Source organism: Rhododendron vialii, chromosome 9a, assembly GCF_030253575.1.
Source record: "Rhododendron vialii isolate Sample 1 chromosome 9a, ASM3025357v1".
In the NCBI taxonomy this organism is placed as follows: Eukaryota; Viridiplantae; Streptophyta; class Magnoliopsida; order Ericales; family Ericaceae; genus Rhododendron; species Rhododendron vialii.
The window spans coordinates 30,733,078-30,863,296 of record NC_080565.1 but is presented as its reverse complement, the minus strand read 5'-3'; the positions used below and the strand labels follow the sequence as shown (position 1 = coordinate 30,863,296).

Below are 130,219 nucleotides of genomic sequence, written 5' to 3'. Positions count from 1 at the left end.
TGTCTCTCTGGCTGTGTTTGAGTTATAGATTTGTTGGGCGATTCTCAAAGGGAAAGCAAAATGATAGAGACACCCCAGATATTAATTTAGCTTCTTTACTTCATAGTCTACTTAAATCTTTTCCTCTACCACACTTTCACGAACCCATGATCCAAAAATAGGTTGGCACGTATGGAAAGGGTAGTTTGATTGCTTTATGCTGTAATATTAGCCCTACATTTATGTAATTTACAATTTGATACCACTATCAGTTAGCTGTCCTTAAGGAACTGGCACTCACTCATGGAAAGCTCAAAGAAGATTATGACTAACTGATGCGAGATTCCTTATCTTTTCCAGGGGCAAAATACTGAATGGTTGACTGTGGAATATAGCATTTCAAACCCGTCCATTGATGACTGGATTGGAGTATTTTCACCAGCAAATTTCAGGTAGAAATGTCTTTTCATCTTACCTTAATTGATTTTCTTTATGCATTGACTGATATAGGTCATTCTACTATTTTCTTTCCAGCGCTTCCATCTGCCTCCCTGAAACTCCGAGAACTTATCCTCCCCTTTTGTGTACTGCACCAATTAAGGTTCAGGCTATGTTGCCTTAGATTTGTTCTATGAATGATTTATTGGTCGGTTTTCAAGTGGGAGAAGGGGCTTCTCAATCATATACTATTTTTTTCCTCTTATCTTGCAGTATCAATATGCAAATTACATGAATCCTGAGTACGCAAATATAGGCAATGGATCATTAAGGCTTCAATTGATCAAACAGAGATCCGACTTCTCTTTCGCATTGTTTTCCGGAGGGTTGTTAACTGTGAGCTCTTAATTGTCCAATCTTCCCCTATAAGTACCATATTTTTGTGGGAATCAAGTTGTCTTGCATGAACAAACTATGCTTATTGCTTTTTTGCAGTTTTTGTTTTCTTTGCTCCCCTGCTGTTTTTTTTTTGGCTGAACTTGTATATGAGGATTATGTTGTCTTTCGTGTTCGCCATGAACAATCTTTGGTTATTTAATGGCTTTCCTTTGAATAATAGCCAAAGCTGGTGGCCGTGTCAAATATTGTAACTTTTGCAAATCCAAATGCACCAGTGTACCCGCGTCTAGCACAAGGAAGGACATGGAATGAAGTAAGTGCTCTTGTCATTTTAGTTCAGATCTTATGCATATTTTATGAAAAAGGTAGAAGAAAACCATGAATTGGTGCAGATCATAGCCTAAGGCCTTGCGAGTTTCTGGATGGGGAAGGATTGTCTTTCCCGTGACCTAGTAACCTTTGTTGAAGGTATAAGTAATAAAGTTGTCCCTCTCTCTAACAGCTTAAGCTTTTAGATGAGTTGGTAGGTTAACAATATAATATGGTATCAGAGCAAACAATAGATCCTGTGTTTGAATCTCACCGCCTACCTAATGTTAAAATATCTACACGTGTTTAGCCCGCTTATGTAGGAGAGCCTGGCTATACGTGAGGGGACGTGTTGAAGGTATAAGTAATAAAGTTGTCCCTCTCGCTAACAGCTTAAGCTTTTAGATGAGTTGGTGGGTTAACAATCTAATAACCTTAATTTAACTTGAAACTCAGATGACAGTGACATGGACAAGTGGATATGGGATCGATGAAGCCGAACCTTTTGTTGAATGGGGTCCCAGAGGAAGGGAATATCGTTCCCTAGCGGGAACACTGACTTTTGATCGCAGCAGTATGTGTGGTACGTAATTAAACATATGTGTAGAAATACCGTGGAATCGGATGTGTATAGTGCATTCTTGAGCATGGAATGATGGATACTAATAGCACTCTGATGTCAACATTTCCATTATGATAGTTCTTGAACTTTTTGTTCTGAATAATACAAAGTTCATGTCCTGTATATAGAGAGATTATAACCCCCCAGACAAAGTGCCTGGCCTCCATAGTTTAATGCACCAACCTTTAGTGATTACATTAAAGGTCTTTTAGTTCTGTCATACTGTTTTCTTTTGGATAATGCTTTTTGTACACAATGTATTCTATTAACGTGAATCGTTTATGGAGATTTACGTATGCAGTGGCAACATAAATACTTTTCAACAGTACTTGAAAAGTTAATTAATATATTTAACGCTAATTACCAATCATGGAATATGATCAAATAATAGCAGTCATGATTCATGTCTTTTTGAGCAGCATTTACTGTTGTGTTTGCCGCATCTATTTTGATTATTCTTTGCCAGCCTCACTTAGTTTTACTTGGATTGTAATTCATTTGGTTGAACCGGTCAAGGTTTCGATATCAAACTCTTTATGATAGACTCTTCTTACGATTTCCCTAGTGCAGGTGCACCAGCAAGAACAGTGGGATGGCGTGATCCTGGATTCATACACACCAGTTTCCTGAAGGAATTGTGGCCCAACTCAGAGTATGTTTTATCTTCCGAAGATGGCTTTCTTACAAGGAAGTGTTAATTCTATTTCAAGTTTCATAAGTCATTGCATTATCGCTAAAGAGTGGTGCAGTCAGTGACGTAAGGGAAAAAGGGAATAATAGTAGTTAACATGCTGCTTTAAGATGAACAGTTATTGAATACCCATTATGCAGGTATACCTACAAGCTGGGGCATAGGTTGTTCAATGGTACATATATATGGAGTCAGATATACCAGTTCAAGGCATCTCCTTATCCTGGCCAAAATTCTGTTCAACACGTGGTCATTTACGGTGACATGGGAAAGGTCTGAAGTCCCTTGCAAACTTCATATTTCCAATTGAACATCGGCCTTAATTTATATACAACTTTTTCCTGCTTGGTCATGATGATTCATCAATCAATCATTGTCTATTTGACTTATGTTAAATTGACCCATATCATGTTGTAGTGTATCTATCTATTCTCCACTAGCTCACTCTTGTTTGTTGTGAATCTGTTACTCTAGTCTTCACCATAATTTTCAGGCATGACACAGTTGATGTGTTTTTACTCTAATCCTTCCACGAATCCAAAATTCAAACACTGCGCAAAGCACAATTGCATTTACCTAGTATGCTTCTGTTTCTAATGTATGTTTTGTTGTTTAAAACATGAAGGACGAGGCTGATGGCTCCAATGAGTACAATAATTTTCAGCGTGGCTCTCTCAATACTACTAAGCAGATTATTAGGGACTTAAAGAACATTGATATCGTCTTCCACATTGGAGATATTTGTTATGCGAATGGGTATCTTTCACAGTGGGATCAGTTTACTGCCCAGATTGAGCCAATTGCCTCAACTGTCCCTTACATGATCGCTAGGTATTTTGCAAGTTAGTTTCCATTTGGTCAATCTTCTCTGTGTTTCGTGGAAATTAATTGTTCTTCCTTTGCAGTGGCAACCATGAACGTGACTGGCCTGGAACGGGATCTTTCTATGGGAGCATGGATTCTGGAGGAGAATGTGGTGTGTTGGCTGAGACTATGTTTTATGTACCTACAGAGAACAGAGCAAAGTTCTGGTATGAGTCATTACGTGAACCTTATGTGTCATGTATGAATAAACATGTAATTATTCGGTTATTTAATATTTTGGGTTGTTATATGTTCTCACCTTTCATCTCCTTCATTTGTTGTCTTGTGAACCTAGCTCAATATACTCAATGTCTGTAAAGCATATGCAATCATATACGACATGTAGATCCAAAGGCTTGTAAATTATATAAAGGTCTGGAGCATTTGGAATGTTGTCTTTCTCTGTCTATTCTCCAAGTATCATTCTTCAAATATCTACGTTTTTCGGTAATGTTTGTTGCCGCTGAAAGAAATCCATAAACATGTGACCATAACAGAAACACGAAAGTTTCCTTTTAGCCACGGTTGTCCAAGTTTTTTGAGAGAGAAACTTGTAATACCCATAGAAATCTTCGATCTTATGGCCCTCCGGATGAACTGTATCAATGGAAACATAAAGCTTGTTCTTGTTAGGGCAAGATCAGGAACCCACTGTACATAGAGACAATGTATGTCTTCCATCAGAAAATAAATGTTGTTTTGTGGTGACTGGTGAGTCTGGTGACTGTTCCAAAGGGAACGTCTATTCAACATGGACATATCCTTAACTCTCTTTTTTTCTTGGGTCATAAAAGGAGTAGCATAGATTACGGAATAGTAATAAAACCCAACATTAAAAGAGTCTATGTAATTAAAATGACAATACTTAAGGAACAACATTAAAAGACATAAAACCCAACGCCTGGGTGAGGGCATTCTTTGCTAACATGTCTGCACATATGTTTGCCTCATGGTATTCATGCTTGAGCTGCACAATTGTGAACCTGTCCATTAGGTACCTGCAATCAGATATCAAATTGCTCAAAGGATGTGAGCCTGTTTGATGTTGATCTTGAACGGCATTGATGGCTGAACAGGAATCGGTACAAACAATAATACTGTGGAAATTAAGAACCTTAACTCTAGGGATACCTATTCACAAAACACTCCAAATAGGTTTGGCTTCATTTATCACTTATTACTCGAGTAATAAGACTAGTCCAACGTGGGCCACAATGAGATCTCCGTAGATCCAACAGCCACCATTGCTTTTCTTGCATTTTTAGTGGTAATTCGACATTGGATGGGGGGTGAGGGGGGCGCTGTGTGTGTGTGTGAGAGAGAGAGAGAGAGTGCTGTGTTGACTTGTTTTGACACATGCAACACGAGTCCAAGAGGAATTGTTTATGAGTGTTGGATCTTCTTCTTACAGGTATGCCACCGACTATGGCATGTTTCGATTCTGCATAGCTGATACAGAACATGATTGGAGAGAGGGAACTGAGCAATATAACTTCATTGAGCACTGTCTTGCATCTGTTGATAGACAAAAACAGCCGTGGCTGATCTTCCTTGCGCATCGGGTATTGGGATATTCATCTTGTGCTTATTATGCTATGGAAGGAACATCCGCAGAACCCATGGGTAGGGAGAGTCTTCAGAAGCTTTGGCAGAAGTACAAGGTTGATATAGCCATGTTTGGACATGTACACAACTATGAAAGAACATGTCCCGTTTACCAGGTACTTCCTCACTTTAATATCAGGATAATGAAAACTATCGGCTGCATTTGCCTGTCTAAATGTCTGTTGAATGTTTTGTGCAAAAGTGAGTTACATTGTGATTTTAGTCCCTCTTGAGTTGATAGGTAAGTGCTGATAGTAAAATATTACAGTTACCCTTCCCTCTAAAAGACGAAGCTTTTACATGACCGGGTGGCTAATAATCTTATATGGTATGAGAGCAAGCAATTGATCCCTGTATTTGAAACTCACCTCCTACCTAATATCCAAATACTTGCACGTATTTGGCCAACTTATAGAGGAATGCATGGCCACATGTGAGGGGGCATGTTTCAGAAGATAAAAAATGAAGTTGCTGAGATGAGTTGGTGGTAACAGTCTAATAGTTGTCGTTAAGCTTTGTTGGATCATAGCACAGATCTGTTGAGGGATTTAGGGGAGAGAGGAAAATATGGGAAGATATTGGAGTGAATAAGGTAAATATTTTGTTACCTTTCCTTGTCATTCTTCTTTTCCTCGGTAAATCCTCCACAACTCAATGAACACAGCAACATAGACTAAATCTGGAATTTTGAGCAGTTAATGAATTTTAGTTCTCGAGTTCTTTTTTTTTTGATTGGCAAAGAAATTTCATTCATCACAAGGATTAGTTCTCTAGTTCATTGACTATTGTGATACTGACATAGGCATGGTTCTTAGAATAGTGTGATTTTTTTTGTTTGGGAATTGGAAATTAGTGCAATTCACGATTGGATAGCTACAGCTAGTACAAAATTCAACCAACTTGAATCAAATCATCTATCGAATCGGGAGCTGAAATGAATCCGGCAATTTAATTCAAGATCTATGACGATTTAGTACAATAACATTATGAAATATGAAGTACTGTAATTCATTACTGTTTCTGTTTCCGTTTGCATATTGAGTGATACTATTCTTTTTTGCCTCTACATCAACTGGGAAAAAGGATAGTGTTGGCTATGGGGATATATATGGTTTTGCATGGATATGCCCATCAATTTAGACCGACTATTTTTATTTCAACACTAAATGCACATTCTTATATCTTTTGGATTTCATCAATTGGACATTACGATTTGCAATTTGACAGGGTTCATGGGTTTCATGTTAACTTAGTACAAGTATTGACAAATTGTCTTGGTTGGTGTTCCCAAAACACGTATTTCATCAGCATTTTTCCATGTTTCAGATGAAAGCATTCTGCTACCACTTCTTTACAACTGGGAACATAGATGCTTACAGTATGCTACGGTACTATCTAACACAATGTGTGTTTTTATTTTCTTGACACAGAATGTTTGCACAAATAAGGAGAAGAACTACTACAAGGGAACACTTAACGGGACAATACACGTGGTTGCCGGAGGTGCAGGAGCAAGCCTTTCGGAATTCACCACAACTCAAACGCAGTGGAGTATTTTCAGGGACTATGATTATGGCTTCACAAAACTCACAGCATTTGATCATTCAAACCTGCTATTTGAGTACAAGAAAAGCAGGGACGGGAAAGTTTATGATTCTTTCAGGATATCTCGCGATTACAGGGACATCTTGGCCTGCACTGAAGATAGTTGCCCAAGTTCAACTCTGGCATCTTGAGTTTCTGTAGGAAAGAATTTAAAGGGAAAAAAGAAAATGCAAAACCATTAATAATGTAAAAAGTTCTTTTTTTGTTGTCATTTTATGAAACTGAATAAAGGGGTGTGTGTATATATGTATATGGTCATTTTGGCTAGTAACGGAACTTTGAAATTTAATAGTGTAGTCAGAGTTTCTGGAGATTCAAGGGTATGTTGAACTTTGGAATTTAACAATATAAAAAGTTACTAGCCAATGAAAAAGCAATTATGCACCCCTGAAAAAGCTATTATGAATCCTCACAGAGGATCTGGATCCGAATTTTAAAGGCTTGAAGATATACGATAAGATTTGTGTGATTCAAAGTTAAGTTTTAAGCATCACAAAAACATCTATCGAGTGATGTTTTTTATCCTACTGTTTTTGTGAGTTTCTATTTTAACACTCAGTAGGTTAAGAACTTAAGACATCTATCGAGTGATAAAAGAAAAACATTACAAAAGCAGGGTAGTTGAAATAAATATTACAATGTATCATGTATGCATGACAAATCTAAATGCGTGGTTTTCTTGGTTAATTAGATTTTTTTTCCCTAATAGGATAATTATATGTCCTATCATTCAGAATATTTTTAATATTAAACCTTAACTCTAATTAGGTGCAACATAATGAGCTTAGGACTCTCCATGGGATAGTAGTTCTATATTTTCATAATGAAAGGGAGAGGCATATTTTAAAATGTTGACATATAAGCGAGAGCAATCTTTCAGGCATATATGATTTTTTGTTTATTAAAGTTGTAATTGTCAAAATTGAAAAACTTTATATATATATATATATATATATATATATATATATATATCACCCATTTCTCTACCAAGTCTCTCTCTGCAATATTTTTATTTTGCCATTTTCTACACTTATTTCCATAAAAAAAAACTCTACACATTTCAAATCTATCCACCAAACACATGTTACTACACATTATACTTCACTCTCTCCCTCTCCTTTTTCATAATATCCATCAAAACAGCTCATGTAAATCTGAGGGGTTATGATTGATTTTTAATGATTTAGTATATTTTATTTCTTTTATGTAGTTTTTTCATTCAGTATGGAGTAGTTGATGTGAATTTGATTCTGAATTTAAAATGTCAGAGATTAATTTGTGCATATCTCTTCTTCTTCTTTTTTGCGCGCGAGCGCGCGCCAATTTGTGCATATCTAGAGAAGGTCAAAAATGTCTAAACGCCACACAATCGGGTAAGAAAAAGAAATCATACTAAATAAGAGTAATAATAAACTGTAAGAAAGTGCCTTTAGACATGTGCAGTCTGCTGGTACAATAGAAAAGCTCATTGGAAGAAATAATCATAGGTGGTAGGCCTCCCCAAATTAATGAATTGGCCCAATTGGTTGGGGGTTTTTTCTTACAGTAATGAAGGTGTTCCGGGACCTACAGTTGTTTCACATGATTATGCATGAGGTGATATGGCTCCAAAAATTACTAATAAGGAAAATCATACTAAGCCGATAAAAAAGAAGAATAGAACTTGACACCTTTAGGAAAGAGCAAACCCATATAAGTGCTAAGCGAAAACCACCCTGATCGACCATTACCATGTCGAAAATCACGTTAATCGTGTATTGTTGAATATGATTTCAAAATGCATTAGGTTTCAGACAATTGTGTCGAATGGGTTGTAATCAAATATTGCACACATTTTTTTAAACAAGATTAATGCATTTCGAAATTATCAAACGGTATTTCATCAACGCGATTTTTTTTGACGCAGTCAATATTCTTGGCAAGATCTTAAGGCCCCGTTTGATAACCCTCCAAGGGTTTGGGGTTTGGGATTGGATTGGTAAAGTGGAGGTATTATCAATACCTTGTTTGGTTTCCCAAAAATTGTCTGGACTATCAATCCGATGGGATTGCTAATACCCCAATTTGGGGGTATTGCTAATACCATCTTGGAGATGGTATTGATAATCCCATCTCATCCTCTCCTGATTATCAATCTCTTCTCATTATCAGGCTTCGTTCCGGAACGATAAATAAGTACTTATTTTTTAAGAAGACAATTTTAAGCTCAAAAATCATGTGCTTACGCAAATAATTTTCTTATCACTATGGATCTTATTTGATAGATTTCATTGAGATTTTTAATACGGTGCAAAAAAAATTGAAAAACATTTACGTTATTTTTGAATTTCAAAATGTGAAATAAGGTGTTTTGGAACGGAGCTTCAATCTCTTCTATCAATCCAATCCCATCATCTAATCTCATCTCAAACAAACATAATATAATAATGTCATCATCGAATTTCATCCCAAATAAACATACTCATTATCAATTCCTTCTCATTACCAATCTCAATCTTAATCTCATCTCCTTACGAATCACATCTATCTATCACAAACGGGGCCTAAATGTGAATTGGTTGGATTATTGTTGTTGGGTCGGAACAAATGGTCCAAACCTTGGGACGCCGAGTCCCTGCAGTGAGCAAAAATCGCTGCAAACTGCAGCCCCCAAAACGACGTCGTTTTGGGGGCAAGATGCACACGGCCAAGCCAGCAGCTGGAAAGGTGGAAAAGGCGAGAGGGAGGAAAATTATTCAGTGCTTCTACCTCATCATCACCCCATCAAACACACACCCCCTCCATCCCTCACCTGATCCCATCCCCCCTCTCTCTCTCTTCCCCCAAACGCTTCTCATCTCAGCCCACACATAGCACCGCCGCCGGCCACCACCTCCTCGTTTACCTCCCTTTCCCAGCAATCACTACAACAAATAAACTCGTCCTTTTCACAAACGTATTTGAAGGCATGAACCCATTCCTCCAACAATAAAGAATCGAAACAAATTGACTATGGTTGCCAAACTTGAAACCAATTTTCTCATAATCAAAACCCATGCCAAGGGAGGAGGACCCATGTTTGGCTCTACGAGAAGATTGCCAAAAGTTGCAGGACCTTGAGTCATGTTTGGCTCTACGAGAAGATTGCAATGGAGGAGGACCCATCACAACCGGAGCCATATTCAAGACGACTCACAAACGGAACTGTGGATTGACGGTGACGAGAGCAACTGACGAGAGAACCAAAATAGTGACGACTCTAAGTCCTCCTCTGAAAAGTCATACCTCTCCACAAGGCAACTGTACATCTTCCTTGTGTTGTTTAGGCATCCCTTCAGTTGATCGCCGGAGAAGGGAGGTAAGAGAGGAGGTGGTGGCCGGCGGTAGTGCTTTGTGTGGGATGAGATGAGGAAGCATTTGGGGGAAGAGAGAGAGAGGGGGGATGGGATCAGATGAGGGATGGAGGGTGTGTGTGTTTGATGGGGTGATGATGAGGCAGAAGCACTGAATAATTTTCCTCCCTCTCGCCTTTTCGTCCTTTCCAGCTGCTGGCTTGGCCGTGTGCATCTTGCCCCCAAAACGACGTCGTTTTCGTCGTTTTGGGGGCTGCAGTTTGCATCGATTTTTGCTCACTGCAGGGACTCGGTGTCCCAAACGTTGACAGGAGCTGATACTAATTCCCCAAGCGCCACCATAATTCCTGTAATCCTGTAAAAACGCAATTATGCGTACGAATCTTCCTTTCCATAGAATGATTAGAATCTAAGTCCTTTTCTGTACTCTGGACTTTGTTTTCCTCTTGGTAATCGTAAACTTTTAGTAAGAGACTTCGTACTCTCTCTCTCTCTCTCTCGTTGCCTTGTTGCTGTCTGTGCAAGTGCTCTCAAGTCACTCTTTCATGAGCATTCTACTACACTTGGCCCTTAGGTTACGATTTGTTCATCTTCCACTCATTCGGTTTCCTTTTCGCTATTTTTGTCACCCAATAAAAGAACATAGTTTCTTATTGCTAGATGGAGTAAATTTTTGTGGCTCAGCGGCAATATTTCATAAAAATATTCCCAGTGCTGGGCATTATTTGGTTTCTAATTTCAGTCCTAATTATTTCTTTGATTTGCTTTTGTTGTATGGACACTTCATTGGCATACCCAGTTGTAATGGCCTCTGAATCTTTATTCCTAATTGTGTTTCAGATTTCGATGGAGATGAGAATTTTGGGTTTAATTTTCTTGGCAATTTTCTGGGCTTTTGGGAGCCTAGAAGAAGCAAGTTCTCATGGTGATCAACCCCTTTCAAGAATTGCCATTGATAGGGCACTTGTTGCTTTAGATAATGGTGCTTATGTTAAAGCCTCGCCTTTGGTTCTTGGATCAACGGTAAGCTTCCAATGCCTTCTGATTGTCATCTTCATTCATTGAAGTTCGTACTCTCTTGGTGATGCAGAGATTAGGTCCCTTACAAGCTGAATACCACTGCAAGTCTTAGTTTTAAAGCGAAAAAAGAATGAGACTCTGTCCTATCAGGGTTAAACTATGTTGTTTTCGTCCATTGCGATTTCCGTAATACTAGTCCAAGTGGATGATAGACGAGCAGAACAGTAAATTGAACCTTTTGTATATCATAAACTGAACAAGTCAAGTAGTAGCTTGTTCGAGCTTGGCTGGAAAGCTTAGTGGGTTACAAAATAATGTTCAAGCTTCGATTGTTTACATAACAATCTGATCTTGAACGAGCTTTTAACGAGTGAACACTAGCTCAAACTCGAGTAGCTTGTTTTGCTATCAGCCCTAACTGGAGTCAGAAAAATAGAGGGAAAAAAGTTTGGCATATAATGAATAGGTCAATTTATTAATTGTATGCAGTTAAATGTTTCTTGTTTATTTCCTGCCTAGGACTAATTGATAAAAGCTTCACACGAGGAAAGCTAGTGGATTTTCGGCAAAAATTTTGACTAATAAGATTCTTCTCCATTCTAGGGCCAGAACACAGAATGGGTGACCTTAGAATATAGCTTTCCGAACCCAACAATTGATGACTGGATTGGAGTTTTTTCGCCGGCCAATTTCAGGTACAGATGCATTTGTACACTATAATTTGCCTTAAAATGTTGCTCCAGCTAAATTTCTACTTGTGTGTCATTTTTCGTCAATAATGTCCTATTTTTGTTGTTGTTTATTTGATGTGATCTCATGTGCAACATTTGTATTTCATGTTTTCAGTGCTTCCACATGTCTTCCAGAAAATCCAAGTTTTTCTCCTCCATTCTTATGTACAGCGCCTATTAAGGTTTATGCTCTGCTGCTTTTGTATCGATTTAGACAATGAACTCCTCGACTTTTTTTTGCTCAAGACAACGAAAAGGCTACAATTATGAAATTAACTCTCTGACATATTTTGCAGTATCAATATGCCAATTATACAAATCCCAAGTACACAAACAACGGGAAAGGGCTTCTGAAGCTTCAGTTAATCAACCAAAGATCAGACTTCTCATTTGCTCTATTTACAGGCGGATTATTAGACGTATGCTTGCTTTTTTTGTCGCCCCAAACTCTGCATAGTTCTTTTGGCCTTTATGTTTTTTCACTAATGTAGCAAAGGTTAGAGAACCCCTTTGTTTTGCCTGTTCATTATTTCCTCCTCGAGCACTTTCCAAACTGATTGGTATTGATCTTTGCTTGCTCACGAACTTTTTTGTTCAAGTTATATGTCTACCTGCTGCTTGGAATTGTGATCGACACCAAACTTCTCCGTGAGTACCGTTTGGAAAACATTTAGAACAATATCCACTGTGATAATATTTTTTAAGATCCTACCAAGTTGATTAAATTGAACTCTTCTAACCCCATATGGTTTATAGTTGATTTCTGTGATGCAATTTCTGTTATGTCTTATTTCTCCCACAACCATAAGGAGATTTATGATGCCCCATTTTCCTTTTTTGTTTATTTTATCCTTTAAGGATTTTAGAATATTCATGTTCCCACTTGCCTGTTGACAATGTGCTACTTCGGTTGAAAATAAACTTCTACTTCTTTCTTCTTTACAAAACAGCCTAAGCTGGTTGCAGTATCAAATACGATTGCCTTTGCAAATCCAAAGGCACCAGTTTACCCACGTTTGGCTCAAGGCAAGATCTGGAATGAAGTAAGTATACTTTTGCTGTTAGTTCAGCTCCTGAAGCTTCTTTATATGCGCACAGGGAAAGCAAGGGAGAACATGTGTCAGATAGTTGAGTAGTTATTTTATCCTACTTCCCCTTTCTCCTATGTGTGTGTGCTATTATTGCATAGATCAACAACTTTGGTGTCACATACGATGTTTTGAGTACATAAGATGTGAGGTGTCATCGGTGGACCTCCTTCTGTAAAAAAATAAACAAACTTACACCATGGCGGTAATTATCATGACATGCCAATATATGGCTGAGTTATTCTTTAAGGCTGGTTGTGATGATCATTTTACTGGATACTCAGATGACTGTTACTTGGACAAGCGGATATGGACTCAAGGAAGCTGAACCTTTCGTTGAATGGGGTCTAAAAGGAGGAGAACAAAAGCGGTCCCCAGCTGGAACACTGACTTTTGATCGCAGGAGCATGTGTGGTGTGTAAAACTTTTCTTGGAAGATTTTTTTTTGTAAAATATCATGTCTTTAGAACAGTCAGACTTTGACACAAAAAAAGACTCGCTTATAAAGACAAGTTTAATTTGTACAGAAACGTCCTGGAAAATGAAGGTTCTTGTTGGTCTGTATAACTAGGCTGTGAAGCCATGATCATAACTCTAAATAAGGAATATTAAGATATCCAGGTTAACCCCTGGACATGAATAAAAAGTGATCATAGGCAGGCAATGAAGTCCTTTAACTTAGCATCTCTACCCTTCTGCTGGATAGGGAAATGTGAATACCGCATTTCTAAATTTTGGGAAATGTGAATACCGCATTTCTAAATTTTGAAAATGTCAATTGTTTCTCAGTACATCTCTGTTTATGGATTAACTAAGACACTAACTTCATATATTTAGCAACATTCAAAACACGAAAATAACCTCTCATATGCAGGGGTAAACAATACAAGAGACTTGATGGACTGCCCTCTCTCAATCTATTTAGTGCTCATTGTGAATCTTAAGTCTTTTATTTGATCTATGTCCATGCAGAACTCGACACTTGTTCTGTGTCTACAAATCATGGATGTCAACAGAAACAAAAAAAAATTATTTTGAGGACAACGTATTATTCCCAATACCTGGTTCCCAGTGGAATGCTAATATTAGTGTTCCGTTAGCTGTCTGTTTTGACCAAAATTTAAAAGATTAAGCGGTTTTCATTTGAGTGTTTGTAAAAGAAATTGGGATTTATAAGGTTCTGCTGGTATCTGTATTAAAAGCTTCTTGTAAAAGTCAGTAACATCAATTGGCTTAGAATATCTGAATATTACTACAGCAAGTGCATATCATCGCCAGCTTCAAGTGAGAAAGTTTACTATCTGAACCTAACTCTCTAAGATTTGCAGTTCGTAATAGGCATTCTGGGACTCGTCCACCCTCCTCACAGACTTTTGGGCACATAATTGATTTTTTAGATTCTGTATGCAGGTGCTCCAGCGAGAACAGTGGGTTGGCGTGACCCTGGATTCATACACACTAGTTTTCTAAAAGAGTTGTGGCCTAACTCAGTGTACGTTGTGTCTTATTCTCTTATATTCTAATGTTTAGCTCTCTTGGTTTTGTCATCCAAATCTTTTGGAATCCTTTCCTCTACTAGTCTACTTTAATTTCCTAAGACATTGCAAGTTTCCCATCTTTATTCACTGAAACCTTGGTAGTTTATATCTCACAGACAGAATTGAAGTTTCAGCCATCCAAAGTTGGAACAAGGGAACACCAAACTGGTTTAGCTACGTGCTTTATTTGTTTCAAAAAACAAAAGCATGTCACCGTTGCTGACGTGTAGAGTTTCTTAAAAGGATAGTTTCGACTTCCTCAAGTTTTTTACCTTTCCCAGAAAAAAAGAAAAATACTCACATGACAATTTTCATTGCTTTAAGAATTCCCAGATCAATCCCTCCATCTCACTCACCTCACCCTTTCAACCATTTTTCTGACCAAACCTTAACCCACACTCAAACCCGACCCAATATTGCCCCAATAAATATCATCATGTGTTTTCCGGTAGAAGTTACTTGGTTATGATTCTTGTTGAAGCATCTTAATTGGTGTATTGTTTTGCTATTAATTTTGGAGCTGTGTACATTAACAAAATTGTTGTAGTTTTAGCAAGTTTAGATTTTCATACTGTGACAAAATCCGGAGGAAAGTGCAACTTATTGAATTTCCAAGGAGTTTTTCTATCAGTTCTACCATTTGCTTGAAACTTAACATGATTTGTGCTTCACATCAAATACACAGGTATACTTACAAGCTGGGGCATAGATTGTTCAACGGTACAGTCATTTGGAGTTCACCTAACCAGTTTAGGGCATCTCCTTACCCTGGTCAAAACTCTCTACAACGTGTAGTGATCTTTGGAGATATGGGAAAGGTTTGAACTCATTCGAACCCATCTTCTCGGCTTAATGGATGTCATCATGGACATATCAAAATCAAGCATATCACGCTTTGCTATTTCCACCATGCAGGATGAGGCTGATGGCTCTAATGAATACAATAATTACCAGCGTGGCTCTCTTAACACCACTAAGCAGCTTATTAGAGACTTGGATAACATTGACATAGTTTTCCACATTGGGGATATCTGTTATGCAAACGGATATATTTCACAGTGGGATCAATTTACTGCACAGGTTGAGCCTATCACCTCAACCGTACCTTACATGGTTGCGAGGTTTGTTGCAACTCCTTTACAAAAACATTATTGGAGCATATACCTGACTTCTAGAATATTAATGCGGTAATTGAGGATTTATTCTTGCAGTGGTAATCATGAGCGTGATTGGCCAGGAACAGGTTCCTTCTATGGGAACAGGGATTCTGGAGGAGAATGCGGTGTGTTAGCCGAGACTATGTTCTATGTACCTGCTGAGAACAGGGCTAAATTCTGGTACGCTAACATTGTGATGACTGATAACAATCAGCTGGATAAAGTTTGTTCCTATACTTGGTCTGATATGTGCACAAAGAGGCATATATGTTTATTTTCTTTAGAGAGGGTATGCCCAGTTTGTCCCTCTGGAACGGGTTGATAAGGCACAAACCTAACCTTTACTATAATACTATTCAATGCGCAAAGTGGCTGTCCTCATAATTGGACCAACAACCTGTTGTTAGCAGGCTTAATTTTTTACCATTGAACCAGTGGTCATCTTTAGCCATCTGCCGCTTGAAAAATGGTGCAGTCAATGCTATTTGTTTGCAGAAGGAAAGCGCAAACATTCCGATATCAGTTCTATGAATTTTCTGTTGGATGCATACTAAGCGCATGTTTGCGGTAGCTTATGGGTGGTAATTATAGATTCTGGTACCTTGAAAGCTGGGACAGTAATTTTTTTTTTTTTTTTTTGCTTCGACTTTTTCTTTTGGGCCCAGGAGTGCATAAAATCCGATTCTGAGAGACATTCTTTACATTTTTAGAATGCAATTTTCAGAATCAGCTTTTGTTACCGATTGCAAACACACTCTATGCTAAGCATAAGAGTTAATGATAAGTATGATGATCTGCTGCCAGGTATGCCACTGACTATGGCATGTTTCGATTCTGCATAGCTGACACAGAACATGATTGGAGAGAGGGAACGGAGCAATATAACTTCATTGAGCACTGTCTAGCGTCCGTTGACAGACAAAAACAACCGTGGCTGATATTCCTTGCACATAGAGTATTGGGTTATTCTTCTGCCGATTGGTATGCTGCTGAAGGATCCTTTGAGGAACCAATGGGAAGAGAGAGTCTTCAGAAACTTTGGCAGAAGTACAAGGTTGACATAGCCTTATATGGCCATGTGCACAACTATGAAAGGACATGCCCCATTTACCAGGTATTCTTGACTACATTCTATTACGAATGATCCATTGATATAATGTATTAGCTACATTTCTCACCTGACATGAATTGGACTTCTGCCAAATAAGTCGACCTTCACTGTACATTTTTTAGAACACTAAAAGTGAAGATGCTTTTGGAGCATTTTTAAGTTGCTCGCAAAAGCTTGCTACAGCTCTTGACTGCTTTCTTGGAAGAATGACTTTTGAGAACCAGGCAAATGGTTCTCTTTATAAGGAAAAAGAGTAATGTTAACAAATCAAACTAAGGCATTTGTCAATTCAAGCATATCGATGTTCAACACCTCGTAGAAGTATCTAAAATGACATTCCACAAGTTTTCGGATGTCTCAAGAATATTCTGGAAACATTTCCAAATTGTACCTGAAATGTTTTCCTTTTCAAGCTAACCGAACCGAAACGACATACCGAAGTAATAGTCTGACCTTTGGTGTCTATCATAACATTTTGTTGGTCATTTTCTGTTTCCTTTTTTTTCCCTACAGAACATTTGCACAAATCAAGAGAAGCACAACTATAAGGGCATCTTGAATGGGACAATTCATGTAGTTGCTGGTGGAGGAGGATCAAGCCTTGCAGATTTTACTCCCCTACAAACCACTTGGAGTATTTTCAAAGACTATGATTATGGGTTTGTGAAACTCACTGCATTCGACCATTCGAATCTGTTGTTCGAGTACAAGAAAAGCAGGGATGGTAAAGTTTATGATTCCTTCACAATTTCACGGGATTATAGAGACGTCTTGGCTTGCACTTTTGACAGTTGCCCGAGTACGACTCTGGCATCTTGATTTTAATGTGGACAGAGAGATTTGCTTTTTGAGTTTTTCGATTCATCTGGTAGTCCTGTTTTGTTACCAACCCTTTTTTTTTTTGACGATTTACAGGTGCTGTTTTACCGTGCAAATGTAACACTAAATTTAAGACTGGTAATTACACTGTGATTATTTTCATGTCTGTTGCAATTTGAGAATTTAAACATAGATCTCTTAGCCATCGTGAGAATTGTAAAGTGTACCGGTGTGTTTAACATCGACCCGGGTGATTTTTGAATTCTGCGTTCTGTGGTTCATTTCCGATACTGCATGCATTTTGATGGAATCCGTTTCATAATCAGTTCCCAAATTGTCAAAATCCAAAAATGCAAAATGTATTAACAGGGCGGCCAAACGGGCCCCAAGTTTCTATGACGGAAGGAGAATGAGAAACTGGAATTAGATTTTCGAACTCTTAAGGAACTTGATTTTTCTCTTATCCTATGCAAGGCAAAATTAATGAATTTTCTGAAAATACTAAAAATGTCCTAAAAAGATGCTCCAAACACTTGAGCAAAATAACTTCAGACACTAAATTTACTTCAAAAAGGACCCCATTCAGTGAATTTATCATCTTCACTTATGATGAGTCCAAACATCCCATTAAAGATTGCGGTCACTGACATGTCAATTACTTAATCAATTCAGGGCGCTGGAAGTCTCTCTTTGCCTCCCCGCCATTCTTGTAACTGTCACCTATAATCCGTGCAGGTGTCTGTACCCCCTGAGTGGATGAGAAAGAAAGACTCTGGGAGCATGCACGGTAAACCTGCTCGGGAGAACATTTTCTGCAACTTTCTCATCCTACGGATCTTTTCACTGTACATGGTTTAACTGCATGGGTTTTGCTTGGCAATGAGAGTCTAAGCAGGTCCCAAAAGAACACTGGTTAAGAGCAAAATAAGGTCAAAAACGAAAAGCTGAGAATTAATTACCATCGCATCATTTTCGCTTCCCTGAAAAGTGCAAGTCAAACAAAGACATGGCAAAAGGGAAGTAAATTGATGCCGAAAAGCTTATTCTAATCACTGAAAGCTCAAGAAAGTACCATATCGATCAAAGAATTCAATTATCGGCTCCAACGAACCAGTTTTCCCTGCTATCCGATTTACAAAGGGAAGACTTTCTTGTGCCTAAAATAAAACAAGAAAGAAATGTATAACATCCCACAGAAAACTCCGGTTGTAATCAGAACCCAGTGGAATGCAAATGGGTAGTCAAATATTGAATCCTCAAAGTTCATTCCAAAGACCCCAGCCACAACGGCAAATATAGTTGCCACAAAGGTAGCTGCCGTCAAAAGCAACTCAAATTGTATCAGCTGGTTCTGCACATTACCCTGTTTAGATACACAACCATAAAATTATCATCTTTCACAAACAACTGTACAGTTACTTGGAAAGTTAGATGCTCATTAACGGTTACCAGTTTAATGTTGATCAAATCCTCAGTATCATCAATGTACTCTTTAAGCTGCATCACCCACAGATTAAGAAAACAATTAGAAAATTTCAAATTGGTTCTTGTAACACATGCAATTTTTTAGGTTCAAAGTTTCATTGGAATATGAAAGGTAAATACAAAAACATGCTAACAATGACGGAATAAAGGAAAGGATTCATCTGGTTCAGCTTAGCTTTCATTTACAGCCGAAGATCAGCAAAAGGAATCTCTCTATGCAAGAGGGGAATATAACAGCTGACTATATCGGTGTAAGTCACACAAAATTCTACATCCCCCAACTACCCCTCAAATATAGGAATATCTTAACTGAACAATAGGGTAAAAACACCCAGGAATAGCAAATGGGCTATTTGCCTATTAATTGCTTCATGCAGTCGCAAATGCGTTATAATCGTGTACGAATTGAATTTCAGATAACTCAAAATAGATGACACATGAATTTTAAGTCTTCCCTTGTGAAGGCAAGGTTATCCTTTCTACCCCTATTTACTTAATATGCTTCAAAATCTAAGCTTGAGTTTCCCTAGCCTCCTACGTCCTACTCCTATATGTCAACCAAAAAAAGTCGTAATAATGGCATTCTAACTCACATCCAAAAAAAGTACCTAGTACAAGAGGCTCACACAGTTGCATACATGGTTTCTGCAAAGGGTCTTTAAAGGCACTTACTGATGACGACTTGTTGAGAGTATTATCGGAGACAACAAAATAGGCTTCAAGCAACATTTCAAGTTGATCAATGTTTTCCCCGCTATTGGATGAACTACTTAAGCTTCCATGTTTGCTTGAGCTTAAGCAGCTGAAAGCTCTTTGTAACTTTCGCACTCCACTGGTGGAACCCACAGGTGAAACAGGTGCAGATTTTGACACCACTCCAGCCCCACCAGATTCTTCAGTTTGGCTGTATAATTCGCTCGATGTGTAAGCCTCCTTTCTCAGCTTCTTCTCCGTCAGGTACATCTCAGCCATGTCACCGTCGTCATCCATAAGATGTTCTATTTCATCACAGACCTGAAAATTCAGTTTGAAAACTAATTGGAAAAAGGGGTCAATACAAGTGAAAAAGCTCGAACAAAATGATCTGGTCTTTTCTACCTTCTGCACTCGCTGAGTCAAGGCAAGGAGCTGGCCTTTGAACCTACGGACACGTTCTAGATTAAGAGTGCTGATAGATGATGCTAGTTCATCAAGCACCGGATGTATCTCCATTTCCAACTCTTTCACCTATTAAATTCAAGAACTTCTCAATGTCATAATGAGGCTAACATTTTGTTAAATTTCAACATATAAGCCCACAATGTAGGGATCACATGGACTAAACTAAGTTGCATGCATAAAATGAATGGTCATCAATACCTACGTCCCAAAGCAATAATTGTGCTCATTAGAATAAAAGATATTCTCACCAAAACGAATAATCATTGATTTGTATGTTTGAAAGCAATCATGTTGATTCCTAGAATTTAAGATAATTTTATATCTTAGTCAGTGCATAGAAAAGAATGCAATCAGGATTTCAGCAAATTTGGTGACTAGCATTGCCCCATGTTGAATCTTCCTAATGGACAGTCACACTCAACAGTTCTAAAACCAATTGCATACCACCATTTTAATGACATATCAGGTCAGGCGTAGTCACTGCAATTCTTAGTAGAGGCCTTTATCCAAACAGGCAACACCTTAAGATGGAATTGCACCAAATGGCAATGAGTCAGAAGCTACCGACAGCAATTTTGTGTTTTCTAGAACCTTAAAAATCTGATTTCCTTTTTTTTTTTTGAAAAGTAATATATTACCATTAAGAACTCCTAATTTCACACAACCAATCTGTTTCCCACAATGCTTCTTTTATGGGTACTACAAGGATCCACCGCATCAAACAAATATATTTACTGAACAACTCCTAATTATGATTCTGAGAGAGATAAGGACACATATATATGGTCGAGAAAGCAGTCCCCATAAGCCAGTTACGTATACCTGAGCATCAAGAGACATGCATGTTAATTCCAAAGCGAGCTCCAGCGCCCTGAATTCGAAAGGCAGATCATCTGAGTCAAATTAGCAAACAGGTGAGCATTGGGATTGGGAAAATGAAAATATTAAGAAACAATTGACGAATTTCCGAAACCACCAATATGAATAAAAATTCCCGAACATTACCCTATGTTTTCACTGTAACTCAGGCAGTGCACCCAATAATTTCCCTCCACATTAGCCCCTCTACAAAACACATCTGGCTACTAGGTATTTTACTAGGGCTCATTAAATTTCAACAAAATTTGTATGACACAAACACTGACATGACCACTTTTTCCATGCATATAGAAACATCGGATCCAGGTCCAACGTTATTGCATATAAAAAGAATTGCACCATTCAATGAGTGCTCCCTCAAATATACGGACTGCGGAGTGTTTCGCTTAATGAAAATCAAAGTTTCTGCATTCTTCAATGCAAAGGCTCTATCTACTGAAAGTTGAAGTCCTAGGACTAACATAAGAAATTATTCACACAGCTGTACTCCCTTCTTGAATGAATATAAGGCTTGTTCTCCATACATGTTGAACCGTCCAAAAATCTTCTATCAAGTTTTTTAGAAAAGTATTTCTTAAAATTTCTGAATTCTAGACGAACCAATATGAAACAACTTATATAAAGCATCGGCAAAATGGCAGAGAGTAAGACATAAGAATACAAGTATTTAAACTGTGCACAAACAAAATATTACCAGACTGTTCTTTATTTGACTGCAGGCGTTTGCACAATTCGGACTTGTATAGAACAACATTTGCATCCAAGGAATTCATCAATATTACCTCGTCAGCTGTGATTATGCATCTAATCTGCTCAAGACTAACCACAATAGCATTTTCTCGACCTAATATCGTGGAAGGGTAGATAAACAATGGATCCAAAAGACGGAGATCTCTGGCTGGTAAAGAACAATGCCTCATGATAGCAGCTTTGTCAAGCTCCAAAATCTTCGAGTTCCCACCCTGATCAATCTTTATCCAAGAGCGATTTACATGTGCATGACTTCTCTTTTTCAAGCCGGGAAAACCAGATACAGGAATGTGATTAATCCTGTATCCATCTAAAATCACCCTTCCAGCATTATGAGAACTGGGATTTCCCATAAGACCAGAAGGTAGAGATGGGGACATGGATCCTTCCATTGGCATTCAGTTCTTCCACTTCCCCTCCAATTTCAGCTCTGAGAAATGAGCAGTGAAGAGATGTCCACATCCGCACAGAAAAAATGGGTTCTAACCCAGTGCTGACTGGACCCTACCGAGCACATGCTGATAGACATCTACTCCAACTCAAAGCACTTTCGATTCATGCTCCTAATGAGCTTTGTACATTTCTGAAGAGACACAAAAAGTTAAGTAATAGGCTTTTCCAGCATTAAGACCATACTTGTGTAATTGTCAATCTGTAAGACCGCAACGCAAACGTTGATGTATGAGGACAATAACAAGCTCCTGGACAACATTGCAAACCTTTAGTCTTGCCAGAAGACAAATCAATTGATAACCTATCTATCAAGCCCAAGGGCTTAGTGTAAAACCCAATGCTAAAACATGTTCAGTTCAGAGTTAAGAAGAAGAAGAAGCAATACTTTAGGTCACATTTGGTTGGATCTAAATGAACTTCCGAGTGCCACTTAAGCTGAAATTCAAAGATCTTCATTTAATGCTCAACTATCCTTTCATTTATAAGATCAAAGCCACCACAGGCATGCACATGGAAAATTGCAATCCATATAGATAGAGCAAGTGAACTAGACAAATCCAACACTTTAATTATAAATGCTTTGTTTGGATTATTTTTTGAAAAAAAATTCTCAACTCAAAAAATACTCATTACCCCTACTTCCAATCATTACTCACCATTATCTCCAATTATTATTTTCATTTCTCTCTCTATCTGTCTCCAATCGTTACCTCTACTCCCAATCACTACTCTCATTTATCTCTCCACTCATAACCCTACAAAATTTCTCAAAAACTCATCTAAACACAGCAAAAAAACCAAAGAAGTGGAGTTTCTGATCACCCCACTGACATTAAGATAAATACAGCACAGATTATGCACCCACCAAAGAACAAAATAAACGCGAATTTAGTCCAAAAACTTGGAATTGCACGGTGACAATCCTTCTCTCACAAAGAAAACCCTAGAATCCGAATGGATGGAAACCAAAGGCAGTAACTTGGATGTATCAACAGATTCAATGTCTTACAACACAAAAAACCCACCACCAATACAGCATCAAACGAAAAACCCACCAACTCAATCATTCATGCAGGTAAAACCCACCAATTCAAATGAAAAACAAAAAAAAACCACCAATTCAATTATACGTGTTGCACGTGGAACCCAGATTGAGTAAACAGTGACGAGGAGAGAGCAACCAAACCTTTGCAGAGAGAACTGTGAGTTTTCCAATTCAGGTGTGATCCGAGGAGTGTAGCGGTGATTCGAAGCTAGGTGATGTCGCGATAGTTTCTCAATAATTCGAAGCTAGGGGGAGATTGATTTGAACACTTTTCAGCTTTTGGCACCCGTCGATCTTCTTTCTTGATTTATTAAATCCTGATCTGTCTGTTTCTGGGTCTCGCGCGATGCTGCAATTATTGCAACCGTCATATAACTGCATAATGTGCACCTATATATTAAAATAAAATAAAAAAGCCAAGTTCCAACACATTTTTAAATCTCAGTTAATTTTTTAAGAGGATGTTTTATGTCTGGAGCAGAAACCCCAAGGTTTTTGCCATGGCACATTGTGGGTCCTACCGAGCATTTTCTGTAATAATCCGAACCGTTTATCTCGTAGAGCCTGCAAATTAATATGTCTACGCAAAAAAAAAACAGATTGATCGGACATCAATAACTATGTCAAAAATTAAATTTTGGTTTTATAAAACGAACAGTCTGATTCTGTCACTAGTATTTTAAAGTTAAATTGTCCGTGACCGTCGATTTTATAAACCATAATTTAATTTTTGATATAGTTCTTGATGTCCGATCAAGCTGATTTTTTACGTAGACAGGTATAACTTTTCAAGCCCTATAAGATGAATGGTTCAGATTACTGCAGTGAATACTTAATAGGACCCACAATGGATGGCGGAAAACACGAGGTTTCCACCTCATCTGGAAAGAATTTAATCTCATTTTTTAAATTAAACTTGAACAAGTAACTATTAAAGGCAATGTATTGTGAAATAATGACATATTTCACAAGGGTGGAGCTATGCTAGGGGCCAGGCCTCCTGGGCAAAATTTTGTTTTGCATATATCTGAATTTATATATTATTGATAATTATTCATGTATAACTATTTATAATCTTAATAATTTTGATTTGATAAAAAATCGATTATCTTACATTCTCATTTCTTATCTTTCATAAATAAAAAAAAATAAGCATGTGATAGCTGCAGTAGCCTAAAGAAAAAAAAAATTATTGGTATACTTTAACTGCATTAGGCTAGAATTGTTTAAATATATAAACATAATGTATTGGAAAGCAAAGTAATAAATATGTGTTCCGATAAAAAATATAGTATGTTTATTAAGCCGGTCCCCAGGCCCCACTGGGTTCAAAATCCTGACTTCGCCACTGCTGAAACAGAAAATTAGTACTTAAAAAATAAGAATCTTAGCAGAACGGGGACTTAGAAATTAGAATTATCATCAATGTGATCAATTGTAAGATCTATAATGTACAAGGGAGGCGCTAATTGTATTCCACTCCACTTGCATATACTTTAAGTTCAATAAATCAAAATTAAGCAAGATTTTGTTGTACATTTGGAAGACTCCCAAAAAAAAACGTCATTCTTACTTCTTCTTCTTTTTCCAATCGATAATGGTATTATTAATTACTGCATAACAGAAACATCAAAGGAAACTTCCCTTTGAACGCAGCTCGAAAAGTTCCGTTGCCAAGTTAATGGGGGCCTCTAAAGATAGGACATGTTTGGTTAATGTATTAGCCACCCTATTACCATCTCATGGAATAAAATAAAAAGAATAAGATTGAAAACAACTAACAAACAGTCAATTTTTCGTGTGAAGATTCCCACATCTTCTTTGCGGTCTAAAAAAATCTGAATGATTCGAATACCAAAACCGTCCATCTTACGTCTTTCTTGCCCTTAATCTACGAAGTATCTTTTAATAACAAAAACATGCATTGCACTCTTTTCTTTTCTTTTCTTTTCTTTTTGATACTCAAAAGGGTGGGAGGGAACGACTAGCGTAGCAACTCCCCTTGGGCGTGACCATAGAAACTTCCTACCCGCCAATAAAATGTCCGATTCGAGCCATAGCTACCATCCGGAAGGACTCTTAGTATTTGAATTTTCTTAGGAAATTTCTTTTCATGTTCCCATCTGACTTTCTAGGAAGCTGCCTGCGAAGAGACCTCTTCGTGGAGTATTTGATGCAGAAAATCTCTTCCACTGGCCCACACATTAATCATCGAGATTTTTACAAGTACAAAAAAATGAAACTTAATTTACAGTAAGGAGAGATTAAATATTTAATTATTATTAGGTCCATTTTTACAAAAATGGATATCCTAGGATTTTTAAGTTACCCTAGGGTTTTAGGATTTTATAAATCCTAGGGTTTTATGGTTTAAGATACTCTAGGGTTTAGAGTATCCTAAAGTTTAGGTTTAGGCGCTTTCATAGAGCCCTAAGGTTTAGGTTTAGGCATTTTCATAAAGGTTTTATGGTGCATTTCTCTATTATAGAGTTTTAATGGTTTATACACTTTCATAGGGTATCCTAAGGGTTTATGCATTTTTATAGAATACCCTAGGATTTAGACAATTTCATAAGGTATTCTAGGGTTTAGGCACTTTTATAAAGTTTCAGTGTTTCATTAATAAGAGAAGACCAGGTGGGATTATTTTCTATTTTCTGAATCTAGAGATAAAAAGCCCGAACTAAAGGTCACTCAATTTTTTTTAAATAAAGACGAAAAAATTGGCTTATTGGTCTATTTTTGTCTTTATTCAGAAAAAATAAGATTTCGATCAGATTCCTCTTGTCATGACGAAACAATAATTCTCAAAAAATTGACGAAACTTGTCAAAAAAAAATCGACGAAAAACTAATAAATGCGAAAAAAAATTTAAAAAGGACAAAAATAAGCCATTTGGCTTATAATGCCAAACTAGGTAATGCCAAATGGCTTATTTCTGTCCTTATTTATTAGTTTTTCATTGATTTTTTGTAGATTATTGTTTCATTGTGACGAGGGGAATCCAAAAAGTATAAAATTACGATAGAAACCAAGTTTTTTTCAATAAAAGACGTAAAAATCGGCTTATTGACTTATTTTTGTGTTTATTTAAAAAAAGATTTTGATCGTAATTTTTTTTACTTTTTAGATTCCTCTCGTCATAATGAACCAATAATCTAAAAAAAAAATAACAAACGCGAAGAAAATTTGAATAAGGAAAAAAAAAACCATTTAGATTATTAGGCCAATTTTTTTTTTTCATTCCAAAGATAAACTTCGTATTTAAACACACTTTATTGATCGAAGTTCTTGCTGCTTCTTTTTTTTTATCACAAGTTCTTGCCTTCGCCCCCCACAAAACTATTCACAGCGGAATTCCGTTTTTCAAACTCGGCGAGATATAACAATTACAATTTAGTCGAGTCTTGTTCCTATTCGTCCAAATAATGTACTAAGATCTTCGTTTTTTTTTTGTTTTTTTATTTATTATTCCTAAGCCAAAAGGATGGGAAGGGGTGTGACCTACGGATTTCCGTTCACTATGAAATGTTCGACTGTGGTTATCTGTTCCGATTAGGGATTGTCACTATACGGTATTCTTGTGAATTAAAAGCTAGTCGAAGAAGGACAACCCGTCATCATAACCCTACTAAAGTGCAAGTGGAACCAATTAACCAAAAATCCTCTAGGCTCTAACCTAGCATCGCTCCACTATCCGCAAGCGAGATTCGAACTGAAGAGCGAAGATTGTGTGAGATCTAAACTCAGCATTAATGAAGATGGAGTATTTTGGAATTGAAATGTGCATAAATTTGGATTATGGATGATTTCGGTTCGGTTCGGGGTGAAATTTTCAAAAACTGATTCGGTTCAGTCCAAATATATCCAAGACCGATCCCGACCGAAGTTGAGTTCTGTTTGGTTCGGGGTGAGTTCGGTTCGGTCGGGGATTTTGGTCCTGCCCGAAATATTAGATTTTTATTTAATTTAAAGTGTATGTATGTAAAATATGTAGTTGGTCGGTTCGGTTCGGTTCGGTCCGGTCCGAAAAAATTTCGCCATCACCCCGACTGAAAATCGAACCGATCAGTCGATTTTTTTCAGTCCGACGGGTTTTGTAACACCCGTAATTTGGATAGTCTTGTCTTGCTACTGCTATTTTTTTTGCTAACCAAAAAAAGGTGGAGGAAGAGGCGACCGGGTATAGCAACTCTCCCATGGGCATGACCATAAGGACTCTAACCCAGCGACGAATTCTGAAAAAGATCAAATAGTCATAGCAACTACTGCCCCACCAAGGGCTAGCGGGCCAAAGTTGAAACCGAGCCTTATGTCCCAATCACTTGGGGTCGGCTACATGAATTATTTTCCTCCCTAAAGCTGGACAAAAGAGAATGACCAAATTCGAGAGAGGCGCCGCTGGCACAACTCAAACTTGATACCTCCTACCTCATCCGAACCCAAAAGCAGTAAGCCTCGACGGGCTTGACCAACTAGGCTATCACCCCTAATGGTGTCTTGCTGCTTCCATCAGTAGTCACAAGTAAATCACCATGTTAATCAATCAAGAATAAATTCTATCCACACCGGTGTAAAATCTCACTTTTCTACCATTGTTCATTTTAAGCCCTACTGAGCGTCTATTGTTATAATCTGAACCGTTCATATTTTAAAATCCATAATCTAGTATTGCTATGCAAAAAATCAACTTGATCGAAAGTCGATATATATATCAAAATTTGAATTTTGCTTTGCAAAATGGACGATTTGATTCTGTCAGTAATAATAAAGAATCGAATCATCCATTTTATAAACCAAAATTCAAATTTTGATATATCTATTGACTTCCAATCAAGCTGATTTTTTGCGTGGGTATATTACTAAAAGGGATCTACAAGATGAACAGTTCAGATTAATAATTAACACACGGAAGGATCGAAATTAGCGGTGGTGGAAAAAATTTATTCTCTAATCAGAGAAGGGAAGAAGAAGAAGGAGATGCAAATTATCACGTACGTGCACAGCACGTGATGAAGAGGTTGGCGCGAAAGAAAATAAAAACAGTTAAATTCGGCAAATAGATAAGAATACAATCGGAAAAACCGCTATGCCTTCCGTTATCAGGTAGATTTGCCCAAAATACATCACACCCAAACCCTAGTTTTGACTAACCCTTTCCCCCACCCCTTGAAGAACAACGAATTTCTTATCTGGGTAATGCCCAGTTTCAACCCCATTTTGTTGTAAGTTTTTGAATTTGATACCCTTTTCTGGTTTTATTTTTACCACATGCGAGTTTAATTTGCTGGTTTTCTCCCCGTTTTCTTGGAATTTTATTATTATTTTTTAGGTTGAAACGCTGCAGATTGACTTGGAAGAAAAGGGTTGGCGGCCAATGCCGGTGCTGCTTCCGGCAGATTCATATTAAGGCGGCTTGAAAACGAATTTGAGAGGGTGTCTAATGAGTTTGGTAATTCTTTTTCCTTTTCTACATTGAATCATCATGCATATAATCCTTCAATGTTTCTGCTAGGTCCCAAAATTTTGTAATGTCGTGGGTTAAAAGAATTTTGTGAAACTAAGCTAATAGATACGTGTATGGTATGAAGTCAGAAATCCCGAGGATTGGCCAGTGGTTAAGGCTTGAGACTTAGGGTATGTAAAAGGGTTTTAAATCGCGGTATTGTGTAATGTAACGGCATCCTTATCATATATTTTTGTCGATATCGAACCCTATCGGTCGATACGCAAGTAAAGAACAGTATCGGACGTTTGAAATCCCGTTCCGTAACAGCCTTTATTTAAAACCCTAATTCGCATCCTCCTAGGTCTCAGGTTGGACACCCCGTAGGTGCTATCAACTCTTACGGAGCCAATCCATACGACGATTTGCTCTCGTTTCAAATGGGCACCCCCACTAGTAGACGGTGGGATTGGTTCCAAGGATTAATCAAGGTGTGTGTAAGCTGGCAAAAAATGGGGTCATTTTTCAATTGAGCATGTTTATTACTCTAAATGTTTCTGCCTATCCTCAAGATTTCCTTTGATGTAGTAATGAAGAGAAACTTGTGAAACTTAGCTAATATATCCCCAATGGGCATCAAGTCAGAGACATAATTTGTTCTAAACCGAATAAATCCTTCATGGGTTAGAAAGTTACCTTTTTTTTCTTTATTTATTCTGCATGCGTATTACTCTAATGTTACTGCGCATCCACAAAATCCTCTGATATATTTATGAAAAGGAATTTGTGAAACTAAGCTAATACATCCCTAATGGACATAAAGTCAAACATATAAGTTTTTTTTGGGTAAGGTAAAATTTTATAAAAACAAACCACATTACACAAGACAGGGCATACCCTTTGTCAAACAAAACCATACAAATGGACATCAATCAAAGCTTGAAAACAGAACATTATAAAACAAAGAAAAGGAACCAACAACAAAAAATTACATGCTATCAAAAACTTTAGCTGGCACATTCCACCTAGAACAAAGAGCCATGTTAGGGGCTGACTTCTTGACTCCTCGCCAAGAACTAACACATGCACGGATATCAGTTCGGACTGTGATCTCTAACTGTTGAACAGAGCTCCCAAAGCTTTTGAAGATTCTGCCATTCCTTTCACCCCAAATATGGTAAAGGAGAGCAGCCAAAGCAACCTTTGATAATGAGCACGAAAACTGTGGGCCATTGTTAACTTGAAACATCCAGTCCATGATTTGGGGCAGTCCATTGAAGGGGCATTGAAACTTCAGGTCTTTTTGCAATGATTTCCAAAGTTGAGAAGAGAAAGAGCAGTGAAAGAAGAGGTGCTCATGGGTTTCCACAGAAGCAGAACATAGAACACACTGATCATTCATAGCCATACCCCACTTAAGGAGCCTATCCTTAGTAGCAAGTCTCCCTAGATGTGCTAGCCATTGGATGATAGTCCATCGAGGAACATGGTGCTTAAAACCAAATAATTTTGAACCAGCTAACTTTAGAATGCTGCCTTCTAATTGCATTCCAAGCTGACTTAACAGAGAACTTCCTATCAGATGTGAGGTTCCAAATAACTGTGTCCTCCTGAGATGGATGGGGAACAAAAGTAGCAGGGGTGGCCCTCCTAATGTCCCTAGTCACAGCATTTCTACCTCTTGGCCATTGCCAAGAGTGATGTACAATTATGGTATCAACTTTGGCATGAAGGTTCCTGCCCAAATTATAGACAACTCTGGATCCAAACCTAGCAAAAAGAGGGCCAAGTGGATGCCAGTTGTCCAACCACAAAAATGTATTTTTTCCATTTCCCACCACATTAGTTATCCAAGGATGAACTAGGGATCACAGAGAGAACAATTTCCTGATTGTCCAAGAGGCAGAAGCAGGAATAGAAATGTTCCAAAGACAATGATCCCTGATTATGTAAGTGTGGATCCACTTAACCCACAAAGTATCAGCTTTAAAGGCAATAGCCCATAAGTGCTTGGCCATAGCAGCCTTATTCCAGTCTTTAAGGACTCTAAAGCCCAAACCTCCTTCATCTTTAGGAGAACAGACATCAGCCCAAGTCACTTTAGCACCCTTAGACTTCATTTCAATTCCAGTCCAAAAGAAAGATCGCAACAAAGCTTCAATTTTATTAAGAATCTTCTGAGGAAGCATAAAAATGGTGCTCCAATAAATTTGGACACTAAAGAGTACAGACTGAATTAGTTGAGCACGACCTCCATACGATAAAGATTTATTAGTCCATGATTGAATTCTGGTCATAATTTTGTCCAACAACAGTTGACAATCTGATGCATGAAGTCTAGAAGTAATAAGAGGGACGCCAAGGTACCTGACAGGAAGGCTTCCTTCTGAAATAGACAAAATTTTCCTAAGCACCACTTTGCCATCATCAGAGACCCCAGCAAAATAGGCACAGCTCTTTTGGAGATTAGGCTTTAGCCCAGAAATAGAGTAGAAATCAGTCAGCAGGCTACTAACAATCTGAAAAGAAGAAGGGTCAGCCCCACACATTATGAACAAATCATCTGCAAAAATTAAATGAGACAACTTGAGATCTCTGCACTTTGGGTGGTAGGAGAAACCCTCTTGGCAAATTCTGAACTGTAGCAAAGAAGAGAACCCTTCCATGACCAAAAGAAACAGGTAAGGGGATAAAGGATCCCCCTGCCAAAGACCCCTTTTCCCTGGAAAATATCCAGCAAGACCTCCATTGATGACAATGGAATACATGGCTGTAGTAACACATTGGTGCACCCATCGGACAAACAAAGGAGAGAAACCCACAACCTGCATGATTTCAAAGAGATATCCCCAGGAAATGGAATCATATGCCTTCATGAGATCCAGCTTAAGAGCACACCTTGCCACCCCTGAATCTTTATGATAATCTCGAACCAACTCTTGCATGAGCAAAACGTTATCCACAATAGACCTACCCTTGATGAAAGCAGATTGATTGGGTTGAATAAGAGATGGTAATAAAGGCTGAAGTCGAGAAACCAGCACCTTGGAAATACATTTGTAAATGACATTACAACAAGCAATTGGCCGATAATCTTTGATAGTAGAAGGGGTAGGAACTTTAGGGACTAAAGAAATGGCAGACATATAAGTTGTTTGTACAATATAATAAGATGAGTTATTTAGAAATAGTGTGATTGGGTAATGGAGATATTGAACCTTGTGGGTAAGGTGCATAGCTGGAGGAACTTTTACTCTTTCACAATGTAGTTGTATGGCTGTAGACACTCTAATTTGAGGGGCAGGTATCCACGATGGCTAAATGCTTGATATGAAGGACATGTTCAACAGTCCTGTTTGTGAATTTCAATTCTTTTGGGGTTATTATTTCGGTCTCTTGATAGAAGGAAACATTTTCCAATCGATATCATTGACAATCCTGAGATTCATAAATTGCAATAGATATTGAAGCCATTTATGAAATCTGTGTGTTTTCCAGTGTTGGTTTGATGATAGTTTTCTTAGACCTGCTGCATGCATGTGTTCCATGATCATCTGAAGATACTAAAGAAGTTTTCCATGGTTGATGACCATTTATGTTATCATTGGTTGGAAAACAGGGAATCAGTGGAATATTGCACTTCTTTATCCTTGACACCCAAATATAAAAAGTTATCCCTCTGCCTTCTTTGTGTAGTTTTTAGCTTAAGTTTGCAAATTAGACATTTTACGAATTTTTTTCTTGTCAACTGATTCAGCTATGGACTCTGAATGTGGGACTGGGACCAATGTTAAGCATCCAAGAAGAAATACAAAGGCAAATGGAAATATAGGTGAAGTGCGAAATTCACTTGCTGACTCTAATGATGAGAGGGGAAACGGTTGGCATCCAAAAATACATCAAGGGATTCCTGTAAGTGAAGGTATAGATGCTCCAGCCAAAAGGTTGAAGTCTTTCTCTTCTGGTTCTTCTTCCGCATCAGACAGTTCATCAGAAGATTTCATTCAAGTTGATCCAAAATTAATTAACCCTAGGGCATCTGCTACTGCTCCTTCGCCTAATCATGTTCGTCCTTTGCCTATATATTACAAAACTGATTTGTCCAGTAACACCTCTTCTAAATCGGAACACGATAGTAGACTGTCGACAGGTGATTATTCACAAGTTTCTGGAATTACTCACGAATCTCTATCCCAGAGCCCATCAGCGACAGAATCTCCTCCAATCCAAGTGATGGAAAGACCTTCCGGTTTTGACCCTAACAGAATTCCGCCTTCTGTCTTTGCGAGCAAATCCCCACCACAAATGGAGTGGAGTGTTGCTTCGAATGAGTCATTATTCAGCATTCATATTGGGAACAATAGTTTCTCGAGGGATCGTGTTCTTAAGTCGAGTGGAGAACTCCTCAAGTCTGGAGAATTGGAAAAATCCAGAAATTCACACAAATCCGATATCACTTTCAGTCCATCTCCGGTTGCACGACGAAAGGAAAACGACAGAAGAAAAGGCAATCTTGGAAGGGCTTTTGAAGAAACAGAAAAACCAATGACAGAGACACCAGTGAAAATTGCTGGTGACCAAAGCAAAAAAATTTATCCTGCTCAAGAGATGACCTTCAACCACCATCCAGACGGGAGTGAGCTGCGCATTGAAACCGTTGTCTTTCCGCAGTCAGTTCCATTCTCCATCCTTCTGTATTATAGCATATGCAATTCTTAATGTTAATAATCCTGATCACATAAATGTTCAGAATCTTGCGTGGTTCATGGACATTGACTACAGTATGCATCTTTAAGTATACAGGAGATTGCCAAAAAACAAAAACTAAAAAACAATCGCTCGCACTCGGCTCCTAATGTTGTGTTTGCATCCTGAATTGTGAAGATATTTATGGAGGTAAAATGAAATATGGGAAAGATAATAAGTCAAGAAGCTATATTTTAGGCTATGTTAGGATCTTTGATTTGTGGAGGATTTTGTTTGAATGAACGAAAAGGTAAAGGGAATTCCTTCAACAAATTCGAGGTCTTGTGCAGTCCCTTTTCTGCCCCTTCCACAGATCCCTTCACAAATTAAACGTTCAAATACAGCCTTAGTTCTTGAGTTGATCTATCATTTCTTTTCTCTTGGTAAATCCCTTCATATTTCCACACAACAAAATCCAATTAAACATATAATACACACCTTCCCGTTTCAGACTTGTCTATCTTGGAAGTGGAAAAAATGATTTTGCATATCTACATATCCATGTGCTAATGTGAAAAGGATAGTCTATGGTATTCATGTATGCATCTTTATTAGGAAGTACCTGAATCTATTATTTGGTGTATGACGAACATAACCGTTGTGATGCAGAAAGAAGAAGCATGAAAGGTCATCGTTGTCCTGTTCAAATTGCAGCTGTGGATTCTGCTGCTCTACACGGCCAAGTTGTTGTCTCTGTAAGTGGCCAAGCTGCAATTGCTGCAAGTGGCCAAGCTGTAGGTGCTGTAAGCTACCAAGCTGCAACAGCTGTTGTAGAAAACCGAGCTGCAGCTGTTTTAAGTGGCCGAGCTGCAGCAGCTGTTGTAAGTGGCCGAGCTGCAGTGGCTGTAGTCGGCCGAGTTGCAGCTGTTGTAATTGGTCGAGTTGTAGTTGTTGTAAATGGCCGAGCTGCAGTGGTTGTTGTAAGCCGAGCTGTAGCTGTTGTAAGTGGCCAAGCTGCAACTGTTGTAAGTGGCCGAGCTGCAGTTTCTCTGCCTGTCCAAGCTGTTCTGGTTGTAGTTGGGCGTTCTGCTGCTGTTGGAACTCTCAACGAAAAAGAACAACGTAAGTCTCTCTCTCTCTCTCTCTCTCTCTCTCTCTCTCTCTCTCTCTCTCTCTCTCTCGTGTAACAAATTCAAATAGTATTCTGCATGAATGATTCCTTGACATCTCTCTCTCTCTCTCTCTCTCTCTCTCTCTCTCTCTCTCTCTCTCATGTAACAAATTCGAATAGTATTCTGCATGAATGATTCTTTGACATCTCTATATTTGTTGCCTACGGGTTTAACCTAGTTTTAGAAACAGAAACATGCATCATTGTCTTATCATATTCATTTTTTAATATTCGAGAACTTAAATTTTTTGCGAAAATTTTGTTGGAACAAGTTTTTGGAAGACTGTCAACCAAACAAGCAACTTTGTTTGTTTCCGTTCCTATATTTGTTGCCTATGATTTCATTATTAATTATCTGTTAATGTATTTTTTGATGTTACTCCTGTTATACAAAATACTGGATCATTCAATATTGATTGGATGCAGCTTGACGGAGGGGCGGCATGCAGAGATGAAATCTTCCAAAAGATGGTATTCTTGCTTCTTATGTTGCTCCAGCCCTTGTTAGTGTGACAGAGAGTGCTTCAAACCTTCAAAGCATCGTTCTCTCTGGCTTGGTCTGTTTATCAGAGTGCCCGCCTCAATCATCCATCAGATCATTTAGAACCAAGAAAACGAGGGGATCATGTCATTAAGATCTAACGAAGTCTTTTACGTGTTGGTTGTCAGCTACTTAAAGGACAACCATCCTCCTTTATCCGGGCTTAAGATCGGCTGTGTGAAAGATAAGACGCTAAACTTGGCACGGGACTAACACACATATTCTTCATATAGATTCAACAATCCACGGCCCTGATATCTTCTTCTTTGGTTTACTTTACCTCAGATTCAGATAAGGTTTTTTGTTCATCTTTCTCTAAACTAATTCCTCTAGTTAGTGCACCTTCCTTGCAAGTCCCAAGGAGGAAAAAAAAATGTTAAAAGGGAGGTCATGCTTGAGGAATTCCTGTAATGGTAGGGTTTAGTTTGGGAAGAGACTTAAGAGTCTTGGACATCATCTTGCTGGTAGTATATAGATACACCAAACCTATAAATACAGATCTATATCACTTGATGTAAAGTTATACACTTGATACAATAGAAATTAGCAGCATTGGATTCTGATCTATTCTTTTCTGTTTGTTTATCGATGAGCAACACTACGGGCAATCACGGATTGAGCACCGGCTTCTTTGTGATATTATCATACGATGTGTCTCAGTAGCTGGATCATGGATTTTGATGAGGGCTCTATGAAGGATAGAAAATTGTCAAGGAAAAGAGTGTGATCTATTTATTGCTGATTTCTGTCTTTTTTTTCTTCCAGTGAGCAAATCTTTCTATGATCCAAATAGATCCTCAATCTTCAAAGATCAGATGATTGACAATAACTTGATAATGAAATGTTAATATAATACCTGTTGAGATCTTACTTTCTTAAAATCAAATGGTAATGTTATCTTTCATTATGTTGATGAGTGAAATAGACTAAAATTTGATAATTACATGTTTCTTTCTACTTTGAATCCATAATACTCCTAGATCAACAAAATTGTGTTTTAATTGCACTATAACAAGAGCAAAAGGCACTCCAAAGAAAGTAGCAAACTTAGGTCTATGACTTTCAATTTGTCGAAACCGTCAAATCTGGTAATGATTGGTGATTTAATTAATTTCTTTGGCAAAATGACCCCTTAAAATCAAAGGTAGTAATAACAACACGTAAAGTTTGAAGAGTCCCTTGGAGTGTATTTGTTGCAAGTGACTCTTCTACTTGTCACATGTGTCATCAATGTTAAATTTGGTTTAGAAATTTGCTTTCCACTTGGAGATGTTCTTGGAATCTAAAATCTGATTTGAAATTGTACCTTAAATCCAGCTTCTCTGGAAATTTAGATTTTAGACCTTAAAAAAAAAAAAAAAAAAAGATAAACCAAAAAGTCAAGGGAATGATTGGATAACTGGTTTATATGGATCCTTATTGGTTGAGACCATATCCAACTCGAACTAATAATGGACCGGCAAATATTGAGCAGGTCCAAATATGAGCACACAATTGTTATTTTTTTGTCAAGAGAGAATGTGTCAATAGTTCTGATGTTAGTTGAGGTGTCCATAAGCTACTCAGACACCAAGAGTCATAAAGCAAAAAAAAAAAAATTACTAGGATAGAATGAAAACAACCAAATGTTTCAAGCTCGGATTGAGATATAACTAGATAGACATGCAATATTGATCCAATCAAATCTCTTCTCCCTTCCAAAACATGATCAATTCCTCAATAATACATATCATAGTTTCCTTCCAGAATTGAAAGGGACAAGAAAACCTTGCACAAAAATAAGCTACCCTTTCTGAATGATGCTATCCATTTGTTCTTTTAAAGGAGCCATCACCGTTACTAAAAGGAAGTAGAAGTAGTAGGGTTAACAACTATATGCTTAAGAGGGTGAGCCACATCGCTGCCGCCCGCGTGCTTGACAAACTCAGCAGGAGAGTGGAAGCTACCGTGACACACACACATTATCCTCACTTCCTCTCCTTTCCCATATCTGTACAGGATTCCGTCGATTCTTCTCCCGTTAGGACCGTCTCCTTGTGTGAAAACGCAAGGCATGTTGTCTGTCGGGTTGGACCCCAGTTCCTTGCCTCGTCTTTCTGGAAAGGCCTCCGGCCTTTTAGACGGAGTTTCCATTTCAGCACTGGATTTGCATGTGTTTTCCCTCTCCCGGTTGATTCGCTGCTGAAACGACTGGAGGCTAGAGGGGCTTGCTTCGCCGCAGCTGCTGGATCCTGTGACGTTAACAATGAGAGAAAATGTAAAGCTTGGGTCAACGAAATGAATCCTACCCATTCTCTCGAGTAAGCCCTAGTTAGATAAGAACTCCAACTCAAGGTCTCAATTTGGAAGTATAGTTAGGAAACGAATCCTACTCATTCTCTCGAGTAAGCCCTAGTTAGATAAGAACTCCAACTCAAGGTCTCAATTTGGAAGTATAGTTAGGAAATTCACAACAGTCACTCTGGTTGTGTCCCCAAATTCCTCAATACACGAATAAGCACTCAGAAGAGCAAAAAAGGCGTAAGAAAGAGAATGATCTGGAAGCAATAAAACCAACCTAACTTCTAATGGAATGCAGGAGAGGTCATTAGTTTTTCAAACTCAATACATGCGGAAATTACCAATACTTACAAGATCTTATACCTATTTGTACTGTATCATTCCGTTTAGGGTATACAGAGATTCAGTTGAACCACAACCAGCCTGTGATTTCCGTAGGATATGGGGATTTTCATTACAAGCATTGCATATTCCAATGTCATTCAAGCAGCTACGCATAACAGTTCATCTGAGGACCATCACAACGAGGCAAGTGTAACGCGGGTTGTGAGAAATGTTCCGGGAGGATTTAATGATGTGTCATTCATACGGTTAAATTGAGTTCCTTCAGCAAACACAAAAGTCTTAGACACTCGAAATCCTTTAACCGGGAATGCAACCTGGCAGGCGCTCATGTACCTGAGTGGAAGAACCATTGATGCCCCATATACAACATCTCCCCCTCTCATCTCTCTCTCCATCGATTGGAAGGCATGCACAATGCGTGATATAATATATTGATAACCATAATACCAACTCCAAGAGGAAGACAAAAAGAGTGGTATGACTACTATTAGGCACTTGTTTGGATGTTAAAAGACATGGCAACAGAAAGAATCTTCTGCTTGCAATTCCACAAAACAAAATAAAGAGAATTAGCTTTTGCCTGAATCATTGTTGACGAAACTGCTGTTTGTTTTTCTTCTAGAGCTCATTTATGTAAGGTCCACGAAATCTAAGGGGACGGAAATCACATGAGTGCCTCCTGTAAATTAGTTGCACTACTTGAAATCAAAGAATAAATTGAAGTCTTAAAGAGTACGAACCCCCAGAACCTGAAGCTGGATTCCAGGTGGAATGATGGTTTGTCACCAAGAGTTCAAGTCAAAGATATCGCAAAATAAACCATCCCAAAAAGAAACACTGAGTCTCCAATAAAAGAAGATTCGCAATGCTGAGGCTCCAATAGCGCAAAATCTCAAAGAGAACCACACGAATACTAGATTCTCAATGTCGAGTTCCGTGGTGCGGTGCATCAAATGTATACCATACAAGTGTTTGCTTTTAAAAGGAGAAAGACTCAACACTCAAAACCAAATCACGGAATAAGGTGTGCGCAAATTTCCTTCTTTCCTTCACGGGCCAACACAAGCATCTAAGAATTAGGAATTTCTGCAGAGCAATTACACATGAACCTTTTGATATCGTTTCCATCACATGCAATGCAGTCATTAGAAGTAGAAACAGACTTGAGAAAATTTGTGAATAAAACCTTCTCAAGCATGGTAAATTACATTCTTTACTATGAGTAGTTAGTCCTACATTATTGAATGCATCTTAAAACGGTAAACTATATCTTCTACAAAATGCCAAAAGTCATAATCAGTTGCTCGCACCTACACCATATCAACCATGGGAACAATCCAATTTCAACACCCCTTCCTTTCCCCACTAGAAGATGAGGAAAATAAGAAACAGAAATGTTTTGACAACATAAGAAGATTACTAGTAATGTTATTTCAACAACCAGGAATAGAATACGAGCGTGTAACTTGAATTTCATGTGTTCCAAACAAATTGCCGCGCGCAAAGGAGAGAGGCACCGCAAAATTGCTTGAACCAAACTAACTGAGGATGACCAAAAGAGAGCACTTATTGCACCTAATGATTGTATCCATCCAATTACGAGAACGAGGTGATTCCAATCCTCGGCCACAACATTGCATCTTTTTCTTGATTAGAGTTATTCGTCAATCCCAACTCCATAAGGTGAAGCAAGTTGTTATAGTTATTTGTCAGGACACTCTAATACCAAATCCTTTAAGTCAAGTTGCCAGCTCGAAAAGGAAATTTACGGTTCAACTTCATGTAGATGGCTGTATTGTAACATCTCTCGTTCATAAGCAAATTTAAGACTTTAAAGTTGAGTTACTAACTTCCCCTTTATCTTTAACTTATGTAGTTATGTACATGGATAGCACAAATCTTGTCCAAGACTACAAGTAAATGTGCACCTCTTATTACGGAAAGTACACGATGCCGATGGTGACTTTCGATATTTGATTAACAGTTCACCTCCAAAACTGCTGTCTCGACAATTTTAAGTCTACTGAATTCCTAGCTCAAACTTTTACTTTTTTCGACAACTAAAATAGTACTACCACTTCCCTCATTCCCTCCCTCCCTCAACCTATGTTTCTAAAATCTTCTTTTTTGTCCTCTACAATAGAAATTGTTAAAAGAGAAAAGCAATGCCCAGTTTTGGAATGTAGAGACATTCCAAGCAAATTGCAAAAATCTTTGAGCAGAAATGGAAAACATCTCCCTTCAATACCAACCCAATACAATGTCCAGCAATAAGCACCACTTGAGAAAAATTTCCCATTAACTGGCGACGGTTCTCAGAAGTATTATGGATAACAGGACGTCATATGCCAAGGCGGAGGGCCCGGTTATTTTCTTCTTTCTCCCTCCCTCTACCCCTTTCTACTTGATCTTGTTTTGTTTACTCAAATCAATATCAACTTTATACAAATACGACATCCAATGTTTTAGCACAATTTCTAGCCAACTCAAACTTGGAATCCAAATCTCTCTCAAGTCTCAACGAATGCGAGGACAATCTCCAGTAAGAGCACCTCTAAAAAGGAATCAGATTAAATTGCAAGGGAACTTCTTTAAAGTGATTAAGGTTCACACCATGTCAATATAGTAAACTTAAAAACAGTAACCTTGGTGCTATTACTACTCCAACCATGATCTACGCCCCCAGCAAAAACCAAAACAAAATCATAACAAATAGTGCAAAACCCATAAAGGAACTACAAAAGATGATGGATAATCACACATCACATAAAAGCAAGCAAGAAAATCCTACTTTTCCTAAGCCAAAATCGAAAATCTAACTGGCAAAAAAACTAATGAGCAGTATCGAAATAAAAACCCACAAAAGAAGGTAAAAAAAGAAGAATACAATGAATCACTGGCAATACTCGGATATGAATGTACAATCAACTAAACACAATCCAACTGTAAAATCAACACACACGAATAAAGTACGAAATCCTCATATATCAGGTCGAGTGTTAACTTACAAAAACATCAAGATTCATCATCAAACAAAGCCACATCAAGTAGGAGAATTGATAAAACTAATTATGCACACAACATCAACTAACTATCTACCAAACTCAACCAACACAAAGTGGGTGTTTACAAAAAGGGAAATACTAGGTACAAATAAAATTTACCCCGAAAGTACTCCGAAAATAGCAATCAATGGTTGAGAATCACTTTAATAATTGTGTCACACACATCAAAGTGAATCTCAACCACTAGTTGATCTTTTCGGAGTAGTTTCGGGGTAATTTTTCTTTGTCCCTAGCATTTCGGTTACAAAAAATTATTTTGCAGAATCAATTTAGAGTGCTTACCAAAAATTCTAAAAAATAGGTTCTCGGATTCTACGATTTTGAAAAACTAAAAAAGGAAAGGAAATTCTAGAAATCCCAAAGCGGGATTTGGGTAGCTTTTGAAGCTTTTCGGATAAGGTTTTAGGTCTTAAGGTTTATAAAAGCCGAATTTTCAGCAAACAGTACCAGCTTTTACTACAAGTTAATGATAATTTCACAGCTATGGTAAACATGTTTATCTGCTTTCACTAAAATCTAAAATCGAGAATCTGAAGATAGAATCTAAAATCTGTATCCACAGCTATCGCAAACACACTCATAATTTCAAAAAGCCACATCAATTAGCAAGAAGCATGGAGTAAGTCAATTTAAAAGATAATGTAGTACCTTGAGCAGGTCTACTATCTGATTCGGACATCCCTGAAGAGCTTCCACCTTGTGACTCTATAGACCCTGATGGTTGTACAAACCCTAGCCCACCACCTCCGCCGTGCCGAGCGGCCCAAGTAGGCAACCCAAATGGCGGCACCACCGCCAAACCCACCCGACCGGCCGCCGCCATATACTGCTCCCTCTCACTCCTCCCTGTCAAATTCCCCTCAATCTCTCCTCCGCTGCCGCCGTCTCTCTCACCCCTCGAATTCCTCTGCTTCTCCGACCTCCGCCGCTTGGCCTCCATCCTCCTAAGCGACTGCAACTCCTTCCTCTTCCGCCACTCCGCCTCTGTCTCCGCCGGCAGCGACGACGTCCTTATCAGCGCCGCCGGATAAGACACCGGCGGCGGCGCCACCGCGTCTCCGTCGTCTCTAACTACCGGTAAAATCCCAGCAATGGAAGCAGATCTCATCAGCAACTTCTTCTTATCAGTCTTGTCCACGCCAAATCTTCCTCCCATCGATAACCCAAGATTCAACTCGATTTCCTCTTCTTCTTCCTCCTCTTCTTTACTCATGCAGATCAATCGGCTCTGGTTAGTAGCCAAGAACCTCTGCAGCAAATCCCTGGGGCTTCTGTTTGGTTCAAGAGAGAGTTTTTCCATGCTCCCAATTCCTCTTTTGCCCTCACTGGCATCACCCATCTCGGTATAAAATCAGAATTATTGAGTCTATGATACAATCAGATTAAGTGCTCGGTTTTTGCTATGTGTAGGCGGATTTAACCACTCTGTGTTCTGATTCACGGATACCCATGTCCCAATACTTGGAAAGTATCCTCATGCTTACTCAGGAACGCAGAAAGATCGATACTTGTGTTGAGAATTTAAAGACTCAAGGTCCAAAACAGACTCAGAATAGGATCATATTGAATAGAATGAAAGATAGAAAGGGGAATTACCAAGGCAATAATTTTAAAAATAATGGGGAAAACATACGAGTAGAAAAACTACTGAGAGACAGGGATGAATCAAACCCAGGAAGTCAGATGAGAAAGGAAAACGAGAGCAGAAGATAGAGAAGGAGTTTTTGTGTTGACAACGTGACCAGAATGCCCTCGGAGACGAAGACAAGGCCAATTCACACACGAAAGAGAGAGAGAGAGAGAGAGAGGAAGGACTAATGAATCAAATCTAGAAAGCCAGAAAGAAGAGAAGAAAGGGAAAAGGGAGAGAGAGATTATTGTGTTGACAATGTGACGAAAATGCCCTTGGAGATGAAGACCAGGCCCAATTCACAGGAGAGAGAGAGAGAGAGAGAGAGAGAGAGAGAGAGAGAGAGAGAGAGGGGAATAATGAAACAAATGAAGAAATCCAGAAGAGAGAGGAAGAAGAGGGAAAGGGTAAAAGGGAGCGGGCAGAGGGAGAGGGGTAGCCCCGCGGGTTACTGGGTTTGCTCCTAACAAACAAGTGGTGTAGCCAAAAATTTAAGTTGATTGAAGGTACCATGAAACATCGTCTTAAATTTTTTTATCTTTTATCTATAGTAAATAATTATAATATAAAAAATAAATTTAAACAAAATTTGCTACAATATGGATGGTCGCTTGGCAGCAGTGTCGAGCGGTCCATCCGACCGTTCATCTCGACAATCAATGACTCGGATCTTAATTTAAGTAATGGACAATCCAAATTTTTATGCATTCAGATTAGATCCAAGCTGTCCGCGTCGAGATAAGCGACCGAATAAGCCGCTCGGCACCACTATCAAACACGGACATCTCCCATTCTATAATATACATATAGATAATGAGTCTTTGAAAAAATAAATGCAATAAGTGTTATAAGAGAAAAAAAAATATGTATAATCTTTATTGTCATGACATTTATAATTTGTGGAAAAATCAAAATTATTGAAAATTGCAATGGGAATCTGTGCTCCCACCGGTCCTACTGTTGCTCTGTCATTGCTCCTCATCCAATTGATCGGTGTTTGATCATTAGGTTGAGACTGTAAGAAAATAATTTCTTGACTCTTACGAATTTCCTAATCTCGACAAGAATTGCATGGTTTGGACCGAACCGAAAAAAAAATTAATTGAAGTGTACGTAAACTTGCCGGTATGCCCACTGTCTAGGTCTAACCGAGAGAGAGAGGGAGAGAGAATGGGGACAAGGGAGGGGGCGGGTGCGTGGAAAGGAAGACAAGGGGAGGGGTCGTGGGCGGGAACACGTGGTCTGACTTGAGTGGGGCGGACTGGAGACTGTCTCGCTGTCGTCAGCTGATCCGTAGTAGGAGGAGGAGCTGTGCCTGTCAGCGAAAGGCTAATAAATGGAGTAATAAAATACTAAAAACGCCGAGTTTTGTTCATGTGTGTGCGTCTTTGTCCGCGGACGCGTGTCGACGTCCGAGGAGAAAAAAACCAAAGGGAGAGAAAACGGACGGATCGCCACGTGTTTCTGCCCCTTCGAGATTCCGTAGGATCAACACGTGGCTACTGCCCTGTTTGGGACCCCTCTCCCCACTTGTCTGTCTTGTCTCCCCCGTGGATAATTAACTGCCTACTCCTCAAATTAGGGCCATTTCCGATAAACAAACCACATTGGCTGCTTTGTGCAGTTGGTAAGTTACTGAAGGTCTTGGGTTCGAGTTTTATAGGGGCAGGTCCTTTGGGAGTCAGGGCTATAAATAGTCTCTAAATATCTCGTGTTAATCCTAACACCCCTTAATAACTCTCGCTGATGTATATCACCAAAAAAAAAAACTACTCCGTATCTTGAGTCTATTTAGTAATTGATTTTCACATCCCATTTTCTTATAACTGCACTTCTTTTTTTTTTATCTTCTAGTGATGTGAATTTATAAAATTGACCTTTCTTATTTCTTGTGATGTGAATTTATAAAATTTACGTCTTATTTTCTAGACCCATGATTCCATTTTTTACCGTCACAAAATGTATGTTCTTTTCGATTTTTCAATGGGAATAACCGAGTACATATATTATTTTGCCATCCTGTTTTAAGTCACAAACAACATTGAACACTCATTTGATTTCATGTAAGATGTCAGATCAATAATATTTTGAGAAAATTGAATTATTTATAGCTTGTAATGATGTGTTCCTTGAAGAATTGGATTTCCCAAAAAGCCAAAAATTGGTCGACGGAGGGAGTACTAACATCATCTCTATTTTTAAACTAACCTATATCTCCTAAAATTGTAATGCACGCATTGGTGCCTTCATCATACACCAAATCAATATTCGCAATCCCTTGCAAATATCGAAGTATGCATTTCACTGCCTCTCAATGTGTATTCTTCAAAATTTTCATATATCAACTAAGAACACTTACAGCATGAGAAATATTAGAATGAGTACATAATATTTGATATATACTTAAATGATTATTCAGGCAAAACTCCAAACAATCTTGTCAAATAGAAAAAAGGAAAGAAAAAAATCCTTATAGTGTGTGGTAAGGGTGCACATTCATCGGGCCGGACTTGCACCGCACAATATCAGACTTCGTGTGTACCCACTACCCAAGCTCGTCTAATAAATAAATGGTTTTGCTTGATATTCACAGGTCCAGTTCCCCATTGAATAGTAATTTGTCATGTCCGTCCAATTAATCTATTTATTTTACGTAACCTCTTAGCAAATTTCACATATAAATTTTGAAAATTTTCAAACTTTAATGCTATGTTTGATTGGTATTTGAATTTTTTTTTTTTAAAATAGTAGGGGTAATAAGTTGAGAGAAATAAATAGAGAAATGTTAAAAGTATGGAGAATCTAGAAGGAATTTTTAAAAAAATTCTTTTTGAGTTGAAAAGAGAACAAAGCATTAAATGTTTTGAAGGAAGGCAATATGGTAATTCCACATAATGTGTGAATGGGTTTCAATAGAAAACAATCTCGTGTCTTGAATAAGTTTAAGAACTCAAATAAATCCAATCTCGTGGACTCATATACCAATCTCAAACCTTGATAAAAAAATGGCTCAGTTAGGCAAGCTGAACAGATTAACAGCCGGTGTACACTCGTCGGTCTTATGGTGAATGTGAGTGCGTTTGCGCACTGGCACTAACATTTTTGAAAAATGAAACATAAGCCCTTTTTTTTTATTGTTTTTTTTTCCATCCTCCACCATAGCTATTGAGATCCTCATTATGGAAACAATTGATCGAGGCTTGGAGCTATATATATATATAGGTGGGTGGAGGGTTACTGACACTGACACGTGGATAGTACTTGTAAACTTGGGATTGTCGAGCCGTCAAACATCGAAGGCCATCAGTTGTGCCGAATTGTTTAGGCCAAAGTAGTAGTAGTGAATAAAGCCACCTAACTTCCTTTTTTATATACATATATTCCTTCCGTCCCTAAATAAGTGTCCGGCGCGTAAAATTAGCCCTTTCAAAAAATACATTTGTTTCTTTAAAAAAATTAATTTTTTTTCACAAATCAATAGATAGCAATGAGTTCTATTAAATTGTGAAAAAAATTATTTTTTTTAATAAAAAATACGCGTGTTTTGTAAAGTCTAATTTTGCGCGCTAAACACTTATTTAGGGACGGAAAGAGTATATACATAAACCAAATCGTTGGGATCAATTTACGTTCAAGTCTATTGATATCTGAATTCTGAACGATCCGTATCCATTTCTGTCTACATCCGTTCCACAACCACAAGGTCTCTCTAGCCTCCTCCTGCATGCCAATTCGTCGGCTTCATGGGAAGATAATTCATAGTTTCTGCGCCTAAGTACGTAGTAAAAAAATGAAATCAGGACAAGATTTTTTATGAGATAGTCTCATAAAAATTGATCGTATTTGAGAAATTCAAACCTAAATATACATTAAAACAAACAAACTCTCAAATATTAAGTCTTGACTACCTTACCTAATTTCCTTGGTAGCACTTCGCTCTTGTTTTTAAAAAATGAAACACTTCGTGTCAGTTTCCTTTGATTTTTTTGAAGAAATTAAAAATAGATACCTTGTCCAAAAACAAGAACACACTATGATTAGAAGGTCGGTCTTCATTAAGTTGTTTTCGCTAAATAATCTTATAGTTGATGAATGTGAAGAAAATGACATGCCCATCGTGAAAACACGTGCTTAATTTTTAGTCCATTTTAGTAGTTTAGTGAAAACACCTCCCTAAGAAGACAAAAAAAAAGAGTTGAGAAATCCTGCTTTCGTGTCTTCATTTTTCTTCCGGGCAGTGATTGTTTTTCTCGTGTTAATGTTCGATCTTTTAAACATGGGTAAATTTCAGTTACCTCCTGCGACGCTTCAGACAAACGCAGAAACCTTTCTTTTACGGTAAGTTTTTAAATTACACCGTCCTCCTCTCTTGCTTTTGAAATGATTCCCTTGAGTTTAAAAGATTTGACCATAAATTACTAAGAACTAAAATTATCTTCTTTTTTTTACTTTCCTTTTATAGGATGACTTTAAATAAAGTGATTCCTTCAAAAAAAACTTCACAAAAGGGGGAGACACCGAAGTGAGAGTCCCCCGGTCTTTTTTTCGGATCCAATGAACGATCGACACAGGCTGCGGAGCAAATTACCGCGATGGAGGTGGTCCCACGGAATAGGAGCAGCTCGTGATGGGGAAAATTATTCAATGCGGTGGGGCCCGGTAAGGGCAAGTTGCCACTTTACTGACTAGCACCCAGTAATGATTGAGTACACTTTGCCGTTGGTCTAATCGCCACTTGTCCCCTTTAATACAGTAGTAGTTTAATAATGCCTGCCTCCAGTCGTCAATCGACAGGGTGAGAGAGAGTGATAATCATTCAGTGCTGCTCCCGGGACACCGCGGCTAGAGCGTTGAGTGGCGGTGCTTCGGGAACCCTTTGCCATCGCACATTCACATAGGACCAGGGGAGGAGCCAGAAATATGTATCACTGGGGACACTGTAGAAAAAATAACTTTGATGACAGCAAACCTTTGGCGGCGCTCTGTCGATCGACAAATGGTTGTTGGCGATGCAATAGTGACTTGCATGTTACTAGTAACCTCCTGAAAAGACGAGGGAGAGTTTTCAAGTCTGGAAGTACTAATTAATTTGTTCACTCATGATTAATGGGTAAACATACTCATTATGACACTATTCATACAGTTGATGAAAATTACCTGCTTTTCCAAAAAAATTACGCAGAATTTTTACTCGATGATCATAAATATTCATTTTGTAGGCTTCGTTTTTTTTAACAATTCAAGCAAGTTTGTTCTCAGTTTGATAAGTACTTGATCAAATAACATGGCCTTGCAATACAAAATTAGATAATTTTATGAAGCACTTTTGGATGTCTAATTGAGATTATTTTACCTAAACGTATAAAAGGTATGTGTTTGGATAAGTTTTTGGGAAATTTTTGATAAGAGTAATGATTGGTAGTAAGGGTAATGAGTGGAGAGAGATAGAGAGATAAATTAGAATAATGATTGGAGATAGGAGTAATAAGTTGAGAGTAATAATTAAAAATATGAGGTATTTTTTGAAAAAACCTTTTCAAAAAGTGAAGCAAACAAGGCATTGTAACGCCCCGACTTTTCGGAAGTAAAATAAAATAAAATTTTAAGAAAATTTGCTAAATAAATATAATTTTTCAAAATAAAGTTTAACTATTACAGTCACAAGATAAATTTGTTGATTCAAAATACATTAATTTCAGAGCTGACTCTAAGCTTGATACAAATCCGAAACATACTCGATCTTCGTTCCTGATATTCTTTCCGTGTTGAACTGCAACATCTTCGAATCATCTCCAGTGAATCCTGCGCCCTCTAGCAAATTGATCGCCGAAGCAAACAATTTGCCAGGATACAGACGTATCCGTGAGTGATAAATCACCCAATAGAATAATCCAACCCAACCACCCCTCTTACATTACAAATAGCAAGCAGCAGGATAATAATAGTGCGAAAAAGCAAGACAAAGTTTGTTCCACATAAATCAGTTCATTACTATCCATTAACTTGACGTGAAATCTAAGATCTCCTCCGCGGGATCTTTCCTCCCCAACCACTAGCCATGCTCGGTCCCATGAGATCACTTCCCTTTGCTGTCGCAGATGCATCTAAGTTATGTACCGAGTATGCATCCCAATAACTACAACAAGGGGAAAGCTTATCATGCCTGAATCACGACTAGAGTTCGCTTATCTTATGTACCACTTCACAAACCACATCACAATCACCACTGGACACCCGCCAGTATATCAATTCATCACTGGACACCCGCCAGTCTATCAATTTATCACTGGACACCCGCCAGTTTCAATCTCATCACAAATCTCAATATCACGCCTGCAGGCAATCTAGAAATAAAACTTTCCAATTCATCCATTATCTAGTATCGTCTATGTGAACTCTATTCGCATACCACCCCATGTCTCTAGGGTCCAATCTATCACTCAAATCGATGCAATATACAACGAATCAATAATAATTAAAACAATTAATAAACAACGTAATCACGCAACTTATTATGAACGGGCCGTTGCCCTTAATCTTGTATAGTCCCAATGTCAACAATAAAGTAAGAGTTTTAAAAGGAATTTATAAGGAAAATTTTCCCGGCTTTTATTAATTAATTCTAAGATAATAGATTAATTAAAAACTAATTAAATACATTAATTGGACAAAAATATTGAAACATTTATCATGACTTTAATAAAAGTCCTAAAGGTCCTATGCAACCAGTGGAGTGTTAAAAGTTGGGTTTGGAAGGTCACGGGATTAATTTAAATAAAGACGTTTAAATAAAGTGGCCGAAAGTGAATTAAATAGATAATAAATAATTTGAAAATTTAAAATATTCTACTGTTAACAAGATTTCATCCTCAGAATATAGAGAGTCTAAATAAAATTATTCGGGCATTTATAATAAGGTTATAAGGTCGTAAAGAATTTTTGATTGAAAACGCTATAGAAATAACAATAAATAGTAAATTAAATAAAAAAAATATTATCTTAACAAGATATTATCTTTGAGATGCAAGAAGTCTAGGAAAAATTAGTTTGGGTGTTAAAACGTTGTTTGGAAGATCGCAAATATTTTTCGTGTGTAGACTTGATAGATAACTAATAAATAATTCAATAAATAGATAATTAAATAAAAAAAATGATTTTAACAAGTTATGATCTTTCAGGTGTGAAAAGTCTAGGAAAAATAGTTCGGGGGTCAAAACAATGTTCGGAAGGTCGAAAAGTTGTTTCGAAACATTTAAAAACAACTAAATCTACCAGATAAATTAAACTGATATTATTAATACGTTTTATACTAAGTTGATATTACATTGTAAGAAAATAATATCAGATCAGTAGTTTTTCAAAATAATAATATCAGACGGATTGTAAAATAAATATCAGAAAGGTCATTTGCTTAGAAAATAATTACAAATAAAGTGTCGGGTTCAAAAATAATATCAATTTGATAAATACGGCAGAAAACGCGCGGTTAACTATATTTTTTTCGTTCGGGACATATGGTTAAGCATATAAACACTTAATATACTTAGAGAAGATGTTGGATATGATTATAATACCTTTAATCGGATCGAATTGATTTAAAAACGAATCTTGAATTTTGGGGAAGAAGACTTCGGATTTTTTTAATCGGGAGACTTTGGAATCAAATTGGACGATGCTTGGTGATGCTAGAAGTAGAAGGAAGAGATTGGAATGGTCGGATTGAGTTTTGATTGGGTCTTGGTACGAAACCCACTTTTCTCTCTCTTTCTTTCTCTCTCTAAAACTCCATGGATTGAAACTTGGTTTTCTGTGGTTTTTCTCTCTCTTTTGGACTGGTAGGGCGTGGGGGATATTGTGGTGTTAAATTTCGTGGGTCAAAGGGGGTGGGATATTTATAGGAAAATTTTGGTGGAAGAGAATAAGAGTGAATTTAATAGGGTTGGGTTCATGGGATTTGGAATGGACGAATTTGGCTTGGTTTTAGGGTTAAGGAGGAAGTAGAGACTGAGTAGGAGACGGAGAGACGGAAGGAGTTTGACGTGAGGGAAGAGAAGGAGTGTGCATGTACGCATGTATGTGTAGGAAAATTAAAAAAAGAATGCATGTATATATTGTACGCATAATTATATTTAAAAAAAAGAATTGCATTAAGGAAAATAATTCTAATATTATTATATTTAGAAAAAAAAATTGGGTCAAAAATCCGGGTCGTTACAGGCATAAAATGTTAGAAACTGGCTTTGACTATTGAACTTGGACCTACTGTGGATCCTAAATAAATTAAATAATGTTCTACGTATTTCAAAATTTTGAACAAAATATCTTTAGTATGAATATAGTTGTGCGAGCTAGTTGGCTCAACTTAATAAAAAGCAATAAATGTTTGATTTAAGTAAAACTAAAACTACCAATTTCACCAAAATAGGCTAAAAGTGAACACCAATCGTTTTAATTTATTCCGGCAAATTTAGTCGCAACAATCAGAAAGTAAAATTTTAACACACGCCACTTGACAAAGTCATTTGTTTCGAAATTATTAAGTTAAATTTTTTTAAACAAATTTGCTAGTGGGGATAAGTTAAAGTCTATATTAATGATTGTCAAATAAAATTCGGACATTTGCAACCTTTTTTTGTCATCCAAACTTAAAATAAAATGTTAACGTCAATGGTCAATTCCAAAACCTTCAATCTTGCTTTTTATAGATTTCCCCACTTGCTGAAAATGGGTTTTTGGGCTTTGGCTAGTCATTTTGTTGAAAACCTTATTTTGCTTAGCCTACTGGAGATGCTATAAACGTAGTAAACTCTAAATATAAACAGAAAAAAGCCTTTGGTTGAGCAAAAATACTACATCACATGTCTATTTTGTTCTCGTTTCTATCTTTCCTACTAGTAATAAAAGGAGATGTAAGAGAAGTTGAACACCCATGGAGCACCACTTTACACCCTTAATAATAATACATCACATGTCTATTTGTTTTTGTTTTTTGTTTTTTTTGTTTTTTTGAAATTTAACACAAAAGTTACAAAATTTGCTATACTTGAATCACAATACGCAAGACACTCCAAAAATAACGCCTGACATGGGTTGAACTCCCCCCTTTTCTCTAATCCGCCAATATCCCTCCAATCTCTTGTTTTATCATTATAATCAGGACACACGATAGTGGTTCTGAGCATGCATTAGATCTTGCAAAAAAAAAAAAACAGGAAAAAACATTCAAAGTAGTTTGACATTAATGGACACATAAACAACTCTTTTAAAGTGTGTGTTTTAAGTATAAAAGTATATTGTCCGTTCATTTTGTGATAGCAAAAACGTAAGGTCCATTCATACTTCTATTGATGTATGTCAAAATAGTATTTTATACGGATGCCATTCTTTTATAAAACTTACAGAATTAACAATTCAAAGTATTATTATAGGGTTGGAAAATTAGAGTTTGGAGAGATATGGAGCATTATCATATGGAGCGTGGGACTAAAATCAATAAATAGTACTACTCCTAGTAAGAGATTTGTGGGATAATTAGATTGACGTGGTGTTTCGGTTTACTCCTTAAAAAATAAGTATTTATTTGTAATTTTCTAGCTTAAAAATAATAGGTTTATTGAAATAAAAAAATGTGCAATATGAACTTTATTTAATATATTACAATGAAATCTAACAAACCATGCAAAAAAATTTCAAAAATTATTTTTCTAAATCTATTATTTTTAAATTTAAAAATAAATTATCATTTTAAATACTTATTTGAGAAAGTGAAACAGAATTTTAAATAATTTTGCAAGGAACAACCGGAAGATGTCCAATTGTTTGGCTGCCAGCTTGCCATAGATAGAGAGTGACATTTAGTAAAAGCAACGAAATCTTAGGAAGATACGGTAGGGACAGGTCATTGATTAGATGTGGAGTTTGAGAGATTCTCGGACGCTGAGTTGGAGCCACGTGTTGGTTTGATTGAAGGCAGAGATTTAAAAGAATCAGTGGAGCTTAATCGAACAAGTGAGTGTTCAACCTACGTGGGACATAAGTCACCGAGCGAGTGGGAGAGTGCGAGCTCGTCTTTCAAACACATTTTAACCTACTAAAGTTGGCGAGAGCAGAGATTAAAAGCAGGAGCGCCGGACATTTTTTAAAAATGATGCATCAAGGACTGGCTCACACTATGGCAAGGTGAGTCACTTGACCCCACTGAGTTCCAAAGTTTCCCAAGAGTTGGTATAGTTTTGAGAAATATTTTATAATTTTGTCCCAAAAAATAATATTCTTACTCTGAAGATTTCAAGAAATTTACAATTATTGTTCTTTTTGATTGTGACGTAATGAAAAAAACTCATCGTTTTTTTTCCCTCTATATAGTCTACAAGTCTATAAACTTTATAGTTCTTCTTTTCTCCTCTCTCTCTTTAAAGACAAAAGCAAGCATATGCTCCTGCAAATACAAAAGCAAGCATAAGCAAAAGCATTGTGGTAAGTAATCTTTCCCTAATATTTTTTAGTAGTCCCCAATTTGTTACTCCTTCCATTTTGTTTATTTGTTTTTGAAAGTTGTGCCATTTTTAATTGCTTATATGTTTTAATTTATAATATGTTACATTTCAACCTTTTCTTTTCTATGGTTGTGAATATTTGAAAAAAAAAAGTTCCATAAGAATTATCAATTTCTACAAATAACAATTTTCCTTAGCAACGGAAGATGAGTTATGAACTAATAATATACTAATATGAATAATTTTTACTATTTGTTTTTCATTTTTGTACAATATAATTCCTTATCCAATTTTTATGTATGAAAAAACAAATTATATGTGTTGTGGAGTAGATATTTTTCATTTTTGTATAATGCAATTCCTTATCCAATTTTTATGTACGAAAAACAAATTATATGTGTTGTAGATATTTGACCTCAGTACCACTAAATCCTAGGTTTGTCTTTGGATGGGGTTAAGTGTGGGACAACCAAACACCTGAATTGCTTTCTACTCTTGTTTGGTGGCTATTTTCTGCACTACTGGTAATTTTGTAGCAAAAAAGTTGGTCAAAACTTGAAAACTCCATCTCGTTTCTCACTATGTAACACGCAAGCACCATCGCATCCAAGGATGAGATCGGGGGGTCTAGTAGTGGCGACCGTCATAACAAGAATTTTAAAAAATGCAATTATTATATGTAAAAAAAAAATTTATGCCCAACATATATAATTTCGCCACCACTAAATTTTTTTAGTATACATTTCGCCACTGCTAGGGTAAAATTCTGATTCCGTCCTTGATCGCATCGCATCGCCAAAAGGCATCAAGTCGGGTCAAATGGAACCTTAGAGGTTGGCAGTTACTAATGCATAGTATTCCTTTTCAAAACAGTAACCCCGAAAAAAAAAAAAAAAAAAAAACAAAAAAAATTCCATAGCAGCCCCCGGCGAGGATCGAACTCGCGACCTTTCGCTTACGAAGCGAACGCACTACCACTATGCTACGGAGGCTCACTCTGTGGCAGTTTTCCATTCACAAAATCCTAGTTCTGTTTTTCTGTTGACGAGGAAGTCGAGTGTCAAAAACCATTGAACCCTAAACTGCACAGGAGCAGGAGCGAGAGAGAGAGAGAGAGATGTGCGGAATAGCTTTGATTGTCTCCGGTGTTCGCATCGATTTATCATCCTTGTTTCTGAGTTCCATTACTTCTTCGGCTCAATCTGAACAAGTAAGCTATTAACTTTTCAAGGATATATATATATATATATATATATATATATATATATATGTATGTATGTATGTGCGTGTATGGATATCCTAGTATTAAAAACACGGAATAATTATTCAATTACGGGTTTCTCTTTGGAGAAAACGGATTTATGTAGCCGACCTCAATCGATTGGGATGTAAAAGGCTCGGTTTGGTTTACATGTTTTGTGGACCATATGGGTCCTTGGTTAAATTTGGTTTGTGTTGTTGATTGCTTTTGTCAGAAAGCAGTTATATGTATCTAGACTTGATTTCTGTTGGATATTGAGATTTTGAATGGGTTATGTTTTTGGACACACCAGTCACTGTTTTCTGTGGATGATATCAAAGAAGCTTTAAAGAGTAGGGGTCCTGATAGTTTGGGAAGCAAGAAGGTTTTTCTTCATTCGAAGATTCCATCTTCTGTCGGGGGACGGGATTTGTTATCCTGTGCAGGGGGAGAAGAGGCAACAAAGAATGATTTTCTTTGCAGTACAAATGCATGCCAATGCATCACTTCTGAAAGCGAAGAACTTTGTTGGAAAGACGACGGTTTTAATAAACGTGAATGTGTCGCCGAGTTGTACTTCATTGGCGCCATGTTGCAACTTAGGGGTGTAAAACCTATCGTTCAGCCGCTGGTGGATGCATCCGGGAATATCCTTGTTTATAATGGTATGATTTTGATCGCTATGAGAGCTATCTTCATTTTTAATGCTTTGTGATAGAAGATACCTTACCTGTATGCTACTCATTTACGCTATGCTCAATTCCAATTATTCATCCCAGGTTACTTGAACTTGCAATTTAGATTTTGGGGCTTTGTCTCAACTGCAGGAGAATGTATTTTATTCTAATCTGGAGGCAGCTTCCCAAAAAACACTAATCTTTGATTCATTAATGTTGTCTTGGGAAAACAAGAGCCAGATTTCTTCCTTGTCAGTTTTAAGATGAATAATTAATACAATTGTGTTTATCTGTTGCAAAATAACAATTTGGATGCCCTTCTTTGTGATGCTTTACTACTGATGATGTATGATTGAAGTATATTTGCAACGAAGATGCTAACCACAGCCCAGTGGGCAGTGGTTAATCTGCTAATAGTGTATTGATATCCGTAACATGTATACAGACATGCCGAGCAAAAAAAAAAACATGTATATAGACATTTGTGGAAGTGATATCTGTGCAAGTGCATTGGAACTCTATCTTTTATGGCATTATGTGTGCTTTATCCAATGCCTAGTGGGTTGTGGTTAGCATAACGGTTTTTATAATTTGAAATATATTAAGTTAGTTTCTCTATTATTTATTGCTTATAGGTGAAATATTTGGAGGAATTGATGTTAGCATCGATAGCAATGATGCTGAAGTTCTTATGGAATCTCTTGGAAAATGTTGTTCCTGCAGTTCTCATGAGCATATAAGAGCATGTCATGAGATCGGGAAGGAGAAAACTTCAGTTCCTGATATTCTTTCAGCAATTAAGGGGCCATGGGCTTTAATTTATTTGCAGGTAACTTTGAGTGGTAAGTTTCCGTTGTACTACTCGACTTGGTGAAATGATTTGATTTTCAGGAGTCTGGCTTTTGAAGTTTTACTTGGGTTGTCATATTTAGGCTAGTTCAAGAACCACGTGGTTTGGTCGAGATGCTTTTGGTAGGCGGAGCCTTCTTGTTCATTGGCCAACTTCCAAGGATTCTCGCCTTCTGCTAACTTCTGTATCACCACCGAGTTCCATTGGTAAGAGTTCTGGTATATGGTGCTCAGTAGTAGTCAGTAGAGCCTACTCATCTCTTTCTTGATCTTTTTTTTTCTTTTTCCTTTTCCTATTGACTTAATTTACCTTATTTTTAGTTGAGGGTATGATTCATGGCAGAAAAGATCAATAGTATGTTGAACAATAAGAACAATGTTTATCCTAGTAAATAAATATTTTACTGGGTAGAACTACTTTTTCTTTGCACATTTGACTCCAGTTCTGGTATGTCATCTTACCAGGTTAGACAGCAAAACATGCAAATACATCTGTATTGAAAAATCATGACAACTACCCTCTTCTTTTTTGGGAACATGTTAGAAATGCATTGATGAATACGATGATTACAACCTACCGTGGTCAACTAATACAGCTGTTACAAAAACCTATTACACATAAGGAGACAGATAACACATCCAACCAAATGAAGGATTCAAGTCCAGCGATAAATTGATCAGACCATCACGTGCATGGTGCAATTGGTTGGCTAATTTGATTCTTCTAATCTAAGTGCTTCTAGTTACTAGTAAGACCCTTCAAGTTGGATGGTTTTACTTCAGCAATTTATGACTAGTAGCTGGTTCGTGATTCTGTTTCTATAATGGAACTTAGCCATGTTCAATGTTAGTAAGGGGTTTCCTTCAATTTGAGGCAGATCTTGGAGAAGAATGTGGACAGGGTGGAAGTAATTTTTGGGAAGAGCTTCCGTGTGGGATATACAGCGTGTCAGTAGATGATTCAAAATTGGACGGAGATATGGTTGGTGAAGTTGAAAGGCATGAATGGACTGATCCCATGCTATATGAACTGATCAACTGGGAGAGAACGTCTGTTCAACCCAAACCTGAGGAGTTAAATATTTCCCGTATGAAGTTTCGTAGCCGTCAACATGATATGCACTCGGTGAATTCAACTACCATACCCCATGAATTAGGTAAATGCTATCAACTTTTGTTTTCATACAATTCGTGTTGGAGATAGCTGAATAAATTCAAGTTCGTGTTGAATTACGAAGAATTAAGATGACCGAAGGTCCAAATTTTAGATTTTTATGTCATGTGGATCTGAAAAGGGTGCTCTATCCCTTGTTTTGATTGTTGTAGGGCTGATAGAAGCACCAGTTCTATTGCCTTCAGAGGCAGTTTTAATTACTTTGAGAGAAGCTGTGAAGCGGCGCAGTACAATCAATACCATGTTCGAGGTCCATAATAATTGATTAGAGAATGCAGTAGCTGTGATTGCTTTACGTTAACAACAGTTGTAAATTTATTAGCCATATAATATTGGAGAATGTATTCCCCATGGTTACCATCAATAACCTGCATTTTAGGCCTATAAAGTTAAATTCTTCTCCTTGTAGTGTTTTTCCCTTTGTTGATAGTAGTAGTCTTTGGATGAGATATGTAGGCTGCTAATTGTGACAACATACAACAGGGACATGCTCCTGTGGCTGTACTTTTTTCTGGTGGACTGGATTCAATGATACTTGCCGCATTACTGGATAATTGCCTAGACCCCAAGTGTAAGTGTTGCTACAGAAAATGGGTTTGATGTTCATTCCTTTTTAGAATTGCTGATTTTCTGTTGTGCTTCACTTTGTGCTAAAAAATCAGCAGTATTTCATAATTACATATGACGTGTTTTGGCGGGTGTGGGTGTTCAAGGGATCAAGGATCTTTTATCGTTTGCTCTGTTTGATCTTGTATCCCATTGTGGCATGTTTCTTGCTAGGCTGGAATTTGCTGGGTAATTTTTTTTTTTGGGGGTATGAAAATACATCGGATTACAGCTAGTCAATTTAGCTCAAAGTAGCGTGGCTGTGTGGCATGAAATTTCTATTGAAGGCATAACTCAACAAAGTATTATATATGCCAAAAGGCCATAACTATTCCTTCATGTGTGTGTATGGTTATTTACAAAGAGGAAGTAGAGAAGAGCATGTGGTCAGATAAGGAAGAAGCCAACAAGAGGAAAAATAAAGTAGTGTTCTTGAGAATTAGAGGTTGCATTGATTGAACTGTGATATGTAAACGATCTCCTTTCATTTCATAGTTGAAAGCTAGATGATAACTCCAAAATTGTGCTATGGTTTCGTTCTCTGGAACTTTTGCAGCAAGCTTATGACACCTCTCAAACTTGTGATCACAGATGAAATTGATCTGCTTAACGTAAGCTTTGACAAGGAGCTTGCTCCTGACAGAATATCTTCTCGGGGTGGTTTGAAAGAGCTACAAAGATTCTCACCATTGAGAAGGTATGCTGTCATGTTGCTATTGTGTTTTCTAGTTGTTTCAGTGCCATTGCTCTGGATCTATTCAAGCTTCATATACCACATTTTGATTTCTAGAACCATTGGGTACAAATAGTATGATGTATACGACAGGAAAGAAACAAAATTATTATATCTCTGAGACTCCAAACATTGGAGGCCATGGATATACCAAAATGAATATTGGCGAACTGTTAGCATGCTTTGCTCAGATGGATACGTGATTGATGTGATGATTTTCTCTTGGTTTTGTATATGAACCATGAAACGTTTGAATCTCTTAGTTTGGTTACATTGAACTTGAATTGGATGTCAATGCAGATGGAAACTTGTAGAGATTGATGCCGACCTATCAAATTTGACCTTAGAGACAAGGCATGTCATGTCACTTCTAAATCCTGCAAGGACGTATATGGTATAAGTATTAACTTACTAAATATGCGTTGTTAATTATATCGCCGGTATATTGTACTTCTAGATTATGTAAACACATAGCTTTTCTAATATGCTGTTGTCCAATATTATTTGTTAAGTAATGGGTCCCAGTTTCATGGAATAGGATATATGTATATCAATTTACTTCTTACTCTATTTTCACATACGGTGTAATTTACAAGGGCCTGTTATGGAAGTACACTATTTTTGGGTTTCAAACTATCCAGCTTCTTTGTGACAGCATTTCTTCTTTATTTCTCATGTTCAAGTGTAATTATAGTTTTCTTCTTCAGGACCTCAATATCGGGTTAGCATTATGGTTGGCATCTTCGGGCAGTGGTTGGGTTTATGAAGAAAGTATTGGCAATGTTAATAGTAATTATGATAGTGAGAACTGTCAGAGCATAAAGTACAAGTCTGAGGCCAGGATCCTCCTAGTTGGTTCTGGTGCGGATGAGCAATGTGCTGGCTATGGGCGGCATAGAACAAAATACAGAAATGGAAGGTATATTGATATTACCTCGAAAATTAGAGTGTCTAGTATTCTAGACTTCTAGTGTCTAAATCAAACTTGTCCGCTTGAGTGTTGTGTCGGTGTACCTGATCGTATCCTTGTTTTTATTTGCACTTTCTTGTTTTCCACCCCTTCCTGCCTCTTTCTGACATTTTGTTTGTGTATTCCCTTATCTTTTCATTTCGTCCTGCTTATGTTGTGGTTCAATAAACTCATCAGTTGGATTGGCCTGCATGAGGAAATGAAATTGGACATGCAGAGAATTTGGAAGAGAAACCTAGGGAGAGATGATAGATGCATTGCCGATAATGGCAAGGAGGTATTGTTGATAAGAAAGAAAATATGAATTTTTATTTTTGGTTTGGTATATTAATTATTCCATTATTTGGTTCACTAGGCTAGATTTCCTTTCTTGGATGAGGATGTTATAAGGACTCTGCTCGGATTTCCTTTGTGGGAGATTGCTGACCTTGATCAACCAAGTGGAAAGGGAGATAAAAAGATACTAAGAGAGGTTCGTGCTATTTTCTTACGATCTCTGTTTACATCTATTGGTGCCTTGGTGTGATACACACTGTTTCTGTACTGTGATATGGACTCAGCGACCCAGTGTGAAACTATAAGACAAATATCTAGAAAGTCACTTGAATCCAATTTCTTGGTGTTAAATATTGAAACGCCCATTCCCCATTTCTGTTGGATAAATTGAATTTTCTACTTGTATTGATGTTTCCTGAGCATGCATTTATATTTAGTGTCTGATATTCTTAAAGGTTGCCCAATTACTTGGTCTGCATGAAGCAGCTGTTCTACCTAAAAGAGCAATCCAGGTTTGCATTTTATTTTCTTTGCGTGATACAAAAATATATTTAGTTATCCCATTTTACCCAGCAGAAAACGGCATAAAAGAGAGGAAATTCTATTTTGCGTGTAGGATACCCTTTTTTTCCTTCTCCTTCGTTAAGTAGCTTGCATGTGCATTACTTCATCCTTTGCTCGGTGACAATGAAGGTGATAGACATGATATACTTGTAATGAGAAAACAACAAGAAGAAATACAACCCAAATCCAGATCCGTGGTGGGTCTACGGACACCTGCCCAGGGTGGGTTCTGGGAGGCTCCAAAAGAAAAAGAAATAAAAACAAGCTACTCCCCAATATGGGTATGTCGATGTACAGGGAGTGCATCTGAATTTACAATTTGCTCTCTCCTTTCTCCTCGTACTGGACTTTCTCTGTTAAACGGCCTAACCTTTGCTGCTTTCTTGTTTAAAGTTTGGCTCGAGAATCGCAAGGGAATCAAACCGAAAGAATTTTGGCAGTAACCGGGCAGCAAACCTAGCATCTGCAGGAAGTGCAGAAATTTCAAGGCCGTAAAAGGATGACGATACTTTTTTGGAGCATGTTTGCAACAAATTGCCCCAAATGCGTTTCGAAAAGTTTACCAGTAAAATCCTGGTAGTATCTGAAGGCGGATTTATGCACGATGGGGTCGTGGAAGATTGAAGCCGGTATTAAGCAGCATTTGTACCTCTTTATTAAAGGCATCCATTTTGACAGATTTTTTATTTTCACACCCATTGCAGCCTAAAGACTTTGGCATTGCTGGTGTACCATCTTATTCATAACAAAAATACTATTGGGAAGTTAAAACGAATTGTATCTTAGATTCTCATACGACATGGGTCTAGTATTGTTGCTCTGATGCTACTCTCTAGGGCTAATTGTCCATTTTTGTAGCGTAATCCATTGAGTGACAAATGTTGTTAATGATGATTGTGATTGTCTTTTTTATATTTTTGAGCGTCGTGTATTAAATTTCTATACGCAAAATAGTTGTGTAAATAGGCTACTTTGCATAACTGTCATAGAATATTGTCCTTAGCACCATAATTGTAGACCACAATTTTTTGGTTTTGGTTTTATTTAACTTTTTTTTCACATTTGTTGGTTTTGCACCAAATTTTTATGTTGGTTTGTCTCAACAAGAGGAATTGAAAAAGTAGAATTTTTTAACTTTTACACAAGTATTTTTGAAAATATTCAAGAAAAATTCCAAAAACAAAAGGAACCTAGGGAAAAGAACAGAAAGGAATGGAAAGTTTAAAAAATTTCCTCTCGTGTTTGGTTTGAGAGAAAAAAGAAGAGAAAATGACCAAATAGAGCATTAGGAATAGTAAAAAAAAAAAGTTTTAAGTCCATTATGTGAACTTCATAAGTCCATAAGTCCACCTATTAATTTTGTAAGGTCTTAAGTCCATTTTAGGGTACCCTAAAGGAGGGTAAGGTACCCTAGGGTTTAAGTACTTTCATAAGAATTTAGGATAAACTTTTTTTTATTAAAGGACAGGGTATCATAGGGTTTAGGCACTTTTATAGAGTTTTAAGGTGTATTTTCCTATTATAAGATTTTAGTGGTTTAGACACTTTTATAGGGTTTAGGATTTTAGACACTTTCATAGGATACCCTAGGGTTTAGGTTGCGTAGACTTGTAACTTTACAAAACTATTAGGTGGATTTATGTGCTTATGAAATGTCTATAGTGGACCCATCACTAAATCTTCTGGTAAAATCTCCACTTTATTTTTTTTTTCACACTTTCCTTCTTTGGCAATGAAGCGTCATAATCATGAGGGGTTTGTTTGAAACCTAGAGTAAGGGAAAAAAAAGTTTAAGAAAACAAATGTTTACACCGTCGGTATATATAATTTATTCTTTTAAAAATTTTCCTCTTTCTTGTTTGGTTTGAGAGAAAATGAGTGACCAAAGGGTATATCAAGGTGATTAGAGATATGTATGAAGGTGCCATCATTACCATTAGATGACCAGTAGGGAAAACAAGTGAATTTTCAATCATTATAGGATTGCATCAAGGGTCAGCTCTGAGCCCGTACTTTTTTGCCTTAGTTATAGATGAATTGACTAGACAATTTCAAGAGGATATTCTATGGTGTATGATGTTTGCAAATAACATTGTCCTCGTAGATGAAACCGCTAGAGGTATTAATATGAAACTAGAAATTTGGAGGGAAGCATTAGAGTCAAAAGAGTTTTCGGATAAGTAGAAGTAAAACTGAGTATATGGTGTGCAAGTTTAGTGGTATCAGTAATGCGCATGAAGAAATAGTGATGATCCAAGATCAGGAGATACCAAAGAGTAATCATTTTAGCTATTTAGGCTCAATTGTTAGTAGAGATGGAGAGATTGCTGATGATGTGACCCATAAGATCCAAATGGGGTGACTCAAGTGGAGAAGCGGTACTGGTGTACTATGTGACAAGAAGGTACCTGCAAAATTGAAGGGAAAATTTTATGGAACTGCCATAAGACTAGCGACGCTTCATGGGGCAGAATGTTGGCCTATAAAGAAAAAACATGTGAGCAAGATGAATGTAGCGGAAATGAGAATGTTGAGGTGGATGTGTGGTAAGATTAGACGAGACAAGATTAGAAATGAAATAGTTCGTGAGATGGTAGGTGTAGCACCTATAGAGGAAAAATTGAGGAAAAATAGGCTAAAGTGGTTTGGGCATATCTACCGTAGATAAGAAGATGCAGTAGTTAAGAGAGCGGATAGGATAGCTCTAGGTTGCAATGTTACAGAGAGGTGACATTAGATGCTGTAGTGTGCAAAGATATGAGTATAATGGGTTTGTGTGAACATGTAGCCCTTGACAGAGCTCAATGGAGGAGATAGATTCATGTAGCCAATCTCAAACGATTGGGACGTAAGGCTCGATTTGGTTTGGTTTGAGAGAAAAAAAGAAGAGAATAGGACCGAACGGAGCATATTAAGGAATAGTAAAGCTTAATCTATATTTTTCTCACATTTTCCTTCTTCATTGCTAGTGTTTTTCTTTTCCTTTTTCTCACATTCTTTTATCTTTTCATTATTCTCTTTTAAGTTATGGTCCCTGCACATTTTTTTGTCCATATTTTCTTGTATAAGGCCCACTGTCAAGCTCAGGGCGTAGCCCAATTTTTTCAAAAATTATTCAATGCCCTGCACCGCAATGGGTGTCCCAATCTCATCATTCACCATACATTTGTGAGATTCTCATTACAGAATATGTGGAACCCACAAAATGAATAGATTTTGGAGAATTGTCACTTGGCCTATTTTGGTCAAATAATCCAAATGATATTTTTTTTTTGTTTTTATTTAAAAAATATCGCATTTTTTAGTTTTGCATCGATTTTTTTAGATTATTATTTCGTTATGACAGGAGGAATTTAAAAAGTAATGTTTTCTTCTTTATTAAACAAAATTAGATTTTGATGTTAATAGTTTATTTTTTAGATTCCTCTCTCTATGACGAAGCAATTAATCCATGAACAATTAATGTAAAACTAACAAATGCAATTTTTTTTAAATAAAAACAAAAAAAATTTATTTGAATTATTTGGCCAAAATATGCCGGGACTTGGGTTAATTACTCCCAATTTTCTCACACATTTACTCCCAATTTGCTCTCCAAAAATGCGACAAACACAACGTACGGACACACAACTCCTCACACAACCGCTGATGTCATGACCAAAACGACGTCGTTTTGTTATAAATAAAAAATAAAAAAATCAGGTCATGAACTATGAACCCCCTTTCCCCTTCTTCTTTCATTGACGCTCAAAATTTCAGAGAAGAGAGAGAGGGCGCGACTGCCACCACTGGCGACCGGCGACCATCGCAACCCAATCCCGGAGCTCCCCCACCTCCGTCGACCGCCACCACCACCGATTTCAGAGTACTTACCCCCACCACAAAGATCTCTCTCTCTCTCTCCCCCCTTGTTTCAAGTAGATAGATTACCCCCACTATTTACTCCTCATCCTCATCAATTAGAGAGCTTCAATTTGAGAAACCCTAAACTGTTGTGCTGCAAAAACAAAAACAAAAAAAAAAACCTAAAATTTGAGAAACCCCTAATTCGAAAATTTGAGAAACCCTAAATTGGAGTTGTTAACCCCAGAATAGTGGTTTATTGTGTTGGTAATCTTTGAAAATTGATACCATTTTGTCGGTCTATATGAATGGTTTGCAAGAACTTGTACATTTAGTTTATACTGTAGTTTGGGTTTCTACTGACCATGAAACTTCTAATAGGAAAGTACTTGAAATGTTTTCATCAGTTATGATGTACATCTATTCTGATGCGGACCGATTGAAGCATTCTGCTCATGGCAATAATCTATTTGCTCCTCACTGGCCATTCATAGAGGGAAATGGCAGAATAGGGTTGCCCGAGTACTTGGGAGAAAGATATTTTTGAGTTGATACCCCCTAAGTTTAAACTGTACATTTTGAAGCATTCTGCTCATGGCAATAATCTATTTGCTCTTGCTGTCCCAGCTTGAAATATCCATGTTTCAAACTACCTGTTCTTTTTCATGAGAATTGGAGATATGTGATATTACTTTGAAGTTGGCTAGTGATAAAAGTTGGTAATTACTGTGGTATGTTTTAAAAAGTCATGGGCTTGTGGACGTACAATAAAAAGAGCCTTATGGTGATATTACTTTGAAATTGACCCCTAAACTTTTCAAGGATTTGGAGTGATGTTACGTAACTTACATGTACTTGGTAGGTCTTCATGCAAATAGGTAAGATGCTAATTGAACAGAAATTGTGTATCAATGCTTGTTTTTTCTCTGTATTCTCATGCACTGCTAGCAAGCTCCATTGGTGCCCTTTGGTTCAAATTCTCTTATTTTCTATGTCATATTCTACCCAGTTCTCACACATAGTTACAGAAATTGGTGTATCAATCCAAGTTTTTTTAGCTGTGAAGACTTAGCATTAACCCTAAAACCAATGCTTCACTTTAGGTGTATATATTTGTAGCAACTGTAAGTGCCTTCAAAGAATACGAATTGTAATTCAGATTTATACCAATGCTGCTTGTGATTTTGACTTGTGAACTCCAGTTGGTTTTGTACAGCAGCAGCTACACAATTTGTCGTAATCTTATGAAGGCTTACGTCCTTGCTTCTTCTTTCTGGCAATTGATTAAGTACGTCAAGTTTATTTAATGGACCACCGTGAAGTGTTTTCTTTCACTGGGGCACTTGTTTTCATTCACTTCTTGCCTTTTGATTCATCTGAATAGCTCCAATCTCTTTCACTGCCTTTTCGAGTCCCCAACACCGCACGAGAAAGACTGGCTTTGAAAGGTTAATTGGAAGCAAACTAAATGGGCAGAGCATCACTCTCTTTGAGCCCCGAAACCACCCCAAAACTCAGTAGTTGGGATAGGGACTGAAACTTCACTGCACTTGTACTGCCTTGGTGCCCTCTAAACATAACAACCGCTCCTGCCAAAAAACCAAATACTTGGAGTTGGAGGGCAATAGGGGATACTTTTGGTTCTGCATATGTTGTGTTATGTGTATACATTAAATGTCATGAGAAACACTGTTAGCTATTACTAATGAAGTTTGTTAAATCCTTCAATGACTAAGACAACAAACAACGATTAAATAGGTCCCCAAACAAATACTCAACACCAGCTCCAAGCACCTCCTACAAAACGAATAAGAACTGGTATCAATGGTGAATGATGTATGAGCTTGATGACCCAAAAAATAATGTATGAGCTATAGAACATGAAAGAAATAGCGCTGTCCACCTTAGTCTTACAGTCATTAGCAACAGAAAATCTTCCGCAATTTGACTCCAGCACTGCTTGCAACTACATGATTATCACGGAAAATGCTTTTAAGTTTCATAAAAGTAGGCATCAGATCGTAATTCACAAACTACGGAATACTATCCTCTTGGAAATGGCAATAAGACATCTACAAAAGAAACAAGCTATGGAAATAACTATGAGGATGTTATCAAACTAGTACAACTAAAAGCAAAAAAACTGTCTTTCTAATTTCGGACACACAAATTTTTACATTTTCGAACAAGCTAAGTCCGAAAAACCTCCTCAAAACAACACCAACAGCAAGGAAAATCAATACAGCATCAGTTCATCAACATCGATTTGATTCGACAAGCAATCACAGAAACTTATTGAATAAATCTCTGGTTGTATCCTAATCCTAATTTTTGAGTTGTATCACAGAAACGTATTGAATAATTTTCGAATTTAAACCCTAATTTTTGAGTTGAAACCCAAATTTTCGAATTAGGGTTTTTTTTTTCATCAACTCAATTTAGGATTTTTTTTCCTCAACTCAGTTAAGGGTAATAATCGAACAAAGAGAGAGAGAGAGAGAGAGACCTTCGTGACGGTCGAAGTGCCCAGAAGCCCGATGGTGATGACGGTCAATGGCGATGGGAGAGCGCTGGGGTTGGGTTGTGGTGGTCGCCGGTGGTGGAGGGAAGTGGGTTGTGGTGGTCTCCAGTGGTGGAGGGGACTGGGAACGGGATTTTCTCTGTTAATCGTCGTTGTCGAACTGGGAACAGAAGGGGAAGGGGAAGGGAAAGGAGAAAACGGTGTTCTGTTCCCGACTTCTTCTTTTTTTTAGAAAAACGACGTCGTTTTTTGGATGACGTCAGCGGTTGTGCGAAGAGTTGTGTGTCCGTACGTTGTGTTTGTAGCATTTTTGCTTTCTCTCGTACACGCACACGGCAGCTGTACTCCTCTCTCTCTCTCACTTTCTCTCTCTCCCTTTCTCTCTCTCCGTGCAAATCGGATCGTCTGTCGAACTACACCTAATCCCCCCCTTTGTCATCTTCTCTGCTGCTCACATCTACAGCAACGCACACCACCGTAGCTTCGTCCAGCCTCCGCGCCGCCGTCTCTCACTTCCCCTCAACCACCACCGCCTTCTCACTTCTGTAACCGAGCAAACCATCTCACGCACTCAAGTGAGATGACTATAGATCCACAAGTGCTTATTCAAACTGAAAATTAGTAATTGGGACAGACGATCCGAATCACACACATTCATACACACGCGCGCGCACAAACATGGAAGCTAGCAAAAGCAACAGCACGACCACCGGCGACAGCAGCGAGTTTAGAGCAGAAGAGGCCGTTGGCGGCAACGCCGAAGCGCTTCAAGCCCTTAGGGAACTCATCACCTTCCCTCTCCTCTACTCCCGTCAGTCCCGAAAGCTCGGCCTAAGAGTACATCTCTCTCTCTCTCTTCGAGATTATCAATTGATGATAGTATAACTTCTAAATTGACGTACTTTCTTCAGTGGCCTCGAGGTTTGCTGCTCTACGGCCCCCCTGGCACCGGAAAGGTACCATCTTTGTATTCAATTTTTATCTCTATCTCGTGCTAACTGGTGAAAATATCAGCTTAATGATTGGTTTAGAATCTCTCTGTTGTCGATTTTTGAAAATTTCATCTTTTTTTTTTTTGGGGCCTCCCCTGTTCTTTTGAATTGTCTCAGACGAGCTTGGTTCGAGCGGTGGTTCGCGAATGCGGTGCACATTTAATTGTTATAAGGTACTGGATTCTTCGTGTTTGCACATTTTGTTTCCTTTGACTTTCACACAACAATAACTCAGAGATGCTCTGGTAATTATAGAATGGTTTGTGCAGTTGCTATTGCTTCATTCCTTTCACATTGTTGGACATCTTGGGTGACCATGAAGGTTTGGTCATCTGATGGTGTTGTGTATCAAATCTTCCATAGCCTTAGATCATTCTGAATATGGACATTAAGTTTATGTTTGAGAGAACGACGTAATGCAATAATTATATCCAAATATAGTAGAAACTAGGAGACAAACAACCGAAAAGGCCGTGCCAAAAAGTCACAAAAAAGCTAGGCCAGGCAGAGCATTCCTTCAAAATAGGAGAATGGGAAAGTATAAAAATATAGTCCAAAGTTTATAAAAATTCACTAAAGATAACCAAAAAGGCACTAAAAGACTTTCTTTCTGATTCCCTTCGTCGAGCCGAATGATGTGACATAAAATTATACCCAAATCTAGTACAACTTAAGAGAACAGAACAAAAAAGACCATGCCAAAAAGTCACAAAAAAGTTCTTAAAGTGAGCCCTAATTAAGTAAGGCTCCGTTCCGGAACCAAGAAAAAGCCCTTATTTTTTAAGAAGGCAATTTCAAACTCAAATATTATGGACTTATTGAAATATAAAAATATGTAATATGGATCTGTTTTGGAAGATCTCATCGAGATCTTTTATACGATGCAAAAAAAATTGAAAAATTATTTTTCATTTACTTTATTTTTGAGTTTGAAAATATGAAATAAGCTGCTTATTTTTTAAGAAGGTTTCTGGAACGGGGCCTAATTATACTGGACTACTGGTGAGCGGATTAGACAAAGGTACTGTATTCCATGTTTTGTGGATTGGTTATGTAAGGATATGTAGGAGGATATGTGAGTAATCACATGGGATTATATTGAGCTGGTTACCAAATTTTAGTGTATTCCATGTTTTGCGGGATTGGTTATGTAAGGATATGTAATCTCTCCTCTGTTTGTTGTATGTTTTAATGACGAGAATGCAGTCTCTTTGGATTTGTTTCCAATCCAATTTCTACTCCGGAAATGAAACATAACCTACATGAAATGGTGTTTGATGGGAAGTATTGAGTATTTGTCAAAATGGTCACTATACGGGCAATTACTACAGTTACCATTCTTGCCTTTTCAACAATGACATCATTCAGATTGGCCCTTGAGGCCTTGAAATGCTAGAAAATAAAATGGAGCTCTAAATTCGATTTGGAATGTCTGCTCTCCGATAAGTTATTTTGTGAGGTGTGGTAATTTGTGTTATTATGGTTTGTGGCGTGTATCTTGCAGTCCCCATTCTGTTCACAGGGCACATGCTGGAGAAAGTGAGAGAATTTTGCGAGACGCTTTTGCTGAAGCATCATCTCATGCAAAGTTGGGCAAGCCATCGGTTATCTTCATTGATGAAATTGATGCACTTTGTCCTCGCCGTGATTCTAGGCATGTGACAACTGACTGAGCTTGAGCCAACTATGAATTATCTTTTCGATTGATATACATTCTATAGGTTGTACTTGCTAATGATGATGAGTTTGGTAACAAAGTACTTTCTCTTGATTAACTGACCATTTCTTTGTTCTCTTGCTATCTTGGTGAAACTACTGAGAAAAGTGAGAAAAAAACAATATTCAGAGTAGAGAATCATGCCATCATCTATATGCACCTGCTTACACAATTCGTTTACTCTTGAAATGCAGAAGAGAGCAAGATATTCGTGTAGCATCTCAGCTTTTTATGCTGATGGACTCCAACAAGCCATCAGCAAAATCTAAGCTGCAAGTGGTTGTGGTGGCATCTACAAACAGGTTAATGCTGTACTTATTTGTGCTGAAGGCCCACCTTGTTGCTGGATAGTTGTAATTTGTTGCTGGATAGTTGCATTTGGCCATTCTTTCATCTTATTTAGAAATCTCAAAGAGTGTACGAATGTTTCTTTGAAGTACTGTGGTAAAGGGTTTCATTGTAGTCTTGCAATTTAAATTGGTAAAGGTTGGCCCAGGATTCAATTTTGTTAGCCAATAACGGATGCTTTGTAAATTGTTTTGTATCATGGGAAACATCTTCATTCTATGTTACTTGACTAGACTTTTTCATCAAAATTATCAGATGATTTTATTCATCAATCAATGCATCAATATTTTAGAACTTCCTTTGGTATTTATATCTATGTTCTCGATCATATTCGTTGAACGAATTTTTTTTTTTTTTGATAAGTGCACAATCTTTTATTAAGCTCCAACCAAGAACAAATAACTAGGGATAGGCTTCCTAACAAGACACAAATTACAGTAGCTACTACAAAGTAGGAAACAAGAACAACAATCCTACCCTATCTATACAGATTGTAGAATCCTATCTGATAGCCCTCGCATCTCACAAATGTATTTGTTTTGAGTGGAGTTTTTCATCTTCCTTCTTGAACTAAGGAAATCCCAGATGCCATTTATAATCCCTTCAGCTACCTGAGCCAATGTTTTCAAATCGGGATACGTATCGTGTATCGTTTTTTCACTGGTATAGTTTGTATTGAGATACGTAGCGTGTATCTTGAGATACGTTTACTAGAAGAGTAGGAGTTTCTATTGTGTAGTTGGACAATATTTTAGGAAGAGTGAGAATACTAAAGACAAGAGTGGGGAAGAAAACTATTTGAATTGCACTTGAACTCAAACTTTTTTTTGGCTTGGTACAAATGGTTAGAACCCATGCCTATTTGTACTATTTCATGGAAGACTCTAGTACAAAGATATTTTCATACAAGATAAACTTTGAGGTAATTCTAGAATTACACATGAGACTAATTCTCACAAAAAAACTCTAGATATTTCACAAGGATAGATATTTCACAAGGATATTCTAGAGCTTCTCAGCCAGATATTTTAGAGTTTCTAAAGACTAGATATTTATATCTTTTTCGATAATATCTATCATATTTGGGTTTTGTCAATTGTAACTTTGTCAATATACTAAATTTAGTTTATGTTTCAACAACGTTAATCATAATTAAAATATAATTAACTAGTAGATACACCTAATAACACCAACAAACTATGCTTACATTTAAAAAATAAATAAATTTAAGATGCAAAATTTCAAGTCTCTCAACTGGGACCTATTACATTAAGGCTTTATGTCCCCTTTGTTAGGAAAAGAAAAGTAAGACAAAATACAATCGAAGTATGGTTCTTTCTTTTACAAGACTTACATTGAGGTTGAATTTCTATCAAAGGGTTTGAAAGATGTCATAATTAGATTAAACGGGTTAGATTAATGCATTTGGGGTTCCGCTTCTTGAAATAAGGTCCGACTTTTTTCGAATAAGTAATCGTAGGATACGTATAGAATTAGGATGCGTGTATAAATCGTAGGATATGCGGTCATATCGTAGGATTTTTATACAAAAAGATACATGATGGGATACGTATCGTGTATCGTAGGTTTTTAACAACTATGACCTGAGCATGTCCCTTAGTCACCGCACGAAAGATACGAGAATTTCTTTCCTGCCATAACCCATAAACTGTTGTAGCCAGAGTACACTTCGAACTTATGAAGTTGAGATCTCCCCCAGATACAGAAGTTCGTAACCAATCAAGAACATCTTCTAGTTGGTTAGGCATGGTCAAGACTCTGTTCTTAGCCATCAATTGCTGCCAAACTGCTACGGAATACGAGCATGCAAAGAATAGATGTTGGTGAGATTCCTCTTCATTCTGACAAAAACAACATACCCCATCCACTGCCATACCCCCCAGCTTTTCAACCTGTCTTTAGTATTGAGTCTACGAAGCACAGCCAGCCAGAGAATAAAAGACCAACAAGGAACAATATGACAGCCCCACATAATCTTATGCCAGGGTTGGACTGGAAAATTCTCCCTTATAGCTTCCCATGCAGATTTAGTGTTGAAAAAACCACTAGGGTGAGGCAACCAGAGAACAAAATCCTCTCTATCAGGATGAGGGATGAGATTCTGAGGAGTTTGAGTGATAATAGTTTGGATAAGGGGGTTTCGTACCCATTGTCGATTATGGAAGCCACCTTAGCTCTAAGAGATCTGCCCACATTGTTCACCGCCCTATCACCAAGTCTAGCATACAAGGGACCAATTGGGTGCCAATTATCCCACCAGAAAAAGGTTTGCACACCATTACCAATTTGATATCTAATAAGAGGTTGGCCTAATTGTCTGAGACCAAGTAGTTTCCGTTGAATGATTTTGGTTAAATGCGCAAGCTGATGGACTCATGGTTAAATATTAGAATTGTCTGTACGATGTCCTACAATGCCATAAATTTGAGTCTCCGGTGGTGGATTTCTTCCCTAAAAAATTAGTCAGTGCGAGGATAATACTGAATAGCTTGATATATATTGTTGGGCCGTTTCCTAACAGGTTAAGCTTTTGCGACAATTGATAACTTAACATGGTATCAGAACTCCTCCAGTTGCGAGAGGTCTTGAGTTTAACTCTCTCTGGTAGCATTTGTTCCCCGTTTGCATTATGCTTCTCTCCTTTGCATTCTTTCACGTTATGTATGTATGTTTGCATCTCCATGTGCAAGACGGGGTTGCACATGAGGAAGGGTGTTGAATATATATGTTGTTGTGTCCATTTCCTAACGTCTTAAGCTTTTGGGACAATTGGTAACTTAACAAATACCATTTTGTTTTTTGTCTCCCAATTTAATCTCTCTCTGATTACAAGTTCTTCCCGCAGTCTTTACCCTTTGTCTTTTTACCCTGCCCCTGAGGTTGTAGCTAATTGTGATAAAGCAAAAAAAAAAAAACCCTTTTCATAGTTCTTTGGATGTATCTGGTACATAGTTGTACTGAAGCTCAGCCAATGCATCGGTAGAGGGCTTAAAAGGAATGACATTGCAAAGTAAAAACCAGTTTTTCTCTTGCTTATTGCTGCGTTGGTGAAGCATCTAAAATCACTTGAAGAATGTTTAGTCTGGAAAAAATTCCCACACTTAGTTGCATACTACCATGTTTGTTTGAATTTCCAAGCCAATTTGGAGAGAGACCATAGCTAACTCCTTTACTGGTGTCATTGTAGGTATTATTGCTTATGCATCGTTCATTAGATCCTTAATTTTATTTATTTGGATTTCAGTTTCACATATACCATAAAGTTTATTATTGGTATCTGGTTTTCATGTACAAAGAGTGGATTCAATTGACCCTGCTCTCAGAAGGTCAGGGCGTTTTGATGCCGAAATAGAAGTTACTACACCTAATGAAGAAGAACGCTTTCAGATACTTAAGGTGAGATTTTAACATTTTAGGAGTTTGTTTGTGGAACGTATTCTGTGTTGCCCACCAGCCACATGACCAATGGTTGCTCATCTGGAATACTCAACTGTTACTCAACCTAATGCTGAATAAGGTTCTTATGGAATTGAAGGTGATAGTTTGTTCCCATCTAATGCATTTTGCAGCTTTATACAAAGAAGATTCCTTTGGATACCAGTGTTGATTTGCAAGCCATAGCTGCCTCTTGCAATGGCTACGTTGGGGCTGATTTGGAAGCTTTGTGTCGTGAGGCTGCCATGCGTGCAGTGCAAAAATCTTCAGAAACAAATGAGGAAGCTGGTATGCCTAGCTTAACAATGGAGGACTGGAAGCATGCAAGATCTGTTGTGGGCCCGAGCATAACGAGGGGTGTCACTGTGGAAATTCCCAAGGTTTCTTGGGAGGATATTGGAGGACTGAAAGATTTAAAGGTACGTGACCGTCAAATGTGTGGGATGCCTTGGCTTTTTTTTACCCTCTTAGCCTTATTTCTGTTTTTAGTGAACTTATCTTCGCTTCGAGTCAACATATTATGGTTATCGACTCGTTTGGACAAGAGAAACTGAGAGAGTCAACACTTATGGTCCAAATCTGAAAATAAGCCAGTCCAAATTGCCTTATTTTTGTCTTTAGTGAACCCTTGTCCATTTGGTTTATATTTTGTTTTGAGACGAAATAGAGAAGTAAGAATTGTTTACCTTAAGTTAATAAAAAAATTTGAAAAAACCCAAAGTAAGACAGAAAAAAGAAGCTGTAAATTATGAGATGCCAATCAACAAATAATGAATTATGTATTTGATGTGAAACTCTAACTGACCTCTGACGACGTCTCCATATGTGGAACAGAAAAAGCTACAGCAAGCTGTTGAGTGGCCTTTAAAACATTCTGCTGCGTTTTCAAGGCTGGGAGTATCACCTGTCCGTGGGATCCTTCTTCATGGACCTCCAGGCTGCTCAAAAACTACCCTTGCCAAAGCTGCAGCTCATGCTGCACAAGCTTCTTTTTTTTCCTTGAGGTTTGATCCTCTTTTATTCTCTTCAGCTTGATAAATAGATTTGGGATGGTTCAAATGATGAACTGGCAAATATTACATTGTGATAGCTTAACCTTTTCATTTTTGGGTGGGGGTGGGGACGGTCAGGAGAAGGTCAATGTCAACTTGAGGGTAGGCATACAGTTGATATGGCTGGCAATAGAGTGAGATTAGTTGGCAGTAGCTTTTTTGGGTATGAATGTGTTGCCTCTCTTTGTTGTCCAAGTTTGCTTCATAATTGGATATTAGCTTTGATTTTAGAAGTTCATTGTTTGCCAACACCTTCCATGTCTTCGAGACATTACCTTTTCCTCTCCCGAGCTTTAGATTTTGGAAACATTACATTCCATTGAGAAATTATGTTGTCATCCTCTACTGTTCCCGGCCCCTCTTATCACCCCTCTAAATGCTTTGTTTGTTGGTACATAAGCAGCAGGATAATCGTAAATATCCATCCATGTGAATTTGGAATACGACCTGCTTTAGCTAGGGTTTTTTTTTTTTTAAATTTCTGATCAGTATTTTTTATAGTTGGATGTCATGAAAATTCATGAATGATGAATCAGTGGTGCAGAATTATACTCAATGTATGTTGGAGAGGGTGAAGCTTTGTTGCGGAATACGTTTCGGAGAGCTCGCCTTGCAGCACCAAGCATAATATTCTTTGATGAGGCAGATGTTGTTGCTGCCAAAAGGTTAGCGTTCTGTCTTCATTTGGTTGGGCACTTTTTATTGTCAATTAAAACTGAACATGACTTGTCTTTACACAAGGATAACCTTCCTTCTTTTACTTCAAGTTTTAGGTTCATGTAAGTGTCAATTTTGGTATGTGCAAATAAATGGAGGTTTTATGATGTCATCACGTGCAGTGATAGTTCAATGTTTGCGTGCATGTGCGACCTAATAAGTACTCTTGCTTCACAAGTCTTTCCTCCTTTTACTTCGCTTTGTGAAAAAATGACAACCAGCATGGTATGTTAAAATCTGCTGGTAGGCAAATTCATTTATGCTATTGTTGACGCTTGTCTAGTTGTCTTCCTCTACTTGTTTGAATGGGGGGTTTATTTCATATTGGTTTTATTGTTTCCTTTTGTCACTCTCTTTCCTTTGGCAGAGGAGGGAAATCAAGCAGTAACATCGCAGTGGGAGAGAGGCTTCTATCTACTCTACTAACTGAAATGGATGGTTTAGAACAGGCAAAAGTAAGCATTGAACTTCGTAAATGAATTTGATCCCAATTGATTTCAATCCATCACCTTTTGGAAATTACAGGTGAGAATTAAGTCAATTAACAAACTAAACTTAATTTTTGCTGATTTCTTCCGTAGGGAATTCTTGTTTTAGCAGCCACAAATCGCCCTCATGCTATTGATGCCGCACTTATGAGACCTGGACGCTTTGATCTTGTAAGAATTTTTTCTCAGAACTCGTCCCTGGTTTCTTTTCCTTTTAGGGTGTGTTTGGTTTGATGGAATGGAATTGACGACGGAATTGAAGTTGGAATGGAATTGGAGGAAATGAGATTGGAATATATTTCCATTCCCAAGTTTGGTTGTACTTAGGAATAGCCATTCTTATCCATAATGGAATGGCGTGGCAATAGTAGTTTTTGGTGTGGCAATAGCAATTTTTGGAGTGGCAAAAGTAATTTTTAGTGTGGCAATAGTAATTTTTGGTGTAGCTATAGTGATTTTTGGAGTGGCAATAATGAATCTTAGAGTGGCACTAATAATTTAGGTGTGGCAAAGAAATGGAATGACCATTCCTTAGTTTTTTGAGTGGAATGACAATTCCTTTATTGAGGTGAATAGTGATTTCATTTGGAATGATCATTCCATCATTAATGGTGAACCAAACATGAGAATAAGAATTTCATGGAATGACCATTCCATTCCTACGTTGATTCCTTAGTGATATAAGATCCTGTTAATTCCCGAAAAAAGAAAATGAATCGGCTGCAATTTTCATGCAACCTTCTCTACCACTTGCCTTTCCAAAATTGGTTACCCAAGGTGAATCTTGACATGCCCAAGTAACAATTTTTATTTTTATTTTGACTAATATTGTGGCAACTTAAAGCAATAGTTTCCCTCGAACTATGTCGGTATTTGTAGGTTTCTTGGATATGACTGTGGTTTGTTCAAGGTTTTCCTTTTCTAGTGTCTTTTTTTATTGACTAATATTGTGGTGACTTCAAGCAATCATTTCCCTCCAACTAGGTTGGTATTTGTAGAATTCTTGGATATCATTGTGATTTGTTCAAGGTTTTCCTTTTCTAGCGTCTTGCCTTTTTTCTTTTTTGATTGGCATTGTTTTTTTTTAAAGCCAACAACCTTCATTTTCTGTCCTCTCTTTTTTTCTTGTTTATTTTTGCGTCCAAGTGAGCAAAGCAGAGCAATATTTTGATTAGTGTTGCTAATTTCTCTCCAATGAAATTTTAGGTTCTTTATGTGCCACCACCTGATTTAGAAGCTCGATATGAGATACTTAATGTACATACTCGTGAAATGAAAGTGGACAATGATGTTGATCTCAAACAAATAGCAGAGGATACCGAGCTTTTCACAGGGGCGGAGCTTGAGGGATTATGCAGGGAAGCTGGAATCGTGGCTCTGAGAGAGGACATATCTGCCACTGTTGTCTGTAATCGTCACTTCCAGACTGTGAGGAAGTCATTGAAGCCAGCTCTAACTGTAGAAGAAGTCAATGTGTATTCTTCGTTCATGAAGAACCCGTCTCTAATTTCCTCCGGCTCATTCAGATCCAGTGGTAAAGACAGCAGTGAACACACTAAGAGTTTGGTGGTGGGTTTGGTGGTTCCCATTTCGATGAGCTTAGTAAGCTTTCTTTTGCTTGCTGGTGCCAAGTACTTTTTCATGCACACTAGTCATTTGCAAGATGAACTAGCCACAACGTGAAGAATTTACCAATGCTGCCCTCCATGACTGGTGAGCCTCTGTCTCTCCCCCCTCTTATCTTTTTATTTTTGGCTAAATCTCTCACCATCATCTTGTCACAATTGTTTGCCTGATCAGAAAATATGATGTGTTGCATAAAGCACAACTACCATAACTCTATGTAGAAGTTCCACTATTTGGAGCTTTTGTTCTCTGAGAGTTTTACACCAAGAAGAGCTATTCTCTGGGGAAATTTAGTCTAATTGGTATTCTTTTCATGCTTGATTTTTCTGTTTTCGAGAACAAAAATGATGAGAAGTTCGAAAATGCCCATGGATTTCATATAGTCTTCAATAGCCTGAAAACCAGTTTTCATTAATCTGGAAATGCGCAAGTGTTCCCTTAGGAGCAGAGCATTTTCAGAAAACTTTCCAGAAACACTGTTTGTTAAACAAGTTTTCCATATCAGTTTTCTGCTCGACATAACCGATAACCGAAACTGTCTTACAATGGCATTGAGAACTACTAAGTTGGTGGTTTCTGAATTATCGAAAGGGAAGCTCCTGGATTTGGATCACTCTTGATGGACCACTCTTTGCATTGCATTTGCAGGGTTGAATCTAATCCCACCCACGCCGTAAACGGATGTCCTAGCCGATCCATTTCAAATCCTGTTCCCGTTTGGCGCTTTCCATCGTTCAACCATAAGGTTCCTGTTGAAAATCCTCCTAGATCTCCTGGAACTCCTTGTTGCTGCACTGTGAAAGAACCTCTGACGTAGATCCTTGTTTTTTGATATTTATTAATGGAAAGTTTCTGGGAAGCAGAAGCTGTTTACCTTGCCTTGTTAAAGTCCAAGATTTTGCTTGATTGTGTAATAAGTATCACAAATCAGGATTCTTTCAATGTGATGGTTCCCGGTGTCCCTCATGTGACGCAAAAAGGAATCCACGACCATCCCATCAACAACCCGAGTCATTCATGTCGTAGTTCTCCATGTGTCAGTGCAAAAAAATCAAAATTATCAGAAATTGATGTATGGTTTTAGTTTTTATGGCTTTTCGTTTTTCCTCAATGTCGTGTAATAATCATCACGGGTTAAACAATCGAATTAGATCCTTACGCCTATGGGGAGTGCCGGAAAAATATGCATCCGGCCCTCGATCTAGCGCTACTGGTTCAACAACTACTTTCGCCCGGAGGATCTAGAGCTACTGGTTGAAAAAAATAGGGAATCGTTACACTGCTTGCATTCTTATTCTCAAATGAAGATTTGCTTAATTTAACCATAAGTTGTGGGGAAGGAAAAATTCTACAGCTCCAATTACTAAATGAAGATTTGCTTAATTTAACCATAAGTTGTGGGGAAGGAAAAATTCTACAGCTCCAATTACTATTGAGTTCGGTTTTGGGCAAAGACTTGAGGCTGTCCAAGCAATTTTTTTTTTTTTGATCCGCTGTCCAAGCAATTGGAACTTGACTTTCTATTACTTGACTTGCTATATAGGAAATAAAACTTGAATTACTGCTAATACAATTAAACTTTAGTTACTAATATCTACAATTTGAAAAGGATAAGATTTTCCATTGCCAAAGACATGACTTCCATTGAGTTTTTCTACCAGATTCAATTTCCATTCCCAAATAAAATTTTCCTATTCAGCTTAATTTCTCGCATTTTTATTTTTCTAGTATACAACTTATTTTTTCCGGCAAACCATTTTATTTAATACTAGATTCTTAGTTATTTTTTTTATTCTTCTAAGTTCTAACTGAGATGGGAAATTTTACTTAGATTGAATGTTTTTTTACAGTAATGAGGAAATAATTGTTGTGCCCAAAATATGTGACTCATCATACAAGGAAATGATTTAAAATTAGCATTTTGCCCGTTTGATATATCAGGACAGACAAAATATCTATGTGCATTAGGGGATCGGCTAGTATGGCTCTTGAATTTATTTCCTTTTCTCGCTAAAAAGTTAGGAAAATTCCGAAACTATGAAAAAAAATAAAGAAAAAAGATAGTACTAGGTTTCAGGCAAAATAAATGAGTATATATGTTTGTTTTGTTGTTGATTGAACTTAGCTGTCTTTTCAAACAAGGGTAGAATAATGAATAAATTTTTAAAAAAAAAATTTAGAAAATTTCCCACTTCATGTAAAATTCCCTAAATTAAAAAGTGATTTTGTGAGCAAGTGGTTTTTTGGTCTCTTTTTTCTCTTCCAAATTTTATGCAGTTTTCCCTGGCCCAAAAGCGGCGCCACCCAGTTCGAGCAGGTGCCCCGTTCCCTAGCCAAACGAGCCACCCGTTCCCTTTTAACCACCGCCGCAGACGGCGGTGCCCGGTTTGAAAGCTCTGGTCTTTCGACGGCAAGACTACTCTCTCTCTCTCTCTCAAAATAGCGACCACCATACCAGTAAAACGGAGCGCAGTCTTTCTTTGTACTTTTGAGACTAGCGTTTCGCCTCGACCAGTGAGGTCCAAGTGGGTCTCCAATCAGAACCACCAAATTTCATCGGCTTGCGATCGAAGGCAAGTTCCGTTGCTTGCTTTTTTACCGGGGGCGTAATCGGTAGAAAGCTTATGCACGCAGAAGAGTCTTATAGCCCAAAAACAAAGGGGAATATCGGTTTTAGTAGTTCCTTTAAGACCATATATAATAATACTCACACAGCGACAATCTCCCTTTACGCTCGTAAGATGCCATCAATGGACCCTGCCGGAAGCGAAGGTTCCAATGGCGGCCCCAAAGCCGACTTCTTCGCCAGGTCTCATACACTTTCCATCCATATCTGATTTTTGTCATTCTATTTGTGCGTGTGTATGCATTATAGTACTATTACTAATACGTATTTTAATACACTCACAGGAAGCAAAGGATTGCGCAGCAGAGAAAATCCCTACCTATTGCTTCAGGTACTTCTTTTTCCTAATGTTTTGATTTGATGCTGGTGAAAACTTGTATTGGTTACTGCTCTAGTTATCGTCGTCTTTCCAATTCCACTGTTCCTTTCAATTGTTATTCTAGTTTGTTTTTATATATATTTTTCATGTGATTAAATACAACATATCAACCCCTTTTGTGCTCAATTTTTTGTTTAGATCATCTACAGCCCTTTACTCCAAATTTCACTTAGAATAGAAGCTTTATTTGATATGAAGCACTAGGCAAGCCAGATTCAGGCATAAAGCTTGAGTAAAAGCTTCAAATCTGGTGGAGCAGTAAATTTGAAAGCCACAAAGTAGTCTTGGAAATTTTGATTAAGTGTCTCATGATGTGGGTAACAAAAATGGAAGAGTTAAACTGATTTCTATATGAGCTTGAGTAATCATAGAGAAGGATTTGGGAGGTTTTACGAGAATTAAAAAATGGTTAAAGAATTTTTTTTGGTCAAATGGAAGATAATTCAAGATTTGAGTAAGGGCTACAAATGCTAATCGTTCTGAATTCGAAGTTACATATCCAGTTTTGAAAGAAGTTAGTCTGAGGTGTTTCCCTGTGGTTGAGGCATTTTTTCGGGGGAATTAGAGGAGATTCAGGCCGTGGTTTTTAATCTTTTAACGATTAATTTCCAAAATCTGCTCACAGATGTTTTATTTTCACAAAAAGCTAAGGCTTGGAAAAAGTTTCGAGGGCATCTCTATTGACCTGCTGTGGACAGATAGTCGTTCCCTCCTATTGGATCTTTGTGGTGTTTTTGTCATTGCATAGTTTTCCCCTGGCAAAAACTAGGCTGTCCAATTTCTTAACACAGTGGTGTATTTTTTGTTTGTAGTCGAGACATTGGAGGGATGTCATTGCACCTGCCTCTAATATGCAACTGCCTTAATAATACTAGGAAGCATGAGTATTGAAGTGTCATTCTATATAGGTAATATAATAATTGACAAAAGGCTGGTTCCTGTGATGCCATATCATCTCCCAGCACTTCTTGGAACTGATAATAATCTTTAGCTTTCCTTGTTTCACTCAGATTTAGTACAACCTCTTTACTTAATGGAGGAACATATAAATGAAATTTGGGTACCGTCAAATATGTAATCAAATGATATGCTGGCCATTTTTGGTTGAACAAAATCAAAGACATCCTGTGAGAAGGATCTCATTTCCCGTAACATTTATTCAAGATTCTATCTTATGGTATTTTAATGTAATTCAAGTTCCTGGAATTTATATTTTAGAAACCTTCATGTAATCTATTATTCATACTTTTGCTTACATTGGCAATGGAATACAAAAGGAATAATGGAGGTAAAATTGTACGTGTTGCATGCTTGTAAATTTGTCCTCTTTCTTATGGTTTCTAATCTTGATGATTTCCTAGTTGAAAAACGACTCATGGATGAGGTCAGGAGTCACGACATTCTTATAATTGTTGGTGAAACTGGAAGTGGAAAAACAACACGTAAGTTCTTGTTTTTTGGCCCTATGAATGTGGTTATTAGTTTTTATTTCCTTTCTGTTTGGGCTATTTGGTCTTATGGGCTCTGAGGGTTTGAAGAAAGTTTCCAGTGGAGTATATGTATGGTGTTTCATATTGTTATGCATCATATATGTTCTTTGGTACTTGGTAGATTGAAATATGTTTGTTTTTTTTTTTTTTTTGCATATTCCTGTCCTAAATTATTGCATATTTCTTCAAATGCCCCAACAATGCACTGTGAATGTGTGATTAAGTTGTATGCAATAGTTAGTGGGTGTCTTCATGTGATAGTTTGTTTTTTAGTGGTAACTGGTAAATGAGCATTAATAAAAAGAGAAAACAGTTCAGGCATTATTCAGAGTAAGACAAGGAAAAAGACTAGCTCATTAATAGACCTCTCAGTGTAGACTGTAGAAGTGCATTTCACTTGAGAAAGTGAAGACAGCTGAGGAATGGCTCCTTCGAGATACTGTTAGCCTTTTGTTTTGAAGAAAGAATCGCGTTGGTCCTAACTTGACTGCCTAGTGATCTAATTCAATTCATAGACATGTATACTCGGTAACATGTTCATAATTCTGCTCTAGTTTATGTCTCGTATTTTACGTCAAGTGGGACTTATATTTCCCCTTTGCCTTGATTTAGTTTCTATGCAATGACCTTCGACTCTTCCAAATGGTAAATTTGCTCACTAAAATAAAATTGGGTGATGAAAGGATCTATCCAAAACTACCATGAAGCTCTTCTCTATTCTAGATTCCCCCCATACGCTGGGCAAAAGGGAAAAAATGTTAACTCTACTCACCTTGTATTTTGCCTCTGCACACCTTATCTTCATCTAATCTTCTTCTTTTATATGTTGGCTATTACTTTGGGTAGAGTTGCCACAATATCTATTTAATGCGGGATTCTGCCGTGATGGGAAAATCATCGGGATCACTCAACCTAGACGTGTTGCCGCTGTTAGTGTTGCAAAACGGGTAGCTGAGGAATGTGGTGTTGAAATGGGCCAAAGAGTTGGGTATTCCATTAGATTTGATGACATGACTTCCAGTTCCACACGGATCAAATACATGACAGATGGGTTGTTATTGAGGTAAAAATCCACGACTTCATCGCATTAGTTTGTTTTAGTTCAATGGTTGCATGTTTTGGAAAAGTGTTTCATACTTTTTTTTGGCTTCTTGATTTGTCTCTTCACTTCAGAGGTGCTTTTAAATGGCAGCAAAAGTATGTGACTACATTGTCCAAGCTGGTACGATTATGTTGGAGATTATGGGTCCAGTGTGAGTGCATAACTAAAGGACTTCAAGCTCAAATAAGTCACTTTCGGTGAAATGGATTTCACCACTAAGGAGAGCAAGTTTAAGAATGTAAGAGGAACAGGGGATTTTAGTACAATTAGAGCAATGGTGGTGTGTGATGTGACAACATAGCCCCCGTGGTGTGTTTAGTGTTAGACTTGTCCCACATCGCTCATCTAAGCCACCTAAGCTTGGTTAATAAAATCTAGAGGCTACTCCACCTATTGCCAATTGGTTTTAGGTTGGAACCCTCCAAGAAATCTAACATGGTATCAGAGCTAGGTCTTGGGTGGCCTCACCTCTCGTGGGAAAGTCTCTGTCATCTCTATCGGCCGAGTCAGTTAGTCAGCTCCTGGTTTGTCACTTCCACGTGCATCTGGGCTGCACGTGAGGGGGAGTGTTAGACTTGTCCCACATCGCTCATCTAAGCCACCTAAGCTTGGTTAATAAAATCTAGAGGCTACTCCACCTATTGCCAATTGGTTTTAGGTTGGAACCCTCCAAGAAATCTAACATTTAGTCCCACGACGCAGTTTGCATAGGGATCTTCATGTCTTTCAATTATGGTGTTGGAGTTTCAGATTTTGTTTTAAAGCAGTCGTGAACTGATTATAGGGTTGCTTACTAACTGGAGCTTTTCATGATATCATTTTGGTAAAAACTAATGTAAGGTTCACTATGCTTGCAGGGAAGCATTATTGGACAAATATCTCTCTAAGTACTCTGTTGTTATTGTTGATGAGGCTCATGAGAGAACTGTTGACACTGATGTCTTGCTGGGCATACTGAAAAGTGTACAGAAAGCTAGGTCGGGACCCATCAATCAACTCCCTAATATCGATCACACAAAGGCAAACAATGAAGTGGTGATAGACGAAGAAAATGATTCTCAACGTGCTAGTAGTCTCAATCGATGCCGAGGCCTAAAGCTCAGTCCATTGAAGTTAATCATCATGTCTGCCAGTCTGGATGCACGTGGTTTTTCTGAGTACTTTGGTGGTGCAAGAGCTGTTCATGTTCAAGGGCGACAGTTTCCTGTTGATATATTCTACACTAAAGCTCCTGAGACAGATTACCTTGATGCCACTTTAATAACTATATTTCAGGTTGTTCATTGAGCCTCTCTAGTAACCCAGTATTATATTTCATTTTGGGTGAATTGTAAATTTATTGAAAAAAACAGTCTTAAAAAAGCCAATGCAAGCATACCTTCTGTAAACAATGTCTCCGCTAAGGAGCTGAGGCCTTTTGAGAATATAAATAATAAAGTTGCTCATCTCTCTAACATCTTAAGCTTTTAAATGAGTTGGTGGTTAACAATCTAACATGGTATCAGAGCTTGGTTTTCGAAGTCTTTTGGACAAGACTCTATGTCGTTGATGGTTGGTTCCCCTTGTTGTCGTTGATTGTTGTCGTATGTGTTGAATCGTTTGTTTACCTCACCACGTGCGAGTGAGGGGTTGCACGTACGGTAGAGTGTTAGAGCTTGTCCCACATTGGTTAAATATAACCTTCAAACCTAGTATATGAGCCTGGGCGGCTTCTCCACTCATTACCAATTGGTTTTAGGTTGCAACACTTCAAGAAATCTAATATGGTATCAGAGCAGGCAATTAATCATGTGTTCGAACCTTACCGCCTACCTGATGATTAAAATTTACTCATGTTTAGCCCGCTTATGGGGGAGAGCCTGGCTACACGCGAGGGGGCGTGTTGAGAATTTAAATAATAAAGTTGCTTATCTCTCTAATAGCTTAAGTTTATAGATGAGTCGGTGGTTAACAATCTAATAAGGCCAAATCTTATGCGGGATTTGGAAGAGGCTACAAATCATGATGTTTAGGGGAGTTTGTTTTACAGAAGAAAATCAGAAACTCCTAATACGAATATCAAACAGATCTTGTCTAGGACAGTGGAATATGGTATATAGCTATCTTGATCTTGCTTGAGTCCTACCTTGAGCTGAATACACTACGGAGGTTTGGTTCCTTCTTCTTTGCTGTCTGTGTGGTGGTTTCTTTAAAGGCTCTTTTGGAAATTTTGTTCCTGCCATTCCTTTATTTTCATCATCCCCTTTCTTTTGACATGGGAGGACTCAATTTTCCAGTTATTCTTCAAGTATGTCTCAAGGGCCTTCTTTTTATTTTTTTGATAAGTAATTTATTAACAAAAAGGCATTAAGGGAATGCCGCCCATATACAAGAGAGGCCAAATACAAGGGCCTTCTGAAAACTATATATATCTTGGTCTTGACTTAAATCAAGTTGGTTGTGCAATTGTTTTGTTACTAGACATTGTTTATCATCATTAAATTCAATGTTATAACTTTATTTGCTCAATTTTCATATTGGTAGATACATTTGGAAGAGGGTGCTGGTGATGTACTTGTGTTCCTTACTGGCCAAGAGGAGATTGAATCGGTCGAGAGGCTTGTCCTAGAAAAACTTCAACAGGTACCTGAAGAAAAACGGAAGTTAAAAGTTTTGCCTATATACTCATCTCTTCCATCTGAAAAGCAGATGCAGGTCTTCATGCCAGCTCCAATTGGATTTCGCAAGGTAGATTTTTCATTCATGTTTGAGTTCTTTTCAGTCGTGTATGATCTGGATGCTTTTGGTTATGTATGTTTTCGGACAAGCATTATTGACATTAATATTTGGTTCCTTTTACACTGTGATTTTGGATAAAAAAAAACTAGTAATGACTATTTTTTATGGCTGTCCTGATTGACAATGTTTTTGGGACATGAATATTTGTTCCCAGGAGTGTCCTCTCTTGGTTGAAGCAGATTATTTAAGAATGACTTTACTTAGGCTGCAGAGGTCCACACTTTCGTAAGAAATGCTGCACAATGTCGTCCAAATTGACATATTGTTATGTGCCATATGATTTGAAATTTTGTAAAGCATGCCTATTATTCTTGTCTGAAGCTATATATACGAACATGGTTGATGAAAAAAGAATGAGATATAAAACATTATTCGTAACTGAAGCACGTGAATATCAACAGCGGCAATACCCTTAATTAGCTGATGCACGTCAAGTGAACTGACAAGAGTTATACTGGACTATGACTTTGGTGAGTGGTACAATCTACTTACCTCACACCTGTGGTTAGCTTGTATGCTATTTGAAGCTTAATAAAGAGTTAAAAAGGTACAGGCAAGTGCATCAGAAACATGGTTTCTGTTGAATTCTGTGGAAGTTTCACAGGTGTATCTACTGGATAGATCACTGACTGTTGTTATATGATGTCCCTGGAGATGCTGTCATGTACTTCACGGTTCATTTAATCCTCTAAGATGTCGATTCATGTGTATGATTGATGTTTCTGTTGAGATATATTGCTGCAGTCCTGTTAAATGTGATGCAGTAGATATAGAGTATTTGTGTCGTTCTGGCATCATCTAGTGGTAGAAAAGTCTTGAGTCTATAAAAATAGGTGTGTGAGTCCTTCATGTGGTAGTTTTTGATGAATTAATATATTGATTCCAGAGCTAGAGCTCTTTATTCCATAGTATTGGGGTTATCTCTCTCTTATTGATTCTTACAATTGAATTGGTTTGCATCATTATGTTCTGCTGTTTAGTATTGGACCGCTTTTGCTTTTCGATTTTCGTAGTTCTTTTGGCAGTAATTTTGAAGAGGCTACACATTCCCTTTTGTTATTCACTTAAAGGTGCTGAGTGCACTTGCATTTTGGTCCATCATTTTATTGTGCTTATGCACTGTTCTAACAATATTAATATCCTTATATTTTCTGTTTAGGTAATACTAGCAACCAATATTGCTGAGACATCTGTAACTATACCTGGAATTAAGTATGTGATCGATCCTGGATTGGTGAAAGCACGCACCTACTCTGCTCGTACAGGAATGGAATCGTTGCTTGTTGTTCCAACTTCAAAAGCACAGGCTCTTCAAAGGAGGTAGGGAGCACAGCACGCTGGGTTCTATATGCATGGCTAAATCCACCAGTTTTTGTTCTTATTTCATTTCTTAGTGTTAGTGATTTTGTTATTCCTCCCCTGTTTTTTCTTACTTGCTTTTTTTTATAGACCAACGACAAATGGGTTTTTCACTTCTGCCTGCAATGTTTTATCACAGTGGACGTGCAGGCCGTGAAGGATCTGGCAAGTGCTTCCGCCTCTATCCAGAGAGGGAATTCGAGAAACTCAGTGATTCCACAGTTCCAGAGATCAAGCGTTGCAACCTCTCAAAAGTCGTTTTGCAACTTAAGGCTCTTGGTGTTGATGATATTATTGGCTTTGACTTCATGGAAAAACCGTTAAGGTAGAGAAAATAAGATAATGTGTTTGCTAATCACTTTGCTCAGCGTTGCAGGTTTGGCCATTGGTTCATGTACTTTAATGACTCCTGATTGTGTTTACTTTGCTGAGCCCAATTTAATTTTTAGGGGTCCTCATCGTATTTGCTTATTCACTCTATATCTTTGTATCCTTGATTGTCCGCCTCTCTCTTTTTTCCAAGAAAGTAATGACAAATACGATTTAGAACCCTCTATTCTTTACTGTAGGAAGCTCTTCTGGGGTTATTAGTATGGGGTTTTGCTGCCTAAAAATTAGTGCAGGAAATTAGCTTTTACGGTTGAGCACGTGTGTCTCTCTGAGAGAGAGAGAGAGAGAGAGAGAGAGAGAGAGAGAGAGAGAGAGAGAGAGAGAGAGCTGAATTTTGCATCCGTCCGTGCCAAAAGAAAATGAGAGAAAAATCACCTTGGCATTAGCCTGAGAGTTACACGTCACACAATCTTCAATACTCGAAAAACTGCTCTGCGCTATGTACCAGAAAACTATTGGCATTTAACATTTACTGAATTTTATAAGCTATTCTTGCTGAATTTGATTATTGTATACCTTGGAGAAATTTATCACCATTAATTTTATCTTTGAGCAGGGAAGCTGTTATCAAATCATTGGAGTTACTGGCCTTGCTAGGTGCTCTAACAGAAGAATCCAGATTGTCAAAACCAGTTGGACATCAAATGGCCCGGCTGCCGTTAGATCCAACTCATGCCAAGGCACTGATCTTGGCTAGTCAGTTTAATTGCTTGGAAGAAATGTTAATAACTGTCGCAATGCTCTCAGTGGAATCTATTTTCTATGTGCCTCGTGAGAAGCTAGAGGAGGTAGCAGTTGATAATTTGTTTCAAATGCATGTCGCTTGTGTTCTTGCAGCTGTTAGGTTTTACATAAAGAGTGTGTGTGTGTGTGTGTGAGAGAGAGAGAGAGAGAGAGAGAGAGAGAGAGAGAGAGAGAGAGAGAGAGAGAGAGAGAAATGTTAATAACTGTCACAATGCTCTCAGTGGAATCTATTTTCTATGTGCCTCGTGAGAAGCTAGAGGAGGTAGCAGTTGATAATTTGTTTCAAATGCATGTCACTTGTGTTCTTGCAGCTGTTAGGTTTTACATAAAGTAAGTGTGTGTGTGTGTGTGTGTGTGTGTGTGTGTGAGCTTAATTTGGAAATCAAGCCTTTCCAAACTGGTTTTCCCCCTTTTGGCCAGGCTCGGACTGCAGCAAAGTGCTTCTCAAGTCTGGAGGGAGACCATCTGACATTGATTAATGTATACCGTGCTTCTGATGAGTTATTTGAGAAGAGCAAGATAGGAAACAACAGAGAAAAAGCTGAAAAAAACATGAGAAAATGGTGCAAAGAAAATTTCATCAATAGCCGCTCCGTAAGGCAAGCTCGAGACATTCACAGGCAAGCTACATCCTCTTTTTTGGGTTTAAAGCCAAAATATGACTGGTTTCCTGTTTGTTTCAATTTTAAAGTTATTAATTTGACTTTTGATTTTTTGGGGATGCACTCGCCCATCGTCTAAACGTTTTCACCTAGAGAGTATCTCCAATGCAGATGCGGATGGGTCAATTCTTTATCTTTTGTTGCTTCAATGTACTTGCGAAATGAGTTGCCAGCTTTTGGCAATGCTATACTTTGTGCCGTTTATGACATATAAAATGTGGCATGCCAACTTTCCTCTCTTTCTCACATAATGGGGCTCACATGCTGTTTGAATTGGGGATTTCTTGAAGAAACTAAATGAATTGCATTTCTAGCCATGGAGTAAGGTTGCTAAAATTTGGCAATTTAAGTTCTGTAGCTGTAGCATGCCAAAATTTAGTTTGACATGTTATTTTAGGCGTTTTGCATTGGAGATGCTCGTATTTAATCCATGAGAGACTTTCTGATATATGATAGTCTCTCAGATGTGCATTCCTAATTTCAATCCCTTGTGCTTTGTTTCAGGCAAATTCGGGAAAATGTTGAACAGATGGGTCTGCATGTTGCTTCTTGTGGAGACGATATGCTTCAATTTCGTCGTTGCCTTGCTGCTGCATTTTTCCTCAATGCAGCTTTGAAGCAGCCTGATGGTACATACAGGTACCTAGTGCAATACTTTTCTCATAGCAGGTGCTTCTGGGTTACTGCTAGAACTACTTTCGAAAGGATAGCGTATATTCTTTCCTGTTATTTCCAAATGCTGATTCCCTTGCCCACCTTTACTAGCAAACCTTGAGGTTGTTTTGGAGATGAAATCCAAGGTGGTTTAGGATTCTATATTTGGGATTTAATCAGATGCTAAATTTTTTTGGGAGAGATTTGGCAAATAGATTCTGCATCACATTAGCGTATGGGAGTATCATCTGAGAAATAGATTTTTGATGTGGATTTCTGCAAAGTTCGCTTCCTGGTTTGTGTGGAACTGTGAGAAAACAGAAATTATTTGGTGGTGGGTGGAGGTGGCGGTAATTTCATTAAAAGTTTTCCGAAGTGCGTAAAGGAATCGGAGAAGGGGAATGATTTTTGCTCTCCACATTTTTTGTAAATGCACTCAAAAGTTGTCTTTTAGTGCTTCAATTACCCACAATAAAATAGCTAAAAGACAAAATTATGAGTGCACTTATAAAAAAGTAGAGTGCAAAAATCATTTAACCTCGGAGAATCACTTTTGGTTTTGGATAATCCCTTCAAAAAATCTATGCCAAACATCTCAAAATGTATGTGGGAGAATCAATTATTCTCCCAAAAATAATGTCCTCAATTTTATATTTGTATCTTGCTTTTGCTATTTATTTGGAAATGGTCTTCCTCTCCCCTTTGCAAGACATCTCACATTTCACTTTAAATGGCAGGGTTTTTTCAAGTGGTCAGTCGGTGCAGATCCACCCTTCTTCTGTGTTATTCAGGACAAAACCAGACTGCTTAATTTTTGATGAACTAGTACGTACAAATCATAATTACATTCGGAATGTGTCTAGAGTTGACTACTTGTGGTTACCTGAGCTGGCTCCTCAATACTACACATTGAAGGAGTAGAAAGTCATGGCATCAATATTGAAGGTGAGAATGACTTGTTTTTGTCGTTCTGTATTTTCGAGGTTGCAATTTCGTGTCTTCTTTGCTACGATGACGCCATTCACGTTGTCTCAAGTTACCTGCATAAGTAATTGCAGGCATGGGGTAGCATGTACTATTTTGGCTCTCTGAGCATAAAGATACAGACTTTGATGGATAGTCCCTAATCGTTTTATTCAGGTTTCACTGATTGTGTGAGGCGACTTGGTGTGGTTCTGTTTTCAGAATCAAACAGAACCAGTCTTTGGCACAATTATTCAGAAAACTTGTTTGGTTTGATGGGGTTTAAAACTCTTAACAAGAACAGTTTTGGAAAAGAACCGACTTTTACGAAAACACGAAAAAGATGTTTTCTAATTCTCAAAAACCAAGTTCGCGCTAAAATAAGTACACTATAGATGAGTGTTTGTTTGTAAATTTTTCTTGTCTCGTCTCCTTCAAACCTTTATATCTTCAGGTTTGATGCAGATATCGATTGCTTTGTTGGAGGGGACTTGTTCAACTGCATCTGATTCTTGGAAAGGGGTCTAAAAGGTTGATAAGCCTGCCAAGTATTTGCAGGTGCTTGTTTGTTTTGTGGCAAGGAGTTTCCAGGAAAGGTGATCTGTTCTCAAGCCAACATTCTTAGCCCTATTTATTGAAAGGCTCTATTTCAATCTGAAAACAAAGCTGGAGTGAGGTTATGGCAGCCATTTTTCGGCGTTGGCAGTGTCTCTTCAACGGTATTTTCGTGCACAAATATATGCACTGCAATGCACTTTCGATTTGATAATGTAGTCTAGTTAGGTATGGTTAATTGTGCTTGCGGGGGTGCGGTTCTTTGAGTTCTTTAGTTGCTTCACAGTCTTACTTTTGGCAAGCTCTTTAGTCTTTCACAATGTTAAGGGAAGTGGAGAGGATGAAGGGGAGGGCAAGGCTGGGGCCTGTTTGGTACATTGCTTAAAGGTAATTTGTTTGTTGTTTATCCATACGAAATTGGAGTAACAAACAAGCGATGTTAACTTAAGGGGATTTCCGTATTTCTCGTATTTGGATTCTTTTGGGCTGTATTTACCTTTTTGACCATTGATTTGTGTAATGAAAGAAGAATGGTAAGTGGTAATATTGGATTTATGCTTTAACCAAACAGGTATAGGCAAGATACTTTTGGGGTTTGTTTCCTCTTAAGTTATTAGGTTCAAAACCTCTCATGCGTTATACATTCAGGACTCCCGCTAGCGAACGGGTGGAATTGCTCGATTGGTTGTAAGATTTGTCGAGGTGCGTATAAACTGGTCCGGACACCAGAGTTATAAAATTTAATAGCAGTTGCTCAGAATGCAAGCAACACGTGAAACGTGAATTCATTTCCGTCCGACATGCTCGACCGAGTCACCGACTACAGCATGGAAGATTCTATTTCCACGCCCCGTTTGCTGTCTCCAGTGATTCCTCATCATTTGCCTCTCTTTTTTGGAAGTCTGAGTGAAATTGACTCGAATGGAAAAATTCTATTTCCACGCCCCGTTTGCTGTCTCCAGTGATTTCTCATCATTTGCCTCTCTTTTTGGAAGTCGAGTGAAATTGACTCGAATGGAAAAATGTGAACAATTCTTTTCCATCTAATAATGCCCAACTTTCCACTCCGCATTGGAGGAATCTCTGTTAAAATCTCCACACCCCCTCCCATGTTCTCTCTCCACCCCTCCCCATGTTATCCCTCTCCCTCAATTTAAATAAATACAAAAGCACAATATTAAGAATTTAGAATTGGGGGTTTGTGGAGGCTCAATACCTTTTATGTAGTATTGATAGATAGATAAATTGAAGAGTTCCCAAAAAAAAAAAAATAGATAAATTGAACAAAGAGTTAAATATATGAAGAATTTAATTAAATTTGATTCACGTAAATGAAAAATTTACACAACAAATGCTGGGACTTTTGTCTCAAGTTTTCAATTTTTATGTTAGTCTTCTGTCCTCCCAATGTCAATTTCGGAATTAAGTTACCAAAGTATTTTAATTGGTAGAAGGACGTTTTAATAAAATCTATGGGACGACAAATGACATTTTGAAAACACTACTGGAGTACATGAAATGAAAGAGTTATAGTTGAGATCATATGTTATGAGGACAATATGATCGCGATTTTATTTTAAAATTCTTCTAGTCTTTTTCAGGTCCTTCAGATAGTGACAAATGAGTCGAAAAAGATTGAATATAGGATTCGGTAAGATCTAAAACTGAACCAATAAACCTTCTTCATTTATTTTATTTCACCCTATGTGACAAATGAATTAAAAAAGATTGAATACATGATTCGGCAAGATCTAAAAATGAACCAGTAAACCTTATTTATTTATTTCACCCTTCTAATAATTATTCAAATAAATGATAAGATTCTTCTTCTTCCTTTCTCCCACTATCTCTCACAATGCAAATGCACAAGTCCACAAGTTTTGTTTGGTTTTCATCTTTGGGTATTTTAGTTTTGGTAGTGGGTGGAAAAAAAAAAGATAATGATTAGATAAATGAGTAATGAGTAGAGAGATAAATGAAACTAATAATTGAAGAAATAAGGTAATGATTGAAGAGAAAAATAGGGTAATGATTGGAAAACAAAAACAAAACAAAGTTAAAAGAGATTAAAATTCTTTACACCGCCGGTGTAAACATTTGTTTTCCCCAAATCAATTATATTGTGTCATGTCGCCATGTTCTATTGATTGAGACCACTGTTTTGTAATATGGAGCGATATAATTGATTTGAAAGAAACAAATATTTATACCTACTGTGTAAAAAATTTATTCTCAGGTTAAAATGAAAAACAAACAAAACCAATAAAGTACTAATAACATCAATTCTCCCTCACTTTAGGGGAAAAGAAAAGAAAAACCCATAAATTCTGCCCCTATAAAATACTCCACCACTACTCGGTACGTACCTGGAAATTGTAAAGTTGGCGTGCCAATAGCGCATTTGTTCATAGTTGGAGTACCATCAATCATCAGCTTTCACATCCTCACTCACTCTCTCTCTCTCTTGTTCACCAGATCCCGATCCAGAAGAAGCTAAGGTAACGAAACCCTAGACCTAGATCTCTTATTACATGCTTGATTTATGGAATGTGTGATTGCTCGCCTCTCACATCTCTGGTGCTACCGATGATTTTCGATGCCAATGCATTTCCCGTTTTCTTAAATTCTTGTGGCTTTTCATTGCTTAATCTGTGAAAAAAACCCAACAAATTTTGTGAATGTATATACTTGTCTCCAACCCTTTTATCGTTTTCTCACTTAAACTCAAAATTCAAGTGAAAACACTTTCATATTCTCAACTCCACCCCTCGAATCGAACTTATATCAGAGTTTTGCTTGAGTTTTTACTCGAGTCGAGGGAGACTCAAGTCCTTACTCATATTTTAGAAGGCTATTTTTGCCTCTCAATTTTACAACTGTGCCATTAATGAAGCTTTTACTCAAATTTATGGTTAGATTCGGGTTTTGAGCAAAAGTATAGGTGAAGGCTGGAGATGCTCGTACTTGTGCATCTACATGTTGTAGAGGTCGATGTGGAAATTCAACTTTTTTCTTGGAAGTGTTCTCCCTTAGCATCGTTTTTGTTCTCTAGGGGAAGGGATGGGTTCAATTGGGTATATCTTTAGATTGTAGATTATGTTTCTTTTGTTGGAGACTTGTTTTGATGTCCTCTATATCATCTACGGGTGCTTGAGAAATGTATCAGATTGATTCTTTTTAGGGAGTAGATATGATCGCAACTTAAAAAATGTAAGGCGAAGGGATGTTTTGTGAAAGGATACAACATGGACCTATTACTGAAATACAGGATCAACGAGCATTTTACCAAATTGGATTGGAGGGAGAAACGTTGTACATAGTTGGTTCATTGAAAGAAGGAAAAGCTATCAACCTATATTAGCAGCTCACATTTTCATGGTAGAGATTCAAGGCTAGAGAAATTGGACATTTTGAGCTTTGTTCGGGCTTGGTGAGGCTTGAACTCGACAGTTATGGTGGAGCTTATCTAACACAGTTTTCATGTCTTAGAATCAAAAGTGAGATGCGGAAATGTTGTGCCTTATGTTGAGTCTTTCCTTTCTTTTTAGTAGCTTTTTTCCGGAGTCGATTATGGCAGTTGAATCAATTAAAGGAGCTTTGTAAGGTTTGGGAATCAAGCTTCCTATACGGCTGGACAGGCTAGGTTGACATAAGTTTTCTCTCAAACAGGAAATAGAGTTCTTAATGTGCCAGTGTGATGGTGTTTCCCGTGCCACTATCCCATGGATTGCAATCCACTATCTCTGCTATTGCACACACTGGTATGGTTTGTATATGCAGTCCGGCAGTTTATATCCCAACTTCCTTTAGGTTTACTTGGACTGGTCTGTCAACTGGTGACCTTAGTACTGTTAGCACTGCTTTTAACTAGGGTTTGCTGGCACTACCTACGAGAAGCCATAGAGGCTGGATTTTTTGTCATGCAACGAATTTGTCTGAGCCAAAGACCAAGCTGTCGTCTATCTCCCCTTTGTGTGAGGCCAGCAAATATACATGCCATGGTAGGGTTGTCAAAACGCCAAGAAATGATGAACTGATGTCAATAAGCAAGAATGCTAATGTTCTGTTTTTGCAAAATGAGTTCATTGAAATGAATCCTAACCTAGTTCTCGTGATCATGCTTGTCTGTTGTTCCTGATTCTAGTTTCTAGCTTCTCAATTGACTTCTTTCAATGTTTATTTCCCTACTTGTACTCCTTCCTTCGTTGATTCTGTGTACTATACATTACGTTTGTGTAACCTACTTTATACTGTGAGCAGGGTAAAGTTTCTTGTCTAAGAAAGAGTCTGAGAAATGGGGCGTGGTGTCAGCAGTGGCGGTGGACAGAGTTCTCTTGGCTACTTATTTGGGAGTGGAGAGGCTCCAAAGACAGCTTCAAACAACCCACAACCTGCTCCTAGTGAGGGGCAAGCTGTTAATAATGGGCCTCCCTCCAAGACTGCTGCACCTTCTCAACCAGTAGATGTAGCCAAGCAGATTCCTGCGGGTATAAATAGCAATGCTGCAGATGGTCAGAACAGTGGAAATTTTATTACCGTACGTCTCTAGTCCCTGTAATCTCTGTTGTAAAAAAAGTTGGTAAATTGCTAACTAACTTTTTTCTTACAGAGTAACATTTGCATCAGTTCTGCATGCAGTTACTTCAGTGTGCTTCGGTTCATGACATGATATTTTGGTGGAAGTAGTTAACTTCCATAATAGAGGAGATTCAAAAGATATATATTCATCATTAATTCCTCAGTTTTTAACATACTGCGGATGAGCTGTGATGTAAAGCAAATTACTACTTAACAAGGTGTGATCATGGTCCATGATGGATCTAGGGAAACATCTGTTTTTTTATGCAATTTCAGAAACTACCTCCTCTTTATCATGTGATAATGTTATTAACATTGCTGCTTTCTAGTCGAACAAAGCATTTCATGCCAAAATTTTCAAGTTCTTCACTGTTCTCCTTATGTTGCATCAAATTACCCGTGTCCCACTATGGTTACTTCCCCTTTTGCAGGATCGGCCCTCGACTAAGGTCCATGCTGCCCCTGGAGGTGGGTCTTCTCTAGGTTACCTATTCGGTGGTGGTGGCAACTGACAATTGCGGTTCTACCGCAATGGAAGTATTGCCAATCGATTTTATGAACTTGCATTTTGGAAGGTTTATTTTTTTTGGCTTTCATGAATTGGGAACTTGCTTTTTCATGTATTGTAATATCGAGGTGGGATGGTGGTGGTTGTGGTTGAGAATACTCAATTCTCGATTCAAGAACATGTGTTGTGAAGCTTACTGTATCAATTGTATCGAGTAACTTGGGGGTTGTTGACTATTAAGTATCATCTTGCAATACTTTGCTCGCTCTATGTTCTCTATCATGGTTGTATTTTCTTTTTCTGAATACGCTTCTCTAATGCCTGTGGTGAAGATTTGGATTGTAGCCGGTAGGGTTTAGGTTATGCACTTGTGTTTGACAGGAACAAAGCCAAATTGATGAGGATCTTCTCATTACTAGTGTATTGACACTCACACTGTCCCACCTCCCGAGTCCGTTTCCTTCCATTTAGTAGGACTCTCTCTCTCTCTCTCTCTAAAACTCTTCATCTTGGCGTCAATAGAGTCGGATCTCGTATCCCAAAAAAAAAAAAAAAAGGAGTCGGATCTGGTGATTTCCAGCCTAGACTCTGGTGACAATATTTTAGCTCTAGCGACATTGGAGTAGGATCATATGACAAAAGCGTTGGATGTAGTGACCACCACTCGATGGGGACTACCAAATATGGGGCGGTTTTTCGTTTTGTTCTTCTATTTTGTTGTTTGCTTTTACCTCTTTTTATAGAGTGTTTCTCTCCTTTATGGATCTTTTGGATCCTTAGGGGTTTGCTTTCGAAAACATTGTGCACTGCACTTGTGTTGTAGTTTTTCGGTTTTAGTTTTTCATCTTTTGGATTCCCTACCACCTCACCTTTTAATTGACAATACTCCCGATCTCGATTTCTGTTTGCTTAGCAGTATTTGTTAAATAGAGTATGAATGTATGGTGCTCGCATATGATGGCTTGGGTTCTTCTAAATTTTCGTAAGAAAATCTTCTTGTAAGTGCCCTTGGGATATTCTTGAATGATTTCTGTTTGCTTAGCAGTATAAGCACTGGGCATAGCCCGCCATCATCACTTTCTACCTCTCACAAATTCCCCCAGCTGACATACCCTTCCCGACCCGATCCAAACACTCCCCATGCTCCTCCTTAGCCGCCAATCAACCGCCACCATTTATCTTCACCCGCACGTTGATCAGACTTTCAAGGTTCAACAAATGTTCATTGTCCAAATTTGTAGGGTTGAACAGAGAACCATTGTCCTGAGTTAACGAACCAAATGGTTTTCGACACCGCTTTGAAGGGCGATGTTTATGCGATTGGTTTTTTTTTTTTTTTTTTTTTTAATTTTTTTTGAAGGTGGCCGAATTGAGTTCATACATTATTCACTTCTTTGGTCAACAATCCCAAACAACCATCTTCCATTAGAGTTGCTTATATCTTTCTCTCAATCTCCATCACTCTCCTTCCCTTTGCATATCTACCAAGATCCAACATCAACTACAAAAACAGATACCGATGCGGTTATCAATGAATTCACTGGAAAAGATGCAATCCTGATGAAATGAGAAGGCCATTCCTCCAAATCCAATCCTCACCCAGGTGGTTCAAAGTTCAAGCCCAAATTCCAAGGGAGATTTAGTGATAGGTCCACTATAGACATTTCATAAACCCATAAGTTTACTTAATAGTTTTGTAAAGCCATAAGTTCATACAACCTAAACCCTAGGGTAACCTATGAAAGTGCCTAAAACCCTAAACCCTATGAAAGTGCCTAAACCACTAAAACCCTATAATAGAAAAGTGTACCCTAAAGCCTTGTAAAAGAGTCTAAACTCTAGAGTACCCTATCCTATAATAAAAAAGTGCACCCTAAAATCTTATGAAAGTGCCTAAACCCTAGGGTACTCTAAAATGAATTTGAGACCTTACAAAATTAATAGGTGGACTTATGGACTTATGAAGTTCACATAATGGACCTAAGACTAATTTTCTAATTTACATTTACCTTATTCACATCAGAATGGTCAAACAAGTGCACTTTTTCCGGCGAACTTTTTCATTACCAAAACATCCAAAGAGGGAAGGAATCGGGATTTTGCATTCAAGGGAGCCATAACATGAACTACATTCTCAACAACACTCAGGATATTATTCAGTCTAAACATCGATTCATTTATGTATCACTCTGACATTTGACATAGTTCTAAAACTCGAAAAATAATCTATCATCGAGTTTGTGCTAAGGCCCAAAATAATACCCATCACAACATAAAGAAGCAGAGAGTCTATTCTAAAGTATGTTCAAGCGTAAGTGACCGAAAAGCTATTGCAACTCACAAGCATTTATGAACTTCTTAATACATGGCGACTTTTTTGCTTTAGGAAGGGCCGTGCCTCATATACCAATCTTTAGGTTTGTCCTCGATGTAGAAGGAGCTTCTGGTCAAGTAAATCTGCCCAAATTTCAGCTGGGAGGAGCAGGAGCAGGAATTATACCCCATCTCCTCCGAACATCTTGCAAATCCTCATGAAAGTGCTGCTCATAGTAAATAGATATGAGGTCGGTGCATTGCATGCCAGCCCGGATGGCCCACGGAAAGTAATGCTGGTAGAACAATGCCCTTTGTTTTCCACTGAATCTTGCGGTGCCACCAACCACGGACAATAGGCACATGGGAAGCAACATTTGCTCAAACTCTATCACCTTAAGTGCTGATTCTCCAATCAAGTTGGTGGGAAGGTCAAATAAGGTGTGCCAGAAATCGTGCACCTCCCGTGCACGCATGGCAACGTAGGCCAGCTCTTCTGTTTCCATGAACCGGACTGGTGGCCTATCATCTGGGGAGAAGTTTCTGGATCCCATGAACCTTGCGTAGGCTGCACCAAATGTGTTAGCCGGTAGGTCCCACGCATGCCCCACATTTGAAGAGATGACACGAGGTCGTTCCAATAGCACTGCCTGAGAGAGAGAGAGAGAGATGCATCACTAGTTAGCTAAATAAGAAAATTAATCTAGCATATGAATAAGATGCCCTTAGTTCACAATGCAGGTAATAAAACACATTCTTCCGCTCTAGCATCAATAGCTGCCAAAAAATAACAGACTCAAAAAGTATTGAGCAGTGAAAGTTTCTTCCGTTCGGGAAAAAAAAGTATTGGGTAATGTCAATAAAATAATATCTACGGCAAGAAATTTTTTAAACATTCCAAGGGTGAAGCATCTAGCCAAACACACAGTAAATCCTTTTTTTAAGGGAAAAATAATTGGTGTCGATTCTGATCATTTTGCTGGTACAGAGTCCATAGAAACATGACAACCCTTACTCGGCAGTCTTAACTTTCTTTTAATTACCCCCCAAAACATATATGGTTACTTGATGAAACACGACTGAAACGGCAGCTTAAAAATCCTGTAGCCTCAAATATTTACTTCAATGTTGTTTAAGAACTATTTATAGAATATGTCCAAGTCAAATAGCAATGATACTAAGCGCTTACATTTAAACTTCTCCAAGCCCAAAGAATCAATTATATGGATATGATAACAGGACATGATTTCTAATCCTAGCAGCTATTACAAGCAGATAACTATATGGCAGCCTATGTCGTAAAGACAATGCTATCTAAACGGTTAAATTATGCAGCCTGTTTTGGACACATGTAGTAGGCATCAAATCAAGCCAACAGAATTGAATGCATTAAGGAAAACAATCTCTTATGATAAACATTTCCAAACTATTAACCACAACCTTTTGCTCTGTCAATATGCCACATAAATTTTTCTATAATGATGGCCTCTACCAACAACACATGGAAAACACTCGTAGACACTAACGTAGTCGTAGTACTTCATTCACTGGAATGTTACAGTCATTCCCTTGGAATGCTCATCTCGATATTCGTAAGAAATAAGAGAACATATATAACGAAGGGCTTCATCACTCATCTATTTTTTTACTGGGATGCCAGGAAATGACCAGTGAACCTAACACTACCAGTGACTATTAGAAACCCCAGAATATAACAAATTAATAAAGAAGCCTTACTCTGCCTTCAGGACTTCTCTTCATCCTTTCAAGAACCCTTTCAAAAGCAGGCTTCCCAGTTGTCTCTCCCAAAGCAGCTATTAAATCTGCTCTTCGTGGGTCTAGCAATGCACCCGCGGCTGAACCAACCGCAACTGCAGCCCGCTGCCACCCATTAAGCCGCAGACGTGCTCCCTCTATCATTGCATCTATGTGCAGGTTAAGAAGTCAGGTAAATTCTAATAAACCAATACCATTAAAACAATCAAACCGTCTTAAACAATGCCAATACCGTTGTTATTTGTCAACAAATGGACGGAATTGGAATTCTCTATGGATTGGAGTAAATGAAAGCAATAGACTTAGAGAGCGCATGGCGTAAGTAATGCTCCTATCAATAGTACACCAATTACCAAGGGAAGTCCTATGGTTAAGCATTTCATCGTACAAGTTTGGTGCAAATGAATGTACCACTACAAGATCATTGAAAAATAATAGTAGTACGCTTCATTTAAGGAAATGAAGGGGAGCAAATTAGAGCACCAATTAGAAAACAGCAACTAAAAGTTATACTAAATAATTCCCATTGTCTTTAAAACTAATTTAGTCCAAACTCGCCCATATTAAATTTGGAAGCATACACCCTAAAACCAATTTAACCCTAGGTGGAGAAACCCCAAAATGTCTGGTACTCGTGCATCTGCATATGTGTTGAAGTGATTCACTCTTGGTGCGGGGATTGGACATCCCAATACTTACTACTAGACCCCCAACAAATTTTGTTTAAGCTTCTAAATTACCCATGAACAACGGCAATTACAGAGCGAGATATATATATATATACACAGTCCGGATCTCCTAAAGGATCCCGCACGGGCTTACCGTGTGGGACTCCCCTTTCCCGATCGAATTATGACGATCCGATCAGCTCAAAGTGATCAGAATGTGATTTTAAGGATACCCGCGAGAAATCAGCAAAAAAAAATGATCGGGAAAGGCTTCATCCGAACAGTTTTTTATTAAACGATTCAGTAAAAAACTGTTCGGATCAAGCCCTTCCCGATCATTTTTTTTGCCGATTTATCGTGGGTACCCTTAAAATCACGTTCTGCACACTTTGAGCGGCTCGGATCGTCGCAATTCGATCGGGAAAGGGGAGTCCCGCACGGTAAGCCCGTGCGGGATCCCTCATTGGATCTCGAGTGTGTGTGTGTGTGTGTATATATATATATATATATATATATAGAGAGAGAGAGAGAGAGAGAGAGAGAGAGAGAGTACCTTTCCGATTTATAGTTTGTTTGGAACTAACAGCCCCTTTGGCTACCTAGGTGAGAAAAGAAAGGAGTGTAGTTTCTCACCATCTTGTTTGGATGGACAAAAAAAAGGAGAGAAAAGAAAAGAGGATGTCATGTATATTTTTACCAAAATAACCTTTTCTTTTCCATACCCAAAACGTTGGTAGCTAGGGTTTGTTGACCCAAATCCACGCACAAAACCAGACTTTCGAAGAAAGACGAAGAAGATTTACAACTTTGTTTAGACGAAGAAGATTTGCAACTGGGTCGTCTGAAGAAGATTTGCAACTCGGTTCAGACGAAGAAGATTTGAAGCCTAGGTTTTTAGACGAAGCAGACGAAGGTGGTCAAAATTGGCAACTCGGTCATTTCTCACGGAATCTGGCCACAATTGGTGAGAAACGAAATGGGTAAGGGGTTTCTCATTCTCCCCATTTCTCACCCTCTCTTTCCATTTTCATCATCCAAACGTGCGAAAGAATCACTTCTACCTCCATTTCTTTTCTTTTCTCCCGAAATCTCTCAATCCAAACGAGCTGTAAGGGAAAGAAGAGGAGAGGGAAGACTTCTTTGTTGTTTGATTTCCAATTCTGTAAGAGGGGGAAATCTTTACCTTCTCCTTATTTGTTCCCCCTTATTTGTTCCCCACGGAACCTCCTCCCAATATTCCCCAATATGTAGGTTAAGAAGTTGGGTAAATTCTTATAAACCAATACCATTAAAACAATCAAACCTTTTTAAACAATGTCAATACTGTTGTTATTTGTCAACAAATCGACAGAATTTGAATTCTCGATGGATTGGAGTGAATAAAAACAATAGAGAGTGCATGAATCGAAGTAAGCAATTCTCATATCAATACACCAATTTTTTACTCCTTCCGTCTGGATTTAATTGTCTATAGTTCTATTCTAACCGGCTAAAACACGGGTTATATCTTTGAATCCGTAATGAATTTTATATCGAATATGGATCTTGTTTGATAGATCTCGATTAGTTCTATAATACAATGTTTTAGAAATCACGTAAAACATTATAAATTGAAAGATATAATCGATTGAAAAATGGCACGAACTCCAAAACAAGGACTATTAAATCCGGACGGAAGGAGTACTTTTTTGGGTAATGATGTAGGACAGAGTTGGAATAGGGCTAAGTATGATCGTAGACGAGGGAAAGGGGCTGTTTTTAGGGCTGTGAATAGTAGACGTGAACAGTATTTTTAAGGAGGGAAGAGTAAGAGAAGGATAGATCTAGGCCTCACACCTAGGTTACCAAAGGCATCACACCTAAGGCCTCTTTAGCATCACACCAAAGAATGAGATTGCATCACACAATCATAAAAGCTTAAAGCTAAATTTTCATTCAATCAATCATAATTCAAGCTCTTGAGATTACATGACTTATATAGACTCCATAATACTTGAATGCAAATAACTACTCCTATTTCCTAGATGGCTGGATAGGATGAATGCATACATAAAGGTTGAATACATTAAATATGTGGTCAAACTTCCCTAAATGAAAAGACACAAGGCTCATGAAAAGTCACAGCCTTTAATGTTCCAGTCAATGCCTAATTAATATCCCAGGTAGGGCCCACATCATCCAGCATATGCCAAATTAAGGCTTGGGCCTTAGAACCATCCAATCCACGTTTTTTATAGCCTTTTATCGGGTGCTGCCATTTTCCATCAGGTAATGCAGGTTGTTCCGGGCCACCTAGCGCGCATCTCAGACTAATCCCTACAGCCCCTTCTACAGCCATTTCATACGCTTACACATGGGGTGAAGTGTCCCTAAGAGTTGCTGGTGAGGGAAATCGAACCTGAGACGTTAGGAAGGAGTAAACCCCTAAGACCCAGACCAACACCAGAAGGCCAACCCCTTGGGTACACAAATTACCAACAGAAGTCCTATGATTAAGCATTTCATCGAACAATTTCGGTGCAAATGAATGAACCACTACAAGATCATCGGAAAATGAGTCGTTTCAATGAAAGGAAATGAAGGGGAGCAAATAGATCGAGGAGCACCAATTAGCAAATACGCAGCCGAAAATTACACCCCGACAAAAATAAGCACGCTATTGAGGAGAAAAAACCCATTTCACCAAAGTACCAAACTAATAAAATCCAAAGACGGAAAGCAGGAAGAATTGTTCCGAGTACATACCAATTGGGGTAAGCCCAGTTTCCTCCACTGCCTTGAGAGGTCGTCTATGCTGTTCCCCTTCGTTTTCTTTGATCGGAGGTTGTCTATGCTGTTGGTCAGGAGAGAGAGAAACCTTCTCGTTGGGAAGAGAAGTTTAAGAAGGAAGAGAAGTTTAAGAAATAAGGCTTTGTTTGGAACTTGTGGAAGGAAAGAAAAGAGAAGAGAAAATGTATAAGAGGAAAACTATGGAGAAAATGGGGTTCTTTCCCTTGTTTGGTTCCAGATAGAAGATGGGAGGAAAGTAAGGGAGAAAAACCTTTCTCTTGTTTGGATCCAGCAGAAAAATGAAAAGAAAAATATCTGACTTAAATCTGCCACTGCCTTCCTCTTCTAATCTAAATTCAATTAACAGTTGCTGTCATCAATGAAACCTAGAGAGCACTTACAAGAGGGGAAAAGGTGCAATCTAGGGCTTCGATGTTCCAACTCTCTACTACGTTTACAACCAGACGCCTCTGATTCTTCTCCGGTCCGTCGACGAGGGTCGGATGGAGAGATAGAGAGAGAAGGGTACCTGCTACTTGCTTGATTCTGAGAAGGATTCCCTTCTGATGAGGAGAGACACAGTGAGAGGTGGGTGCCTGTTTTTCTCTCCGGAAAGTGCCGTACAGCAGCAGTGCACAGACCATTTGCGCCCGTCTCGGGTCTCACAAAGATAATTGGAGTTGTTCATTTCGTTCAAAATATTTAGTTTAGAGTCCTTATAAAAATTACCTCAATCCGATATCGGGAATGGTATTTACAAATCATTCAACTTTGCTTCAAAATTTAGCCTAAAATTTAAAGCAAAGTTTGATGATTCGTAAACACCATTCCCGTTATCGCCGTTATCGGATTGAGGTAATTTTTTACAAGAATCTTAAACAAAGTATTTTGAGCAAAATGAACGACTCTGATCATTTTTGTGGGATTCGAGACAGCTTTTCTCTCATTTTCTTCCCTCTCTTTCTCCTTTCTAGACTTTTCCTTTCAAAATTCCACCATATATTTTTTTTCTTTCCTCCCTAAATCAGGAACCAAACAACCCAGAGGGGAAAATTTTAATTTTCCTTTCTGTTTTTTTCATTTATTTTCCTTAGGTTCCAAACAGAGCCTTAATATCTGGTATTAATTATCAAAAACACGTTTTTAACCGTTATTTTCCCATTTAAGGCCCAATTTAAAGGGTAATGATTTTGCTACTCCCCTTTTGTTAATGTCACTCCCCTTTGTGTCTTGATTAGATGATTTGTTTGGTGGAAAAATGAGAGTGACATAAACAAAAATGAGAGTTACAAAATCAATTACCAATTTAAAACCCAAATTAAGAGTCACTCCAAAAATGGATCTGATGGGTTTAGGTTAATTATGTGACTCAACTAATAAACAAGTTGGGTTTGTTATTGAATTTGGGTTGAAATTGCCGCTCAGTTACTGTTGATCTACTCCTGTTTAATTTGGATAAGATATTACTTATCAAAAAAAAAATTGGATAAGATATTTATAAAGTAGATAAAATTTGGACCTCCAAACTACTTTTAGATTTTTCACTTTTACCCAAACAAAGAAATTAAGACCATAAGTTTCTCAAAATTCTAGAAAAAATCACCATAAGTTTTTCAAAATTCTAGAAAAGACTCGCATGTTGAAACTTAAAATTTTAACGCAATCAACTCTTGTTTGTTAATGGTAGCATAATTAACTCAAACATTGAGATTGTTTGACTTCTTTTTGATACATAGTATTTCACATTATATATAGAATTCAAACGCGACTTTATTTTAAAACAAAGATCACGGAATTAAAATAGCCTTACTATTCTACGCCTACAATTACACTTATTAATTTAGATATCTTTCAATTCATATGTGGAACGTAGGCCTGTGTTATATATATTATTCTTTAGTTCAATTTAAAACTAAATGATTTTTTTATGCATAAATTTATTTATTTTTGCTTCAACCAAAACATCTAATTAAATTAAAATCTATAAATGATAGGAGTATACAAAACTTTCAAAATAAAAAACTACTTACGGTCTTGTTTGGTAATCATTTCACTTTGAATTTTCTGTTTTCTTTTTCAAAATTTTTGAAAATTAGATATGGAAGTATGTTTGGTTGTCTATTTTGATTTCCAAAAAGAGAGAATGACTTCCAAAAATTTTAAAAATTGGAGAAGTAGCAAAACTGAGCTTCCACTTTATTCAAAAGCTGAAACCGGCTGCCAACTCTTCCGCTTCGCTACAGTGCCGAAGCAGTATATCCACCTTTGATGCTAGTTTGACTCTTGCGAGGAGCTCTTTTAATTCTCTCTCTCTCTACCACGACAAAGTCCTCTCAACCCAAACCCACCGTCCTTAACGGTTACGTTCAGATCTATGCTCTGACGAATTCATCGGTTCAGATCTATGCTCTGACGAATTCACCGGTAGCAGAAAAAAACACCCACATGGACATAACCACCGTGGGACAACAGTAATTGAAAACGCCTTCCTAAACTGTTGAATGTTGTCTTGCGGTTTTGGCTGATTTGGTGGCAGATAAAGAAGGGACAATGGTGGAGGATTTGGGGGTATCGGAGATGTTGAAAAGGGGTTTGGAAATGGTGGCAGTTAGAGAAGGGACGATGGTGGAGGATTTGGGGGTATCGGAGATGTCGAAGAGGGGTTTGGAAATTGGGTTAGAAGGAGGAAGGAGGGTGTTTCGAGTGTGGTAAAAACTGATGGCGGTGACAATCGAAGTTTTTTTTTGAACAAATTAACACAAACATGTTTTTTTCTACTTCTTCTAAGGGAAAATAGAAACAAGTTTTTAGCTAATAGAAAACAAAAAATAGAAAAGTGGCAGTGTTACCAAAACAAGGCTGTAACATGTTACGATATTTTTTCTCATTTAAAAAACACACAAAACTAACTTTTTGATAAATAAAAAAAAAAGACAGAAACAATTTACTATTCGTCTAAAATTCTGTACTCCATGGAGCATAGTGCACAACTATGTTATAAACAGCTGTCACTCTCTTATAATGGCGTCCTCCTCCCCGACCTCTCGCCGGACTCGCAAAGCCCCGCCCGCCGCCGACCTCTACTCCACCGTCGTCATCCACGACGACGTCATATCCCCAACAACAATGGACGATCCAATCGACGACTACTACGACTATGACGACGAAGACTCCTCCCTCCCTCCCCTCCTCAAACGCCTCCCCAAAGACTTCGGCACCATCCTCGACTCCGGCGAAGACTCCTCCGCCGCCGGCAAAATCTCCGGCACCATGATCGTCAAGACCGACCGCAGCGGCCGATCCTCCTCCTCCTACTCCTCCCCCGCCTGGAAGCCGCGCAGCGCGCCGCTCTTCGATGGCAACTCGGCCGCGAGTCCGAGGAATTCGGAGAGTCCGAGGAAGAGGATTGAGGCGGAAGAGGACGAGGACGAGAAGGAGGAGGGGGAGGGGGATTTCTCGACGTTTGTGGTGAGATCTGGAGAGAGAGAGACGGTCACGGGGACGGTGGTCAGGAGAGAGAGTGGGGGTGGCGGTGGATCGACGATGAGTATGGCGGTGGCAAGCATGCAGGCGGTGGGGGAGCTAGGGTTTGGGAAGAAGCAGCAGCAGGGGAAAGGAACGAGCAGTGGTTCTTCTAGTTCGTTTCCCGATGAGAGTTGTAGTAGGTATGGGCAGCAGAAGGGGAGTAAAGTGTCGTCCAGTTCGATCCCGGAGTATTGCGTTACAAGGGAAGATCCTAGTACCAAGTACGAATTGCTTAACGAACTCGGTAAATATTATGAATTGTTATATGATTGACTTTGTTATTCTTTCGCTTTCGTATACACTATCAGCCCCAGTCCAGCTTGGGTTTTTAGTGATATGGTTGCTGAATTAGCGTATGCTTTCAGGTTAGGTTTGTGTAGCTGTGGATTTTATAACTGAAGGGATTTGACGTTTGAATTCGATGGGATTTTGCCTGAAATTTAAGCTTGATAGTTTACTTATTAGGGATTTCAGAGCTGTATCAGTAAGTTTAAGTAACTTCTCCCATTTAGTACGAGTAATCCGGAAAAGATTGTAGTCGTACACTACAACATAAACCATGCAGCCCCCAATCATTGGGGTTATGGGTGGGGGATGATTGGAGATGGTCCGAACCTTTAGCAATATATGCACAAAGTGACTGCTCTCTGGATACTACTGAAACAGTGTGCCCCCCCCGCCCCCCAAGAGTAAATACATCTCTTCTACTTCCAAACCCACCTTCTACTGTTGTTTTACAAGCCACCTAGACTGAACATCAAATCCCTTTGGTTGAAATCTACATCTTTCCAAACATAGCCTCGTGCAATTTAGCTCTTGTATATCTCTTGTTTATGAACTTGACTGGAGTTTGAGTATGAATGGTGAGAGAGTTTGGTGTTGGGTAATGGCAGGGAAAGGCTCTTATGGGGCTGTTTATAAAGCTAGAGACATAAAGACTTCAGAATTGGTCGCTATTAAAGTTATATCGTTGAGTGAAGGGGTAAGTTTGTTCTGTCATGTTCGAGTAATTGAGTTTGATAACTGAACTAATTGGGTAGACTAATTGAGATGCAATGTTGGATGCATTCAGGAGGAGGGGTACGAGGAAATTCGTGGAGAAATCGAGATGTTGCAGCAATGTAGTCACCCAAATGTTGTCCGCTACCTTGGAAGCTACCAGGGAGAAGAGTACCTTTGGGTGGGAACTGAATTATTTGTTTAATGTTTGTCTTTTGGTTTGTTTAAGAAGTCTTACTCTTTTGTTTTTATGATGTCCTTTTTTCTGGCGTGGAGATTTTGCTCGATCATTTTATTGGACTCGAATGTATTACAATTTCAATGTGATGCCAGATAGTAATGGAGTACTGTGGGGGTGGAAGTGTTGCTGACTTGATGAACAATACCGATGAGCCTTTAGAGGAGATCCAAATAGCATATATCTGTAGAGAAGCATTGAAGGTAACCTAAGGATATGGTTTGAAATCTTTTTCTTATAGGATGTCGACTGTCGTGGTACAGATGACAAAAATGCTGTTAATATATTTTGAACAGAAGCAAAAAGTGTTCGTCTAATCTCATATGGAAGACAAGTTTGTTTAATTTGTGTTAACTACCGCTTTTATCTAGTATAGAAGACTGTAAACCTAGTGGCAGTGAGGACCTCCTTCTCTTCTGCATGTTCTCTTAGTCATCTAAGGCCTTGATTTGCAAACGTTTAAAAGATTTTCGGCTATCCTTCGCTTTTGTTTTGTGCTGCTTGTCCTAAATATTTGTTTCATTTGATGCAGGGTTTATCTTATTTGCACTCGATTTTTAAGGTACATAGAGATATTAAAGGTGGTAATATCTTGTTGACTGAACAAGGGGAGGTCAAATTGGGTTAGTGCTTTTCATTTTTTTCCTATTTGTTTACTGGTGTAGGAATTGATCTAATTAGGTCTCTGAGGATTTTCTTCTCTAGGCTTGTTTTCAGCAAGTGATTAACATTTATTTCACTCTTAGTGGGATGTTGATTCAAACTTTTGGTGTAATCACCATGACCTTTCGAGCAGGTGATTTTGGCGTTGCTGCGCAACTGACAAGAACAATGTCCAAGCGTAACACGGTGAGCTTAGCAGTTTAAAAGAGGGTTCAAAAGCTCTAAATTTTTTCATAATATTCAACTCCCTTATTTTTTAGGCATAACATACTTACATATAGACTAGAGACTTCCTAATTTAAATACGGAATTTTCTAAACTTTTAACTTCTAAAATCAGCCCAAACCTAAATATGGTAGATACACGAAAAAGTTTGTGAGCATGTTCAATAAATGTTTTCTTTATGGAAAAGTTGGGCATGATGCCGTCTACCTTCATGATAGGAAGCAACCAGCACAGTAGTGTGTCACATAATTGCTTGCTGTTGTTTGGTACAACATAATTGCATCTTTGTCCCTCCATTTTTTGTTGGTAGCTACTAAATCATGCGTCATCTTTTGTCCTCCTCTGCTTTTTTCTTTGACTTCTGGTGACATGTTTTGTGAAGTTCTTGTAGCTTATGTTTGACTTTATTTCAGTTCATTGGCACTCCCCATTGGATGGCTCCAGAAGTAATTCAGGAAAGCCGTTACGATGGAAAGGTAGGCCAGCATGGAATGATTTTTTTATATTGTTTTCCCTCTTACTCTTCATTGTAGGGCTGCGACTTGGGCAAGCTGAATGCAAAAAATTGAACTCTTCCCAGTACTTTGGGGCTTGACATACAATTTAATTAGTTCTGATACCTAAGTACATAGGTGCTATGGCGGTAGTCGATTTCAATTTGGAAGTGAGTTCTGCCGAGCTGGATTAGGTGGTTCTGAGAGGAGACAATTCAGCATTAGATTTGCGAGGAGTTTGGTGATAAATATAGTTTCACTTGGAAATATATACCATGGTTTTATCCAGTTGCTACTAAAAGCCATAGATGGTTGAAGATTATTGAGGCCAGCTAGGACACAAAACTCATTAGTTAGTGATATCAAGGCTTTTGTTTTTTTGATAAGCAAAAATCTATCAAGGGGTGAGAAAATCAGGGTAAGTACCTTTTATAGAGTATGGATTGAGAAACTTAAGGGCTTTAGTAACAGGCTTCTGCAATTCTTCGAAAGAGTCAACAAACTACGTAAGGCAAAAATTGACTGACCCTCATATCCACAGAAAAATTGTAATTATTGACTTTACATCGACAACGAATCAGAAGCTGAACAATCTCAAAGAAGTGAATGTACTTTTCCTATATGAATATACCCCATTACATTCAACAGTGTGACTCAATGCTGTATGATAGTAATCATGAAGTGTTAATGGTAGAAGGAATACTAAGCATCTAAGTGTAATGAACTCCGATTGAATCATGATTAATTTCTTTATGAGATGAGTTTCCTAAGCTTTCATGTTTCTGAAATACTACTATTGCTATGGTGGAAGTCTTTGCTTGTACTAACTTCTTTGCACTAAGCCGCTGACCTTATTTTCTTAGGTGGATGTGTGGGCTCTTGGAGTGTCGGCTATAGAAATGGCAGAGGTATGTGTATCAGTCTACATTGGTCAGGGAAACTAGGAGGCTTGAATCTTGCAGTCTCCACCTATCTACTCATTTGTTCTTTTTGGCTTTTGCCAGACCAGTTTGACCATTCAAAATCCTGAGGTTAATAGGGGTTACATGAACTCAAAAAATCACTTGGTGCAGTCAGTTGATGAACTGATGCATCAGACAAAAGCTAGTTTTCTTCGAATATAATTTGTGTCAACTCCTGTCATAAAGTTGAATGAAAGAGAGTAGAAGGCGAAAGGAAGAAAGTCTTAAGTTGTTTTTTGCATGTGCAAGATATTGAAATCTGGTGAATATATGATTCCTCACATTGTGAAAGAGCTTTCTCTCTCTCTTTCCCAGGGACTTCCTCCAAGGTCAACAGTGCATCCTATGAGAGTAAGTGCTACATTGCTTGTGGACTTCTGATATACGGCCTAATCTTTTCTGATTGAAATTCATGGTGGTATAACTCTACATATTCACTCCGTCCCAACTTAGTAGCATCCATAGATTAAAGATTTGTAGTATTGTTATTGGTATGCTTTTATCTTATTCAAATGAAACAATCTGTACTTGGAATTTTGTGGTCTGATTAGGATGGAGAATTCAGTCTTCATTCATGCAATCTTATTCACGGGAAACAATTGCATACCAATGGATCAAGGCATAACATTTCAAAGTGGAAACACCTGAAAGTATATCCTTGGTTATACAGATGTTACTTGGTTATGAACTTCATCTTATAACTACGAGGGGGAGCATGTGAGGGATAAAGGATGTTGATCTAAACAAACTCAGTAATTTACAACTAGGTCCAGCCTTGTAATTCCTGTCCGCTTGTATATTGAACAATCAGGCCATGAACATACTGTTCTCTTCTCCGAAGGTCATAGCTGTGAAACCTTTTGCACCTTTATACTGCTTCGTTACAGCATTATTGCAGTCCCTAGCTCTGAATGCTATGTTTGGGTGATCACTTGTACAATCCCCCTCTTTTATAGGGCATGTACTTACAAATGCTGATTTATATTCAGATACCCAGTCCTGAATAGGGATTAGGGAGCAATTTGTTAACAAACATAGTACACAGGTAGGGCTAGAAGTTGTAGATTTACCGGGGGAAACATGATTAATCTTTGCTGTATCTCATAAGTTGTGTTGTAGGAAGCCCAAACTTCTTGTCATACCTGTTTGTAAAATCTCTCTCATTGTAAGGACCAAAATTAATTTTCTTTTCATTAAACCTATGTTCCAAAGCACTTGCTTAGCGCCTGGCTCCCCCAGCCCAAGTCGTGCCTCCTGTAGGTGATTGCTTAACTGAATTGCCCTTTGCTGTTATGTGAGTTTTAACAGTGTTTTTATAAATTCGTTAGTCATTTCTGGAATAATCATCTTCTAATGTGATTTAGATTAGTACTCTTCTATTCATAGTTTCTGAGTTCTCAGCCTATTTAATTCATCTTATCATGTTCAAAAATCCTTTGGTCACTGGATGTGTGTTATATGACCACTTGGCATTAGCTCCTTCAATCATTTTCTGTTTAGGCTTCTGTTCTGCAAACTTTGAGGTGTACTTGACCTTGTACTTTTGATTGTTAATTACTGTTCATGGTTTCACTATCTCCGAACTACTCAATGTTTATTTTGGCATACCTTTTAGTTTTTCTAGCGAGAAAAAGGATGTGTGAATAACCAAACCTATTTCCTAGTTCTGAAATTCAGGAAGAGTAACCATTGATGTATAAATTGGAATATGCCATCTCTATTTACAGCACATAACTCAGTAGATACTCCACCCCATTACTTTTGTATTGTTTAAAAATCTATTGATTTGTGTTTTTTTTGTTGGTAGGAGTAAATTTATGTAAAAGAAAGACCTCACAGATTTAATGTCGGTGACAGGTATTGTTCATGATATCCATTGAACCAGCTCCAATGCTTGAGGATAAAGAGAAATGGTTTGTCTTTGATCTTCATCACTTAGCTATTAATATGTACTTTCAAAAAGTTCACCTTTCTCAATTGACTTTTCATATTTGAGAATGCTGTCGTTTATTTTGCATGATGACTTAAATTTCAACTAATCAATCCGTCAATGGCTACTACTGTGAGGCAAATTCATGAACATTTGTAGTTTTTTTTGATCGGCAACATTTGCCTGGTTGGGTTCTAGATCTTATCTTCTTTCTTTGTTACATAACTTCAATCCCAATTCTGTCATAGCATAATCTTCCCCTTGTAGTGCTTTAACATGAGCACTTGAGCCGAATACTATAGTATATTATAATTTCACCCCTCCGGAAAACCCTACCTTGAAAACCTAACCAAAACTCACCTCATTTCAGCTGTGTTCAACCCTTTTCTCTCAACATCTCTTCTGCATTTGTTTGACCCCTTTCTCTCTACAAATCTTTTTGCATTTACTCTGTTTCAGATCGTCCGCCCGCTTTCTCTCTACTTATCTTCTTGCATTTACTTCGTTTCAGATCGTCCCGCCACGTGGAAGGTCTCTACAAATCTTGTTGCATTTACTTCGTTTCAGATCGTCCGCCCCCTTTCTCTCTACGTATCTTCTTGCATTTACTTCATTTCAGCTCGTCCGCCACGTGGAAGCAAATGCAGAAGAGATGTTGAGAGAAAAGGGTCGAACGCAGCTGAAATGAGGCGATTTTTGTTAGGTTTTCAAGGTAGGGTTTTCCGGAGGGATGAAATTAGAATAGAGGTGAATAGCTTCCTCCAATCCCTTCTGGAAAGGCCCAAACAAAATGGTAACTAAGTAAATTTGTTTGACAAATTGCTGCTCCACAATTCTATGCTATTTTTTGTTTCTTTTTTAAAGTTACTCCAGATTACAACATGAAGGAGTCACCCAATGCAAACTCATATCCTCAAGGCAACAAAATCAAGTAGATAACTAAATGAATGCAGCTCACTGTTGTTTATGAAATGGAGTCACTATGCATGGAAGAATTTTCCAGGGCAAAGAGTACATGCTTAGCAGTCAGCTATTGCCTCATTGTGGTTGGTATACCTGTGATCAATGAATCCACCCTCCAGAAGCAGAACTTTCCTAGTGTCAATGTGCCAAAAGTCTCTGATAGTGTACATGGAATTGTTTACCAGATTCCCACTTTGCCGTCTATCCTACATATACAGCTTATGCCTGTTGCATTGTATGCTATGGTGTCTTGGCTGATTTTATAGGTAATCAAAAGAATTGCATCATAAAAGGTGCCTAGAGGGCACCAACCAAATCAAGAAGAGGGAAAAGGAAAAGAAATAAGAAGAAAAGAGAACAGAAGCACACAAAGAGAGAGATCAATACAAATTTAGAGCCTAACAACTGCAAAAAACTTAAGGAACACTTCACATCTATTGTTGGCCTCCACAATTTTCTCATCATGAATAATTGAGCATTACAAACCTCTTTAACTCTCTCCCTTTGGTGGCTGTGACGCCCCACCATTGCTCTTAATGGTCTTAGCCTCTTGCCTTCGCCCTTATACTGAGTGGTGTCTTGGCTAATGATCTGGTCTACTTCTGCAGGTCCCTTGTGTTCCATGACTTTATTGCGAAGTGCCTCACAAAAGAACCCCGCTCACGTCCTACGGCATCTGAACTGCTCAAGGTATATGGAAGACTAGTTTCGATAGATACACGATTAAGTGGGAAATAACATTGTAATTGTTAGAGCTTGTCCCACTTTGGTTAATTATAACCTCCAAAACCGAGCATGGGCGGCCTCTCCACTCATTGTCAATTGGCTTTGAGTTGGATGCTTTAACATGGTATCAAAGCTAGGCTTTCGGAGGCTCATGGACAAGACTCTCTTGATTGTTTGCGCCGTAAGTGCACCTTGTTTTGTTGTTTGTTGTGGTCCCTAAGTTATGGATTCGTTGTTTACCTCTCCACATGTGGGTTAGGGGTTGCACGTGCAGGGGAGTGTTAGAACTTGTCCCACGTTGGTTAATTACAACCTCCAAAACTAGTATATGAGCCTAGGCGGTCTCTCCACTCATTGCCAATTGGCTTTAAGTCTGATGTTTAACAGTAATCATTCCTCAATGTAAAGTGCCAAATTACAGAATTGTAGAGCTCTCTCATTGTTGTACGAAGGAATAAATTGAACTGTTTTTTATTAGACTGCTTGCGTAACAACTATAAGTGATTTTTTTCGTAAGGGCAGCCTTTCCAAATGTATGCCTTCGTCTGATAGTTCCCTCCTTTAGTTGGCCTTCTATTCAATTCTGTAAGCTGTTGGATATTGAAGAAATTAAAATCCTTGGCGGTTGTATGTATTTCGGTCATCAATGATTTGTCTTCACTTACTGAAATTTAAAAGCAATATTTTTGTTTTGGTCCTATTTGAACCTTGCATCTATTAGAACAAGATGGGGACTTTAAGACTGGAGTCGGAATTAGTACTTGTTGAGAACATTTTTATGTGGAACATTTACCTGTGCCCATGTAGCATGTTCAAGTTTATTGATCTTTTCTTTCTTTTCTTTTTTTTTTTTTGTGTGGTCTGTGAATATTTTATCTTGCTCATGGTATCCGTTGGTAGTTGGTACCAATTCTTCAATGGCCTCTCTCTTGTAAAGTTCATTTTTTGACTTTCTTGTCCCCCACCACACCCCCACTTTCGTTTTCGTATTTTTTGAGAGTTCTCCACTTACGTGCAATATGCATCTTTGAATTTCATGGGTAATTCAGTTCACATATAAAAAGAGAAGAAAGTTGTCCTGAAGTTCACAAGAACCAGGTATGAAATAGGGCATGAATATTATGGTCTTCAGAGAGCATAACTACCATACCGATGTTGAATGCCTGGTTGGTGGCCTTGAGATCCAATCAAACAAAGACTTAAAACATGCAAGTAGAAGGTGCTTGTTGAAAGAGGAGGGGCACTTGTTGAGTTGCTCGTTGTTAATTCTGGATGGACTTTGTAATGTCAATTATTCATTTTGTTGCATAGGCATGGTTAGATGAGTTCCTCGAGTAGCCACCAAAAAACAGGCAAATGCATGAGTTCCTTGAGTGGCCACCAAAACAGGCAACTGCATGAAGCACTATCTCATGCGTCTGTTGTCTATGGTTTTCTTACCTCGGATGCACTTAACCATGATTTGAATCTAACTTGAACTTGTTGTCTCTGGTGTTAAAATTAGCACAAATTCATAGAGAGGTGCAAATCTGGACCTTCGGTAATGTTGCTGAAGATTGAGAAGGCAAGGCAAACTAGAGCCTCTATGGCTTTAGAAGCACAAAATATTCCTTCTGGGACGTTTATACCAGGAAATACTGTATGTCAATTTTCAAAATTCATCTTCTGTCTGTGTGTGTGTGTGTGTGTTCTCTCATCTTTCTGTGCTTGTTTCTAATATAAACAGGCACTGGGAGGTCCTAAAGTGAATGAAGACTACGGGGACACTGTTCCGTCAAGGCCTCATGATGGACTTCAAGGTACACTAAAGCAGAGCGTTTCTGGTGCTGTGGATCTTGCTGGGGAAGGTACTCATGTCTTGATCATTGTTCTCTCCAATCATCTGACTTATATTCTCAAATTAAACCATGATGTGACCTTGACACGTGCCATCGGAAAAGTGGCTTAAAAAAGATGTAGAAAAGCGAAAACATCAAGAAGATGGTACTTGACCCAGTTTGATAGAGTAAAAATGTCATCGACTTGTAGTTGAACCATGTAGGTGGCTTAAACATGGTACCAAATGTTCACTAAAGTGTGGTATTGGCATTAATTTTGTGTTTAGCTGCTTCTGTTCCTTGTTATCAGAGTATTACACAATTCTTGATTACTTGTATTTATCAGGAGACTTTGGGACTGTAATAGTTCATGCTGGAGATGAGAAAGATAAAAAACCTACTCAAACATCAGCGTCCAATGCAATAGAAGCCTCACCGGGTCCCTGGCATGCTGAAGCTTGTACCGTCAGCGGTGCAGGAGATAAATCACTTGACCCGTGGTACTTTCTTTACTATGTGCTCCTAAAATTCGGATGGCCTTTGAGATCCTTGAATCTTCTTCATCCTTTCACTTTTTAAGGCGTGTGCGCGCACCCATGCTTGGTTGTAGATTTTGTGCTCTATTTCAAGTGGCTTTTTTAGCTTTGACAGGAGGAAAGGACATCTTTTTAACTGTTTGATCACTTTATTAGTAGGATCCAAGCAATTCCACTCAGGAGCTCTGAGTGTGCAAGGAGAAAAATGAGTGGACCATCTTCTCATTCACCTCACAGTTATCCATTAATCAGCCACTTTCTTCTTACCACGCTATTCTAGAAACAAATTTTCACTCCAATTCAACACTTACGTACTGGTAGCCCCATGGGGCACACAACATATATATCTCATTTTAAGCTTCATGAGGTGTATCTTTACTAAAGTTAGTTGTGAATCTCAGTTCCTGAAATTCTTTCTAGTTGCCAAGGTGGTGAGTTGAGTGAGAAAAATAGTAGATATTTGAACACGTTTTCCCAGGTAGTTAGTAACTTCTGAGAATGGTAACCATTCCCATCATCCTACATTGGTGGCAACAACTCTGTATAATGCCCTTCAACATTCCATACTTTAGTTTCCAGTATGGAAAGATACTTCTCTCTCAACTTTTGTTCGGGCGTTAACTTCAGATGGATGTACTGTCAGGGGTCGGAATGCAGAAGGGGTTGATGTGGATAACTCTCAGATTAGATCTCAATCTGTTGCACAGACCAACCAAGCATCCTCTCCCTCAATTTTTACAACTCCTGACCAGAAAAATAGCATATCTCAAGCTTTGATTGGAAGTGGTGGTGGCATTAGCAGTGACACATTTAAAAGTGAGACTGCCAGTCGGAAAGCGTTGGATAAGGTACACTCTATTCTCTAACTCGTAAGTCCCTTTACATCTCCCATGTTGTATCGGTTGACAACAGTTTAAACTTTTAGCTTCTGCTCCGGTGGTGGTAATCTGGTATTAGGTCATATCTGGCCCGATTTCCTTATTTTTTTTACCAATGTTTAAACTAAAACCAAAATGAAATTAGAGGAAAATACAATTTCAAGCTGTTGAACTGCACCGAAGTTTCGAATATTTTGATTACCGAGTTGAGTAATAGTATGGAGGTTATGCATCTCTTGAAGTGCTTGAAAATGCAATCCTTCATTAAATCAGCTTATCAACTTTTATGAATCATTCATTGAAACAAAAAATTTCCCGTACTTAAGGCATTACTCGTTACTAAGTTTTTATTTTCAATGTAGCTTTGGTCTATATATGCGGCTGGTAATACAGTTCCTATCCCGTTCTTAAGAGCAACGGATATATCACCAATTGCACTGTTATCGGACAATGTACTTGGAGGTTTGCAGCAAGGCAGTGGTGGAAGTGGAAACATAGCTGAGGAAGCAGTGCAGGAGCTTTTTTGTGGCGATGGACAGTGGAAAAAAGGCAGGAGGGGACAGAATGAGGTTCTCTCTCTCTCTCTCTCTCTCTCTCTCTCTGAGCTATTTAATTGAGCTTACTCTTGTTACTTAATGTGCAACAGGTGCCACTTCCTCCAAGTGTTTACCAAAGGCTTACATCAAGTTCTACACTAATGAATCTCACCCAGGCTTTAGCTTACCACAAAATGTATGGCTTCTTTTGCACAATCTCTTTGTGTTTTCTCTTTATTCAATACAAGGCCAATAGTCATAAGTAAAGCTTGTGCCTTCGATTCTCTTATAAGTAAGCTCGTACTAGGAACTGCTGATCAAAAAAAAAATAATAAAGGCTTGTTCTAGGAACAAGCAGAAAATCATGAAGCTGTTCATGGTTCTGTTTTTGGAGTTTCAGAAATTGAGAATGCAGTAAATTGCAACACTTTTATGTTTTACTTGACTTTTTAAAGCTCTGGATAACTATTCAAACTACTTTCTTGAAAATCGTCTGGTTTCTCCCAGTTATTTGAGAACAATGGGAGGCAGCCCACCTTGCACCCCAAGCCGCAAGTTCCTCTATGTTGATCACCTCTCCCACTGCAAAGATGGAACTTTTCGGATTGGACCAAGATAGAATGTCTTCCTCACGGGAGCTCAGTATGTCAATGAGCAGGGTCCCCTTCAAACCAATAGTTGGGGCACCGAACTCGTAAATCATACGATTATTAAGAAAATTTGATTTCATTCATTTCACGTGCAAGAACTTCGACTCTCATTGATTGAGGTACCCCTGCCAGTTGCTAGTCGGACAGCTCCTTTAGTTCCTCATAATTCGTAGATCTCAGATGAGTCAATGTCGGTCGATGGTGTGAAAACACTTCCTGATGTTGAATTCCAAAAACCAGCGAGAGGTTCCCCACCTCACTGAACACATTTTCTATGCTGTTCTTTTGCCCCTCCATGTTCTTGAAAATTGCCTGGTTTCTCCCAGTTATAAAATGTATTCCAGCGAACAGGCCTTCGTTTTTTGCGTGTGAGCCCTAAATTCAGAATTTTGCGATGCTACTCTTATGGTTTAAGTCATTTTTCCTTGTTTTTATGCATGTGGATTGTTGCAGGTGTTACGAAGAGATGCCACTCCAGGACCTGCAAGCAGCACAAGAACAACAAACCATTCAGAACCTCTGTGATACTCTTCGAACTATTCTACGGCTGTAATCAGTCATGTTGAGGGGAGTCTTTGTTACGATATTTCCCCCTCGTTACGCTAGTTGTATGTGTTATTGTGTATGTTATTCCTATTTAAATTTTGTCCGAGTACCTGAAAAACAATACTTGGGGTAATCAATTAGAATTTCCTGCAGCTCTCATTTTGTAAACCCGTGTTGTAGGATCATTTGTGCTTTTGCTTGTAGATTCATCACTTTTATCGGTTGTAGAGGCGAGGCTCCGAGCTTGTGGTAGTGTTCTTGAATATAGAGAGACTTTGATACGATGGGGCGTTATCCCTATCTTCAAGTCTTTTTTAGCTCAGTAATTCACTAAATAATAAAAACTGCTACTTTGAATGCGTAGTTACTTTATCCTTCTCAAGTTCCTGTTAAATGGCACTGATATTTCCCTCTTTCAGATTTCCTGCGTTTTCAAAAATGATTTTCTTTAAATAGTTCGAATTTTATCGATCTACTGGGGTTATTTGAAATGGTGGCGAATCGCCGGGCACTGAAAACAAGCAATGCTAGGAACCCATTCGTATGTTCGTTTTTATATTTTCATTTACAAATGAGCAATGCCAGGGTTCGTTTCTGCATCGTCGTTTACGAATGATGCTGGGATGCTGAGACTCAGGTACGTTCTCTCTTAGATTAGCCTAGAAAGCCACAGCTAATGGGTTCGAGGATTGGTATAGACTATAGAGACCAAAGATACAGGTATGTTCTATCTATATTCTGGAGAGAGAATATTGCTAAAACTGAATGAATAACCGAATAGTATTTGTCAGAAAAATATGATTCCATTCTTCACTGTCCATTTTTAATCTTTAGTATTGAAAAAAACGTGAACTTTCTTTTATTTCTTGTTCACTTCTTTTTTTCAAATTTGAAATTATTTTATTTCTTGTTCTCGAAGCCGAGAAAAATAAAGGAAAATAAGTCTAAAGAGTTAATTAAAGACAAAATATATTTTACTCCTAAGGCCGCGTTTCTACTTAAATTTGTTTACGAAATTTTTTTTGGCTTTAGTTAAGTGGTTCATACTAAACTAAGTTTTTTTTGTCAAAAGTTAAAAGTTGTTTTCACTAAACTAAAACATTCAACACATTTTCTTTCACTAATTCAACACATTTTTTACAACTTTTAGTTTAATAGAAAAAACTTCACTACAAATAGCTACTTCTACAATAAGTAGTGCACAACTTCAAGCTGAGAAAAACGCCCCCAAAATCATTTTCTAAACATCCTATGAAAAAGGCAGAAGTAGGATTATAAACGAATCGAGCGGGTCGCGAGCTTAGCTTGTTTAGTATACGAGCTGAGCTCGAGTTTTTGGCTCGTTTAGTAAACGAGCAGAGTGGAGCTTGGCTTGTTCGATAAAAACTCAGCTCGTTAAGGGAGGCTCGGCTTGGCTCCTACATCGGGAGTTTGGGTATTGTGTGTGTGTGTTTAAAGGGTCCATTATGCCTCTCCCTAGTCAATAATTGCCTAGGTGAGTTGGTATATGAAATTACCCTCTTGCCCTCCTTCAAAACAACTAAGTCTTGCCCACCCGTTGTGGTTTGGGGCCTTGACCTCTGGTACAAGCCCCTTGGGCTCTCTGTCGTAGTGCCACTCCTTAGTGGCGAGGCTCTTGGGGCTGCGTCAGCTGAGTTAGCTACCACATCGGGAGTTTGGGTATTGTGTGTGTGTTTAAAGGGTCCATTATGCCTCTTCTTAGTCAACAATTATCTAGGTGAGTTGATATGTGAAATTACTCTCTTACCCTCCTTCAAAGGGAGACTCGACTTGATTAAAGAAGCTTATTTTATAAATGACTAAGCTCAGCTCGTCTATGGGTGTAGGCAGAAGGTTCTCAGCTGTTCCAAAAAGACAAAAAGAGGGTTCTCCGAAAATTCGACACAAGACGAGCAAGTAGCCATGCAAATGCAACTCAGTCTATGATTCTAAAACCCTAGCAAATAGCCAAATACAGAAAAGGAAAGAGCTTCAGAAAAAATGATGGGCAACGCAAGTAGAATGCATACTTTGCTACTCTACAGAACATACAGAGGCCCTTGTCGGACGTCCCTCTTCTCTGCTCCACCGCCTTCGGCCGCCGTCGCTTCTTCAGTTTTAACCCATCAACATCCATTAACCCTCCTAAACCCTAACTCTCCTTTTCCTTCTTCTGGTTCTAATTACAGCCACAACCCTTTCCGTTTGAGACTCGTTCCTTCGAAACCCACTTCATCCTTTTTTCCTTCGACTCTTCGGTTGATCAGTACAACTACGTCTGAAGATACTGGTGAAATTCAAGAAACCCCTGTTGAGGGTAAGCTCAGTTCTTTCCTATGGTTGCCCATTGTTTTCGGATTTTGCGCACGAGTTTTCATTGATTGAGATTTCAGAATTTTGTCTAGTTTCCAGAGCTGTTTATTCTGTTGAGAAATTTTATTTCAGGCTTTGTTTGAACACTCAGTCCTATAATACGAACACTCATCAGTTCAGTTTATTCATAATTGGACACGTAATGACGTATACATTAGCTGTTAGCCCAAAAGTTGACTTGGTTTTGAAATTGATTTTATTGGCCGGAAAAAACCCATTGGAAAGTTGCCAGCGTAGCTCTTCTTAATGTTTGGGGAGCCTAGGTGGACTTCTTTGCTGATTTGAGTATTTGTAATAGTCCAGTTTGTTAGTTTGGTATATACTGATAGTTAATGATAAAAGAGCTGTGATATGCTCTGTTATTGCCTCCTATTTTGGAGGGTGTGATCAGGGTTAAGCCCTGTGGGCGTACCCGTGGGTTAGAAAAGCTTGTGGCTGTGGATAAATATGGCTTTTAGAAGATAAAAGGAGATTGCGAACACATACGTCCGTTTTTTCCAGAAGTAGCTAATATTGTGAAGTTGGAGTACGGGGAAAGCTGTGTTTAGGGGAATTTGTTTGTTTGACATGAAAAATGGTGCTAAAGTTGCCAGTTTAGAACATTTTGAGCAATTCTTCTGTTTGAGTTATCAGTAATTATTAGGCTAAGATGAAGATGTGGTCTATGAACCAAGATCAAGATGCTGCCCGTGGTTCTGTTTACAAGTGTAGTAGAAAGGGTTGTCATTTTTACTTGATCTAACGTTTCTTTCCACCCTATTACTCGTTATCAAAACCATCTTCCCGGATTTGTGACGATTATTCTCATGAAATCATTTGTTGACTCCCATGCTCGTTTGTAGGAGACCAAACTGGCGACAAATGTCGCCAATCACTTTTATTTGAACTTATAATAGATGTTTATCGAAATGGGGAAGAAAGAAATTTGATCTGGTAATCGAATCATTACCTGCATCGGTAATGTCATCATCCAAAATTAACCTGAGTTATCCATCTTGAGTATTTCGAACACATTTAACATGGAAATGTTTGAAGTTTGAACTGTTCTCTTTGCTGATTGTAGTGCTTTAGGTTATGATTTTGTTATCAACTCATGCACCCCTAGAAGATCAATCAACCAATGACGTGAGCATTGGGCAAAAGAACAAATTAAACCTCTGTAAGGAGAGGCAAAGCGATGGGTGATTCACGTTGGAGAAAAGAGGACCAAGAGATTACCTGCTAAGGAAAATTATGGGAAAAACAAGGTGACAAGACACTGATCAAGATTTGTTAGTAAGAACACCAAGATGTGACCAGCCCCACCATTAGAAGGAAGCCAGCAAGTGCCTGTAGTTGCTGATGGATTTCTGGAAAGGTAGGAACTTGATAGCATTCTACAGCGACTGTGTAGGAAACACCTCACAGTCCCAAGAGAGGACTTCTTAGGGTTTGAACTTACATCTTTAAGGATATACCCACTTGACCAGCGGCTTTCAACAATGCATCTGAGCGGTTGTCACTTCCCCAATAATAAACACATCAATTAAGAAGTGGTTAAAAGTCTCACTAATAAGATTGTAAACCATAGATTACATTGTCTATGTGATTGAAAGTTGTCGATTTTTTTTTATTGTTTGTCTTCTTTTTTTTTATTTTTTCTTTTCACTGTAGGAGAGTTTGGAATTGTTGTCATCACTTGGTGTATTGTTAGTTGGTCACCCAACCTGTTCTGCAGCAGCAGCAGCAGATGCAATTTTGTAAGTTGTTCTTCATGTTTTAGTGAACTGCAGAGTAGGACCTCAAGTGTGTTTAATTTTTCCTCTTCCATATGGAGATGGAAATTAGGAAATGGATCTTTGTAAGTTTGTCCGGTTGAGAGTATGGATGTCAAAATTTATTTTTTTGTTGGTTCTCACTTGTCAGTTGTTATACAGAGTTTTGTGTTAGATATAATCTTCACCTGAGTTATGCTGTGTGATTTTCAGATGAGACGGATGAAGAGGTAGAACCCATTGATTCATGGGAAGAAGAAGATGATGCTGAGCCTGAGGTATGCATTTTTCCAATAATCACTTCGGCTGCTCAATTTGTTGAGCCTTGGTATCTTCATTTCCTTTCTAGTGATATCAGTTATTCCAAAAAGTTTAGATTGGCGATGGAGGGGATGGTGGTGGATTTGTTTTACAAAATTGCCATTGGGGTGAACGTGCTCTATCACTAGCCCATGAGGTCCTCCTGCATTTTGGGGATGGCATGGAACTCTTTTCTTTTAAGACGACTCCTCGGGGATACATCTATGTGAGACTAGACAAACTCGCACATGAGTAAGGGTTTTCTATGCATTTTGTTTTTGTTTCATTTATGTTCGGGGATTAGGGAGCTTAATTTTTTGTGCTGCCATAGAACCTTCAAGATTTGTTGCATTGCAGGCTTGTACTGAATACTGATCATATGGAATTGGGGTCCAACAACAATAAAGAAAGTTCCAGTTGTCCTCTAGTTTCATCCTTCCTTGATTTTGGTTGTGTAGTATCCTAGCCAATGCTGTGTTTCCCCAATCAACTATGTCCCTTAAAGAAAAACGAAACCATCGGTCAAGATTATTGGCTTCCTTTGAGTACTTTTTGTTTTCCTCTCTTCCCCCTATGTCTCTCCCTCGCTTCATGTGAATCATGTTGGTTTATAAAGTGATAGTAACACTTCTCTCCAGAGGTACCTATAATCCTATCATTAGCATGGGCCCTCACATTCTTGTACGGTCTGCAGCGTGAGATTATGGGGACCATCATCTGAGAAGTCTTATTTCCTTTTGTAATTTGGTTTTTATATGTATTGCCATCAAAAAATGTATCCTACTTGTTATATTCACCAATTTCCGTCAAGCATATGAAGTAACTTTTGGACGTCAAACATTATGTGCTGGTGAACTGGTCAGATGTTTGGTTCAACCGTGTCATGTTCTATACTCGACTGACTAAACGAGATTGAATCTGATTGCTGTTTTTTCTGAAAAGACCTATTTATTAGTGGTCATCAACTATATCCCTGGCACCAATTATGATTTCTGCCTCTGGAAATGCCTCATAAATGACATCATTGAGGCAAGTCATGGAAAATCCCACGGGAAATTTGTGTGTTTTAAGCTATAACCTTATTCCTTTACCTTTTACTGCAGCACCTCTTACTGCAGCTATTTTGATTTTCCATTTTTGACTTTGGAGTTATGAATGATTAACTATTTTCACTCTAAACTCAATTACTTTATTAGATATGGGTGTCCGAGTATGGACGAGATTGAGAGTTACAGCCGCCAATACAAAAAAAGATTAGACGAAGTTGGAGCGTCTGGAGAAATACCCGAGGATTTGGCTCTTGAGGTAACCTATTTTAAGTTTCTCATTGCTGCTTCAATATTATCAAGACGTGTGCATTCATATTTTACGGTATGTGAAATACCCGTCTTTTTTGGATTTTGAAGGTATCGTCTCCCGGTGCAGAGCGGCTACTGAAAGTACCAGATGACTTGTATAGGTTCAAAGACATGCCTATGAGAGTAGATTATATACAAGACCTAGAGGCTAGATCCCCCGAAAAGTTTGGGGTATTTTACCTGGAATCGATTGAAACTGAAACAGGGAGATGTGTATGGAGGCTGGCGGACGTGAAGGAAAACAGAGACCCATCGGCGAAAGGAAGACCATTAAGCCGTAAGCTGAAGGATTGGAGATTAGATCTTCCCTATGCTATGTTTAAAAGGGTAACTTTGTACCTTGATTACTGATTTTATGAAGATTAAATTTTCGTCGTAATGCATTAAATGGATAGTAGCTGAATGGAATGAATATTTGATCAGCTTTAGGTTGGGCCTTGATAGGACCCCTCTCTATCCTGCTTGGACTGCTATGAATGAAAAAATCAAAGTGCCAATTTGGCCTATCATGAGTTGGTGGTGGTGTTTTAATTACTCACCTGTTGATATTTAGTTTTGACCATTGTACCAAGAAATGGATCCTGAAGCCAGTTCCATATTGATTGTAAAGTGAAGGGCTGCAAAGGAGCCGAGTCGAGCTGGGAAGTGATTACTTATTTTGAGTGTTGTATTCATAGTGGAAATCTCCTATCCTACATGTTTGGTATTGATTGGCTAGCATATCAATATACCGATCAGCTTTAAATAAGAGTTACTTTGGGTTCTTTTTAAATGGTCGTGTTGTGCTCGTAGGTTTATTGAACCGGATTCGAAACAAGCTCAAAGAAAACAAGTTCAGAAATGTATCGAAGTACGATTTGTTAACCTCAACTTTGTGTAATTCGGCTCGATTTATCCTTACGTTGTCGATTGTGTTTTTTCGCTATCAATGTGTACAAAGATTCCAGATTGGACAAAAGATCCGTTTCAACAAAAAGAGAAAATGTCCATGTTTGGGGGAGGTCCCTCAAGCTGTGGAACAGGTTAACCAGAGATAATCCTGGCCCACTTCACACATTTCTTTCATTGCTAATTGACAAAGAAAATAATTAGGTGCCTCCAGCCCATTATTTGAAATGGGTGCTTCACAGTACTTTGTGCATTATAGAGTCCCTTTCCTGAGCATGGGGTCTATACCCATTAGCTCTTGTGTGACAACAAAACTCTGTTGGCATCCAGAAGGAAAGTAACATTTGGGAATTTGGAGGGTATTGAAATAGGATCCCATGCAGCAAAACCACTGGAAAATACCAAGTTTTTGTGGCCCACTGATCTTATCAACAAATACATACATGGATATACAAAATATCTTCCTTTATGCCTGCCCAACTGCTCATGTCATCATTGAAGTCGGTTTTTTTTTTTGGAATTCGATCCTCTCCGGTGACTGTCCCGAATAGGTGAATAGTCTCGCAAGTAAGGGTTCCGCGAAATCAATCTTTCTGGGAAGATATCTTATACTCTGAGTGTTCAACTTTGTAAATCTAACTTTTTTTTGGAGATATAATTATTACACTTCAAAGAATCTAACTTTTCACAATTACCCTCTATGGAGGAGAATTTTTTTGATACCGGCTGGGTATCATGTGGGCCATCCAAAAGTGTGTTGGACGGTTTAGATTGAAACCATCTATTTTCTCTCACCCCACCACTCTCTCTTCTTTCTCTCTCTCAAAATCCGAGCCTTCCAAAAACAAAATGAACGGTCCGGAGTGGACACCACGTGGTACCCATCCGGCATCAAAAAATTACTCCTCAAGGCTGAAGGAGTATATTGTTACAGACTCCAGAATCCTCTTGTACCGCACTGGTGCAGAACTTTGAATCATGGTATTTACCGTACGCGAACTGCGAAGCGAGTCATTGCGCTGAACATTTGGCGAGACAAGCGGAAGACCTCGTGGTCACAGCAGAAATGGCTGAAATGCATGTCTCCATCCACAAGACATTTCGTGCTTGAAAACAGCCCAGCTGTTGGCCGTTTGGATGTTAGTTTGCCTTTCTTTTTGGCTAGTTTCCGTGAGCTCTGTGTTTGTATTTTATGATGACTCTGTGTATTTAATTTCATTAATTTGAATTTTCGATGTACCCAGTATATGTATAAACCATATACTATTTCGTCCTTAAAGTGTTCTAATTTCATCTATTGAGTCCAAAGAATGGGATTTGGACTCATTGAAGGACTAATTAGTTTCATAATTTGGACCCAATGGGTGGGATTTGGATAGTTTAAGAACGAAATGAGTGGTTTTGGTGGTTGAAGGACAAAGTAGAAAAATGAGCGATAGTTTGAGGGATAAAAACATAAAAAGAAACTCTAACGACAAAGTAGAAGAGGAAGTGCAGCGATTTTCGTACTTTTTAAATTGTTAACCGCACCTCCAAAGGGAGTGAGAAAATCAATACGGAGTTATTTTCGCACTCTCCAAATTATTAACTCTGGGAAGTGCGAAAATCAATACGGCATTGATAAAGAAAGTGCGGTTAATAATTTTGGGAGTGGAAAAATCACCCGGAGAAAAAAGATGGAGAAGAACAAACTTTACTTTTCCCAGTTTAAAAAGGAAATTGAAATCTACACTCTTTTTTTTCACATCTACACTCCTTTTTTTGTTTTCTAGCAAAAAAATTACATACACTTTCAACATTAAAATCCAAAAAAGGGAGTGTAGATGTCAAAAAAGGGAGTGTAGATTTCAATTTCCTTTAAAAATCATTTAGTAAAGCAAGCCTAATGATTGAGCCCCCAAAAGAGGGAAGATTCCCTCCACCACTAGACGGGCTTTTTTAACGGCCAAAAAAGGTTATACATTGGTTTGTTATTGTTGTCGTCTCCAACAGTGCTGGAAAGCTCAATATTGGGTGGGTGGACAACTTTCAAATAACATGTTTAAAAGAGTTTTCTCAGATTTTGGATTACCCACAGAATATGCACAAGGTGTTAGGCTATAGACGTGGTTGTAATTGCTTAAAACAATCAAAAATGTATTGCCCAAAAACGAGAATGAGTGTTGTGTAAGGCACGTCAAATTTCAAGTTCAAGAAATGGCAAGAAAGTATCTCTCAGGTGCTATCAACTCTTTTGGAATTCGTCCAGACAAAAAATTTGGTCTGGCTTCAAAGTGGGCTCAGCTAGTGGACAATGAATTTATGGTCTTTCGGAGTTAGTTGAGGTGCGTGTAAGCTCGCCCAAAGCCTGATTATATAAGAAAAGATTGGCAAGAAAGTAGAGAACGAATGGAATAAACTTCTCATCATGATCTAATTAATCAATGGTTTGGTTGACAATTAAAGGAGGTAGCACACTAAAAGAGTTTTACAAAACTTGATTAAGTGTTGGAAATTATCAATTAGTCACTTCACTTTTCTACCGCTGCCTACCTTCAGTTTGTTGGATAGCAGTGCCAATTATGACTTTTTCTTGTGAAAATGATTTGCATTAATTCGATTTTCAAATAATGGTGGAGTAATTAATAATGACTCATTTCCTATTTTCCCTTGAGAGACTATAAAAATTGGCTTACGTTTTATCTCCATCGATATCAATCGTCATGAATAGAGCTTTTCGTTCAAGCTATGTAGGGCCAAGTGGGAAACCAGGCTTTCGTGAGACGGGAGAACCTAGCAAAAGGTCACAAGGGTTCAATTGCCCGTCAATTCAAGTGCAAGTGGTACATATATGCGTATGAGTTTGCTCACACGACGATAATCATTTCTTTTTTAAGCACATTATTACAAGTCAAAGTATAGTTCGAAATATCGGATGGTCATTTAATTTTGCCGTTCTTTTTTTCCCACAAAACAAACGGATTTTTGCAAATCTAGGAGTAAAGAAAAAGAAAAATAAAAGGAAAAAAAAACTATAGAATCCATTGAAGTCAACTCTCACATGATAATGTACCTGGGCCAGTATTTTAATTCAACAGGTGTTATTTGATTATTTTTCTCTACCCAACTAATCTGGCTTTAATTTAGAAAATTGATATTCGCACTCCCAAAATTACTGATGGCGCTCCACTTTGTTCATAAAGTTACTAATAACTTCACGCTATAAGTGGAGCGCCATCAGTAATTTTGGAAGCGCAAATATTAACTTCCTTAATTTAAGTCCACTCATTGTTTTATTTACGGAAAACATTAAAAATAGTAGTAATAGCTTATGCTAGACGTCGTCGCTCGATTGTGATGCTTTTGTTACTTGAGAATATGGCAACTAAATTTAGTAGACTTGTCTCTCCTATTTCATTACAAAGTACAAAAATTAGGTCGCGGGACCAAAAACATTGGCATGAAAATTAAGTTGATCTAATTATAACTCAGCCACTCAGGGTCTGCTTGGCCGGCCCAGTTTGCGCACGTCTAGATCTTTCTTGGGAGTCTATTCCGCTATTCCCTGGTGAGATGCAATTAAAGTCGAGACAAAGTGGAATAAAATGTACAACGAGACAAGAATTAGCTTCCAAGGAAATTGGGTGGGGTTGGGGACCAATTAGTTCCTACTCCATTCGTGTTCCAAGCACTAATAGGGGGTTGATTTATTAATTGTTCATTCCTGTCCCTGTTTTTTGGGGAAAATAATGAAAGCATTGCATTCATCTTTTCAAAACTTCCATTTTAAAAGTTCTCCCTTTTCGGCCAAACAATGGGGTTGGCGCAACTCACAAGCATTTGATGGGATAAGTTGGGACACACCCAATCATTGTACCCAGATGTTGCGTTACCTCGCAAAGATTGTAGTTGTCAGTTATTTTTTTTATTTATGCTTCTTAATATAATTTAGCTGCGTAGATTGGGAGAAAAAGAAGAAGATTAATCATTAAGTATCTGAAGACTTGCGTGGGAATCGAAGAGGTTTTTCCTCCAATCAAAAAGATGAATGACTTATGAAGGCAAAAACATATAGGCCGGTCTTTTGAGTATCAAACATGTGGAGCTATTATGCAATTATAATTAGTTGATTTCATTCGTGTAATTAATAAGTGAAAGAAATTGCAAAGTTGGTCCCTTTCCTCTAGTTAACTTCATTGAGTGATAATTAAAGAAAGACGAGAAAAGAAAAGTGACATACTTGGATACTTTTCCTCTTGAACTTGTTGAATGGGCGCAGAATATATTGGTGTTTTAACCAAGAAAAAATTATTTGTTGGAAAAAATTTAATCGGCAATTTCCAGAATACAATTTCATTACAAAATAACAGAAATTTGAACGTTACAGATTAATTACAATCGATTTGGAAAGCGATACAAATGTTGATACAGAAAAGTGAACCGAAACCTGTGTTACACCTTAAAACATATTCGCCGCCTACCAATGAGTGTTGAGGTTGAACCGGCGTTTGTCTCCCAGTCCCAGGAGTTTCCACTATCCACAGAACACTATTGTGACACTCCAAGAAAAATTCAATTGGGTGACGAATGAAAATCGTCACAAATTGCATGTTTTTCGTCACAAATAATATAGGTGACGAAAAAAAATTTGTCGACTAAAGGTTGTCGAGGATTCCTACCTAGTGACGAAATCTATTTTTCATCACCTATAGTGCCTTTTGATGACGAAATATTTTGTCACCAAAAAGTGAATAATTGGTGACGAAATTTTTTTCCTCGCTTATTGTGCTTTTTGATGATGAAATTTTTTGTCATCAATTATTCCTTTTAGCGACGAAAAAATTCGTCACCAATGTGACACATCGGTGACGAAATTTTTTGTTGCAAAAAATGTTTTTATATGGAAAAAAAATCATTCTTTCTTGCTCCTGCTAGGTTTCGAACCCGAGTCCATTGAGTTTTTCGCGCAAATTCC

The 130,219-nt window shown here is 38.1% G+C and overlaps 13 protein-coding genes, 1 long non-coding RNA gene and 1 other non-coding gene across 29 annotated transcripts in view; 9 read left to right on the top strand and 6 right to left on the bottom strand.

The window, feature by feature from the left end:
- The window catches only part of LOC131301057 (probable inactive purple acid phosphatase 1), a 7,945-nt gene extending 1,122 nt beyond the window's left edge, over positions 1 to 6,823 (top strand). For both annotated transcript variants that reach the window (XM_058327170.1, XM_058327169.1), the window contains exons 3-13: positions 340 to 431; positions 514 to 580; positions 691 to 813; positions 1,037 to 1,129; positions 1,582 to 1,708; positions 2,318 to 2,399; positions 2,579 to 2,711; positions 3,064 to 3,269; positions 3,344 to 3,469; positions 4,714 to 5,023; positions 6,338 to 6,823. In XM_058327170.1, coding sequence (XP_058183153.1) covers positions 340 to 431; positions 514 to 580; positions 691 to 813; positions 1,037 to 1,129; positions 1,582 to 1,708; positions 2,318 to 2,399; positions 2,579 to 2,711; positions 3,064 to 3,269; positions 3,344 to 3,469; positions 4,714 to 5,023; positions 6,338 to 6,643 — 1,665 coding nt within the window. In that variant the 3' untranslated portion in view covers positions 6,644 to 6,823. The remainder of the gene's footprint in view (positions 1 to 339; positions 432 to 513; positions 581 to 690; positions 814 to 1,036; positions 1,130 to 1,581; positions 1,709 to 2,317; positions 2,400 to 2,578; positions 2,712 to 3,063; positions 3,270 to 3,343; positions 3,470 to 4,713; positions 5,024 to 6,337) is intronic.
- Positions 6,824 to 10,150: 3,327 nt separating this feature from the next.
- On the top strand, positions 10,151 to 17,570 carry LOC131301055 (probable inactive purple acid phosphatase 1). 2 transcript variants are annotated; one of them, XM_058327165.1, is made up of 13 exons: positions 10,151 to 10,418; positions 10,685 to 10,867; positions 11,468 to 11,559; positions 11,711 to 11,777; positions 11,892 to 12,014; positions 12,546 to 12,638; positions 12,968 to 13,097; positions 14,094 to 14,175; positions 14,907 to 15,039; positions 15,137 to 15,342; positions 15,433 to 15,558; positions 16,183 to 16,492; positions 17,003 to 17,570. In XM_058327165.1, the coding sequence occupies exons 2-13, from the start codon at positions 10,691 to 10,693 to the stop codon at positions 17,306 to 17,308; spliced, it is 1,845 nt and encodes a 614-aa protein (XP_058183148.1). In that variant the 5' UTR covers positions 10,151 to 10,418; positions 10,685 to 10,690; the 3' UTR covers positions 17,309 to 17,570. The 2 variants fall into 2 exon arrangements, with proteins under 2 accessions (XP_058183148.1, XP_058183147.1); XM_058327164.1 differs by lacking the exon at positions 10,151 to 10,418 and adding an exon at positions 10,441 to 10,572.
- A 759-nt stretch (positions 17,571 to 18,329) lies between these two features.
- On the bottom strand, positions 18,330 to 23,469 carry LOC131301056 (magnesium transporter MRS2-5). 3 transcript variants are annotated; one of them, XM_058327167.1, is made up of 7 exons: positions 23,223 to 23,469; positions 21,528 to 22,284; positions 20,777 to 20,847; positions 19,892 to 20,020; positions 19,466 to 19,807; positions 18,758 to 18,805; positions 18,330 to 18,671 (listed from the first exon to the last, which is right to left on the bottom strand). In XM_058327167.1, exons 2-7 carry the CDS (start codon positions 21,979 to 21,981, stop codon positions 18,441 to 18,443), a joined length of 1,275 nt encoding a protein of 424 aa, XP_058183150.1. In that variant the 5' UTR covers positions 21,982 to 22,284; positions 23,223 to 23,469; the 3' UTR covers positions 18,330 to 18,440. The 3 variants fall into 3 exon arrangements, with proteins under 3 accessions (XP_058183150.1, XP_058183151.1, XP_058183149.1); XM_058327168.1 differs by having other exon boundaries at positions 21,528 to 22,166; XM_058327166.1 differs by having other exon boundaries at positions 21,528 to 22,166; positions 23,153 to 23,468.
- Positions 23,470 to 28,129: 4,660 nt separating this feature from the next.
- Positions 28,130 to 35,691, top strand: LOC131301053 (uncharacterized). 3 transcript variants are annotated; one of them, XM_058327163.1, is made up of 5 exons: positions 28,130 to 28,306; positions 28,414 to 28,533; positions 32,285 to 33,197; positions 33,883 to 34,335; positions 34,811 to 35,691. In XM_058327163.1, the coding sequence occupies exons 4-5, from the start codon at positions 33,894 to 33,896 to the stop codon at positions 34,813 to 34,815; spliced, it is 447 nt and encodes a 148-aa protein (XP_058183146.1). In that variant the 5' UTR covers positions 28,130 to 28,306; positions 28,414 to 28,533; positions 32,285 to 33,197; positions 33,883 to 33,893; the 3' UTR covers positions 34,816 to 35,691. The 3 variants fall into 3 exon arrangements, with proteins under 3 accessions (XP_058183146.1, XP_058183145.1, XP_058183144.1); XM_058327162.1 differs by having other exon boundaries at positions 28,429 to 28,533; positions 34,811 to 35,660; XM_058327161.1 differs by having other exon boundaries at positions 28,131 to 28,277; positions 34,811 to 35,660.
- An 846-nt stretch (positions 35,692 to 36,537) lies between these two features.
- On the bottom strand, positions 36,538 to 42,758 carry LOC131301052 (ninja-family protein AFP3-like). Its single transcript, XM_058327160.1, has 2 exons — positions 41,264 to 42,758; positions 36,538 to 37,156 (listed from the first exon to the last, which is right to left on the bottom strand). The coding sequence occupies exons 1-2, from the start codon at positions 41,952 to 41,954 to the stop codon at positions 36,765 to 36,767; spliced, it is 1,083 nt and encodes a 360-aa protein (XP_058183143.1). The 5' UTR covers positions 41,955 to 42,758; the 3' UTR covers positions 36,538 to 36,764.
- A 10,903-nt stretch (positions 42,759 to 53,661) lies between these two features.
- On the bottom strand, positions 53,662 to 53,733 carry TRNAT-CGU (transfer RNA threonine (anticodon CGU)). The gene has a single exon. It is a non-coding gene; the product is annotated as a tRNA-Thr (tRNA).
- Positions 53,687 to 60,744, top strand: LOC131301048 (uncharacterized). 2 transcript variants are annotated; one of them, XM_058327156.1, is made up of 14 exons: positions 53,687 to 53,951; positions 54,295 to 54,646; positions 55,294 to 55,487; positions 55,591 to 55,726; positions 56,386 to 56,664; positions 56,834 to 56,931; positions 57,165 to 57,252; positions 57,879 to 57,984; positions 58,321 to 58,414; positions 58,728 to 58,939; positions 59,168 to 59,267; positions 59,346 to 59,462; positions 59,722 to 59,778; positions 60,224 to 60,744. In XM_058327156.1, exons 1-14 carry the CDS (start codon positions 53,859 to 53,861, stop codon positions 60,323 to 60,325), a joined length of 2,028 nt encoding a protein of 675 aa, XP_058183139.1. In that variant the 5' UTR covers positions 53,687 to 53,858; the 3' UTR covers positions 60,326 to 60,744. The 2 variants fall into 2 exon arrangements, with proteins under 2 accessions (XP_058183139.1, XP_058183140.1); XM_058327157.1 differs by having other exon boundaries at positions 53,750 to 53,951; positions 55,591 to 55,714.
- Positions 60,745 to 63,572: 2,828 nt separating this feature from the next.
- On the bottom strand, positions 63,573 to 73,652 carry LOC131301051 (uncharacterized). 3 transcript variants are annotated; one of them, XR_009191155.1, is made up of 3 exons: positions 73,513 to 73,652; positions 65,577 to 65,639; positions 65,288 to 65,470 (listed from the first exon to the last, which is right to left on the bottom strand). It is a non-coding gene; the product is annotated as an uncharacterized LOC131301051 (long non-coding RNA). The 3 variants fall into 3 exon arrangements; XR_009191152.1 differs by lacking the exon at positions 73,513 to 73,652 and adding an exon at positions 66,180 to 66,376; XR_009191154.1 differs by having other exon boundaries at positions 63,573 to 65,639.
- On the top strand, positions 66,532 to 77,686 carry LOC131301049 (cell division control protein 48 homolog B). The gene is made up of 13 exons (XM_058327158.1): positions 66,532 to 67,031; positions 67,106 to 67,150; positions 67,304 to 67,359; positions 68,691 to 68,840; positions 69,098 to 69,205; positions 72,569 to 72,668; positions 72,842 to 73,126; positions 73,542 to 73,711; positions 74,296 to 74,424; positions 74,844 to 74,931; positions 75,058 to 75,135; positions 76,171 to 76,677; positions 77,239 to 77,686. Exons 1-12 carry the CDS (start codon positions 66,873 to 66,875, stop codon positions 76,645 to 76,647), a joined length of 1,845 nt encoding a protein of 614 aa, XP_058183141.1. The 5' UTR covers positions 66,532 to 66,872; the 3' UTR covers positions 76,648 to 76,677; positions 77,239 to 77,686.
- LOC131301050 (uncharacterized) lies at positions 69,631 to 72,562 on the bottom strand. The gene is made up of 2 exons (XM_058327159.1): positions 70,856 to 72,562; positions 69,631 to 69,862 (listed from the first exon to the last, which is right to left on the bottom strand). Exons 1-2 carry the CDS (start codon positions 71,144 to 71,146, stop codon positions 69,734 to 69,736), a joined length of 420 nt encoding a protein of 139 aa, XP_058183142.1. The 5' UTR covers positions 71,147 to 72,562; the 3' UTR covers positions 69,631 to 69,733.
- A 1,139-nt stretch (positions 77,687 to 78,825) lies between the features above and the next one.
- Positions 78,826 to 90,836, top strand: LOC131301047 (pre-mRNA-splicing factor ATP-dependent RNA helicase DEAH10-like). 2 transcript variants are annotated; one of them, XM_058327155.1, is made up of 13 exons: positions 78,826 to 79,399; positions 79,501 to 79,547; positions 80,957 to 81,037; positions 81,932 to 82,148; positions 83,045 to 83,462; positions 84,711 to 84,914; positions 86,125 to 86,285; positions 86,464 to 86,649; positions 87,271 to 87,502; positions 87,879 to 88,078; positions 88,625 to 88,759; positions 89,512 to 89,719; positions 90,203 to 90,836. In XM_058327155.1, exons 1-12 carry the CDS (start codon positions 79,215 to 79,217, stop codon positions 89,693 to 89,695), a joined length of 2,250 nt encoding a protein of 749 aa, XP_058183138.1. In that variant the 5' UTR covers positions 78,826 to 79,214; the 3' UTR covers positions 89,696 to 89,719; positions 90,203 to 90,836. The 2 variants fall into 2 exon arrangements, with proteins under 2 accessions (XP_058183138.1, XP_058183137.1); XM_058327154.1 differs by having other exon boundaries at positions 78,841 to 79,399; positions 90,192 to 90,836.
- A 1,783-nt stretch (positions 90,837 to 92,619) lies between these two features.
- Positions 92,620 to 95,634, top strand: LOC131301046 (protein SPIRAL1-like 2). Its single transcript, XM_058327153.1, has 3 exons — positions 92,620 to 92,790; positions 94,553 to 94,829; positions 95,302 to 95,634. Exons 2-3 carry the CDS (start codon positions 94,587 to 94,589, stop codon positions 95,380 to 95,382), a joined length of 324 nt encoding a protein of 107 aa, XP_058183136.1. The 5' UTR covers positions 92,620 to 92,790; positions 94,553 to 94,586; the 3' UTR covers positions 95,383 to 95,634.
- A 1,875-nt stretch (positions 95,635 to 97,509) lies between these two features.
- On the bottom strand, positions 97,510 to 103,516 carry LOC131301045 (ubiquinone biosynthesis protein COQ4 homolog, mitochondrial). The gene is made up of 3 exons (XM_058327152.1): positions 102,881 to 103,516; positions 99,429 to 99,616; positions 97,510 to 98,341 (listed from the first exon to the last, which is right to left on the bottom strand). The coding sequence occupies exons 2-3, from the start codon at positions 99,609 to 99,611 to the stop codon at positions 97,847 to 97,849; spliced, it is 678 nt and encodes a 225-aa protein (XP_058183135.1). The 5' UTR covers positions 99,612 to 99,616; positions 102,881 to 103,516; the 3' UTR covers positions 97,510 to 97,846.
- Positions 103,517 to 105,864: 2,348 nt separating this feature from the next.
- Positions 105,865 to 118,964, top strand: LOC131301041 (serine/threonine-protein kinase 1). 2 transcript variants are annotated; one of them, XM_058327142.1, is made up of 18 exons: positions 105,865 to 106,673; positions 107,323 to 107,411; positions 107,502 to 107,609; positions 107,762 to 107,869; positions 108,199 to 108,289; positions 108,463 to 108,515; positions 108,968 to 109,030; positions 109,912 to 109,956; positions 110,326 to 110,361; positions 111,868 to 111,923; positions 113,512 to 113,593; positions 115,134 to 115,268; positions 115,356 to 115,476; positions 115,793 to 115,946; positions 116,626 to 116,830; positions 117,223 to 117,429; positions 117,507 to 117,592; positions 117,904 to 118,433. In XM_058327142.1, exons 1-18 carry the CDS (start codon positions 105,926 to 105,928, stop codon positions 118,013 to 118,015), a joined length of 2,499 nt encoding a protein of 832 aa, XP_058183125.1. In that variant the 5' UTR covers positions 105,865 to 105,925; the 3' UTR covers positions 118,016 to 118,433. The 2 variants fall into 2 exon arrangements, with proteins under 2 accessions (XP_058183125.1, XP_058183126.1); XM_058327143.1 differs by lacking the exon at positions 117,904 to 118,433 and adding an exon at positions 118,500 to 118,964 and having other exon boundaries at positions 105,867 to 106,673.
- Positions 118,965 to 120,504: 1,540 nt separating this feature from the next.
- LOC131301043 (uncharacterized) lies at positions 120,505 to 124,889 on the top strand. 4 transcript variants are annotated; one of them, XM_058327146.1, is made up of 6 exons: positions 120,789 to 120,909; positions 122,619 to 122,704; positions 122,933 to 122,997; positions 123,096 to 123,271; positions 124,216 to 124,324; positions 124,426 to 124,889. In XM_058327146.1, exons 2-6 carry the CDS (start codon positions 122,695 to 122,697, stop codon positions 124,726 to 124,728), a joined length of 663 nt encoding a protein of 220 aa, XP_058183129.1. In that variant the 5' UTR covers positions 120,789 to 120,909; positions 122,619 to 122,694; the 3' UTR covers positions 124,729 to 124,889. The 4 variants fall into 4 exon arrangements, with proteins under 4 accessions (XP_058183127.1, XP_058183129.1, XP_058183128.1 ...); XM_058327147.1 differs by lacking the exon at positions 120,789 to 120,909 and adding an exon at positions 121,262 to 122,322; XM_058327144.1 differs by lacking the exon at positions 122,619 to 122,704 and having other exon boundaries at positions 120,505 to 120,909.
- Positions 124,890 to 130,219: the final 5,330 nt, after the last annotated feature.

Excerpts from the sequence above, each read along its gene's own strand:
- LOC131301055 (XM_058327165.1), top strand. The coding sequence starts at position 10,691 with ATGGAGATGAGAATTTTGGGTTTAATTTTCTTGGCAATTTTCTGGGCT. Across the intron at positions 12,639-12,967 it reads AAGGCAAGATCTGGAATGAA|ATGACTGTTACTTGGACAAG; the intron begins GTAAGTATACTT and ends CTGGATACTCAG. Across the intron at positions 13,098-14,093 it reads TGATCGCAGGAGCATGTGTG|GTGCTCCAGCGAGAACAGTG; the intron begins GTGTGTAAAACT and ends TTCTGTATGCAG.
- LOC131301056 (XM_058327167.1), bottom strand. The coding sequence starts at position 21,981 with ATGCCAATGGAAGGATCCATGTCCCCATCTCTACCTTCTGGTCTTATG. Across the intron at positions 20,021-20,776 it reads GCATGTCTCTTGATGCTCAG|GTGAAAGAGTTGGAAATGGA; the intron begins GTATACGTAACT and ends TGAATTTAATAG. Across the intron at positions 19,808-19,891 it reads TGACTCAGCGAGTGCAGAAG|GTCTGTGATGAAATAGAACA; the intron begins GTAGAAAAGACC and ends CTGAATTTTCAG.
- LOC131301053 (XM_058327162.1), top strand. The coding sequence starts at position 32,287 with ATGGACTCTGAATGTGGGACTGGGACCAATGTTAAGCATCCAAGAAGA. Across the intron at positions 33,198-33,882 it reads GAAACCGTTGTCTTTCCGCA|AAAGAAGAAGCATGAAAGGT; the intron begins GTCAGTTCCATT and ends GTTGTGATGCAG. Across the intron at positions 34,336-34,810 it reads TCTCAACGAAAAAGAACAAC|CTTGACGGAGGGGCGGCATG; the intron begins GTAAGTCTCTCT and ends GATTGGATGCAG.
- LOC131301052 (XM_058327160.1), bottom strand. The coding sequence starts at position 41,954 with ATGGGTGATGCCAGTGAGGGCAAAAGAGGAATTGGGAGCATGGAAAAA. Across the intron at positions 37,157-41,263 it reads AGATAGTAGACCTGCTCAAG|GATCCAGCAGCTGCGGCGAA; the intron begins GTACTACATTAT and ends TTAACGTCACAG.
- LOC131301048 (XM_058327156.1), top strand. The coding sequence starts at position 53,859 with ATGTGCGGAATAGCTTTGATTGTCTCCGGTGTTCGCATCGATTTATCA. Across the intron at positions 56,665-56,833 it reads TACCATACCCCATGAATTAG|GGCTGATAGAAGCACCAGTT; the intron begins GTAAATGCTATC and ends TGATTGTTGTAG. Across the intron at positions 57,985-58,320 it reads AGATTCTCACCATTGAGAAG|ATGGAAACTTGTAGAGATTG; the intron begins GTATGCTGTCAT and ends ATGTCAATGCAG.
- LOC131301049 (XM_058327158.1), top strand. The coding sequence starts at position 66,873 with ATGGAAGCTAGCAAAAGCAACAGCACGACCACCGGCGACAGCAGCGAG. Across the intron at positions 74,932-75,057 it reads ATGGTTTAGAACAGGCAAAA|GGAATTCTTGTTTTAGCAGC; the intron begins GTAAGCATTGAA and ends TTTCTTCCGTAG. Across the intron at positions 75,136-76,170 it reads GACCTGGACGCTTTGATCTT|GTTCTTTATGTGCCACCACC; the intron begins GTAAGAATTTTT and ends ATGAAATTTTAG.
- LOC131301050 (XM_058327159.1), bottom strand. The coding sequence starts at position 71,146 with ATGGCAGTGGATGGGGTATGTTGTTTTTGTCAGAATGAAGAGGAATCT. Across the intron at positions 69,863-70,855 it reads TGACTAAGGGACATGCTCAG|GTAGCTGAAGGGATTATAAA; the intron begins GTCATAGTTGTT and ends ACATTGGCTCAG.
- LOC131301047 (XM_058327155.1), top strand. The coding sequence starts at position 79,215 with ATGCACGCAGAAGAGTCTTATAGCCCAAAAACAAAGGGGAATATCGGT. Across the intron at positions 79,548-80,956 it reads ATCCCTACCTATTGCTTCAG|TTGAAAAACGACTCATGGAT; the intron begins GTACTTCTTTTT and ends ATGATTTCCTAG. Across the intron at positions 81,038-81,931 it reads TGGAAGTGGAAAAACAACAC|AGTTGCCACAATATCTATTT; the intron begins GTAAGTTCTTGT and ends TACTTTGGGTAG.
- LOC131301046 (XM_058327153.1), top strand. The coding sequence starts at position 94,587 with ATGGGGCGTGGTGTCAGCAGTGGCGGTGGACAGAGTTCTCTTGGCTAC. Across the intron at positions 94,830-95,301 it reads ACAGTGGAAATTTTATTACC|GATCGGCCCTCGACTAAGGT; the intron begins GTACGTCTCTAG and ends CCCCTTTTGCAG.
- LOC131301045 (XM_058327152.1), bottom strand. The coding sequence starts at position 99,611 with ATGATAGAGGGAGCACGTCTGCGGCTTAATGGGTGGCAGCGGGCTGCA. Across the intron at positions 98,342-99,428 it reads AGAGAAGTCCTGAAGGCAGA|GCAGTGCTATTGGAACGACC; the intron begins GTAAGGCTTCTT and ends TCTCTCTCTCAG.
- LOC131301041 (XM_058327142.1), top strand. The coding sequence starts at position 105,926 with ATGGCGTCCTCCTCCCCGACCTCTCGCCGGACTCGCAAAGCCCCGCCC. Across the intron at positions 106,674-107,322 it reads CGAATTGCTTAACGAACTCG|GGAAAGGCTCTTATGGGGCT; the intron begins GTAAATATTATG and ends GGGTAATGGCAG. Across the intron at positions 117,593-117,903 it reads GCTTTAGCTTACCACAAAAT|TTATTTGAGAACAATGGGAG; the intron begins GTATGGCTTCTT and ends GGTTTCTCCCAG.
- LOC131301043 (XM_058327144.1), top strand. The coding sequence starts at position 120,594 with ATGATGGGCAACGCAAGTAGAATGCATACTTTGCTACTCTACAGAACA. Across the intron at positions 122,998-123,095 it reads AAGATGATGCTGAGCCTGAG|ATTGGCGATGGAGGGGATGG; the intron begins GTATGCATTTTT and ends CAAAAAGTTTAG. Across the intron at positions 123,272-124,215 it reads CTAGACAAACTCGCACATGA|ATATGGGTGTCCGAGTATGG; the intron begins GTAAGGGTTTTC and ends TTACTTTATTAG.